Source organism: Opisthocomus hoazin, chromosome 3 (assembly GCF_030867145.1).
Source record: "Opisthocomus hoazin isolate bOpiHoa1 chromosome 3, bOpiHoa1.hap1, whole genome shotgun sequence".
Taxonomy (NCBI): domain Eukaryota; kingdom Metazoa; phylum Chordata; class Aves; order Opisthocomiformes; family Opisthocomidae; genus Opisthocomus; species Opisthocomus hoazin.
This window is the reverse complement of record NC_134416.1, coordinates 1366670-1509920: the sequence shown is the minus strand read 5'-3', so window position 1 is coordinate 1509920 and position 143251 is coordinate 1366670.

Here is a 143251-nt window from a genome sequence, read left to right as displayed (position 1 = left end):
CCCTGGGTGTCGAAGCGGAAGCAGCTGGAGGGCTGCTCTCAAGAGCAGGCTGTTGTCCTTGCAGCCCTGTTTCAGGGCTCGCAAGCCCTGTGCTGTCGCGTTGCAGCCAGGCTCCCCAGAGCCTTGTGTTGGCCCCTCTCTAAGGCTCCCCTTAGCTGAGTTCAGCACGTTTGCAGCCTGGGCTTTGGCACGACACAGTGCTTGATGTGGAGCACCCTGCAAGGGCAGACCAGTGTCCAGAGAGCCCATGACTGTGTCGAGCGGCAGAGCGGGTGTGGAAGTGGCTTAGACCTGATGTGGGCAGGCAGGGTGTGTGTGGTGTCTCCTTGGGGTGAGTGCCGAGGGGTGAGGCCACTTCTCTGCACAGTGTCTGATGAGCAGAAAGATGATTTGGAGCTTGCTGAGGGGAGTTGGGGGCAACCATGCTTCAGGTGGCTGCAGACCCAAGGTGCTGGTGGCGGTTGATGTATTCTGAAACATTGATGAATGAGAGGTCCTGTCCCCTTTCAGCCAAGGTGAGTGTTTTTCAGGGTGTTTGGCCAGTGAGCTGTCTTCATTTCTGAGGAGAATGAAGAAAGTTAAGAAGGAGTGCTGTGCGCCTGGATGTGCACAAGTCTGCTGGAGCCCTGCTGGAGCCGACCCTGCCTGAGCAGCTTGAATTGAACTAGGTGATTCATGAATATTCCTTTGCCCACTAAATGATTGTTTGCTGTGAATCTGCTTGCTGTGATGGGCTGAGAGTGGTGCTGAGGAAGAGAGCTGGGCAAGTGCATGCTGCTATTGGGAGCTGGTTTTAGAGGTGTGAGTAGAGATGGGTTAGTATGTCGAAGCCTTTCTTTCAGCATTTGAAAGTTTTGTTGTCATGCACTGGAAACCCCCCATGTGTGGCTTTGTGTTGTTGGTGATGTTGTTGCTGTGGACATTCTTCCTTGGAGAGGTCTTTCAGCCATTTCCATACCATTAGAGAATCTCCTGAGCCCTGGCTTTGTGCCGGGTGAAGACAGAAGAGTCCAGGCAGATGAAAGGACGAGGAGTCGTCTCAGGCTGGGATGCAGGAGAACTTTATTGATAGAAAAAAAATGAACAGTGAAAAGGCAGAAGCGCCAAGTGGAAGGGAGCCCATCTGAGGTGCAAGTAGGGCAACCACCAACGAGGTCCCTATGTGAGATAGAAGTGGCCAGAGCACTGAGGTCTTCCTGCCCCACAGTGGCAGCGTTACAGTGGAATTCCCCAGCGTTCTTTGGGTTGTGAGAAGGTGTTTGGAGCAGAGGGTACTGGACAGAGCAGAAGGGCTGATGGAAATAAGGAAGTGGGAGAAGAGGAGGAGGTACATGGGCCATGTTTGCAGGCAGCCCGAACTGGCCCCTTCCCTGCTTTGTTGCTTGGTGCCTTGAGAGGAGGAGCTGTGGATGGCAGCTGGATGTGCCAGGAAGAGCCTGGACGTGCGTCTTCAATCCATGCTGTGTCTTCCAAGGCAGGGGCGGTGGCAAGGGCCTTTAGCAGGGGTAGCAGCCTCTTCCGCCATAGTAGCAGCCCAGGCCTCCTAAGCCATAGCCATAGCCATAGCCGAAGCCACCGGAGGAGATGGGCACTCCCTGGGAGCTGAGTTCGCTGCCCACGGCAGCCGATGCGGAGGATCCGACGGCGGTGTTCTGTGGGAAGGAGGTGAGGATGGGTCCTGGCAGGGTGACCAGCACGGGGGAGGGCTGGATGATGACGCGGGAGTCCTGGCACTGCCTGACACAGGGCTCGTTGCAGCTGTTGGCCAGCGGGGTGGGTCCGCAGGGGCGGCAGAGGTCGTAGCAGGCCATGTGTGTGGTGTGGAGGGTCCCTGGAAGAGAGGGTGATGAGAAAGCGGGTGGGTGTGGGGGTGCGAGGGGTGGTGTTGCAGGGGGTTAGGGAGTGGGAAGGGTGTTGGCAGAGCGTCCTTGTAGAGATGGGTCAGGTGGGGAAAGAGGAGCAGGGGCTTGAGTCTCACCTTGTTGATGGTGGAGGAGAAGGTGTCAGGAGAAGTGTGTGAGGGAGAGCAGCACTGGTCCGTCTTTTATGCTGGTCCCTGAGGGGCGGGACAGGCTTTGCGCAGGACAGCGCTTTGCAGCAGGCAGCTGTTGCATGCCACAGGCTCGCGAGTAATGAGGCAGGGTGTGTTTTCCTGACCAAACCTTTTCATGTTCTTCTCTTGAGGTCAGGTCCATCTGAGCCTGGCTTCAGGTTTTAAGTGAGAGTGGGTTTTTGGGAGAATTTGCATGTGCGGTGCATGTCAGCACATTCAGCGGACATGGGCAAAGCGTCGAGTGGTGCGCTGTCATCAGTGAGGTCAGGCCATGTCACTCGTCTGGTGTGGTTTGTGGGTGCAATGTGAAGAGGGGAGTCTGTCTGCTCTGTGCTTTGGAAGCAAGCTGCAAATGTGGGGTTGCCCCTTCCATTGTCTTTGGTCATGAGGAGGGTGGCTTTCAAGAGCAAGCTGTTGTCCTGGCAGTCCTTGTTCAGATCTCACATCCCCTGTCCTGCTAGGAGGTCCACAAAGGCTTGTGTTGGCCCCTCCATAATGCTCCCCTAGCTGGTTGCAGCATGTTTGCAGCCTGGGCTTTGGTGTGACGCAGTGCTTGAGGCAGGAAGAGCCAGCAGATCAATAGCTGGCTTTGAGCCTGGTGTCACCAGTAGAATTCTGGGGTTTTTCATCATTGGTCTGACTACATGACACCAGGCCTGCTGGTGAAAGACCAGGGCACCTGCCTCGAAGGGTGAAAAGGGTCTTTGCACAGGATTTAGCAGGGTTCACTGAAACAGCTTTAAACTAGATTTGGAGGACAAAAGAGAGAAACTCAGGCTCACTAGAGATATGCCTTGGGGTGGCACTGCAGTGTTTGAGGGACAGTGTTCTAGCGAGGTCTGCTGTCTGAGTGGATGCAGCGGATTGTGATCCCTGTGGCAGCAAAGACTCAAGGGCTATTGGTGTGTTAGAACCACGGAAGTGCCTGAGAATGGTCACGTAGGTATTAGGGCTTCTCCCCCCAGTAAGGGTGGCGGGATCAGTGGCCCAGCTGAAGAGCATCTACACCAATGCATGCAGAATGGGCAAGAAACAGGAGAAGCTGGAAGCCACTGTGCAGCAAGAAAGCATTTTGGTTTGGCCTGGATAAATGCCAGGTGCCCACCAAAACTGCTCTATCACTCGCCCTCCTCAACCGGACAGGGGAGAGGACATATGATGAAAGGCTCGAGGCTCGAGATAAGGACAGGGAGAGATCACTCACCAGTTACCGTGATGGACAAACGAGACTGAACTTGGGGAGAAAAGGGGAGTTTAATTTATCACCAATCAAATCAGAGGAGGATAGTGAGAAAATAAATCCAGATCTTAAAAGACCTTCCCTCCACCCGTCCCTTCTTCCTGGACTCAACTTTACTCCCATTTCTCTACCTCATCCCCCTGAGCAGCACACGGGGATGGGGAATGGGGGTTACAGTCAGTTCATCACATGTTGTCTCTGCTGCTCCTTCCTCCTCAGGGGAAGGACTCCTCAGACTCTGCCCCTGCTCCAATGTGAGGTTCCTCTCACGGGAGACAGTTCTCCACAAACTTCTTCAGTGTGAGTCCTTCCCAGAGGCTGCAGCCCTTCACGAACTGTCCCATTGTGGATCCCTCCCACGGGGTGCAGATCTTCATGAATTGCTCCAGCGTGAGTCCCCCAGGGGATCACAAGGCCTGCCAGCAAACCTGCTCCGGCATGGGCTCCTCTCTTCACGGGTCCACAGGCCCTGGCAGGAGACTGCTCCAGCGTGGGGCTCCCGATGGGGTCACAGGCTTCTCCGGGCATCCACCTGCTCCAGCATGGGGTCCTTTCCACGGGCTACAGGTGGATAAATGCTCCACCGTGGACCTCCATGGGCTGCAGGGGGACAGCCTGCCTCACCATGGTCTTCATCATGAGCTGCAAGGGACAACACTCTGCTCCAGCATCTTGAGCACCTCCTCCCTTTCCTTCTTCACTGACCTTGGTGTCTGCAGAGTTGTTTCTCTCACATAGTCTCAGTCCTCTCTCTTGACTGCCATTTCCACCACAGTTTTTTCCCCTTCTTAAATATGTCATCCCAGAGGCGCTACAACCATTGCTGATTGACTTGGCCTTGGGCAGCGGTGGGTCCATCTTAGAGCCAGCTGGCACTGGCTTTATCAGATAAGGGGGAATCTTCTTGCAGCTTCTCACAGAAGCCACCCCTATAGGACCCCCGCTATCAAAACCTTGCCACAAAAACCCAGAACGGAAAGCTCTGCTATAGTTTTAATGACAGAAGGATGGTGGGATGACTGGCACAAGTGGAGACCTGCAATGGCTGGCTGTAAAGTTTTCAGAAGGGACAGGCAAGGAAGGAGCGGTGGTGGGGTAGCCCTGTATGTTGGGAAGTGTTTTGCTTGTCTCGAGCTTAATAATGGTGATGGTAGGGTAGAGTGTTTACGGGTAAGAATGAGGGGGAAGGCTGACAAGGCAGATACCATGTGGGAATCTGTTATAGGCCACCCAACCAGGATGAAGAGGCAGACAAAATATTGTAGAAGCAACCGGGAGAAGTCTTACAATTGCTAGCTCTTGTTCTTGTCGTGGCCTTCAACTTAGGTTGAGATTAGATCAGATGCCTGATGGAAATGCAATACAGCAGAGAAACACAGTGTCAAAGGATGAGGGAAAGGCTGAGGTATTTAATGCAGATGACACCAATTTGGGTGGGAGTGTGGATCTGCTCAAGGGTAGGAAGGCTCTGGAGAGGGATGTGGACTGACTGGATCGATGGGCTGAGGCCAATTGTAAGAGGTTCAACAAGGCCAAGTGCCAGGTCCTGCACTTCTGTTACAACAACCCCATGCAAAGCTACAAGCTTGGTGAAGAGTGGCTAGAAAGCTACTCGCAGAAAAGGACTATGTGAGAGAAACAACTCTGCTGGTGGGTTGGTCAACAGCCGAGTGAACAGGAGCCAGCAGTGTTCCAAGGCGGCCAAGCAGACCAACGGTATCCTGGCTTGTTTCAGGAATAGTGTGGCCAGCAGGATTAAGGAGGTCATTGTCCCATATGTTCTTGGCACTGGTGAGGCGGCACCTGGAGAACTGTGTTCAGTTTTGGGCCCCTCACTACGAGAAGGACATGGAGGGTCTGGAGCATGTCCAGAGAAGGGCAATGAGGCTGGTGAGGGGTCTGGAGAACAAGTCTTCTGAGGAGTGGCTGAGGGAACTGGGGTTGTTCAGTGTGGAGAAGAGGAGGCTGAGGGGAGACCTTCTCACTATCTACAGCTACCTGACAGGAGGTTGTAGTGAGGTGGCTGTTTGTCTCTTCTCCCAGGTAACCAGTGATAGGACAAGAGGAGAAAGCCTCAAGTTGTGTCAGGGGAGGTACATGGGCCGTGTGTCACAGCATCCTGGCTGGCCCCTTCCCTGCTTTCTTGCTTGGTGCCTTGAGAGGAGGAGGCTGTTGATGGTGAGCCCATATGCAAGGAAGGTCCCAGAAGTGCATCCTCTTTACATGCGGTGGCTTCAAAGCTGTAGGTGATTGATGTTACGGGTGATGGAAAGCCCCTCTCTAAGGCTCCCCTTAGCTGAGCTCAGCACGTTTGCAGCCTGGGCTTTGGCACGACACAGTGCTTGATGTGGAGCACCCTGCAAGGGCAGAGCAGTGTCCAGAGAGCCCATGACTGTGTCGAGCGGCAGAGCGGGTGTGGAAGTGGCTTAGACCTGATGTGGGCAGGCAGGGTCTTTGTGATGTCTGCTTGGGGTAAATGCCGAGGGGTGAGGCCACTTCTCTGCACAGTGTCTGAGAGCAGAAAGAGGATTTGGAACTTGCTGAGGGGAGTTGGGGGCAACCATGCTTCAGGAGGCTGCAGAGCCGAGGTGCTGGTGGCGGTTGATGCATTCTGAAACATTGATGAATGAGAGGCCCTGTCCCCTTTCAGCCAAGGTGAGTGTTTTTCAGGGTATTTGGCCAGTGAGCTGTCCTCATTTCTGAGGAGGATGAGGAGAGGTAGGAAGGAGTGCTGTGTGCCTGGATGTGCACAAGTCTGCTGGAGCCCTGCTGGAGCCGACCCTGCCTGAGCAGCCTGGATTGAGGTAGCAGATTCCATGAGGTTCCTTGCCCACTAAATGATTGTTTGCTGTGAATCTGCTTGCTGTGATGGGCTGAGAGTCGTGCTGAGGAAGAGAGTTGGTCAAGTGCATGCTGCTATGGGGAGCTGGTGTCAGAGGTGTGAGTAGAGGTGCATTAGTATGCCGAAGCCTTTCTTTCAGCATTTGAATGTTTTGTTGTCATGCACTGGAAGCCCCCATGTGTGGCTTTGTGTTGTTGGTGGTGTTGTTGCTGTGGACATACTTCCTAGGAGAGGTCTTACAGCCCTTTTTCCTTCCCCTCCGAGAATCTCTTGAGCCCTGGCTTTGTGCCGGGTGAAGGCACAAGAGCCCAGGGAGATGAAAGGAAGAGGAGTCATCTCAGGCTGGGATGCAGGAGAACTTTATTGAGAAAAAAAAAAAAAAGAACAGTGAAAAAGCAGGAGCGCCAAGTGGAAGGGAGCCCGTCTGAGGTGCAAGCAGGGCTACCATCAACGAGGTCTCTGTATGAGACAGATGTATCCAGAGCACTGAGGCCTTCCTGCCCCACGCTGGGAGCATTACAGTGGATTTCCCAGGCGGTCTTTGGCTTGTGAGAATTTGTTTGCAGAGGAGAGTACTGGACAGAGCAGAAGGGGTGACGCAAAGAAGGCATTGGGATAAGAGGAGGTGGTACATGGGCCATGTTTGCAGGCAGCCCGAACTGGCCCCTTCCCTGCTTTGTTGCTTGGTGCCTTGAGAGGAGGAGCTGTGGATGGCAGGTGGATGTGCCAGGAAGGGCCTGGATGTGTGTCCTCAGTCCATGCTGTATCTTCCAAGGCAGGGGTGGTGGCAAGGGCCTTTAGCAGGGGTAGCATCCTCTTCTGCCATAGTAGCAGCCCAGGCCTCCTAAGCCATAGCCACAGCCGTAGCCATAGCCGAAGCCACCGGAGGAGATGGGCACTCCCTGGGAGCTGAGTTCGCTGCCCACGGCAGCGGATGCGGAGGATCCGACGGCGGTGTTCTGTGGGAAGGAGGTGAGGATGGGTCCTGGCAGGGTGACCAGCACAGGGGAGGGCTCAATGATGACGCGGGAGTCCTGGCACTGCCTGACACAGGGCTCGTTGCAGCTGTTGGCCAGCGGGGTGGGTCCGCAGGGGCGGCAGAGGTCGTAGCAGGCCATGTGTGTGGTGTGGAGGGTCCCTGGAAGAGATGGTGATGAGAAAGCGGGTGGGTGTGGGGGTGGTGTTGTAGGAGGTGGAGGGAGTGGGGAAGGCTGTTGTGGGGCTGTGGGGAGCGTGTGGCAGAGGGCAGGGGGTCAGTGCTGCTGAGGCTGTGGTGTGAGGGTGGTGGAATAGACAGCACCACAGAAGGAGAGGCAGGGGGTTGAGGCTTACCTTGCTGTCCGTGGAGGAGAAGGTGTCAGGAGAAATGTGTGAGGGAGAGCAGCCCTGGGCCTGCTTTTATGCTGGTTCCCGAGGGGCGGGACAGCCTTTGCACATGACAGCACTTTGCAGCAAGCAGCTATTGCATGCCACAAGCTCGCCAGTAATGAGGCAGGGAATGTTTTCCTTCCCGCAGTGCTCCCTTTTTCATGTGCTCCTCTTGAGGACGTGTCCATCTGACCTTGGTGTCAACTTTTATGTGGGAGAAATAGAGGCCAAAGTCTTGCTGTCATGGCGGATGCCAGTGCTTTCAGAAGAGGCGTCCAAAGCATAGGAGAGGTTGGTTGTCATCAGTGAGGTCATCCCGTGGCAGTATTGAGGTGTGGTCTGCAGATTCGTTGTGCAGAGTGGTCCTTGTTTCGTCGCAGCCCTAGCCAGCTGTTCTGGGCTTTGGAGATATGTGGGGCAGGAGGCGCTTCCCCTTCCATTGCGATGAGTCCTTCTCTGCAATGATTCCACAGTAATAAGAAGTGTTAATAGTGAGAAGAGTAATTCTATGGGTACCCAGCCCCCTGATCTGGAAGACAGGTTTGGGGAGCAGAATGAAGCCCCCACAAGCCAATGGAAATGCTTAGTGACTTCCTACAGCACTAAGACACACAGAGGTGTATGGGGCCGGATAGGATCCACCCAAGGGTACTGAGGGAGCTGGCAGAGGTGCTCACTAAGCCATTTCCAAGAATTTAGCAGCAGTCCTGGCTAATCGGGCAGGTCCCAGTTGACTGGAATGTAGCAAATGTGATGGCCGTCTACAAGAAGGGCCAGAACGAAGGTCCAGGGAACTCCAGGCCTGTCAATCTGACCTCGAAGCCTGGGAAGGTTATGAAGTAGATCCTCTGGAGTGCAAGTACATTGCACGTATGGGACAACTGGGAGATCAGGCCCAGTGAGCATGGGTTTATGCAAGGCAGGTCCTGCTTGACCAACCTGATCTCCTTCGAGGGCAAGGTGAGCCGCTTAGTGGATGAGGGAGTGACTGTGGATGTGTTCTACCTAGACTTCAGCAAAGCCTTTGACACCGTTTCCCACAGCCTTCTCCCAGAGACACTGACTGCTCGTGGCTTGGATGGGCATAGCTTTTGCTGGGTAGAGAACTGGCTGGAGAGCCAGACGGGAAGAGTTTTGGCGAATGGAGTTAGAGCCTGTTGGCGGTCGGTCACAAGTGGTGCTTCCCAGGGGACACTATTGCGGCCAGTTCTGTTTATTGTCTTTGTCAATGATCTGCACAAGGGGATCGAGTGCACCCTCAGTAAGTTTGCAGACGACACCATGTTGGGCAGAAGTGTTGATGTGCTTGAGGGTGGGAAGGCTCGACAGAGGGTTCTGGACAGGCTGGATTGATGGGCCGAGGCGAACTGTATGCGGTTCAACAAGGCTGAGTGCTGGGTCCTGCGCTTGGGTCACAATGACCCCACGCAAAGCTACAGGGGTTGGGGAAGAGTGGCTGGAAAGTTGCCCGGTAGAAGAGCACTTGGGCTGTTGGTGAACAGCCAACTGAACAGGAGCCAGCGATGTGCCCAGGTGGCCAAGAAGGCCAACAGCATCCTGGCTTGTATCAGGAATAGTGTGGCCAGCAGCAGTAGGACAGCAATTGTCCCATATGTACTCGGCACTGGTGAAGCCACACGTTGAATACTTTGTTCCGTTTTGGGCCCCTCAGAACAGGAAAGACCTTGAGGTGCTGGAGCATGTGCAAGGAAAAGCAACAAAGCTGGTGCAGGGTCTAGAGCAGAAGTCTTGTGAGGCACAGGTAACGGAACTGGGCTTGTTTAGTGTGGAGAAAAGGAGGGTGAGGGAGTCTGAGGGGAGACCTTGCCACTCTCTACAATTACCTGGCAGGAGGTTGTAGTGATTTGGGTATTGGTCTCTTATCGCTATTAACAAGAGATAGGACAAGAGGAAATGGCCTGAAGTTGCACCGGCAGAGTTTTACATTGGATGTGTGGCAAAATTTCATCACTGAAAGGGCTGTGAAGCATTGGAACAGGCTGCCCAGGGAAGTGGTTGAGTCACTATCATGGGAGGTATTTAAAAGATGTGTAGAAGTGGTGCTTTGGGACATGGTTTAGTGGTGGGTTTGGCAATATAAGGTTGGCGTTTGGACTCTATAATGCTAAGGGACTTTTCCCACCTTAATGACTCCATGGATGTCTATGTGGCAGCCGGCAAGAGCAGGTGAGTTTCTGGAGAGCCTGTGAGTGTGGCGAGAGGCAGAGGGGGAGTGGGAGCAGCAGATAGGGGAGACTGGTGATCCAGGGCCTCTGGGGTCTTTAGTTGAGGTGAGAACCAAGGGGTGAGGCCAGTTCTGTGCACAGTGTCTGATGGAGAGAAAGAGGAGTTGGAGCTTGCCAAGGGGAGTTGGAGGCAAGCATGCTGCACGTGGCAGCCGAGCCGAGGTCCTGGTGGCGGTTGTTGCATGCCGAGGGGTTGATGAATGGCAAGGCCTGCCCAGATGAGGCAAAGTGAATGTTTTTGCAGGCTGTTTGTCCAGCGAGCTGTGCTTGTTGCTGAGGGAGATGAAGGGAGGCAAGAAGGAGTGCTGTGCGACTGGGTGTAGATAGGGCGACAGGGCCTGAGGGGTTGCACCCAGCAATGCCAAGGGAGCTGGCTGATGTCCTTGAGAGGCGACTGTCTATTAGCTTGGCAAGGTCATGTTGCCTGGGAGCAGGTGCTGATGGGTGGTAGAGAGAGCTCATAGCCCTCATATCATGAAGATGATGAAGAAGGAGGATGTGGGAAAGTGGAGTCTCACGAGGCTGCCCTCTTTTTTAAGGGAATGTCTTGGAGGAAAGCCTCCCAGAAAGAACAGAGAAAGTCAAGATGAAGGTGATATGAAGTGATCATTGAGGAGTTACGAAGGAAAATCATGCTGGAGCTACCTCGGTGTTATCCATGTTGAGGCGAGCAGGTGTTGTACGAGGGGAGAGCAGTGTCTGCTGTTGAGCTGTACTTGAATGGTGCCTTTGTCACCATCTCCCATCACATCCTCCTAGAAAAGAGGAGAAAGTCGAGCTTGCTGAATTTGGCTGCAGAGCTGTGGCCCTGGTGGCGGTTGATGCATTCTGAAAATTCGATGAATGAGAGGCCCTATCCCATTTGATCCAAGGTGAGTGTTTTTCTGGGTGTTTGTCTGGTGAGCTGTCCTCGTTGCTGAGGAGGAGGAAGGGAGGTAGGAAGGAGTGCTTTGTGTCTGGATGTACGCAAGTCTGTAGGGGCTTGGTGGCTGATAGCCACGAATGCTGAGGGAGCTGGCTGATGTCGTTGGGAGCTCACTGTCCATTCTCATGGCAAAGTCATATTGCCTTGGAGCACTTCCTGATGGGTGGAAGAGAGCTCGTAGCCCTGCTGTCTTGCAGCAACTGAAGAAGGAAGATGCGAGGAAGTAGAGGGTGGTGGGACTAACCTCATCCCTTGGAAGGGTGATGGAGGAAATGTTCCCGAAACGCACTGCCAAGGCCAGCAAGATCAAGAATGTGATGGGGATTTGTTGGCGTGGATTTACAAAGGGGAAATCATGCTCGCGTCACCTCCCTGTGTTGTACATTGAAGTGAGTGGGTATCGGACAATGGGAGAGCAGTGGCTGTTGTTGAGCTATACTTGAATGGAAGCTTTGTCCCTGTCTCCCATCCAGTGCTCCTAGAGAAGCTGAGAAAGTGTGGGCTGCCTAAGTGGGCAGTGAGTTGGACTGCAAAGTAGTGGAAGAGCTGTGCCCAGAAGCTGGTGATCGGTGGCAGGACTGAAGCAGCCCAGACTTCGAAAGACATAGCCAAAGCCACCGGAGGAGACGGGCACTCCCTGGGAGCTGAGGACGTCACCCAGGGCAGCCGATGAGGAGGATCCAATGGCGCTGGGCTGCTTGTAAGAGTAGGCTGTTGTGCTGGCAGCTCTGGTTCAGAATTTCTGCTGTTGAAAGGCCTGCCAGGCTTCCTTGTGGCTTCTTTTGGCCCCTCCATCACTCTCCCTTTAGTTGGTTCCAGCGTCTTTGCAGACTGGGCTTTGGCGTGACTAGGTGCCTGATGCAGTAATAGGCAGCAGATCAACACCTTGCTGCGAGCCTGGTGTCTCCAGCAAAATTTTGGTATTTCTGGTCGTGGGTCGGTCTGCACAACACCAGGCCTTCTGGTCGCAGACGGGTTGAACCTGACTCAAAGCACAAAGCGGCACAAGGGTATTGGCACAGGAGTTAGCAGGGTTCACTGAAAAAACTTGAAACTAGACTGGAAACAGAAAAGGGGTAACCCCATAGAGATAAGGCTGGGGGTTGGCTGCCAATGTTTGAGGGACGGTGTGCCAGCGAGGTCCTTCAGTCCGCCATCTCAGTAGATCCAGGGGATTGAGATCCCTTCAGCAGCAAAGCCACAGCGGGTATTGCTGAGTTAGAAAGCACGGGAGCGCCTGAGAATGGTCACGTAGGCATTAGGGCTTCTACCGGGCTTCCTTCATTCTTCAGGGCTGCTGAGGCTGGGGGCCGAGGGTTCTGAAAGAGCTGGGGCAGGAGCAGGAGGGGAAGGTTATTGAGGCTCAGCTTGTTGACGATGGAGGAGATGGTGTCAGGAGAAATGTGCTGAGGAGAGAGACTGTGGCCTCGCTTTTCTGCTGGTCCCTGAGTGCCCAAGGGGGCGAGTCAGCCATTGCACATGACAGCAATTTGCAGCTGTAGCTGTGTAAGTAATGAGGTGCAGTGTGTTCTGCTTCCTGCAATTATCTAATTTCAGATGTTTCTCTTGAGGACGTGTCCACTTGGCCCTGGCAGCAGCTTTTAAGTGCAAGTGTTTGAGACCAAATACTTGTCGTTGATGGCACTTGTCAGAGCAGGCAGAAGATGCAACCAAAGCATGGGAGAGGTGGGGTGTCACCAGCGAGGTCACCCATGGCACTCACGTGGTGTGGTTTGCGGGTGCGGTTTCAAAAGGGGTTCCCATTTCCTCACAGCCCTGGCAGGCTGCTGTGTGCTTTGGAGGTGTGCTGGACGTAAGGGACTGCCTCTTCCATCGCATTTGGTGCCTCCGTGCCTCGCTGCCAGCTGGCTGAGCCTGTCTGTAGGTCTGTAGGCCTGGCCTTTGCTGTTGGCTGTGCTCTGCGGGTTCCTAGGTGTCCCACATGCCTGTAAGTATTCAACTAGGAGAAAGGCAGCTGCCTGTATTTTCTTGTTCCCGTTTGGGGCCATCCCTGGGTGTCGAAGCGGAAGCAGCTGGAGGGCTGCTCTCAAGAGCAGGCTGTTGTCCTTGCAGCCCTGTTTCAGGGCTCGCAAGCCCTGTGCTGTCGCGTTGCAGCCAGGCTCCCCAGAGCCTTGTGTTGGCCCCTCTCTAAGGCTCCCCTTAGCTGAGTTCAGCACGTTTGCAGCCTGGGCTTTGGCACGACACAGTGCTTGATGTGGAGCACCCTACAAGGGCAGACCAGTGTCTAGAGAGCCCATGACTGTGTCGAGCGGCAGAGCGAGTGTGGAAGTGGCTTAGACCTGATGTGGGCAGGCAGGGTGTGTGTGGTGTCTCCTTGGGGTGAGTGCCGAGGGGTGAGGCCACTTCTCTGCACAGTGTCTGATGAGCAGAAAGATGATTTGGAGCTTGCTGAGGGGAGTTGGGGGCAACCATGCTTCAGGTGGCTGCAGAGCCGAGGTGCTGGTGGCGGTTGATGTATTCTGAAACATTGATGAATGAGAGGCCCTGTCCCCTTTCAGCCAAGGTGAGTGTTTTTCAGGGTATTTGGCCAGTGAGCTGTCCTCATTTCTGAGGAGAATGAAGAAAGTTAAGAAGGAGTGCTGTGCGCCTGGATGTACACAAGTCTGCTGGAGCCCTGCTGGAGCCGACCCTGCCTGAGCAGCTTGAATTGAACTAGGTGATTCATGAATATTCCTTTGCCCACTAAATGATTGTTTGCTGTGAATCTGCTTGCTGTGATGGGCTGAGAGTGGTGCTGAGGAAGAGAGCTGGGCAAGTGCATGCTGCTATTGGGAGCTGGTTTTAGAGGTGTGAGTAGAGATGGGTTAGTATGTCGAAGCCTTTCTTTCAGCATTTGAATGTTTTGTTGTCATGCACTGGAAACCCCCCATGTGTGGCTTTGTGTTGTTGGTGATGTTGTTGCTGTGGACATTCTTCCTTGGAGAGGTCTTTCAGCCATTTCCATACCATTAGAGAATCTCCTGAGCCCTGGCTTTGTGCCGGGTGAAGACAGAAGAGTCCAGGCAGATGAAAGGAAGAGGAGTCGTCTCAGGCTGGGATGCAGGAGAACTTTATTGATAGAAAAAAAATGAACAGTGAAAAGGCAGAAGCGCCAAGTGGAAGGGAGCCCATCTGAGGTGCAAGTAGGGCAACCACCAACGAGGTCCCTATGTGAGATAGAAGTGGCCAGAGCACTGAGGTCTTCCTGCCCCACAGTGGCAGCGTTACAGTAGAATTCCCCAGCGTTCTTTGTGTTGTGAGAAGGTGTTTGGAGCAGAGGGTACTGGACAGAGCAGAAGAGCTGATGGAAATAAGGAAGTGGGAGAAGAGGAGGAGGTACATGGGCCATGTTTGCAGGCAGCCCGAACTGGCCCCTTCCCTGCTTTGTTGCTTGGTGCCTTGAGAGGAGGAGCTGTGGATGGCAGGTGGATGTGCCAGGAAGAGCCTGGACGTGCGTCTTCAATCCATGCTGTATCTTCCAGGGCAGGGGTGGTGGCAAGGGCCTTTAGCAGGGGTAGCAGCCTCTTCCGCCATAGTAGCAGCCCAGGCCTCCTAAGCCATAGCCATAGCCATAGCCGAAGCCACCGGAGGAGATGGGCACTCCCTGGGAGCTGAGTTCGCTGCCCACGGCAGCCGATGCGGAGGATCCGACGGCGGTGTTCTGTGGGAAGGAGGTGAGGATGGGTCCTGGCAGGGTGACCAGCACGGGGGAGGGCTGGATGATGACGCGGGAGTCCTGGCACTGCCTGACACAGGGCTCGTTGCAGCTGTTGGCCAGCGGGGTGGGTCCGCAGGGGCGGCAGAGGTCGTAGCAGGCCATGTGAGTGGTGTGGAGGGTCCCTGGAAGAGAGGGTGATGAGAAAGCGGGTGGGTGTGGGGGTGCGAGGGGTGGTGTTGCAGGGGGTTAGGGAGTGGGAAGGGTGTTGGCAGAGCGTCCTTGTAGAGATGGGTCAGGTGGGGAAAGAGGAGCAGGGGCTTGAGTCTCACCTTGTTGATGGTGGAGGAGAAGGTGTCAGGAGAAGTGTGTGAGGGAGAGCAGCACTGGTCCGTCTTTTATGCTGGTCCCTGAGGGGCGGGACAGGCTTTGCGCAGGACAGCGCTTTGCAGCAGGCAGCTGTTGCATGCCACAGGCTCGCGAGTAATGAGGCAGGGTGTGTTTTCCTGACCAAACCTTTTCATGTTCTTCTCTTGAGGTCAGGTCCATCTGAGCCTGGCTTCAGGTTTTAAGTGAGAGTGGGTTTTTGGGAGAATTTGCATGTGCGGTGCATGCCGGCACATTCAGCGGACATGGGCAAAGCGTCGAGTGGTGCGCTGTCATCAGTGAGGTCAGGCCATGTCACTCGTCTGGTGTGGTTTGTGGGTGCAATGTGAAGGGGGGAGTCTGTCTGCTCTGTGCTTTGGAAGCAAGCTGCAAATGTGGGGTTGCCCCTTCCATTGTCTTTGGTCATGAGGAGGGTGGCTTTCAAGAGCAAGCTGTTGTCCTGGCAGTCCTTGTTCAGATCTCACATCCTCTGTCCTGCTAGGAGGTCCACAAAGGCTTGTGTTGGCCCCTCCATAATGCTCCCCTAGCTGGTTGCAGCATGTTTGCAGCCTGGGCTTTGGTGTGACGCAGTGCTTGAGGCAGGAAGAGCCAGCAGATCAATAGCTGGCTTTGAGCCTGGTGTCACCAGTAGAATTCTGGGGTTTTTCATCATTGGTCTGACTACATGACACCAGGCCTGCTGGTGAAAGACCAGGGCACCTGCCTCAAAGGGTGAAAAGGGTCTTTGCACAGGATTTAGCAGGGTTCACTGAAACAGCTTTAAACTAGATTTGGAGGACAAAAGAGATAAACTCAGGCTCACTAGAGATATGCCTTGGGGTGGCACTGCAGTGTTTGAGGGACAGTGTTCTAGCGAGGTCTGCTGTCTGAGTGGATGCAGCGGATTGTGATCCCTGTGGCAGCAAAGACTCAAGGGCTATTGGTGTGTTAGAACCACGGAAGTGCCTGAGAATGGTCACGTAGGTATTAGGGCTTCTCCCCCCAGTAAGGGTGGCGGGATCAGTGGCCCAGCTGAAGAGCATCTACACCAATGCATGCAGAATGGGCAAGAAACAGGAGAAGCTGGAAGCCACTGTGCAGCAAGAAAGCATTTTGGTTTGGCCTGGATAAATGCCAGGTGCCCACCAAAACTGCTCTATCACTCGCCCTCCTCAACCGGACAGGGGAGAGGACATATGATGAAAGGCTCGAGGCTCGAGATAAGGACAGGGAGAGATCACTCACCAGTTACCGTGATGGACAAACGAGACTGAACTTGGGGAGAAAAGGGGAGTTTAATTTATCACCAATCAAATCAGAGGAGGATAGTGAGAAAATAAATCCAGATCTTAAAAGACCTTCCCTCCACCCGTCCCTTCTTCCTGGACTCAACTTTACTCCCATTTCTCTACCTCATCCCCCTGAGCAGCACACGGGGATGGGGAATGGGGGTTACAGTCAGTTCATCACATGTTGTCTCTGCTGCTCCTTCCTCCTCAGGGGAAGGACTCCTCAGACTCTGCCCCTGCTCCAATGTGAGGTTCCTCTCACGGGAGACAGTTCTCCACAAACTTCTTCAGTGTGAGTCCTTCCCAGAGGCTGCAGCCCTTCACGAACTGTCCCATTGTGGATCCCTCCCACGGGGTGCAGATCTTCATGAATTGCTCCAGCGTGAGTCCCCCAGGGGATCACAAGGCCTGCCAGCAAACCTGCTCCGGCATGGGCTCCTCTCTTCACGGGTCCACAGGCCCTGGCAGGAGACTGCTCCAGCGTGGGGCTCCCGATGGGGTCACAGGCTTCTCCGGGCATCCACCTGCTCCAGCATGGGGTCCTTTCCACGGGCTACAGGTGGATAAATGCTCCACCGTGGACCTCCATGGGCTGCAGGGGGACAGCCTGCCTCACCATGGTCTTCATCATGAGCTGCAAGGGACAACACTCTGCTCCAGCATCTTGAGCACCTCCTCCCTTTCCTTCTTCACTGACCTTGGTGTCTGCAGAGTTGTTTCTCTCACATAGTCTCAGTCCTCTCTCTTGACTGCCATTTCCACCACAGTTTTTTCCCCTTCTTAAATATGTCATCCCAGAGGCGCTACAACCATTGCTGATTGACTTGGCCTTGGGCAGCGGTGGGTCCATCTTAGAGCCAGCTGGCACTGGCTTTATCAGATAAGGGGGAATCTTCTTGCAGCTTCTCACAGAAGCCACCCCTATAGGACCCCCGCTATCAAAACCTTGCCACAAAAACCCAGAACGGAAAGCTCTGCTATAGTTTTAATGACAGAAGGATGGTGGGATGACTGGCACAAGTGGAGACCTGCAATGGCTGGCTGTAAAGTTTTCAGAAGGGACAGGCAAGGAAGGAGCGGTGGTGGGGTAGCCCTGTATGTTGGGAAGTGTTTTGCTTGTCTCGAGCTTAATAATGGTGATGGTAGGGTAGAGTGTTTACGGGTAAGAATGAGGGGGAAGGCTGACAAGGCAGATACCATGTGGGAATCTGTTATAGGCCACCCAACCAGGATGAAGAGGCAGACAAAATATTGTAGAAGCAACCGGGAGAAGTCTTACAATTGCTAGCTCTTGTTCTTGTCGTGGCCTTCAACTTAGGTTGAGATTAGATCAGATGCCTGATGGAAATGCAATACAGCAGAGAAACACAGTGTCAAAGGATGAGGGAAAGGCTGAGGTATTTAATGCAGATGACACCAATTTGGGTGGGAGTGTGGATCTGCTCAAGGGTAGGAAGGCTCTGGAGAGGGATGTGGACTGACTGGATCGATGGGCTGAGGCCAATTGTAAGAGGTTCAACAAGGCCAAGTGCCAGGTCCTGCACTTCTGTTACAACAACCCCATGCAAAGCTACAAGCTTGGTGAAGAGTGGCTAGAAAGCTACTCGCAGAAAAGGACTATGTGAGAGAAACAACTCTGCTGGTGGGTTGGTCAACAGCCGAGTGAACAGGAGCCAGCAGTGTTCCAAGGCGGCCAAGCAGACCAACGGTATCCTGGCTTGTTTCAGGAATAGTGTGGCCAGCAGGATTAAGGAGGTCATTGTCCCATATGTTCTTGGCACTGGTGAGGCGGCACGTGGAGAACTGTGTTCAGTTTTGGGCCCCTCACTACGAGAAGGACATGGAGGGTCTGGAGCATGTCCAGAGAAGGGCAATGAGGCTGGTGAGGGGTCTGGAGAACAAGTCTTCTGAGGAGTGGCTGAGGGAACTGGGGTTGTTCAGTGTGGAGAAGAGGAGGCTGAGGGGAGACCTTCTCACTATCTACAGCTACCTGACAGGAGGTTGTAGTGAGGTGGCTGTTTGTCTCTTCTCCCAGGTAACCAGTGATAGGACAAGAGGAGAAAGCCTCAAGTTGTGTCAGGGGAGGTACATGGGCCGTGTGTCACAGCATCCTGGCTGGCCCCTTCCCTGCTTTCTTGCTTGGTGCCTTGAGAGGAGGAGGCTGTTGATGGTGAGCCCATATGCAAGGAAGGTCCCAGAAGTGCATCCTCTTTACATGCGGTGGCTTCAAAGCTGTAGGTGATTGATGTTACGGGTGATGGAAAGCCCCTCTCTAAGGCTCCCCTTAGCTGAGCTCAGCACGTTTGCAGCCTGGGCTTTGGCACGACACAGTGCTTGATGTGGAGCACCCTGCAAGGGCAGAGCAGTGTCCAGAGAGCCCATGACTGTGTCGAACGGCAGAGCGGGTGTGGAAGTGGCTTAGACCTGATGTGGGCAGGCAGGGTCTTTGTGATGTCTGCTTGGGGTAAATGCCGAGGGGTGAGGCCACTTCTCTGCACAGTGTCTGAGAGCAGAAAGAGGATTTGGAACTTGCTGAGGGGAGTTGGGGGCAACCATGCTTCAGGAGGCTGCAGAGCCGAGGTGCTGGTGGCGGTTGATGCATTCTGAAACATTGATGAATGAGAGGCCCTGTCCCCTTTCAGCCAAGGTGAGTGTTTTTCAGGGTATTTGGCCAGTGAGCTGTCCTCATTTCTGAGGAGGATGAGGAGAGGTAGGAAGGAGTGCTGTGTGCCTGGATGTGCACAAGTCTGCTGGAGCCCTGCTGGAGCCGACCCTGCCTGAGCAGCCTGGATTGAGGTAGCTGATTCCATGAGGTTCCTTGCCCACTAAATGATTGTTTGCTGTGAATCTGCTTGCTGTGATGGGCTGAGAGTCGTGCTGAGGAAGAGAGTTGGTCAAGTGCATGCTGCTATGGGGAGCTGGTGTCAGAGGTGTGAGTAGAGGTGCATTAGTATGCCGAAGCCTTTCTTTCAGCATTTGAATGTTTTGTTGTCATGCACTGGAAGCCCCCATGTGTGGCTTTGTGTTGTTGGTGGTGTTGTTGCTGTGGACATACTTCCTAGGAGAGGTCTTACAGCCCTTTTTCCTTCCCCTCCGAGAATCTCTTGAGCCCTGGCTTTGTGCCGGGTGAAGGCAGAAGAGCCCAGGGAGATGAAAGGAAGAGGAGTCATCTCAGGCTGGGATGCAGGAGAACTTTATTGAGAAAAAAAAAAAAAGAACAGTGAAAAAGCAGGAGCGCCAAGTGGAAGGGAGCCCGTCTGAGGTGCAAGCAGGGCTACCATCAACGAGGTCTCTGTATGAGACAGATGTATCCAGAGCACTGAGGCCTTCCTGCCCCACGCTGGGAGCATTACAGTGGATTTCCCAGGCGGTCTTTGGCTTGTGAGAATTTGTTTGCAGAGGAGAGTACTGGACAGAGCAGAAGGGGTGACGCAAAGAAGGCATTGGGATAAGAGGAGGTGGTACATGGGCCATGTTTGCAGGCAGCCCGAACTGGCCCCTTCCCTGCTTTGTTGCTTGGTGCCTTGAGAGGAGGAGCTGTGGATGGGAGGTGGATGTGCCAGGAAGGGCCTGGATGTGTGTCCTCAGTCCATGCTGTATCTTCCAAGGCAGGGGTTGTGGCAAGGGCCTTTAGCAGGGGTAGCATCCTCTTCTGCCGTAGTAGCAGCCCAGGCCTCCTAAGCCATAGCCACAGCCGTAGCCATAGCCGAAGCCACCGGAGGAGATGGGCACTCCCTGGGAGCTGAGTTCGCTGCCCACGGCAGCGGATGCGGAGGATCCGACGGCGGTGTTCTGTGGGAAGGAGGTGAGGATGGGTCCTGGCAGGGTGACCAGCACAGGGGAGGGCTCAATGATGACGCGGGAGTCCTGGCACTGCCTGACACAGGGCTCGTTGCAGCTGTTGGCCAGCGGGGTGGGTCCGCAGGGGCGGCAGAGGTCGTAGCAGGCCATGTGTGTGGTGTGGAGGGTCCCTGGAAGAGAGGGTGATGAGAAAGCGGGTGGGTGTGGGGGTGGTGTTGTAGGAGGTGGAGGGAGTGGGGAAGGCTGTTGTGGGGCTGTGGGGAGCGTGTGGCAGAGGGCAGGGGGTCAGTGCTGCTGAGGCTGTGGTGTGAGGGTGGTGGAATAGACAGCACCACAGAAGGAGAGGCAGGGGGTTGAGGCTTACCTTGCTGTCCGTGGAGGAGAAGGTGTCAGGAGAAATGTGTGAGGGAGAGCAGCCCTGGGCCTGCTTTTATGCTGGTTCCCGAGGGGCGGGACAGCCTTTGCACATGACAGCACTTTGCAGCAAGCAGCTATTGCATGCCACAAGCTCGCCAGTAATGAGGCAGGGAATGTTTTCCTTCCCGCAGTGCTCCCTTTTTCATGTGCTCCTCTTGAGGACGTGTCCATCTGACCTTGGTGTCAACTTTTATGTGGGAGAAATAGAGGCCAAAGTCTTGCTGTCATGGCGGATGCCAGTGCTTTCAGAAGAGGCGTCCAAAGCATAGGAGAGGTTGGTTGTCATCAGTGAGGTCATCCCGTGGCAGTATTGAGGTGTGGTCTGCAGATTCGTTGTGCAGAGTGGTCCTTGTTTCGTCGCAGCCCTAGCCAGCTGTTCTGGGCTTTGGAGATATGTGGGGCAGGAGGCGCTTCCCCTTCCATTGCGATGAGTCCTTCTCTGCAATGATTCCACAGTAATAAGAAGTGTTAATAGTGAGAAGAGTAATTCTATGGGTACCCAGCCCCCTGATCTGGAAGACAGGTTTGGGGAGCAGAATGAAGCCCCCACAAGCCAATGGAAATGCTTAGTGACTTCCTACAGCACTAAGACACACAGAGGTGTATGGGGCCGGATAGGATCCACCCAAGGGTACTGAGGGAGCTGGCAGAGGTGCTCACTAAGCCATTTCCAAGAATTTAGCAGCAGTCCTGGCTAATCGGGCAGGTCCCAGTTGACTGGAATGTAGCAAATGTGATGGCCGTCTACAAGAAGGGCCAGAACGAAGGTCCGGGGAACTCCAGGCCTGTCAATCTGACCTCGAAGCCTGGGAAGGTTATGAAGTAGATCCTCTGGAGTGCAAGTACATTGCACGTATGGGACAACTGGGAGATCAGGCCCAGTGAGCATGGGTTTATGCAAGGCAGGTCCTGCTTGACCAACCTGATCTCCTTCGAGGGCAAGGTGAGCCGCTTAGTGGATGAGGGAGTGACTGTGGATGTGTTCTACCTAGACTTCAGCAAAGCCTTTGACACCGTTTCCCACAGCCTTCTCCCAGAGACACTGACTGCTCGTGGCTTGGATGGGCATAGCTTTTGCTGGGTAGAGAACTGGCTGGAGAGCCAGACGGGAAGAGTTTTGGCGAATGGAGTTAGAGCCTGTTGGCGGTCGGTCACAAGTGGTGCTTCCCAGGGGACACTATTGCGGCCAGTTCTGTTTATTGTCTTTGTCAATGATCTGCACAAGGGGATCGAGTGCACCCTCAGTAAGTTTGCAGACGACACCATGTTGGGCAGAAGTGTAGATGTGCTTGAGGGTGGGAAGGCTCGACAGAGGGTTCTGGACAGGCTGGATTGATGGGCCGAGGCGAACTGTATGCGGTTCAACAAGGCTGAGTGCTGGGTCCTGCGCTTGGGTCACAATGACCCCACGCAAAGCTACAGGGGTTGGGAAGAGTGGCTGGAAAGTTGCCCGGTAGAAGAGCACTTGGGCTGTTGGTGAACAGCCAACTGAACAGGAGCCAGCGATGTGCCCAGGTGGCCAAGAAGGCCAACAGCATCCTGGCTTGTATCAGGAATAGTGTGGCCAGCAGCAGTAGGACAGCAATTGTCCCAGATGTACTCGGCACTGGTGAAGCCACACGTTGAATACTTTGTTCCGTTTTGGGCCCCTCAGAACAGGAAAGACCTTGAGGTGCTGGAGCATGTGCAAGGAAAAGCAACAAAGCTGGTGCAGGGTCTAGAGCAGAAGTCTTGTGAGGCACAGGTAACGGAACTGGGCTTGTTTAGTGTGGAGAAAAGGAGGGTGAGGGAGTCTGAGGGGAGACCTTGCCACTCTCTACAATTACCTGGCAGGAGGTTGTAGTGATTTGGGTATTGGTCTCTTATCGCTATTAACAAGAGATAGGACAAGAGGAAATGGCCTGAAGTTGCACCGGCAGAGTTTTACGTTGGATGTGTGGCAAAATTTCATCACTGAAAGGGCTGTGAAGCATTGGAACAGGCTGCCCAGGGAAGTGGTTGAGTCACTATCATGGGAGGTATTTAAAAGATGTGTAGAAGTGGTGCTTTGGGACATGGTTTAGTGGTGGGTTTGGCAATGTAAGGTTGGCGTTTGGACTCTATAATGCTAAGGGACTTTTCCCACCTTAATGACTCCATGGATGTCTATGTGGCAGCCAGCAAGAGCAGGTGAGTTTCTGGAGAGCCTGTGAGTGTGGCGAGAGGCAGAGGGGGAGTGGGAGCAGCAGATAGGGGAGACTGGTGATCCAGGGCCTCTGGGGTCTTTAGTTGAGGTGAGAACCAAGGGGTGAGGCCAGTTCTGTGCACAGTGTCTGATGGAGAGAAAGAGGAGTTGGAGCTTGCCAAGGGGAGTTGGAGGCAAGCATGCTGCACGTGGCAGCCGAGCCGAGGTCCTGGTGGCGGTTGTTGCATGCCGAGGGGTTGATGAATGGCAAGGCCTGCCCAGATGAGGCAAAGTGAATGTTTTTGCAGGCTGTTTGTCCAGCGAGCTGTGCTTGTTGCTGAGGGAGATGAAGGGAGGCAAGAAGGAGTGCTGTGCGACTGGGTGTAGATAGGGCGACAGGGCCTGAGGGGTTGCACCCAGCAATGCCAAGGGAGCTGGCTGATGTCCTTGAGAGGCGACTGTCTATTAGCTTGGCAAGGTCATGTTGCCTGGGAGCAGGTGCTGATGGGTGGTAGAGAGAGCTCATAGCCCTCATATCATGAAGATGATGAAGAAGGAGGATGTGGGAAAGTGGAGTCTCACGAGGCTGCCCTCTTTTTTAAGGGAATGTCTTGGAGGAAAGCCTCCCAGAAAGAACAGAGAAAGTCAAGATGAAGGTGATATGAAGTGATCATTGAGGAGTTACGAAGGAAAATCATGCTGGAGCTACCTCGGTGTTATCCATGTTGAGGCGAGCAGGTGTTGTACGAGGGGAGAGCAGTGTCTGCTGTTGAGCTGTACTTGAATGGCGCCTTTGTCACCATCTCCCATCACATCCTCCTAGAAAAGAGGAGAAAGTCGAGCTTGCTGAATTTGGCTGCAGAGCTGTGGCCCTGGTGGCGGTTGATGCATTCTGAAAATTCGATGAATGAGAGGCCCTATCCCATTTGATCCAAGGTGAGTGTTTTTCTGGGTGTTTGTCTGGTGAGCTGTCCTCGTTGCTGAGGAGGAGGAAGGGAGGTAGGAAGGAGTGCTTTGTGTCTGGATGTACGCAAGTCTGTAGGGGCTTGGTGGCTGATAGCCACGAATGCTGAGGGAGCTGGCTGATGTCGTTGGGAGCTCACTGTCCATTCTCATGGCAAAGTCATATTGCCTTGGAGCACTTCCTGATGGGTGGAAGAGAGCTCGTAGCCCTGCTGTCTTGCAGCAACTGAAGAAGGAAGATGCGAGGAAGTAGAGGGTGGTGGGACTAACCTCATCCCTTGGAAGGGTGATGGAGGAAATGTTCCCGAAACGCACTGCCAAGGCCAGCAAGATCAAGAATGTGATGGGGATTTGTTGGCGTGGATTTACAAAGGGGAAATCATGCTCGCGTCACCTCCCTGTGTTGTACATTGAAGTGAGTGGGTATCGGACAATGGGAGAGCAGTGGCTGTTGTTGAGCTATACTTGAATGGAAGCTTTGTCCCTGTCTCCCATCCAGTGCTCCTAGAGAAGCTGAGAAAGTGTGGGCTGCCTAAGTGGCCAGTGAGTTGGACTGCAAAGTAGTGGAAGAGCTGTGCCCAGAAGCTGGTGATCGGTGGCAGGACTGAAGCAGCCCAGACTTCGAAAGACATAGCCAAAGCCACCGGAGGAGACGGGCACTCCCTGGGAGCTGAGGACGTCACCCAGAGCAGCCGATGAGGAGGATCCAATGGCGCTGGGCTGCTTGTAAGAGTAGGCTGTTGTGCTGGCAGCTCTGGTTCAGAATTTCTGCTGTTGAAAGGCCTGCCAGGCTTCCTTGTGGCTTCTTTTGGCCCCTCCATCACTCTCCCTTTAGTTGGTTCCAGCATCTTTGCAGACTGGGCTTTGGCGTGACTAGGTGCCTGATGCAGTAATAGGCAGCAGATCAACACCTTGCTGCGAGCCTGGTGTCTCCAGCAAAATTTTGGTATTTCTGGTCGTGGGTCGGTCTGCACAACACCAGGCCTTCTGGTCGCAGACGGGTTGAACCTGACTCAAAGCACAAAGCGGCACAAGGGTATTGGCACAGGAGTTAGCAGGGTTCACTGAAAAAGCTTGAAACTAGACTGGAAACAGAAAAGGGGTAACCCCATAGAGATAAGGCTGGGGATTGGCTGCCAATGTTTGAGGGACGGTGTGCCAGCGAGGTCCTTCAGTCCGCCATCTCAGTAGATCCAGGGGATTGAGATCCCTTCAGCAGCAAAGACACAGCGGGTATTGCTGAGTTAGAAAGCACGGGAGCGCCTGAGAATGGTCACGTAGGCATTAGGGCTTCTACCGGGCTTCCTTCATTCTTCAGGGCTGCTGAGGCTGGGGGCCGAGGGTTCTGAAAGAGCTGGGGCAGGAGCAGGAGGGGAAGGTTATTGAGGCTCAGCTTGTTGACGATGGAGGAGATGGTGTCAGGAGAAATGTGCTGAGGAGAGAGGCTGTGGCCTCGCTTTTCTGCTGGTCCCTGAGTGCCCAAGGGGGCAAGTCAGCCATTGCACATGACAGCAATTTGCAGCTGTAGCTGTGTAAGTAATGAGGTGCAGTGTGTTCTGCTTCCTGCAATTATCTAATTTCAGATGTTTCTCTTGAGGACGTGTCCACTTGGCCCTGGCAGCAGCTTTTAAGTGCAAGTGTTTGAGACCAAATACTTGTCGTTGATGGCACTTGTCAGAGCAGGCAGAAGATGCAACCAAAGCATGGGAGAGGTGGGGTGTCACCAGCGAGGTCACCCATGGCACTCACGTGGTGTGGTTTGCGGGTGCGGTTTCAAAAGGGGTTCCCATTTCCTCACAGCCCTGGCAGGCTGCTGTGTGCTTTGGAGGTGTGCTGGACGTAAGGGACTGCCTCTTCCATCGCATTTGGTGCCTCCGTGCCTCGCTGCCAGCTGGCTGAGCCTGTCTGTAGGTCTGTAGGCCTGGCCTTTGCTGTTGGCTGTGCTCTGTGGGTTCCTAGGTGTCCCACATGCCTGTAAGTATTCAACTAGGAGAAAGGCAGCTGCCTGTATTTTCTTGTTCCCGTTTGGGGCCATCCCTGGGTGTCAAAGCGGAAGCAGCTGGAGGGCTGCTCTCAAGAGCAGGCTGTTGTCCTTGCAGCCCTGTTTCAGGGCTCGCAAGCCCTGTGCTGTCGCGTTGCAGCCAGGCTCCCCAGAGCCTTGTGTTGGCCCCTCTCTAAGGCTCCCCTTAGCTGAGTTCAGCACGTTTGCAGCCTGGGCTTTGGCACGACACAGTGCTTGATGTGGAGCACCCTGCAAGGGCAGACCAGTGTCCAGAGAGCCCATGACTGTGTCGAGCGGCAGAGCGAGTGTGGAAGTGGCTTAGACCTGATGTGGGCAGGCAGGGTGTGTGTGGTGTCTCCTTGGGGTGAGTGCCGAGGGGTGAGGCCACTTCTCTGCACAGTGTCTGATGAGCAAAAAGATGATTTGGAGCTTGCTGAGGGGAGTTGGGGGCAACCATGCTTCAGGTGGCAGCAGAGCCGAGGTGCTGGTGGCGGTTGATGTATTCTGAAACATTGATGAATGAGAGGCCCTGTCCCCTTTCAGCCAAGGTGAGTGTTTTTCAGGGTATTTGGCCAGTGAGCTGTCCTCATTTCTGAGGAGAATGAAGAAAGTTAAGAAGGAGTGCTGTGCGCCTGGATGTACACAAGTCTGCTGGAGCCCTGCTGGAGCCGACCCTGCCTGAGCAGCTTGAATTGAACTAGGTGATTCATGAATATTCCTTTGCCCACTAAATGATTGTTTGCTGTGAATCTGCTTGCTGTGATGGGCTGAGAGTGGTGCTGAGGAAGAGAGCTGGGCAAGTGCATGCTGCTATTGGGAGCTGGTTTTAGAGGTGTGAGTAGAGATGGGTTAGTATGTCCAAGCCTTTCTTTCAGCATTTGAATGTTTTGTTGTCATGCACTGGAAACCCCCCATGTGTGGCTTTGTGTTGTTGGTGATGTTGTTGCTGTGGACATTCTTCCTTGGAGAGGTCTTTCAGCCATTTCCATACCATTAGAGAATCTCCTGAGCCCTGGCTTTGTGCCGGGTGAAGACAGAAGAGTCCAGGCAGATGAAAGGACGAGGAGTCGTCTCAGGCTGGGATGCAGGAGAACTTTATTGATAGAAAAAAAATGAACAGTGAAAAGGCAGAAGCGCCAAGTGGAAGGGAGCCCATCTGAGGTGCAAGTAGGGCAACCACCAACGAGGTCCCTATGTGAGATAGAAGTGGCCAGAGCACTGAGGTCTTCCTGCCCCACAGTGGCAGCGTTACAGTAGAATTCCCCAGCGTTCTTTGTGTTGTGAGAAGGTGTTTGGAGCAGAGGGTACTGGACAGAGCAGAAGAGCTGATGGAAATAAGGAAGTGGGAGAAGAGGAGGAGGTACATGGGCCATGTTTGCAGGCAGCCCGAACTGGCCCCTTCCCTGCTTTGTTGCTTGGTGCCTTGAGAGGAGGAGCTGTGGATGGCAGGTGGATGTGCCAGGAAGAGCCTGGACGTGCGTCTTCAATCCATGCTGTATCTTCCAGGGCAGGGGTGGTGGCAAGGGCCTTTAGCAGGGGTAGCAGCCTCTTCCGCCATAGTAGCAGCCCAGGCCTCCTAAGCCATAGCCATAGCCATAGCCGAAGCCACCGGAGGAGATGGGCACTCCCTGGGAGCTGAGTTCGCTGCCCACGGCAGCCGATGCGGAGGATCCGACGGCGGTGTTCTGTGGGAAGGAGGTGAGGATGGGTCCTGGCAGGGTGACCAGCACGGGGGAGGGCTGGATGATGACGCGGGAGTCCTGGCACTGCCTGACACAGGGCTCGTTGCAGCTGTTGGCCAGCGGGGTGGGTCCGCAGGGGCGGCAGAGGTCGTAGCAGGCCATGTGAGTGGTGTGGAGGGTCCCTGGAAGAGAGGGTGATGAGAAAGCGGGTGGGTGTGGGGGTGCGAGGGGTGGTGTTGCAGGGGGTTAGGGAGTGGGAAGGGTGTTGGCAGAGCGTCCTTGTAGAGATGGGTCAGGTGGGGAAAGAGGAGCAGGGGCTTGAGTCTCACCTTGTTGATGGTGGAGGAGAAGGTGTCAGGAGAAGTGTGTGAGGGAGAGCAGCACTGGTCCGTCTTTTATGCTGGTCCCTGAGGGGCGGGACAGGCTTTGCGCAGGACAGCGCTTTGCAGCAGGCAGCTGTTGCATGCCACAGGCTCGCGAGTAATGAGGCAGGGTGTGTTTTCCTGACCAAACCTTTTCATGTTCTTCTCTTGAGGTCAGGTCCATCTGAGCCTGGCTTCAGGTTTTAAGTGAGAGTGGGTTTTTGGGAGAATTTGCATGTGCGGTGCATGCCGGCACATTCAGCGGACATGGGCAAAGCGTCGAGTGGTGCGCTGTCATCAGTGAGGTCAGGCCATGTCACTCGTCTGGTGTGGTTTGTGGGTGCAATGTGAAGGGGGGAGTCTGTCTGCTCTGTGCTTTGGAAGCAAGCTGCAAATGTGGGGTTGCCCCTTCCATTGTCTTTGGTCATGAGGAGGGTGGCTTTCAAGAGCAAGCTGTTGTCCTGGCAGTCCTTGTTCAGATCTCACATCCTCTGTCCTGCTAGGAGGTCCACAAAGGCTTGTGTTGGCCCCTCCATAATGCTCCCCTAGCTGGTTGCAGCATGTTTGCAGCCTGGGCTTTGGTGTGACGCAGTGCTTGAGGCAGGAAGAGCCAGCAGATCAATAGCTGGCTTTGAGCCTGGTGTCACCAGTAGAATTCTGGGGGTTTTCATCATTGGTCTGACTACATGACACCAGGCCTGCTGGTGAAAGACCAGGGCACCTGCCTCAAAGGGTGAAAAGGGTCTTTGCACAGGATTTAGCAGGGTTCACTGAAACAGCTTTAAACTAGATTTGGAGGACAAAAGAGATAAACTCAGGCTCACTAGAGATATGCCTTGGGGTGGCACTGCAGTGTTTGAGGGACAGTGTTCTAGCGAGGTCTGCTGTCTGAGTGGATGCAGCGGATTGTGATCCCTGTGGCAGCAAAGACTCAAGGGCTATTGGTGTGTTAGAACCACGGAAGTGCCTGAGAATGGTCACGTAGGTATTAGGGCTTCTCCCCCCAGTAAGGGTGGCGGGATCAGTGGCCCAGCTGAAGAGCATCTACACCAATGCATGCAGAATGGGCAAGAAACAGGAGAAGCTGGAAGCCACTGTGCAGCAAGAAAGCATTTTGGTTTGGCCTGGATAAATGCCAGGTGCCCACCAAAACTGCTCTATCACTCGCCCTCCTCAACCGGACAGGGGAGAGGACATATGATGAAAGGCTCGAGGCTCGAGATAAGGACAGGGAGAGATCACTCACCAGTTACCGTGATGGACAAACGAGACTGAACTTGGGGAGAAAAGGGGAGTTTAATTTATCACCAATCAAATCAGAGGAGGATAGTGAGAAAATAAATCCAGATCTTAAAAGACCTTCCCTCCACCCGTCCCTTCTTCCTGGACTCAACTTTACTCCCATTTCTCTACCTCATCCCCCTGAGCAGCACACGGGGATGGGGAATGGGGGTTACAGTCAGTTCATCACATGTTGTCTCTGCTGCTCCTTCCTCCTCAGGGGAAGGACTCCTCAGACTCTGCCCCTGCTCCAATGTGAGGTTCCTCTCACGGGAGACAGTTCTCCACAAACTTCTTCAGTGTGAGTCCTTCCCAGAGGCTGCAGCCCTTCACGAACTGCCCCATTGTGGATCCCTCCCACGGGGTGCCGATCTTCATGAATTGCTCCAGCGTGAGTCCCCCAGGGGATCACAAGGCCTGCCAGCAAACCTGCTCCGGCATGGGCTCCTCTCTTCACGGGTCCACAGGCCCTGGCAGGAGACTGCTCCAGCGTGGGGCTCCCGATGGGGTCACAGGCTTCTCCGGGCATCCACCTGCTCCAGCATGGGGTCCTTTCCATGGGCTACAGGTGGATAAATGCTCCACCGTGGACCTCCATGGGCTGCAGGGGGACAACCTGCCTCACCATGGTCTTCATCATGAGCTGCAAGAGACAACACTCTGCTCCAGCATCTTGAGCACCTCCTCCCTTTCCTTCTTCACTGACCTTGGTGTCTGCAGAGTTGTTTCTCTCACATAGTCTCAGTCCTCTCTCTTGACTGCCATTTCCACCACAGTTTTTTCCCCTTCTTAAATATGTCATCCCAGAGGCGCTACAACCATTGCTGATTGACTTGGCCTTGGGCAGCGGTGGGTCCATCTTAGAGCCAGCTGGCACTGGCTTTATCAGATAAGGGGGAATCTTCTTGCAGCTTCTCACAGAAGCCACCCCTATAGGACCCCCGCTATCAAAACCTTGCCACAAAAACCCAGAACGGAAAGCTCTGCTATAGTTTTAATGACAGAAGGATGGTGGGATGACTGGCACAAGTGGAGACCTGCAATGGCTGGCTGTAAAGTTTTCAGAAGGGACAGGCAAGGAAGGAGCGGTGGTGGGGTAGCCCTGTATGTTGGGAAGTGTTTTGCTTGTCTCGAGCTTAATAATGGTGATGGTAGGGTAGAGTGTTTACGGGTAAGAATGAGGGGGAAGGCTGACAAGGCAGATACCATGTGGGAATCTGTTATAGGCCACCCAACCAGGATGAAGAGGCAGACAAAATATTGTAGAAGCAACCGGGAGAAGTCTTACAATTGCTAGCTCTTGTTCTTGTCGTGGCCTTCAACTTAGGTTGAGATTAGATCAGATGCCTGATGGAAATGCAATACAGCAGAGAAACACAGTGTCAAAGGATGAGGGAAAGGCTGAGGTATTTAATGCAGATGACACCAATTTGGGTGGGAGTGTGGATCTGCTCAAGGGTAGGAAGGCTCTGGAGAGGGATGTGGACTGACTGGATCGATGGGCTGAGGCCAATTGTAAGAGGTTCAACAAGGCCAAGTGCCAGGTCCTGCACTTCTGTTACAACAACCCCATGCAAAGCTACAAGCTTGGTGAAGAGTGGCTAGAAAGCTACTCGCAGAAAAGGACTATGTGAGAGAAACAACTCTGCTGGTGGGTTGGTCAACAGCCGAGTGAACAGGAGCCAGCAGTGTTCCAAGGCGGCCAAGCAGACCAACGGTATCCTGGCTTGTTTCAGGAATAGTGTGGCCAGCAGGATTAAGGAGGTGATTGTCCCATATGTTCTTGGCACTGGTGAGGCGGCACGTGGAGACTGTGTTCAGTTTTGGGCCCCTCACTACCAGAAGGACATGGAGGGTCTGGAGCATGTCCAGAGAAGGGCAATGAGGCTGGTGAGGGGTCTGGAGAACAAGTCTTCTGAGGAGTGGCTGAGGGAACTGGGGTTGTTCAGTGTGGAGAAGAGGAGGCTGAGGGGAGACCTTCTCACTATCTACAGCTACCTGACAGGAGGTTGTAGTGAGGTGGCTGTTTGTCTCTTCTCCCAGGTAACCAGTGATAGGACAAGAGGAGAAAGCCTCAAGTTGTGTCAGGGGAGGTACATGGGCCGTGTGTCACAGCATCCTGGCTGGCCCCTTCCCTGCTTTCTTGCTTGGTGCCTTGAGAGGAGGAGGCTGTTGATGGTGAGCCCATATGCAAGGAAGGTCCCAGAAGTGCATCCTCTTTACATGCGGTGGCTTCAAAGCTGTAGGTGATTGATGTTACGGGTGATGGAAAGCCCCTCTCTAAGGCTCCCCTTAGCTGAGCTCAGCACGTTTGCAGCCTGGGCTTAGGCACGACACAGTGCTTGATGTGGAGCACCCTGCAAGGGCAGACCAGTGTCCAGAGAGCCCATGACTGTGTCGAGCGGCAGAGCGGGTGTGGAAGTGGCTTCGAACTGATGTGGGCAGGCAGGGTCTTTGTGATGTCTGCTTGGGGTAAATGCCGAGGGGTGAGGCCACTTCTCTGCACAGTGTCTGAGAGCAGAAAGAGGATTTGGAGCTTGCTGAGGGGAGTTGGGGGCAACCATGCTTCAGGAGGCTGCAGAGCCGAGGTGCTGGTGGCGGTTGATGCATTCTGAAACATTGATGAATGAGAGGCCCTGTCCCCTTTCAGCCAAGGTGAGTGTTTTTCAGGGTATTTGGCCAGTGAGCTGTCCTCATTTCTGAGGAGGATGAGGAGAGGTAGGAAGGAGTGCTGTGCGCCTGGATGTGCACAAGTCAGCCCTTTTTCCTTCCCCTCCGAGAATCTCTTGAGCCCTGGCTTTGTGCCGGGTGAAGGCAGAAGAGCCCAGGGAGATGAAAGGAAGAGGAGTCGTCTCAGGCTGGGATGCAGGAGAACTTTATTGAGAAAAAAAAAAAAAAGAACAGTGAAAAAGCAGGAGCGCCAAGTGGAAGGGAGCCCGTCTGAGGTGCAAGTAGGGCTACCATCAACGAGGTCTCTGTGTGAGACAGATGTATCCAGAGCACCGAGGCCTTCCTGCCCCACCCTGGGAGCATTACAGTGGATTTCCCAGGCGGTCTTTGTCTTGTGAGAATTTGTTTGCAGAGGAGAGTACTGGACAGAGCAGAAGGGGTGACGCAAAGAAGGCATTGGGATAAGAGGAGGTGGTACATGGGCCATGTTTGCAGGCAGCCCGAACTGGCCCCTTCCCTGCTTTGTTGCTTGGTGCCTTGAGAGGAGGAGCTGTGGATGGCAGGTGGATGTGCCAGGAAGGGCCTGGATGTGTGTCCTCAGTCCATGCTGTATCTTCCAAGGCAGGGGTGGTGGCAAGGGCCTTTAGCAGGGGTAGCATCCTCTTCTGCCGTAGTAGCAGCCCAGGCCTCCTAAGCCATAGCCACAGCCGTAGCCATAGCCGAAGCCACCGGAGGAGATGGGCACTCCCTGGGAGCTGAGTTCGCTGCCCACGGCAGCGGATGCGGAGGATCCGACGGCGGTGTTCTGTGGGAAGGAGGTGAGGATGGGTCCTGGCAGGGTGACCAGCACAGGGGAGGGCTCAATGATGACGCGGGAGTCCTGGCACTGCCTGACACAGGGCTCGTTGCAGCTGTTGGCCAGCGGGGTGGGTCCGCAGGGGCGGCAGAGGTCGTAGCAGGCCATGTGTGTGGTGTGGAGAGTACCTGGAAGAGAGGGTGATGAGAAAGCGGGTGGGTGTGGGGGTGCGAGGGGTGGTGTTGTAGGAGGTGGAGGGAGTGGGGAAGGCTGTTGTGGGGCTGTGGGGAGCGTGTGGCAGAGGGCAGGGGGTCAGGGCTGCTGAGGCTGTGGTGTGAGGGTGGTGGAATAGACAGCACCAGAGAAGGAGGGGCAGGGGGTTGAGGCTTACCTTGCTGTCCGTGGAGGAGAAGGTGTCAGGAGAAATGTGTGAGGGAGAGCTGCCCTGGGCCTGCTTTTATGCTGGCTCCCGAGGGGCGGGACAGCCTTTGCACATGACAGCACTTTGCAGCAAGCAGCTATTGCATGCCACAAGCTCGCCAGTAATGAGGCAGGGAATGTTTTCCTTCCCGCAGTGCTCCCTTTTTCATGTGCTCCTCTTGAGGACGTGTCCATCTGACCTTGGTGTCAACTTTTATGTGGGAGAAATAGAGGCCAAAGTCTTGCTGTCATGGCGGATGCCAGTGCTTTCAGAAGATGCGTCCAAAGCATAGGAGAGGTTGGTTGTCATCAGTGAGGTCATCCCGTGGCAGTATTGAGGTGTGGTCTGCAGATGCGTTGTGCAGAGTGGTCCTTGTTTCGTCGCAGCCCTAGCCAGCTGTTCTGGGCTTTGGAGATATGTGGGGCAGGAGGCGCTTCCCCTTCCATTGCGATGAGTCCTTCTCTGCAATGATTCCACAGTAATAAGAAGTGTTAATAGTGAGAAGAGTAATTCTATGGGTACCCAGCCCCCTGATCTGGAAGACAGGATTGGGGAGCAGAATGAAGCCCCCACAAGCCAATGGAAATGCTTAGTGACTTCCTACAGCACTAAGACACACAGAGGTGTATGGGGCCGGATAGGATCCACCCAAGGGTACTGAGGGAGCTGGCAGAGGTGCTCACTAAGCCATTTCCAAGAATTTAGCAGCAGTCCTGGCTAATCGGGCAGGTCCCAGTTGACTGGAATGTAGCAAATGTGATGGCCGTCTACAAGAAGGGCCAGAACGAAGGTCCAGGGAACTCCAGGGCTGTCAATCTGACCTCGAAGCCTGGGAAGGTTATGAAGTAGATCCTCTGGAGTGCAAGTACATTGCACGTATGGGACAACTGGGAGATCAGGCCCAGTGAGCATGGGTTTATGCAAGGCAGGTCCTGCTGGACTAACCTGATCTCCTTCGAGGGCAAGGTGAGCCGCTTAGTGGATGAGGGAGTGACTGTGGATGTGTTCTACCTAGAGTTCAGCAAAGCCTTTGACACCGTTTCCCACAGCCTTCTCCCAGAGACACTGACTGCTCGTGGCTTGGATGGGCATAGCTTTTGCTGGGTAGAGAACTGGCTGGAGAGCCAGACGGGAAGAGTTTTGGCGAATGGAGTTAGAGCCTGTTGGCGGCCGGTCACAAGTGGTGCTTCCCAGGGGACACTATTGCGGCCAGTTCTGTTTATTGTCTTTGTCAGTGACGTGCACGAGGGGATCGAGTGCACCCTCAGTAAGTTTGCAGACGACACCATGTTGGGCAGAAGTGTAGATGTGCTTGAGGGTGGGAAGGTTCGACAGAGGGTTCTGGACAGGCTGGATTGATGGGCCGAGGCGAACTGTATGCGGTTCAACAAGGCTGAGTGCTGGGTCCTGCACTTGGGTCACAATGACCCCATGCAAAGCTACAGGGGTTGGGGAAGGGTGGCTGGAAAGTTGCCCGGTAGAAGAGCACTTGGGCTGTTTGCTGAACAGCCAACTGAACAGGAGCCAGCTGTGTGCCCAGGTGGCCAAGAAGGCCAACAGCATCCTGGCTTGTATCAGGAATAGTGTGGCCAGCAGCAGTAGGACAGCAATTGTCCCATATGTACTCGGCACTGGTGAAGCCACACGTTGAATACTTTGTTCCGTTTTGGGCCCCTCAGAACAGGAAAGACCTTGAGGTGCTGGAGCATGTGCAAGGAAAAGCAACAAAGCTGGTGCAGGGTCTAGAGCAGAAGTCTTGTGAGGCACAGGTAACGGAATTGGGCTTGTTTAGTGTGGAGAAAAGGAGGGTGAGGGAGTCTGAGGGGAGACCTTGCCACTCTCTACAATTACCTGGCAGGAGGCTGTAGTGATCTGGGTATTGGTCTCTTATCGCTATTAACAAGCGATAGGACAAGAGGAAATGGCCTGAAGTTGCACCGGCAGAGTTTTACGTTGGATGTGTGGCAAAATTTCATCACTGAAAGGGCTGTGAAGCATTGGAACAGGCTGCCCAGGGAAGTGGTTGAGTCACTATCATGGGAGGTATTTAAAAGATGTGTAGAAGTGGTGCTTTGGGACATGGTTTAGTGGTGGGTTTGGCAAGGTAAGGTTGGCGTTTGGACTCCATAATGCTAAGGGACTTTTCCCACCTTAATGACTCCATGGATGTCTATGTGGCAGCCGGCAAGAGCAGGTGAGTTTCTGGAGAGCCTGTGAGTGTGGCGAGAGGCAGAGGGGGAGTGGGAGCAGCAGATAGGGGAGACTGGTGAGCCAGGGCCTCTGGGGTCTTTAGTTGAGGTGAGAACCAAGGGGTGAGGCCAGTTCTGTGCACAGTGTCTGATGGAGAGAAAGTGGATTTGGAGCTTGCCAAGGGGAGTTGGAGGCAAGCATGCTGCACGTGGCAGCCGAGCCGAGGTCCTGGTGGCGGTTGTTGCATGCCGAGGGGTTGATGAATGGCAAGGCCTGCCCAGATGAGGCAAAGTGAATGTTTTTGCAGGCTGTTTGTCCAGCGAGCTGTGCTTGTTGCTGAGGGAGATGAAGGGAGGCAAGAAGGAGTGCTGTGCGACTGGGTGTAGATAGGGCGACAGGGCCTGAGGGGTTGCACCCAGCAATGCCAAGGGAGCTGGCTGATGTCCTTGAGAGGCGACTGTCTATTAGCTTGGCAAGGTCATGTTGCCTGGGAGCAGGTGCTGATGGGTGGTAGAGAGAGCTCATAGCCCTCATATCATGAAGATGATGAAGAAGGAGGATGTGGGAAAGTGGAGTCTCACGAGGCTGCCCTCTTTTTTAAGGGAATGTCTTGGAGGAAAGCCTCCCAGAAAGAACAGAGAAAGTCAAGATGAAGGTGATATGAAGTGATCATTGAGGAGTTACGAAGGAAAATCATGCTGGAGCTACCTCGGTGTTATCCATGTTGAGGCGAGCAGGTGTTGTACGAGGGGAGAGCAGTGTCTGCTGTTGAGCTGTACTTGAATGGCGCCTTTGTCACCATCTCGCATCACATCCTCCTAGAAAAGAGGAGAAAGTCGAGCTTGCTGAATTTGGCTGCAGAGCTGTGGCCCTGGTGGTGGTTGATGCATTCTGAAAATTCGATGAATGAGAGGCCCTATCCCATTTGATCCAAGGTGAGTGTTTTTCTGGGTGTTTGTCTGGTGAGCTGTCCTCGTTGCTGAGGAGGAGGAAGGGAGGTAGGAAGGAGTGCTTGGTGTCTGGATGTACGCAAGTCTGTAGGGGCTTGGTGGCTGATAGCCACGAATGCTGAGGGAGCTGGCTGATGTCGTTGGGAGCTCACTGTCCATTCTCATGGCAAAGTCATATTGCCTCGGAGCACTTCCTGATGGGTGGAAGAGAGCTCGTAGCCGTGCTGTCTTGAAGCAACTGAAGAAGGAAGATGCGAGGAAGTAGAGGGTGGTGGGACTAACCTCATCCCTTGGAAGGGTGATGGAGGAAATGTTCCCGAAACGCACTGCCAAGGCCAGCAAGATCAAGAATGTGATGGGGATTTGTTGGCGTGGATTTACAAAGGGGAAATCATGCTCGCGTCACCTCCCTGTGTTGTACATTGAAGTGAGTGGGTATCAGACAATGGGAGAGCAGTGGCTGTTGTTGAGCTATACTTGAATGGAAGCTTTGTCCCTGTCTGCCATCACGTGCTCCTAGAGAAGCTGAGAAAGTGTGGGCTGCCTAAGTGGGCAGTGAGTTGGACTGCAAAGTAGTGGAAGAGCTGTGCCCAGAAGCTGGTGATCGGTGGCAGGACTGAAGCAGCCCAGACTTCGAAAGACATAGCCAAAGCCACCGGAGGAGACGGGCACTCCCTGGGAGCTGAGGACATCACCCAGGGCAGCCGATGAGGAGGATCCAATGGCGCTGGGCTGCTTGTAAGAGTAGGCTGTTGTGCTGGCAGCTCTGGTTCAGAATTTCTGCTGTTGAAAGGCCTGCCAGGCTTCCTTGTGGCTTCTTTTGGCCCCTCCATCACTCTCCCTTTAGTTGGTTCCAGCATCTTTGCAGACTGGGCTTTGGCGTGACTAGGTGCCTGATGCAGTAATAGGCAGCAGATCAACACCTTGCTGCGAGCCTGGTGTCTCCAGCAAAATTTTGGTATTTCTGGTCGTGGGTCGGTCTGCACAACACCAGGCCTTCTGGTCGCAGACGGGTTGAACCTGACTCAAAGTGGCACAAAGCGGCACAAGGGTATTGGCACAGGAGTTAGCAGGGTTCACTGAAAAAGCTTGAAACTAGACTGGAAACAGAAAAGGGGTAACCCCATAGAGATAAGGCTGGGGGTTGGCTGCCAATGTTTGAGGGACGGTGTGCCAGCGAGGTCCTTCAGTCCGCCATCTCAGTAGATCCAGGGGATTGAGATCCCTTCAGCAGCAAAGACACAGCGGGTATTGCTGAGTTAGAAAGCACGGGAGCGCCTGAGAATGGTCACGTAGGCATTAGGGCTTCTACCGGGCTTCCTTCATTCTTCAGGGCTGCTGAGGCTGGGGGCCGAGGGTTCTGAAAGAGCTGGGGCAGGAGCAGGAGGGGAAGGTTATTGAGGCTCAGCTTGTTGACCGTGGAGGAGATGGTGTCAGGAGAAATGTGCTGGGGAGAGAGGCTGTGGCCTCGCTTTCCTGCTGGTCCCTGAGTGCCCAAGGGGGCGAGTCAGCCATTGCACATGACAGCAATTTGCAGCCGTAGCTGTGTAAGTAATGAGGTGCAGTGTGTTCTGCTTCCTGCAATTATCTAATTTCAGATGTTTCTCTTGAGGACGTGTCCACTTGGCCCTGGCAGCAGCTTTTAAGTGCAAGTGTTTGAGACCAAATACTTGTCGTTGATGGCACTTGTCAGAGCAGGCAGAAGATGCAACCAAAGCATGGGAGAGGTGGGGTGTCACCAGTGAGGTCACCCATGGCACTCACGTGGTGTGGTTTGCGGGTGCGGTTTCAAGAGGGGTTCCCATTTCCTCACAGCCCTGGCAGGCTGCTGTGTGCTTTGGAGGTGTGCTGGGCATGAGGGACTGCCTCTTCCATTGCATTTGGTGCCTCCGTGCCTCGCTGCCAGCTGGCTGAGCCTGTCTGTAGGCCTGGCCTTTGCTGTTGGCTGTGATCTGTGGGTTTCTTGGTGTCCCACATGCCTGTAAGTATTCAACTAGCAGAAAGGTGGCTGCCTGTTTTTTCTTGTTCCCGTTTGGGGCCATCCCTGGGTGTCGAAGCGGAAGCAGCTGGAGGGCTGCTCTCAAGAGCAGGCTGTTGTCCTTGCAGCCCTGTTTCAGGGCTCACAAGCCCTGTGCTGTCGCGTTGCAGCCAGGCTCCCCAGAGCCTTGTGTTGGCCCCTCTCTAAGGCTCCCCTTAGTTGAGTTCAGCACGTTTGCAGCCTGGGCTTTGGCACGACACAGTGCTTGATGTGGAGCACCCTGCAAGGGCAGACCAGTGTCCAGAGAGCCCATGACTGTGCCGAGCGGCAGAGCGAGTGTGGAAGTGGCTTAGACCTGATGTGGGCAGGCAGGGTGTGTGTGGTGTCTCCTTGGGGTGACTGCCGAGGGGTGAGGCCACTTCTCTGCACAGTGTCTGATGAGCAGAAAGATGATTTGGAGCTTGCTGAGGGGAGTTGGGGGCAACCATGCTTCAGGTGGCTGCAGAGCCGAGGTGCTGGTGGCGGTTGATGTATTCTGAAACATTGATGAATGAGAGGCCCTGTCCCCTTTCAGCCAAGGTGAGTGTTTTTCAAGGTGTTTGGCCAGTGATCTGTCCTCATTTCTGAGGAGAATGAAGAAAGTTAAGAAGGAGTGCTGTGCGCCTGGATGTACACAAGTCTGCTGGAGCCCTGCTGGAGCCGACCCTGCCTGAGCAGCTTGAATTGAACTAGGTGATTCATGAATATTCCTTTGCCCACTAAATGATTGTTTGCTGTGAATCTGCTTGCTGTGATGGGCTGAGAGTGGTGCTGAGGAAGAGAGCTGGGCAAGTGCATGCTGCTATTGGGAGCTGGTTTTAGAGGTGTGAGTAGAGATGGGTTAGTATGTCGAAGCCTTTCTTTCAGCATTTGAAAGTTTTGTTGTCATGCACTGGAAACCCCCCATGTGTGGCTTTGTGTTGTTGGTGATGTTGTTGCTGGGGACATTCTTCCTTGGAGAGGTCTTTCAGCCATTTCCATACCATTAGAGAATCTCCTGAGCCCTGGCTTTGTGCCGGGTGAAGACAGAAGAGTCCAGGCAGATGAAAGGACGAGGAGTCGTCTCAGGCTGGGATGCAGGAGAACTTTATTGATAGAAAAAAAATGAACAGTGAAAAGGCAGAAGCGCCAAGTGGAAGGGAGCCCATCTGAGGTGCAAGTAGGGCAACCACCAACGAGGTCCCTATGTGAGATAGAAGTGGCCAGAGCACTGAGGTCTTCCTGCCCCACAGTGGCAGCGTTACAGTGGAATTCCCCAGCGTTCTTTGGGTTGTGAGAAGGTGTTTGGAGCAGAGGGTACTGGACAGAGCAGAAGGGCTGATGGAAATAAGGAAGTGGGAGAAGAGGAGGAGGTACATGGGCCATGTTTGCAGGCAGCCCGAACTGGCCCCTTCCCTGCTTTGTTGCTTGGTGCCTTGAGAGGAGGAGCTGTGGATGGCAGGTGGATGTGCCAGGAAGAGCCTGGACGTGCGTCTTCAATCCATGCTGTGTCTTCCAAGGCAGGGGTGGTGGCAAGGGCCTTTAGCAGGGGTAGCAGCCTCTTCCGCCATAGTAGCAGCCCAGGCCTCCTAAGCCATAGCCATAGCCATAGCCGAAGCCACCGGAGGAGATGGGCACTCCCTGGGAGCTGAGTTCGCTGCCCACGGCAGCCGATGCGGAGGATCCGACGGCGGTGTTCTGTGGGAAGGAGGTGAGGATGGGTCCTGGCAGGGTGACCAGCACGGGGGAGGGCTCAATGATGACGCGGGAGTCCTGGCACTGCCTGACACAGGGCTCGTTGCAGCTGTTGGCCAGCGGGGTGGGTCCGCAGGGGCGGCAGAGGTCGTAGCAGGCCATGTGTGTGGTGTGGAGGGTCCCTGGAAGAGAGGGTGATGAGAAAGCGGGTGGGTGTGGGGGTGCGAGGGGTGGTGTTGCAGGGGGTTAGGGAGTGGGAAGGGTGTTGGCAGAGCGTCCTTGTAGAGATGGGTCAGGTGGGGAAAGAGGAGCAGGGGCTTGAGTCTCACCTTGTTGATGGTGGAGGAGAAGGTGTCAGGAGAAGTGTGTGAGGGAGAGCAGCACTGGTCCGTCTTTTATGCTGGTCCCTGAGGGGCGGGACAGGCTTTGCGCAGGACAGCGCTTTGCAGCAGGCAGCTGTTGCATGCCACAGGCTCGCGAGTAATGAGGCAGGGTGTGTTTTCCTGACCAAACCTTTTCATGTTCTTCTCTTGAGGTCAGGTCCATCTGAGCCTGGCTTCAGGTTTTAAGTGAGAGTGGGTTTTTGGGAGAATTTGCATGTGCGGTGCATGTCAGCACATTCAGCGGACATGGGCAAAGCGTCGAGTGGTGCGCTGTCATCAGTGAGGTCAGGCCATGTCACTCGTCTGGTGTGGTTTGTGGGTGCAATGTGAAGGGGGGAGTCTGTCTGCTCTGTGCTTTGGAAGCAAGCTGCAAATGTGGGGTTGCCCCTTCCATTGTCTTTGGTCATGAGGAGGGTGGCTTTCAAGAGCAAGCTGTTGTCCTGGCAGTCCTTGTTCAGATCTCACATCCTCTGTCCTGCTAGGAGGTCCACAAAGGCTTGTGTTGGCCCCTCCATAATGCTCCCCTAGCTGGTTGCAGCATGTTTGCAGCCTGGGCTTTGGTGTGACGCAGTGCTTGAGGCAGGAAGAGCCAGCAGATCAATAGCTGGCTTTGAGCCTGGTGTCACCAGTAGAATTCTGGGGGTTTTCATCATTGGTCTGACTACATGACACCAGGCCTGCTGGTGAAAGACCAGGGCACCTGCCTCAAAGGGTGAAAAGGGTCTTTGCACAGGATTTAGCAGGGTTCACTGAAACAGCTTTAAACTAGATTTGGAGGACAAAAGAGATAAACTCAGGCTCACTAGAGATATGCCTTGGGGTGGCACTGCAGTGTTTGAGGGACAGTGTTCTAGCGAGGTCTGCTGTCTGAGTGGATGCAGCGGATTGTGATCCCTGTGGCAGCAAAGACTCAAGGGCTATTGGTGTGTTAGAACCACGGAAGTGCCTGAGAATGGACACGTAGGTATTAGGGCTTCTCCCCCCCAGTAAGGGTGGCGGGATCAGTGGCCCAGCTGAAGAGCATCTACACCAATGCATGCAGAATGGGCAAGAAACAGGAGAAGCTGGAAGCCACTGTGCAGCAAGAAAGCATTTTGGTTTGGCCTGGATAAATGCCAGGTGCCCACCAAAACTGCTCTATCACTCGCCCTCCTCAACCGGACAGGGGAGAGGACATATGATGAAAGGCTCGAGGCTCGAGATAAGGACAGGGAGAGATCACTCACCAGTTACCGTGATGGACAAACGAGACTGAACTTGGGGAGAAAAGGGGAGTTTAATTTATCACCAATCAAATCAGAGGAGGATAGTGAGAAAATAAATCCAGATCTTAAAAGACCTTCCCTCCACCCGTCCCTTCTTCCTGGACTCAACTTTACTCCCATTTCTCTACCTCATCCCCCTGAGCAGCACACGGGGATGGGGAATGGGGGTTACAGTCAGTTCATCACATGTTGTCTCTGCTGCTCCTTCCTCCTCAGGGGAAGGACTCCTCAGACTCTGCCCCTGCTCCAATGTGAGGTTCCTCTCACGGGAGACAGTTCTCCACAAACTTCTTCAGTGTGAGTCCTTCCCAGAGGCTGCAGCCCTTCACGAACTGCCCCATTGTGGATCCCTCCCACGGGGTGCAGATCTTCATGAATTGCTCCAGCGTGAGTCCCCCAGGGGATCACAAGGCCTGCCAGCAAACCTGCTCTGGCATGGGCTCCTCTCTTCACGGGTCCACAGGCCCTGGCAGGAGACTGCTCCAGCGTGGGGCTCCCGATGGGGTCACAGGCTTCTCCGGGCATCCACCTGCTCCAGCATGGGGTCCTTTCCACGGGCTACAGGTGGATAAATGCTCCACCGTGGACCTCCATGGGCTGCAGGGGGACAGCCTGCCTCACCATGGTCTTCATCATGAGCTGCAAGGGACAACACTCTGCTCCAGCATCTTGAGCACCTCCTCCCTTTCCTTCTTCACTGACCTTGGTGTCTGCAGAGTTGTTTCTCTCACATAGTCTCAGTCCTCTCTCTTGACTGCCATTTCCACCACAGTTTTTTCCCCTTCTTAAATATGTCATCCCAGAGGCGCTACAACCATTGCTGATTGACTTGGCCTTGGGCAGCGGTGGGTCCATCTTAGAGCCAGCTGGCACTGGCTTTATCAGATAAGGGGGAATCTTCTTGCAGCTTCTCACAGAAGCCACCCCTATAGGACCCCCGCTATCAAAACCTTGCCACAAAAACCCAGAACGGAAAGCTCTGCTATAGTTTTAATGACAGAAGGATGGTGGGATGACTGGCACAAGTGGAGACCTGCAATGGCTGGCTGTAAAGTTTTCAGAAGGGACAGGCAAGGAAGGAGCGGTGGTGGGGTAGCCCTGTATGTTGGGAAGTGTTTTGCTTGTCTCGAGCTTAATAATGGTGATGGTAGGGTTGAGTGTTTACGGGTAAGAATGAGGGGGAAGGCTGACAAGGCAGATACCATGTGGGAATCTGTTATAGGCCACCCAACCAGGATGAAGAGGCAGACAAAATATTGTAGAAGCAACCGGGAGAAGTCTTACAATTGCTAGCTCTTGTTCTTGTCGTGGCCTTCAACTTAGGTTGAGATTAGATCAGATGCCTGATGGAAATGCAATACAGCAGAGAAACACAGTGTCAAAGGATGAGGGAAAGGCTGAGGTATTTAATGCAGATGACACCAATTTGGGTGGGAGTGTCGATCTGCTCAAGGGTAGGAAGGCTCTGGAGAGGGATGTGGACTGACTGGATCGATGGGCTGAGGCCAATTGTAAGAGGTTCAACAAGGCCAAGTGCCAGGTCCTGCACTTCTGTTACAACAACCCCATGCAAAGCTACAAGCTTGGTGAAGAGTGGCTAGAAAGCTACTCGCAGAAAAGGACTATGTGAGAGAAACAACTCTGCTGGTGGGTTGGTCAACAGCCGAGTGAACAGGAGCCAGCAGTGTTCCAAGGCGGCCAAGCAGACCAACGGTATCCTGGCTTGTTTCAGGAATAGTGTGGCCAGCAGGATTAAGGAGGTGATTGTCCCATATGTTCTTGGCACTGGTGAGGCGGCACGTGGAGAACTGTGTTCAGTTTTGGGCCCCTCACTACCAGAAGGACATGGAGGGTCTGGAGCATGTCCAGAGAAGGGCAATGAGGCTGGTGAGGGGTCTGGAGAACAAGTCTTCTGAGGAGTGGCTGAGGGAACTGGGGTTGTTCAGTGTGGAGAAGAGGAGGCTGAGGGGAGACCTTCTCACTATCTACAGCTACCTGACAGGAGGTTGTAGTGAGGTGGCTGTTTGTCTCTTCTCCCAGGTAACCAGTGATAGGACAAGAGGAGAAAGCCTCAAGTTGTGTCAGGGGAGGTACATGGGCCGTGTGTCACAGCATCCTGGCTGGCCCCTTCCCTGCTTTCTTGCTTGGTGCCTTGAGAGGAGGAGGCTGTTGATGGTGAGCCCATATGCAAGGAAGGTCCCAGAAGTGCATCCTCTTTACATGCGGTGGCTTCAAAGCTGTAGGTGATTGATGTTACGGGTGATGGAAAGCCCCTCTCTAAGGCTCCCCTTAGCTGAGCTCAGCACGTTTGCAGCCTGGGCTTTGGCACGACACAGTGCTTGATGTGGAGCACCCTGCAAGGGCAGACCAGTGTCCAGAGAGCCCATGACTGTGTCGAGCGGCAGAGCGGGTGTGGAAGTGGCTTCAAACTGATGTGGGCAGGCAGGGTCTTTGTGATGTCTGCTTGGGGTAAATGCCGAGGGGTGAGGCCACTTCTCTGCACAGTGTCTGAGAGCAGAAAGAGGATTTGGAGCTTGCTGAGGGGAGTTGGGGGCAACCATGCTTCAGGAGGCTGCAGAGCCGAGGTGCTGGTGGCGGTTGATGCATTCTGAAACATTGATGAATGAGAGGCCCTGTCCCCTTTCAGCCAAGGTGAGTGTTTTTCAGGGTATTTGGCCAGTGAGCTGTCCTCATTTCTGAGGAGGATGAGGAGAGGTAGGAAGGAGTGCTGTGCGCCTGGATGTGCACAAGTCTGCTGGAGCCCTGCTGGAGCCGACCCTGCCTGAGCAGCCTGGATTGAGGTAGCTGATTCCATGAGGTTCCTTGTCCACTAAATGATTGTTTGCTGTGAATCTGCTTGCTGTGATGGGCTGAGAGTCGTGCTGAGGAAGAGAGTTGGTCAAGTGCATGCTGCTATTGGGAGCTGGTGTCAGAGGTGTGAGTAGAGGTGCGTTAGTATGTCGAAGCCTTTCTTTCAGCATTTGAAATTTTTGTTGTCATGCACTGGAAGCCCCCATGTGTGTCTTTGTGTTGTTGGTGGTGTTGTTGCTGTGGACATACTTCCTAGGAGAGGTCTTACAGCCCTTTTTCCTTCCCCTCCGAGAATCTCTTGAGCCCTGGCTTTGTGCCGGGTGAAGGCAGAAGAGCCCAGGGAGATGAAAGGATGAGGAGTCGTCTCAGGCTGGGATGCAGGAGAACTTTATTGAGACAAAAAAAAAAAGAACAGTGAAAAAGCAGGAGCGCCAAGTGGAAGGGAGCCCGTCTGAGGTGCAAGTAGGGCTACCATCAACGAGGTCTCTGTGTGAGACAGATGTATCCAGAGCACCGAGGCCTTCCTGCCCCACCCTGGGAGCATTACAGTGGATTTCCCAGGCGGTCTTTGTCTTGTGAGAATTTGTTTGCAGAGGAGAGTACTGGACAGAGCAGAAGGGGTGACGCAAAGAAGGCATTGGGATAAGAGGAGGTGGTACATGGGCCATGTTTGCAGGCAGCCCGAACTGGCCCCTTCCCTGCTTTGTTGCTTGGTGCCTTGAGAGGAGGAGCTGTGGATGGCAGGTGGATGTGCCAGGAAGGGCCTGGATGTGTGTCCTCAGTCCATGCTGTATCTTCCAAGGCAGGGGTGGTGGCAAGGGCCTTTAGCAGGGGTAGCATCCTCTTCTGCCGTAGTAGCAGCCCAGGCCTCCTAAGCCATAGCCACAGCCGTAGCCATAGCCGAAGCCACCGGAGGAGATGGGCACTCCCTGGGAGCTGAGTTCGCTGCCCACGGCAGCAGATGCGGAGGATCCGACGGCGGTGTTCTGTGGGAAGGAGGTGAGGATGGGTCCTGGCAGGGTGACCAGCACAGGGGAGGGCTGGATGATGACGCGGGAGTCCTGGCACTGCCTGACACAGGGCTCGTTGCAGCTGTTGGCCAGCGGGGTGGGTCCGCAGGGGCGGCAGAGGTCGTAGCAGGCCATGTGTGTGGTGTGGAGGGTCCCTGGAAGAGAGGGTGATGAGAAAGCGGGTGGGTGTGGGGGTGGTGTTGTAGGAGGTGGAGGGAGTGGGGAAGGCTGTTGTGGGGCTGTGGGGAGCGTGTGGCAGAGGGCAGGGGGTCAGTGCTGCTGAGGCTGTGGTGTGAGGGTGGTGGAATAGACAGCACCACAGAAGGAGAGGCAGGGGGTTGAGGCTTACCTTGCTGTCCGTGGAGGAGAAGGTGTCAGGAGAAATGTGTGAGGGAGAGCAGCCCTGGGCCTGCTTTTATGCTGGTTCCCGAGGGGCGGGACAGCCTTTGCACATGACAGCACTTTGCAGCAAGCAGCTATTGCATGCCACAAGCTCGCCAGTAATGAGGCAGGGAATGTTTTCCTTCCCGCAGTGCTCCCTTTTTCATGTGCTCCTCTTGAGGACGTGTCCATCTGACCTTGGTGTCAACTTTTATGTGGGAGAAATAGAGGCCAAAGTCTTGCTGTCATGGCGGATGCCAGTGCTTTCAGAAGAGGCGTCCAAAGCATAGGAGAGGTTGGTTGTCATCAGTGAGGTCATCCCGTGGCAGTATTGAGGTGTGGTCTGCAGATGCGTTGTGCAGAGTGGTCCTTGTTTCGTCGCAGCCCTAGCCAGCTGTTCTGGGCTTTGGAGATATGTGGGGCAGGAGGCGCTTCCCCTTCCATTGCGATGAGTCCTTCTCTGCAATGATTCCACAGTAATAAGAAGTGTTAATAGTGAGAAGAGTAATTCTATGGGTACCCAGCCCCCTGATCTGGAAGACAGGATTGGGGAGCAGAATGAAGCCCCCACAAGCCAATGGAAATGCTTAGTGACTTCCTACAGCACTAAGACACACAGAGGTGTATGGGGCCGGATAGGATCCACCCAAGGGTACTGAGGGAGCTGGCAGAGGTGCTCACTAAGCCATTTCCAAGAATTTAGCAGCAGTCCTGGCTAATCGGGCAGGTCCCAGTTGACTGGAATGTCGCAAATGTGATGGCCGTCTACAAGAAGGGCCAGAACGAAGGTCCAGGCAACTCCAGGGCTGTCAATCCGACCTCGAAGCCTGGGAAGGTTATGAAGTAGATCCTCTGGAGTGCAAGTACATTGCACGTATGGGACAACTGGGAGATCAGGCCCAGTGAGCATGGGTTTATGCAAGGCAGGTCCTGCTTGACCAACCTGATCTCCTTCGAGGGCAAGGTGAGCCGCTTAGTGGATGAGGGAGTGACTGTGGATGTGTTCTACCTAGAGTTCAGCAAAGCCTTTGACACCGTTTCCCACAGCCTTCTCCCAGAGACACTGACTGCTCGTGGCTTGGATGGGCATAGCTTTTGCTGGGTAGAGAACTGGCTGGAGAGCCAGACGGGAAGAGTTTTGGCGAATGGAGTTAGAGCCTGTTGGCGGTCGGTCACAAGTGGTGCTTCCCAGGGGACACTATTGCGGCCAGTTCTGTTTATTGTCTTTGTCAATGATCTGCACAAGGGGATCGAGTGCACCCTCAGTAAGTTTGCAGACGACACCATGTTGGGCAGAAGTGTAGATGTGCTTGAGGGTGGGAAGGTTCGACAGAGGGTTCTGGACAGGCTGGATTGATGGGCCGAGGCGAACTGTATGCGGTTCAACAAGGCTGAGTGCTGGGTCCTGCACTTGGGTCACAATGACCCCATGCAAAGCTACAGGGGTTGGGGAAGAGTGGCTGGAAAGTTGCCCGGTAGAAGAGCACTTGGGCTGTTTGCTGAACAGCCAACTGAACAGGAGCCAGCTGTGTGCCCAGGTGGCCAAGAAGGCCAACAGCATCCTGGCTTGTATCAGGAATAGTGTGGCCAGCAGCAGTAGGACAGCAATTGTCCCAGATGTACTCGGCACTGGTGAAGCCACACGTTGAATACTTTGTTCCGTTTTGGGCCCCTCAGAACAGGAAAGACCTTGAGGTGCTGGAGCATGTGCAAGGAAAAGCAACAAAGCTGGTGCAGGGTCTAGAGCAGAAGTCTTGTGAGGCACAGGTAACGGAAATGGGCTTGTTTAGTGTGGAGAAAAGGAGGGTGAGGGAGTCTGAGGGGAGACCTTGCCACTCTCTACAATTACCTGGCAGGAGGTTGTAGTGATTTGGGTATTGGTCTCTTATCGCTATTAACAAGCGATAGGACAAGAGGAAATGGCCTGAAGTTGCACTGGCAGAGTTTTACGTTGGATGTGTGGCAAAATTTCATCACTGAAAGGGCTGTGAAGCATTGGAACAGGCTGCCCAGGGAAGTGGTTGAGTCACTATCATGGGAGGTATTTAAAAGATGTGTAGAAGTGGTGCTTTGGGACATGGTTTAGTGGTGGGTTTGGCAAGGTAAGGTTGGCGTTTGGACTCCATAATGCTAAGGGACTTTTCCCACCTTAATGACTCCATGGATGTCTATGTGGCAGCCGGCAAGAGCAGGTGAGTTTCTGGAGAGCCTGTGAGTGTGGCGAGAGGCAGAGGGGGAGTGGGAGCAGCAGATAGGGGAGACTGGTGAGCCAGGGCCTCTGGGGTCTTTAGTTGAGGTGAGAACCAAGGGGTGAGGCCAGTTCTGTGCACAGTGTCTGATGGAGAGAAAGTGGATTTGGAGCTTGCCAAGGGGAGTTGGAGGCAAGCATGCTGCACGTGGCAGCCGAGCCGAGGTCCTGGTGGCAGTTGTTGCATGCCGAGGGGTTGATGAATGGCAAGGCCTGCCCAGATGAGGCAAAGTGAATGTTTTTGCAGGCTGTTTGTCCAACAAGCTGTGCTTGTTGCTGAGGGAGATGAAGGGAGGCAAGAAGGAGTGCTGTGCGACTGGGTGTAGATAGGGCGACAGGGCCTGAGGGGTTGCACCCAGCAATGCCAAGGGAGCTGGCTGATGTCCTTGAGAGGCGACTGTCTATTAGCTTGGCAAGGTCATGTTGCCTGGGAGCAGGTGCTGATGGGTGGTAGAGAGAGCTCATAGCCCTCATATCATGAAGATGACGAAGAAGGAGGATGTGGGAAAGTGGAGTCTCACGAGGCTGCCCTCTTTTTTAAGGGAATGTCTTGGAGGAAAGCCTCCCAGAAAGAACAGAGAAAGTCAAGATGAAGGTGATACGGAGTGATCATTGAGGAGTTACGAAGGAAAATCATGCTGGAGCTACCTCGGTGTTATCCATGTTGAGGCGAGCAGGTGTTGTACGAGGGGAGAGCAGTGTCTGCTGTTGAGCTGTACTTGAATGGCGCCTTTGTCACCATCTCCCATCACATCCTCCTAGAAAAGAGGAGAAAGTCGAGCTTGCTGAATTTGGCTGCAGAGCTGTGGCCCTGGTGGTGGTTGATGCATTCTGAAAATTCGATGAATGAGAGGCCCTATCCCATTTGATCCAAGGTGAGTGTTTTTCTGGGTGTTTGTCTGGTGAGCTGTCCTCGTTGCTGAGGAGGAGGAAGGGAGGTAGGAAGGAGTGCTTGGTGTCTGGATGTACGCAAGTCTGTAGGGGCTTGGTGGCTGATAGCCACGAATGCTGAGGGAGCTGGCTGATGTCGTTGGGAGCTCACTGTCCATTCTCATGGCAAAGTCATATTGCCTCGGAGCACTTCCTGATGGGTGGAAGAGAGCTCGTAGCCCTGCTGTCTTGAAGCAACTGAAGAAGGAAGATGCGAGGAAGTAGAGGGTGGTGGGACTAACCTCATCCCTTGGAAGGGTGATGGAGGAAATGTTCCCGAAACGCACTGCCAAGGCCAGCAAGATCAAGAATGTGATGGGGATTTGTTGGCGTGGATTTACAAAGGGGAAATCATGCTCGCGTCACCTCCCTGTGTTGTACATTGAAGTGAGTGGGTATCAGACAATGGGAGAGCAGTGGCTGTTGTTGAGCTATACTTGAATGGAAGCTTTGTCCCTGTCTGCCATCACGTGCTCCTAGAGAAGCTGAGAAAATGTGGGCTGCCTAAGTGGGCAGTGAGTTGGACTGCAAAGTAGTGGAAGAGCTGTGCCCAGAAGCTGGTGATCGGTGGCAGGACTGAAGCAGCCCAGACTTCGAAAGACATAGCCAAAGCCACCGGAGGAGACGGGCACTCCCTGGGAGCTGAGGACATCACCCAGGGCAGCCGATGAGGAGGATCCAATGGCGCTGGGCTGCTTGTAAGAGTAGGCTGTTGTGCTGGCAGCTCTGGTTCAGAATTTCTGCTGTTGAAAGGCCTGCCAGGCTTCCTTGTGGCTTCTTTTGGCCCCTCCATCACTCTCCCTTTAGTTGGTTCCAGCATCTTTGCAGACTGGGCTTTGGCGTGACTAGGTGCCTGATGCAGTAATAGGCAGCAGATCAACACCTTGCTGCGAGCCTGGTGTCTCCAGCAAAATTTTGGTATTTCTGGTCGTGGGTCGGTCTGCACAACACCAGGCCTTCTGGTCGCAGACGGGTTGAATCTGACTCAAAGTGGCACAAAGCGGCACAAGGGTATTGGCACAGGAGTTAGCAGGGTTCACTGAAAAAGCTTGAAACTAGACTGGAAAAAGAAGAGGGGTAACCCCATAGAGATAAGGCTGGGGGTTGGCTGCCAATGTTTGAGGGACGGTGTGCCAGCGAGGTCCTTCAGTCCGCCATCTCAGTAGATCCAGGGGATTGAGATCCCTACGGCAGCAAAGACACAGCGGGTATTGCTGAGTTAGAAAGCACGGGAGCGCCTGAGAATGGTCACGTAGGCATTAGGGCTTCTACCGGGCTTCCTTCATTCTTCAGGGCTGCTGAGGCTGGGGGCCGAGGGTTCTGAAAGAGCTGGGGCAGGAGCAGGAGGGGAAGGTTATTGAGGCTCAGGTTGTTGACCATGGAGGAGATGGTGTCAGGAGAAATGTGCTGAGGAGAGAGGCTGTGGCCTCGCTTTTCTGCTGGTCCCTGAGTGCCCAAGGGGGCGAGTCAGCCATTGCACATGACAGCAATTTGCAGCTGTAGCTGTGTAAGTAATGAGGTGCAGTGTGTTCTGCTTCCTGCAATTATCTAATTTCAGATGTTTCTCTTGAGGACGTGTCCACTTGGCCCTGGCAGCAGCTTTTAAGTGCAAGTGTTTGAGACCAAATACTTGTCATTGATGGCACTTGTCAGAGCAGGCAGAAGATGCAACCAAAGCATGGGAGAGGTGGGGTGTCACCAGTGAGGTCACCCATGGCACTCACGTGGTGCGGTTTGCGGGTGCGGTTTCAAGAGGGGTTCCCATTTCCTCACAGCCCTGGCAGGCTGCTGTGTGCTTTGGAGGTGTGCTGGGCATGAGGGACTGCCTCTTCCATTGCATTTGGTGCCTCCGTGCCTCGCTGCCAGCTGGCTGAGCCTGTCTGTAGGCCTGGCCTTTGCTGTTGGCTGTGATCTGTGGGTTTCTTGGTGTCCCACATGCCTGTAAGTATTCAACTAGGAGAAAGGCAGCTGCCTGTTTTTTCTTGTTCCCGTCTGGGGCCATCCCTGGGTGTCGAAGCGGAAGCAGCTGGAGGGCTGCTCTCAAGAGCAGGCTGTTGTCCTTGCAGCCCTGTTTCAGGGCTCGCAAGCCCTGTGCTGTCGCGTTGCAGCCAGGCTACCCAGAGCCTTGTGTTGGCCCCTCTCTAAGGCTCCCCTTAGCTGAGTTCAGCACGTTTGCAGCCTGGGCTTTGGCACGACACAGTGCTTGATGTGGAGCACCCTGCAAGGGCAGACCAGTGTCTAGAGAGCCCATGACTGTGTCGAGCGGCAGAGCGAGTGTGGAAGTGGCTTAGACCTGATGTGGGCAGGCAGGGTGTCTGTGGTGTCTCCTTGGGGTGACTGCCGAGGGGTGAGGCCACTTCTCTGCACAGTGTCTGATGAGCAGAAAGATGATTTGGAGCTTGCTGAGGGGAGTTGGGGGCAACCATGCTTCAGGTGGCTGCAGACCCAAGGTGCTGGTGGCGGTTGATGTATTCTGAAACATTGATGAATGAGAGGCCCTGTCCCCTTTCAGCCAAGGTGAGTGTTTTTCAGGGTATTTGGCCAGTGATCTGTCCTCATTTCTGAGGAGAATGAAGAAAGTTAAGAAGGAGTGCTGTGCGCCTGGATGTACACAAGTCTGCTGGAGCCCTGCTGGAGCCGACCCTGCCTGAGCAGCTTGAATTGAACTAGGTGATTCATGAATATTCCTTTGCCCACTAAATGATTGTTTGCTGTGAATCTGCTTGCTGTGATGGGCTGAGAGTGGTGCTGAGGAAGAGAGCTGGGCAAGTGCATGCTGCTATTGGGAGCTGGTTTTAGAGGTGTGAGTAGAGATGGGTTAGTATGTCCAAGCCTTTCTTTCAGCATTTGAAAGTTTTGTTGTCATGCACTGGAAACCCCCCATGTGTGGCTTTGTGTTGTTGGTGATGTTGTTGCTGGGGACATTCTTCCTTGGAGAGGTCTTTCAGCCATTTCCGTACCATTAGAGAATCTCCTGAGCCCTGGCTTTGTGCCGGGTGAAGACAGAAGAGTCCAGGCAGATGAAAGGACGAGGAGTCGTCTCAGGCTGGGATGCAGGAGAACTTTATTGATAGAAAAAAAATGAACAGTGAAAAGGCAGAAGCGCCAAGTGGAAGGGAGCCCATCTGAGGTGCAAGTAGGGCAACCACCAACGAGGTCCCTATGTGAGATAGAAGTGGCCAGAGCACTGAGGTCTTCCTGCCCCACAGTGGCAGCGTTACAGTGGAATTCCCCAGCTTTCTTTGGGTTGTGAGAAGGTGTTTGGAGCAGAGGGTACTGGACAGAGCAGAAGGGCTGATGGAAATAAGGAAGTGGGAGAAGAGGAGGAGGTACATGGGCCATGTTTGCAGGCAGCCCGAACTGGCCCCTTCCCTGCTTTGTTGCTTGGTGCCTTGAGAGGAGGAGCTGTGGATGGCAGCTGGATGTGCCAGGAAGAGCCTGGACGTGCGTCTTCAATCCATGCTGTGTCTTCCAAGGCAGGGGTGGTGGCAAGGGCCTTTAGCAGGGGTAGCAGCCTCTTCCGCCATAGTAGCAGCCCAGGCCTCCTAAGCCATAGCCATAGCCATAGCCGAAGCCACCGGAGGAGATGGGCACTCCCTGGGAGCTGAGTTCGCTGCCCACGGCAGCCGATGCGGAGGATCCGACGGCGGTGTTCTGTGGGAAGGAGGTGAGGATGGGTCCTGGCAGGGTGACCAGCACAGGGGAGGGCTGGATGATGACGCGGGAGTCCTGGCACTGCCTGACACAGGGCTCGTTGCAGCTGTTGGCCAGCGGGGTGGGTCCGCAGGGGCGGCAGAGGTCGTAGCAGGCCATGTGTGTGGTGTGGAGGGTCCCTGGAAGAGAGGGTGATGAGAAAGCGGGTGGGTGTGGGGGTGCGAGGGGTGGTGTTGCAGGGGGTTAGGGAGTGGGAAGGGTGTTGGCAGAGCGTCCTTGTAGAGATGGGTCAGGTGGGGAAAGAGGAGCAGGGGCTTGAGTCTCACCTTGTTGATGGTGGAGGAGAAGGTGTCAGGAGAAGTGTGTGAGGGAGAGCAGCACTGGTCCGTCTTTTATGCTGGTCCCTGAGGGGCGGGACAGGCTTTGCGCAGGACAGCGCTTTGCAGCAGGCAGCTGTTGCATGCCACAGGCTCGCGAGTAATGAGGCAGGGTGTGTTTTCCTGACCAAACCTTTTCATGTTCTTCTCTTGAGGTCAGGTCCATCTGAGCCTGGCTTCAGGTTTTAAGTGAGAGTGGGTTTTTGGGAGAATTTGCATGTGCGGTGCATGTCAGCACATTCAGCAGACATGGGCAAAGCGTCGAGTGGTGCGCTGTCATCAGTGAGGTCAGGCCATGTCACTCGTCTGGTGTGGTTTGTGGGTGCAATATGAAGGGGGGAGTCTGTCTGCTCTGTGCTTTGGAAGCAAGCTGCAAATGTGGGGTTGCCCCTTCCATTGTCTTTGGTCATGAGGAGGGTGGCTTTCAAGAGCAAGCTGTTGTCCTGGCAGTCCTTGTTCAGATCTCACATCCCCTGTCCTGCTAGGAGGTCCACAAAGGCTTGTGTTGGCCCCTCCATAATGCTCCCCTAGCTGGTTGCAGCATGTTTGCAGCCTGGGCTTTGGCGTGACGCAGTGTTTGAGGCAGGAAGAGCCAGCAGATCAATAGCTGGCTTTGAGCCTGGTGTCACCAGTAGAATTCTGGGGATTTTCATCATTGGTCTGACTACATGACACCAGGCCTGCTGGTGAAAGACCAGGGCACCTGCCTCAAAGGGTGAAAAGGGTCTTTGCACAGGATTTAGCAGGGTTCACTGAAACAGCTTTAAACTAGATTTGGAGGACAAAAGGGATAAAATCAGGCTCACTAGAGATATGCCTTGGGGTGGCACTGCAGTGTTTGAGGGACAGTGTTCTAGCGAGGTCTGCTGTCTGAGTGGATGCAGCGGATTGTGATCCCTGTGGCAGCAAAGACTCAAGGGCTATTGGTGTGTTAGAACCACGGAAGTGCCTGAGAATGGTCACGTAGGTATTAGGGCTTCTCCCCCCAGTAAGGGTGGCGGGATCAGTGGCCCAGCTGAAGAGAATCTACACCAATGCATGCAGAATGGGCAAGAAACAGGAGAAGCTGGAAGCCACTGTGCAGCAAGAAAGTATTTTGGTTTGGCCTGGATAAATGCCAGGTGCCCACCAAAACTGCTCTATCACTCGCCCTCCTCAACCGGACAGGGGAGAGGACATATGATGAAAGGCTCGAGGCTCGAGATAAGGACAGGGAGAGATCACTCACCAGTTACCGTGATGGACAAATGAGACTGAACTTGGGGAGAAAAGGGGAGTTTAATTTATCACCAATCAAATCAGAGGAGGATAGTGAGAAAATAAATCCAGATCTTAAAAGACCTTCCCTCCACCCGTCCCTTCTTCCTGGACTCAGCTTTACTCCCATTTCTCTACCTCATCCCCCTGAGCAGCACACGGGGATGGGGAATGGGGGTTACAGTCAGTTCATCACATGTTGTCTCTGCTGCTCCTTCCTCCTCAGGGGAAGGACTCCTCAGACTCTGCCCCTGCTCCAATGTGAGGTTCCTCTCACGGGAGACAGTTCTCCACAAACTTCTTCAGTGTGAGTCCTTCCCAGAGGCTGCAGCCCTTCACGAACTGTCCCATTGTGGATCCCCCCCACGGGGTGCAGATCTTCATGAATTGCTCCAGCGTGAGTCCCCCAGGGGATCACAAGGCCTGCCAGCAAACCTGCTCCGGCATGGGCTCCTCTCTTCACGGGTCCACAGGCCCTGGCAGGAGACTGCTCCAGCGTGGGGCTCCCGATGGGGTCACAGGCTTCTCCGGGCATCCACCTGCTCCAGCATGGGGTCCTTTCCACGGGCTACAGGTGGATAAATGCTCCACCGTGGACCTCCATGGGCTGCAGGGGGACAGCCTGCCTCACCATGGTCTTCATCATGAGCTGCAAGGGACAACACTCTGCTCCAGCATCTTGAGCACCTCCTCCCTTTCCTTCTTCACTGACCTTGGTGTCTGCAGAGTTGTTTCTCTCACATAGTCTCAGTCCTCTCTCTTGACTGCCATTTCCACCACAGTTTTTTCCCCTTCTTAAATATGTCATCCCAGAGGCGCTACAACCATTGCTGATTGACTTGGCCTTGGGCAGCGGTGGGTCCATCTTAGAGCCAGCTGGCACTGGCTTTATCAGATAAGGGGGAATCTTCTTGCAGCTTCTCACAGAAGCCACCCCTATAGGACCCCCGCTATCAAAACCTTGCCACAAAAACCCAGAACGGAAAGCTCTGCTATAGTTTTAATGACAGAAGGATGGTGGGATGACTGGCACAAGTGGAGACCTGCAATGGCTGGCTGTAAAGTTTTCAGAAGGGACAGGCAAGGAAGGAGCGGTGGTGGGGTAGCCCTGTATGTTGGGAAGTGTTTTGCTTGTCTCGAGCTTAATAATGGTGATGGTAGGGTAGAGTGTTTACGGGTAAGAATGAGGAGGAAGGCTGACAAGGCAGATACCATGTGGGAATCTGTTATAGGCCACCCAACCAGGATGAAGAGGCAGACAAAATATTGTAGAAGCAACCGGGAGAAGTCTTACAATTGCTAGCTCTTGTTCTTGTCGTGGCCTTCAACTTAGGTTGAGATTAGATCAGATGCCTGATGGAAATGCAATACAGCAGAGAAACACAGTGTCAAAGGACGAGGGAAAGGCTGAGGTATTTAATGCAGATGACACCAATTTGGGTGGGAGTGTCGATCTGCTCGAGGGTAGGAAGGCTCTGGAGAGGGATGTGGACTGACTGGATCGATGGTCTGAGGCCAATTGTAAGAGGTTCAACAAGGCCAAGTGCCAGGTCCTGCACTTCTGTTACAACAACCCCATGCAAAGCTACAAGCTTGGTGAAGAGTGGCTAGAAAGCTACTCGCAGAAAAGGACTATGTGAGAGAAACAACTCTGCTGGTGGGTTGGTCAACAGCCGAGTGAACAGGAGCCAGCAGTGTTCCAAGGCGGCCAAGCAGACCAACGGTATCCTGGCTTGTTTCAGGAATAGTGTGGCCAGCAGGATTAAGGAGGTGATTGTCCCATATGTTCTTGGCACTGGTGAGGCGGCACCTGGAGAACTGTGTTCAGTTTTGGGCCCCTCACTACGAGAAGGACATGGAGGGTCTGGAGCATGTCCAGAGAAGGGCAATGAGGCTGGTGAGGGGTCTGGAGAACGAGTCTTCTGAGGAGTGGCTGAGGGAACTGGGGTTGTTCAGTGTGGAGAAGAGGAGGCTGAGGGGAGACCTTCTCACTATCTACAGCTACCTGACAGGAGGTTGTAGTGAGGTGGCTGTTTGTCTCTTCTCCCAGGTAACCAGTGATAGGACAAGAGGAGAAAGCCTCAAGTTGTGTCAGGGGAGGTACATGGGCCGTGTTTCACAGCATCCTGGCTGGCCCCTTCCCTGCTTTCTTGCTTGGTGCCTTGAGAGGAGGAGGCTGTTGATGGTGAGCCCATATGCAAGGAAGGTCCCAGAAGTGCATCCTCTTTACATGCGGTGGCTTCAAAGCTGTAGGTGATTGATGTTACGGGTGATGGAAAGCCCCTCTCTAAGGCTCCCCTTAGCTGAGCTCAGCACGTTTGCAGCCTGGGCTTAGGCACGACACAGTGCTTGATGTGGAGCACCCTGCAAGGGCAGAGCAGTGTCCAGAGAGCCCATGACTGTGTCGAGCGGCAGAGCGGGTGTGGAAGTGGCTTCAAACTGATGTGGGCAGGCAGGGTCTTTGTGATGTCTGCTTGGGGTAAATGCCGAGGGGTGAGGCCACTTCTCTGCACAGTGTCTGAGAGCAGAAAGAGGATTTGGAGGTCACTGAGGGGAGTTGGGGGCAACCATGCTTCAGGAGGCTGCAGAGCCGAGGTGCTGGTGGCGGTTGATGCATTCTGAAACATTGATGAATGAGAGGCCCTGTCCCCTTTCAGCCAAGGTGAGTGTTTTTCAGGTATTTGGCCAGTGAGCTGTCCTCACTTCTGAGGAGTATGAGGAGAGGTAGGAAGGAGTGCTGTGCGCCTGGATGTGCACAAGTCTGCTGGAGCCCTGCTGGAGCCGACCCTGCCTGAGCAGCCTGGATTGAGGTAGCTGATTCCATGAGGTTCCTTGCCCACTAAATGATTGTTTGCTGTGAATCTGCTTGCTGTGATGGGCTGAGAGTGGTGCTGAGGAAGAGAGTTGGGCAAGTGCATGCTGCTATGGAGAGCTGGTGTCAGAGGTGTGAGTAGAGGTGCATTAGTATGTCGAAGCCTTTCTTTCGGCATTTGAATGTTTCGTTGTCATGCACTGGAAGCCCCCCTGTGCGGCTTTGTGTTGCAGGTGATGATGTTGCTGTGGGCATACTTCGTAGGAGAGGTTTTACATCCCTTTTTCCACATGCTTCGAGAATCTCTTGAGCCCTGGCTTTGTGCCGGGTGAAGGCAGAAGAGCGCAGGGAGATGAAAGGAAGAGGAGTCATCTCAGGCTGGGATGCAGGAGAACTTTATTGATAGAAAAAAAAAAAAATTAACAGTGAAAAAGCAGGAGCGCCAAGTGGAAGGGAGCCCGTCTGAGGTGCAAGTAGGGCAACCACCAGTGAGGTCTCTGTGTGAGACAGATGTAACCAGAGCACCGAGGCCTTCCTGCCCCACACTGGGAGCATTACAGTGGAATAACCCAGTGGTCTTTGGCTTGTGAGAATTTGTTTGCAGAGGAGAGTACTGGACAGAGCAGAAGGGGTGACAAAAATAAGGCAGTGGGAGAAGAGGAGGAGGTACATGGGCCATGTTTGCAGGCAGCCCGAACTGGCCCCTTCTCTGCTTTGTTGCTTGGTGCCTTGAGAGGAGGAGCTGTGGATGGCAGGTGGATGTGCCAGGAAGGGCCTGGATGTGTGTCCTCAATCCATGCTGTATCTTCCAAGGTAGGGGTGGTGGCAAGGGCCTTTAGCAGGGGTAGCAGCCTCTTCCGCCATAGTAGCAGCCCAGGCCTCCTAAGCCACAGCCGTAGCCATAGCCGAAGCCACCGGAGGAGATGGGCACTCCCTGGGAGCTGAGTTCGCTGCCCACGGCAGCCGATGCGGAGGATCCGACGGCGGTGTTCTGTGGGAAGGAGGTGAGGATGGGTCCTGGCAGGGTGACCAGCACGGGGGAGGGCTGGATGATGACGCGGGAGTCCTGGCACTGCCTGACACAGGGCTCGTTGCAGCTGTTGGCCAGCGGGGTGGGTCCGCAGGGGCGGCAGAGGTCGTAGCAGGCCATGTGTGTGGTGTGGAGGGTCCCTGGAAGAGAGGGTGATGAGAAAGCGGGTGGGTGTGGGGATGCAAGGGGTGGTGTTGTAGGAGGTGGAGGGAGTGGGGAAGGCTGGTGCCAGAGCGTCCTGGTAGAGATGGGTCAGGTGGGGAAAGAGGAGCAGGGGTGTTGAGACTCACCTTGTTGATGGTGGAGGAGAAGGTGTCAGGAGAAGTGTGTGAGGGAGAGCAGCGCTGGTCCAACTTATATGCTGGTCCCCGAGGGGCGGGACAGGCTTTGCGCAGGACAGCGCTTTGCAGCAAGCAGCTGTGGCATGCCACAAGCTCGCGAGTATTGAAGTGGGGTGTGTTTTCCTTCCCACAGTGCTCCCTTTTCATGTCCTCTTCTTGAGGACGTGTCTATCTGACCTTGGTGACAGCTTTGAAGTGAGAGTTCGTTTTTGGGAGAATTTGCATGGAATATGCATGTCAGCACATTCAGCAGACATGGGCAAAGCTTAGAACTGTTTTGTCAGCCATGAGGTCATGCCATGGCACTCGTGTTGTTGTTTGCAGGTGCCTTGTGAAGTAGGGGACCCATTTCCTCACAGCCCTGACAGGCTACTCTGGGCTTTGGAATTGTGCTGGGCGTGAGGAGCTGCCCTTCCATCCCGTTCTGTCTCTCCTTACTATATTGCCACTTGGCTAAGCCTGTGTTTAGGCCTGGCCTTTCATGTTGGGTATGCTCTTCTGCTCTTTTTTTGCCCCTCATGATTGTAATTGTGTAGGTGGGAGAATGGGTGTTGTCTGTTTGGGCTTGATCCTGGCTATGGCCGTGTGCGGGGTGTGGCCGTGGAAGCAGGCAGAGGAGGGCTGCTGGTGAGAGAAGGCTGTTGTTGTAGCAGCCCTGGTGCAGAGCTTGCAAGCCCTGTGCTGTCCGGAGGCCTGCCAGGCTCCCCAGAGGCTTGTGTTGGCCCCTCCGTAGAGCTCCCCTTAGCTGGGTCTAGAATGTTTGCAGCTTCGGCTCTGTCTTCATGTGTCCAAAGAAGAGCAATGAAGCTCGTAAAGGATCTGGAGAAGAAGACTTGGGAGGAGGGGTTCAGGGTACTCGAGGTATGCAGTTTGGAGAAAAAGAAAGCTAAGGGGAGACCTTATTGGTCTCTACAACTACCTGAAAGCAGGTTGTAACAAGATGGATATAAGTCTTTTCTCCTTAGAAACAAGTGACAAGATAAGAGGAAACAGCCTCAAGTTGCATTGGAGGAAGTTTGGGCTGGATATTAGGAAAAATTTCATCACCGAAAGGGTTATCAAGTGCTTGAACAGGCTGCCCAGGGAAGTGGTGGAGTCACCATCCCGGGAGGTAGTTGAAAGTTGTGTAGACATAAAATTGTAGCCTTATAGCATCATGGAATCATAGAATGATTTGGGTTGGAAGGGACCTTGAAAGGTCATCTAGTCCAACCTTCCTGCAATAGGCAGGGATATCTGCCACCAGAGCAGGTTGTTCAGAGCCACGTCCAACCTGACCTCGAAAGTTTCCAGGGATGGGGCATCTACCACCTCTCTGGGCAACCTGATCAAGTGTTTCCCAACCCTCATTGTAAAAAATTTCTTCCTTATATCTAGTCTAAATCTACCGTCCCTTTGCTTAAAGCCGTTATCCTTGTCCTATTGCTACAAGTCCTGCTGAAAATATTTCCCCCATCTTTCCTACAGGCCCCCTTCAGGTATTGAAATGCTGCTATAAGGTGTCGCTGCAGCCTTCTCTTCTCCATGCTGAACAGCCCCAACTCTCTCAGCCTGTCCTCATAGGAGAGCTGCTCCAGCCCTCAGATCCTCTCTGTCGCCATCCTCTGGTCCTGCTCCAACAGCTCTGTGTCCTTCTTGTGCTGGGCACTCCAGAGCTGGACATGGGACTCCAGGTGAGTTCTCACCAGAGCAGAGCAGAGGGGCAGAATCCCCTCCCTCGACCTGCTGGCCACGATAGTTTTGATGCAGCCCAGCATATGGTTGGCCTTCTGCACTGCGAACGCACATTGTTGGCTCATGTCCAGCTTTTCATCCACTGGTACCCCCAAGTCCTTCTCGGCTAGGCTGCTCTCCATCCCTTCATTCCCCAGCCTGTATTGTTAGCGGTGGTTGCCCTGACTCATGTGCAAGAACTTGCGCTTGGCCTTGCTGGACCATGAGGTTCACACAGGCACACTTCTCAAGCTTGTCCAGGTCGCTCTGGATGACATGCCATCCTTCTGGATGCTGCACCACTTAGCTTGGTGTCATCTGCAAACTTGCTGAGGGTGCAATCGATGTTGCAAAGTCGTTGATGAAACTGTTAAACAGCATCAGTCCCAGTATAGAACCCTGAAGGACACCACTTGTCACTGAAGGAGAATGAAGAAAGGTAAAAAGGAGTGCTTTGCTCCTGGATGTACACAAGTCTGGTGGAGCCCTGCTGGAGTTGATAATAAAAATAAACAGAACTGGCCCAAATACTGAGCCCCGGGAAGCACCACTTGTGACCGGCCGCCAACAGGCTTTAACTCCATTCACCAAAACTCTTGGTGTCTGGCTATCCCCCCAGTTCTCTACCCAGAAAAGGGTACGTCCGTCCAAGCCACGAGCAGTCAGTGGGAAATGGTGTCAAAGGCTTTGCTGAAGTATAGGGACACAACATCCACAGCCAATCCCTCATCCACTAAGTGGCTCACCTTGCCCTCGAAGGAGATCAGGTTAGTCAAACAGGACCTGCCTTGCATAAACCCATGCTCACTGGGCCTCGCTGATTATTCAGGGCTGCTGCTAAATTCTTGGAAATGGCTTAGTGAGCACCTCCGCCAGCTCCCTCAGTACCCTTGGGTGGATCCCATCCGGACACACCTCTGTGTGTCTCAGTGCTGTAGGAAGTCACTAAGCATTTCCATTGGCTTGTGGGGGCTTCATTCTGCTCCCCGAACCTGTCTTCCAGATCAGGGGGCTGGGTACTCGCAGAACAACTCGTCTCACTATTAATACTTCTGATTACTGTGGAACCATTGCAGAGAGGGACTCATCGCAATGGACAGGGAAGCCTCTCATGCCCCACACACCTCCAAAGCCCAGAACAGCTGGCCAGGGCTGCGACGAAACAGGGATCCCTCTGCAAAACACACGTGCACACCACCCCACAATACTGCCATGGGATGACCTCACTGATGACAACCGACCTCTCCTATGCTTTGGATGAATCTTCTGCACGCACTGGCATGCCATGACACCAAGAGTTTGGCCTCTATTTCTCCCACATAAAAGTTGACAACAAGGTCAGATGGACACGTCCTTAAGAGGAGCACATGAAAAGGGGAGCACTGCGGGAAGGAAAACATTCCCTGCCTCATTACTGGCGAGCTTGTGGCATGCAACAGCTGCTTGCTGCAAAGTGCTGTCATGTGCAAAGGCTGTCCCGCCCCTCAGGAACCAGCATAAAAGCAAGCCCAGGGCTGCTCTCCCTCACACATTTCTCCTGACACCTTCTCCTCCAAGGTCAGCAAGGTGAGTCTCAACCCCCTGCCCCTCCTTCTCCTGCGCTATCTCTTTCACCACCCTCAGCCACCAGCCTCAGCAGTCCTGACCCCCTGCCCTCTACCACACGCTCCCCACAGCCCCACAACAGCCTTCCCCACTCCCTCCACTTCCTACAACTCCACCCCTCGCACTCCCACACCCACCCGCTTTCTCATCACCCTCTCTTCCAGGGACCCTCCACACCACACACATGGCCTGCTACGACCTCTGCCGCCCCTGCGGACCCACCCCGCTGGCCAACAGCTGCAACGAGCCCTGTGTCAGGCAGTGCCAGGACTCCCGCGTCATCATCCAGCCCTCCCCCGTGCTGGTCACCCTGCCAGGACCCATCCTCACCTCCTTCCCACAGAACACCGCCGTCGGATCCTCCGCATCTGCTGCCGTGGGCAGCGAACTCAGCTCCCAGGGAGTGCCCATCTCCTCCGGTGGCTTCGGCTATGGCTACGGCTATGGCTTAGGAGGCCTGGGCTGCTACTATGGCAGAAGAGGATGCTACCCCTGCTAAAGGCCCTTGCCACCACCCCCGCCCTGGAAGATACAGCATGGATTGAAGACGCACGTCCAGGTCCTTCCTGGCACATCCACCTGCCATCCACAGCTCCTCCTCTCAAGGCACCAAGCAACAAAGCAGGGAAGGGGCCAGTTCGGGCTGCCTGCAAACATGGCCCATGTACCACCTCCTCTTCTCCCACTTCCTTCTTTCCATAAGCACTTCTGCTCTGTCCAGTACTCTCCTCTGCAAACAAATTCTCACAAGACAAAGACCACTGGGGAAATCCACTGTAACGCTGCCACTGTGGGGCAGGAAGGCCTCGGTGCTCTGGACAGATGTCTCTCACACAGGGACCTCGCTAGTGGTTGCCCTACTTGCACCTCAGACGGGCTCCCTTCCACTTGGCGCTCCTCCCTTTTCAGTGTTCTTTTTTTTTTTTTTTGTCAATAAAGTTCTCCTGCATCCCAGCCTGAGACGACTCCTCTTCCTTTCATCTCCCTGGGCTCTTCTGCCTGTACCCGGCACAAAGCCAGGACTCAAGATGTTCGCGGAGCGTGTGGAAAAAGGGCTGAAAGACTTCTCCTAGCAAGTATGTCCCCAGCAACAACACCAACAGCAACGCAAAGCCACACAGAGGGGCTTCCAGTGCATGACAACAAAATATTCAATTTCCAAGACAAAGACTTGGATGTGCTAACGAACCTCTACTCACACCTCTGACACTTGCTCCCCATGGCAGCATGCACTTGACCAACTCTCTTCCTCAGCAGCACGATTCTCAGCCCATCACAGCAAGCAGATTCACAGCAAACAATCATTTAGTGGGCAAAGGAACCCCCAGGGACCACCTAGCTCGATCCAGGCTGCTCAAGCAGGGTCAGCTCCAGCAGGGCTCCAGCAGACTTGTATACATCCAGGCGCACAGCACTCCTTCCTACCTCCCTTCCTCCTCCTCAGCAACGAGGACAGCTCACTGGCCAAACGCCCTGCAAAACACTCACCTTGGATCAAATGGGATAGGGCCTCTCATTCGTCGAATTTTCAGAATGCATCAACCACCACCAGGGCCACAGCTCTGCAGCCAAATTCCGCAAGCTCGACTTTCTCGTCTTCTCTAGGATGATGAGACGGGAGACCGTGTCAAAGGCACCATTCAAGTACAGCTCCACAAAAGCCACTGCTCTCCCCTCGTCCAAAACACGGTCACCTCAACACAGAAAAACACAGAGGTCGCTCCAGCATGCTTTCCCCTTCGTAAATCCACATTGACCGCTCCCCATCACCTTCACCTTTAGATTCTCAGTTCTTTCTGGAAGGGTTTCCTCCGTCACATTCCCTAGAAAAGAGGTCAGGCTCACCAGCCTCTGCTTTCCGAGATCCTCCTTCTTCATCATCTTCAAGATATGAGGGCTATGATCTCTCTCTTCCAGCCATCAGGGTCTACTCCCAGACAACATGACCTTGCCAAGCTAATAGACAGTTGCCTCTCAAAGACATCAGCCAGCTCCCTTGGCATTGCTGGGTGCAACCCCTCAGGCCCCGTCTCCTTACCTACACCCAGTCGCACAGCACTCCTTCTTATCTCCCTTCATCTCCCTCAACAACAAGCACAGCTTGCTGGACAAACAGCCTGCAAAAACACTCCCTTCGGCTCATCTGGGCAGGCCTTTGCATTCATCAACCCCTCGGTATGCAACAACCGCCATCACAGCTGCAACTCGGCAGCCACGTACAGCGTGCTTGCCTCCAACTCCCCTTGCAAGCTCCAAATCCACTTTCTCTCCATCAAACACTGTGCACAGAACTGGCCTCACCCCTTGGCACTCAGCCCAAGTAAAGACCCCAGAGGCCCTGGATCACGTGTCTCCCCTGCCCGCTGTTCACACTCCCCCTCTGTCTCTCGCCACACTCACAGGCTCTCCAGAAACTCACCTGCTCTTGCCGGCTGCCACATAGACACCCATGGAGTCATTAAGGTGGGAAAAGTCCCTTAACATTATGGGTTCCAAACGTCAGCCTAACACTGCCAAGTCCACCACTAAACCATGTCCCTAAGCGTCACTTCTACATGTCTTCTAAATACCTCCCATGATATTGACTCAACCACTTCCCTGGGCAGCCTGTTCCAATGCTTGACAGCCCTTTCGGTGATGATATTTTGCTGAACATCCTTTGTAAATCTCTCCCAGTGCAACTTGACTTCTGCTCTAGACCCTGCACCAGCTTTGTTGCTTTTCCTTGGACATGCTCCAGCACCTCAAGGTCTTTCCTGTTCTGAGGGGCCCAAAACGGAACACAGTATTCAACGTGTGGTTTCACCTGTGCCGAGCACATGTGGGACAATTGCTGCCCTAGTGCTGCTGGCCACACTATTCCTGATACAAGCCAGGATGCTGTTGGCCTTCTTGGCCACCTGGGCACACAGCTGGCGCCTGTTCAGTTGGCTGTTCACCAACAGCCCAGGTGCTCTCCTACTGGCCAGCTTTCCACCCACTGTTCCCCAACCCCTGTAGCTTTGCATGGGGTCATTCTGACCCAAGCGCAGGACCCAGCACTCAGCCTTGTTGAACCGCACACAGTTCGCCTTGGCCTATCGATCGAGCCTGTCCAGAACCCTCAGTAGAGCCTTCCCACCCTCAAGCACATCAACACTCCTGCTCAACATGGTGTTGTCTGCAAACTTACTGAGGGTGCACTCGATCCCCTCGTGCAGATCATTGATAAAGACAATAAACAGAACTGGCCGCAACAGTGTCCCCTGGGAAGCACCACTTGTGACCGGCCGCTAACAGTCTTTAATTCCATTCACCAAAAAGCTTGGCGTCTGGCTCTCCAGCCAGTTCTCTACCCAGCAAAGGGTATGCCCATCGAAGCCACGAGCAGTCAGTGTCTCCGGGAGAAGGCTGTGGGAAATGGTGTCAAAGGCTTTGCTGAAGTCTAGGTAGAACACATCCACAGTCACTCCATCATCCACTAAGCGGCTCACCTTGCCCTCGAAGGAGATCAGGTTAGTCAAGCAGGACCTGCCTTGCATAAACCCATGCTCACTGGGCCTGATCTCCCAGTTGTCCCATACGTGCCATGTACTTGTACTCCAGACCATCTATTTCATAACCTTCCCAGGCTTCGAGGTCAGATGGACAAGCCTGGAGTTCCCTGGACCTTCCCTCTGGCCCTTCTTGTAGACGGACGTCACATTTGCTACATTCCAGTCAACTGGGACCTGCCCGATTAGCCAGGACTGCTGCTAAATTCTTGGAAATGGCTTAGTGAGCACCTCCGCCAGCTCCCTCAGTACCCTTGGGTGGATCCTATCCGGCCCCATACACCTCTGTGTGTCTCAGTGCTGTAGGAACTCACTAAGCATTTCCATTGGCTTGTGGGGGCTTCATTCTGCTCCCCGACCCTGTCTTCCAGGTCAGGGGGCTGGGTACTCGCAGAACAACTCGTCTCACTATTAATACTTCTGATTACTATGGAAACATTGCAGAGAGGGACTCATCGCAATGGACAGGGAAGACCCTCATGCCCCACACACCTCCAAAGACAAGAACAGCTGGCCAGGGCTGCGACGAAACAAGGACCACTGTGCACAATGCACCTGTAGACCACAACACAATAGTGCCACGGGATGACCTCACTGATGACAACCAACCTCTCCTATGCTTTGGACGCATCTTCTGCACGCTCTGGCATTCGCCATGACACCAAGATTTTGGCCTCTATTTCTCCCACATAAAAGTTGACACCAAGGTCACATGGACACATCCTCAAGAGGAGCACAGGAAAAAGGGAGCACTGCGGGAAGGAAAACATTCCCTGCCTCATTACTGGCGAGCTTGTGGCATGCAACAGCTGCTTGCTGCAAAGTGCTGTCATGTGCAAAGGCTGTCCCGCCCCTCGGGAACCAGCATAAAAGCAGGCCCAGGGCTGCTCTCCCTCACACATTTCTCCTCACACCTTCTCCTCCACGGACAGCAAGGTAAGCCTCCACCCCCTGTCCCTCCTTCTCTGGTGCTGTCTATTCCACCACCCTCACACCACAGCCTCAGCAGCCTTGAACCCTGCCCTCTGCCACACTCTCCCCACAGCCCCACGCCAGCCTTCCCCACTCCCTCCACCTCCTACAACTCCACCCCTCGCACCCCCACACCCACCCGCTTTCTCATCACCCTCTCTTCCAGGGACCCTCCACACCACACACATGGCCTGCTACGACCTCTGCCGCCCCTGCGGACCCACCCCGCTGGCCAACAGCTGCAACGAGCCCTGTGTCAGGCAGTGCCAGGACTCCCGCGTCATCATCCAGCCCTCCCCCGTGCTGGTCACCCTGCCAGGACCCATCCTCACCTCCTACCCACAGAACACCGCCGTCGGATCCTCCGCATCTGCTGCCGTGGGCAGCGAACTCAGCTCCCAGGGAGTGCCCATCTCCTCCGGTGGCTTCGGCTATGGCTACGGCTATGGCTTAGGAGGCCTGGGCTGCTACTATGGCAGAAGAGGATGCTACCCCTGCTAAAGGCCCTTGCCACCACCCCCGCCCTGGAAGATACAGCATGGATTGAAGACGCACGTCCAGGTCCTTCCTGGCACATCCACCTGCCATCCACAGCTCCTCCTCTCAAGGCACCAAGCAACAAAGCAGGGAAGGGGCCAGTTCGGGCTGCCTGCAAACATGGCCCATGTACCACCTCCTCTTCTCCCACTTCCTTCTTTCCATAAGCACTTCTGCTCTGTCCAGTACTCTCCTCTGCAAACAAATTCTCACAAGACAAAGACCACTGGGGAAATCCACTGTAACGCTGCCACTGTGGGGCAGGAAGGCCTCGGTGCTCTGGACAGATGTCTCTCACACAGGGACCTCGCTAGTGGTTGCCCTACTTGCACCTCAGACGGGCTCCCTTCCACTTGGCGCTCCTCCCTTTTCAGTGTTCTTTTTTTTTTTTTTTGTCAATAAAGTTCTCCTGCATCCCAGCCTGAGACGACTCCTCTTCCTTTCATCTCCCTGGGCTCTTCTGCCTGTACCCGGCACAAAGCCAGGACTCAAGATGTTCGCGGAGCGTGTGGAAAAAGGGCTGAAAGACTTCTCCTAGCAAGTATGTCCCCAGCAACAACACCAACAGCAACGCAAAGCCACACAGAGGGGCTTCCAGTGCATGACAACAAAATATTCAATTTCCAAGACAAAGACTTGGATGTGCTAACGAACCTCTACTCACACCTCTGACACTTGCTCCCCATGGCAGCATGCACTTGACCAACTCTCTTCCTCAGCAGCACGATTCTCAGCCCATCACAGCAAGCAGATTCACAGCAAACAATCATTTAGTGGGCAAAGGAACCCCCAGGGACCACCTAGCTCGATCCAGGCTGCTCAAGCAGGGTCAGCTCCAGCAGGGCTCCAGCAGACTTGTATACATCCAGGCGCACAGCACTCCTTCCTACCTCCCTTCCTCCTCCTCAGCAACGAGGACAGCTCACTGGCCAAACGCCCTGCAAAACACTCACCTTGGATCAAATGGGATAGGGCCTCTCATTCGTCGAATTTTCAGAATGCATCAACCACCACCAGGGCCACAGCTCTGCAGCCAAATTCCGCAAGCTCGACTTTCTCGTCTTCTCTAGGATGATGAGACGGGAGACCGTGTCAAAGGCACCATTCAAGTACAGCTCCACAAAAGCCACTGCTCTCCCCTCGTCCAAAACACGGTCACCTCAACACAGAAAAACACAGAGGTCGCTCCAGCATGCTTTCCCCTTCGTAAATCCACATTGACCGCTCCCCATCACCTTCACCTTTAGATTCTCAGTTCTTTCTGGAAGGGTTTCCTCCGTCACATTCCCTAGAAAAGAGGTCAGGCTCACCAGCCTCTGCTTTCCGAGATCCTCCTTCTTCATCATCTTCAAGATATGAGGGCTATGATCTCTCTCTTCCAGCCATCAGGGTCTACTCCCAGACAACATGACCTTGCCAAGCTAATAGACAGTTGCCTCTCAAAGACATCAGCCAGCTCCCTTGGCATTGCTGGGTGCAACCCCTCAGGCCCCGTCTCCTTACCTACACCCAGTCGCACAGCACTCCTTCTTATCTCCCTTCATCTCCCTCAACAACAAGCACAGCTTGCTGGACAAACAGCCTGCAAAAACACTCCCTTCGGCTCATCTGGGCAGGCCTTTGCATTCATCAACCCCTCGGTATGCAACAACCGCCATCACAGCTGCAACTCGGCAGCCACGTACAGCGTGCTTGCCTCCAACTCCCCTTGCAAGCTCCAAATCCACTTTCTCTCCATCAAACACTGTGCACAGAACTGGCCTCACCCCTTGGCACTCAGCCCAAGTAAAGACCCCAGAGGCCCTGGATCACGTGTCTCCCCTGCCCGCTGTTCACACTCCCCCTCTGTCTCTCGCCACACTCACAGGCTCTCCAGAAACTCACCTGCTCTTGCCGGCTGCCACATAGACACCCATGGAGTCATTAAGGTGGGAAAAGTCCCTTAACATTATGGGTTCCAAACGTCAGCCTAACACTGCCAAGTCCACCACTAAACCATGTCCCTAAGCGTCACTTCTACATGTCTTCTAAATACCTCCCATGATATTGACTCAACCACTTCCCTGGGCAGCCTGTTCCAATGCTTGACAGCCCTTTCAGTGATGATATTTTGCTGAACATCCTTTGTAAATCTCTCCCAGTGCAACTTGACTTCTGCTCTAGACCCTGCACCAGCTTTGTTGCTTTTCCTTGGACATGCTCCAGCACCTCAAGGTCTTTCCTGTTCTGAGGGGCCCAAAACGGAACACAGTATTCAACGTGTGGTTTCACCTGTGCCGAGCACATGTGGGACAATTGCTGCCCTAGTGCTGCTGGCCACACTATTCCTGATACAAGCCAGGATGCTGTTGGCCTTCTTGGCCACCTGGGCACACAGCTGGCGCCTGTTCAGTTGGCTGTTCACCAACAGCCCAGGTGCTCTCCTACTGGCCAGCTTTCCACCCACTGTTCCCCAACCCCTGTAGCTTTGCATGGGGTCATTCTGACCCAAGCGCAGGACCCAGCACTCAGCCTTGTTGAACCGCACACAGTTCGCCTTGGCCTATCGATCGAGCCTGTCCAGAACCCTCAGTAGAGCCTTCCCACCCTCAAGCACATCAACACTCCTGCTCAACATGGTGTTGTCTGCAAACTTACTGAGGGTGCACTCGATCCCCTCGTGCAGATCATTGATAAAGACAATAAACAGAACTGGCCGCAACAGTGTCCCCTGGGAAGCACCACTTGTGACCGGCCGCTAACAGTCTTTAATTCCATTCACCAAAAAGCTTGGCGTCTGGCTCTCCAGCCAGTTCTCTACCCAGCAAAGGGTATGCCCATCGAAGCCACGAGCAGTCAGTGTCTCCGGGAGAAGGCTGTGGGAAATGGTGTCAAAGGCTTTGCTGAAGTCTAGGTAGAACACATCCACAGTCACTCCATCATCCACTAAGCGGCTCACCTTGCCCTCGAAGGAGATCAGGTTAGTCAAGCAGGACCTGCCTTGCATAAACCCATGCTCACTGGGCCTGATCTCCCAGTTGTCCCATACGTGCCATGTACTTGTACTCCAGACCATCTATTTCATAACCTTCCCAGGCTTCGAGGTCAGATGGACAAGCCTGGAGTTCCCTGGACCTTCCCTCTGGCCCTTCTTGTAGACGGACGTCACATTTGCTACATTCCAGTCAACTGGGACCTGCCCGATTAGCCAGGACTGCTGCTAAATTCTTGGAAATGGCTTAGTGAGCACCTCCGCCAGCTCCCTCAGTACCCTTGGGTGGATCCTATCCGGCCCCATACACCTCTGTGTGTCTCAGTGCTGTAGGAACTCACTAAGCATTTCCATTGGCTTGTGGGGGCTTCATTCTGCTCCCCGACCCTGTCTTCCAGGTCAGGGGGCTGGGTACTCGCAGAACAACTCGTCTCACTATTAATACTTCTGATTACTATGGAAACATTGCAGAGAGGGACTCATCGCAATGGACAGGGAAGACCCTCATGCCCCACACACCTCCAAAGACAAGAACAGCTGGCCAGGGCTGCGACGAAACAAGGACCACTGTGCACAATGCACCTGTAGACCACAACACAATAGTGCCACGGGATGACCTCACTGATGACAACCAACCTCTCCTATGCTTTGGACGCATCTTCTGCACGCTCTGGCATTCGCCATGACACCAAGATTTTGGCCTCTATTTCTCCCACATAAAAGTTGACACCAAGGTCACATGGACACATCCTCAAGAGGAGCACAGGAAAAAGGGAGCACTGCGGGAAGGAAAACATTCCCTGCCTCATTACTGGCGAGCTTGTGGCATGCAACAGCTGCTTGCTGCAAAGTGCTGTCATGTGCAAAGGCTGTCCCGCCCCTCGGGAACCAGCATAAAAGCAGGCCCAGGGCTGCTCTCCCTCACACATTTCTCCTCACACCTTCTCCTCCACGGACAGCAAGGTAAGCCTCCACCCCCTGTCCCTCCTTCTCTGGTGCTGTCTATTCCACCACCCTCACACCACAGCCTCAGCAGCCTTGAACCCTGCCCTCTGCCACACTCTCCCCACAGCCCCACGCCAGCCTTCCCCACTCCCTCCACCTCCTACAACACCACCCCTCGCACCCCCACACCCACCCGCTTTCTCATCACCCTCTCTTCCAGGGACCCTCCACACCACACACATGGCCTGCTACGACCTCTGCCGCCCCTGCGGACCCACCCCGCTGGCCAACAGCTGCAACGAGCCCTGTGTCAGGCAGTGCCAGGACTCCCGCGTCATCATCCAGCCCTCCCCTGTGCTGGTCACCCTGCCAGGACCCATCCTCACCTCCTACCCACAGAACACCGCCGTCGGATCCTCCGCATCTGCTGCCGTGGGCAGCGAACTCAGCTCCCAGGGAGTGCCCATCTCCTCCGGTGGCTTCGGCTATGGCTACGGCTATGGCTTAGGAGGCCTGGGCTGCTACTATGGCAGAAGAGGATGCTACCCCTGCTAAAGGCCCTTGCCACCACCCCCGCCCTGGAAGATACAGCATGGATTGAAGACGCACGTCCAGGTCCTTCCTGGCACATCCACCTGCCATCCACAGCTCCTCCTCTCAAGGCACCAAGCAACAAAGCAGGGAAGGGGCCAGTTCGGGCTGCCTGCAAACATGGCCCATGTACCACCTCCTCTTCTCCCACTTCCTTCTTTCCATAAGCACTTCTGCTCTGTCCAGTACTCTCCTCTGCAAACAAATTCTCACAAGACAAAGACCACTGGGGAAATCCACTGTAACGCTGCCACTGTGGGGCAGGAAGGCCTCGGTGCTCTGGACAGATGTCTCTCACACAGGGACCTCGCTAGTGGTTGCCCTACTTGCACCTCAGACGGGCTCCCTTCCACTTGGCGCTCCTCCCTTTTCAGTGTTCTTTTTTTTTTTTTTTGTCAATAAAGTTCTCCTGCATCCCAGCCTGAGACGACTCCTCTTCCTTTCATCTCCCTGGGCTCTTCTGCCTGTACCCGGCACAAAGCCAGGACTCAAGATGTTCGCGGAGCGTGTGGAAAAAGGGCTGAAAGACTTCTCCTAGCAAGTATGTCCCCAGCAACAACACCAACAGCAACGCAAAGCCACACAGAGGGGCTTCCAGTGCATGACAACAAAATATTCAATTTCCAAGACAAAGACTTGGATGTGCTAACGAACCTCTACTCACACCTCTGACACTTGCTCCCCATGGCAGCATGCACTTGACCAACTCTCTTCCTCAGCAGCACGATTCTCAGCCCATCACAGCAAGCAGATTCACAGCAAACAATCATTTAGTGGGCAAAGGAACCCCCAGGGACCACCTAGCTCGATCCAGGCTGCTCAAGCAGGGTCAGCTCCAGCAGGGCTCCAGCAGACTTGTATACATCCAGGCGCACAGCACTCCTTCCTACCTCCCTTCCTCCTCCTCAGCAACGAGGACAGCTCACTGGCCAAACGCCCTGCAAAACACTCACCTTGGATCAAATGGGATAGGGCCTCTCATTCGTCGAATTTTCAGAATGCATCAACCACCACCAGGGCCACAGCTCTGCAGCCAAATTCCGCAAGCTCGACTTTCTCGTCTTCTCTAGGATGATGAGACGGGAGACCGTGTCAAAGGCACCATTCAAGTACAGCTCCACAAAAGCCACTGCTCTCCCCTCGTCCAAAACACGGTCACCTCAACACAGAAAAACACAGAGGTCGCTCCAGCATGCTTTCCCCTTCGTAAATCCACATTGACCGCTCCCCATCACCTTCACCTTTAGATTCTCAGTTCTTTCTGGAAGGGTTTCCTCCGTCACATTCCCTAGAAAAGAGGTCAGGCTCACCAGCCTCTGCTTTCCGAGATCCTCCTTCTTCATCATCTTCAAGATATGAGGGCTATGATCTCTCTCTTCCAGCCATCAGGGTCTACTCCCAGACAACATGACCTTGCCAAGCTAATAGACAGTTGCCTCTCAAAGACATCAGCCAGCTCCCTTGGCATTGCTGGGTGCAACCCCTCAGGCCCCGTCTCCTTACCTACACCCAGTCGCACAGCACTCCTTCTTATCTCCCTTCATCTCCCTCAACAACAAGCACAGCTTGCTGGACAAACAGCCTGCAAAAACACTCCCTTCGGCTCATCTGGGCAGGCCTTTGCATTCATCAACCCCTCGGTATGCAACAACCGCCATCACAGCTGCAACTCGGCAGCCACGTACAGCGTGCTTGCCTCCAACTCCCCTTGCAAGCTCCAAATCCACTTTCTCTCCATCAAACACTGTGCACAGAACTGGCCTCACCCCTTGGCACTCAGCCCAAGTAAAGACCCCAGAGGCCCTGGATCACGTGTCTCCCCTGCCCGCTGTTCACACTCCCCCTCTGTCTCTCGCCACACTCACAGGCTCTCCAGAAACTCACCTGCTCTTGCCGGCTGCCACATAGACACCCATGGAGTCATTAAGGTGGGAAAAGTCCCTTAACATTATGGGTTCCAAACGTCAGCCTAACACTGCCAAGTCCACCACTAAACCATGTCCCTAAGCGTCACTTCTACATGTCTTCTAAATACCTCCCATGATATTGACTCAACCACTTCCCTGGGCAGCCTGTTCCAATGCTTGACAGCCCTTTCGGTGATGATATTTTGCTGAACATCCTTTGTAAATCTCTCCCAGTGCAACTTGACTTCTGCTCTAGACCCTGCACCAGCTTTGTTGCTTTTCCTTGGACATGCTCCAGCACCTCAAGGTCTTTCCTGTTCTGAGGGGCCCAAAACGGAACACAGTATTCAACGTGTGGTTTCACCTGTGCCGAGCACATGTGGGACAATTGCTGCCCTAGTGCTGCTGGCCACACTATTCCTGATACAAGCCAGGATGCTGTTGGCCTTCTTGGCCACCTGGGCACACAGCTGGCGCCTGTTCAGTTGGCTGTTCACCAACAGCCCAGGTGCTCTCCTACTGGCCAGCTTTCCACCCACTGTTCCCCAACCCCTGTAGCTTTGCATGGGGTCATTCTGACCCAAGCGCAGGACCCAGCACTCAGCCTTGTTGAACCGCACACAGTTCGCCTTGGCCTATCGATCGAGCCTGTCCAGAACCCTCAGTAGAGCCTTCCCACCCTCAAGCACATCAACACTCCTGCTCAACATGGTGTTGTCTGCAAACTTACTGAGGGTGCACTCGATCCCCTCGTGCAGATCATTGATAAAGACAATAAACAGAACTGGCCGCAACAGTGTCCCCTGGGAAGCACCACTTGTGACCGGCCGCTAACAGTCTTTAATTCCATTCACCAAAAAGCTTGGCGTCTGGCTCTCCAGCCAGTTCTCTACCCAGCAAAGGGTATGCCCATCGAAGCCACGAGCAGTCAGTGTCTCCGGGAGAAGGCTGTGGGAAATGGTGTCAAAGGCTTTGCTGAAGTCTAGGTAGAACACATCCACAGTCACTCCATCATCCACTAAGCGGCTCACCTTGCCCTCGAAGGAGATCAGGTTAGTCAAGCAGGACCTGCCTTGCATAAACCCATGCTCACTGGGCCTGATCTCCCAGTTGTCCCATACGTGCCATGTACTTGTACTCCAGACCATCTATTTCATAACCTTCCCAGGCTTCGAGGTCAGATGGACAAGCCTGGAGTTCCCTGGACCTTCCCTCTGGCCCTTCTTGTAGACGGACGTCACATTTGCTACATTCCAGTCAACTGGGACCTGCCCGATTAGCCAGGACTGCTGCTAAATTCTTGGAAATGGCTTAGTGAGCACCTCCGCCAGCTCCCTCAGTACCCTTGGGTGGATCCTATCCGGCCCCATACACCTCTGTGTGTCTCAGTGCTGTAGGAACTCACTAAGCATTTCCATTGGCTTGTGGGGGCTTCATTCTGCTCCCCGACCCTGTCTTCCAGGTCAGGGGGCTGGGTACTCGCAGAACAACTCGTCTCACTATTAATACTTCTGATTACTATGGAAACATTGCAGAGAGGGACTCATCGCAATGGACAGGGAAGACCCTCATGCCCCACACACCTCCAAAGACAAGAACAGCTGGCCAGGGCTGCGACGAAACAAGGACCACTGTGCACAATGCACCTGTAGACCACAACACAATAGTGCCACGGGATGACCTCACTGATGACAACCAACCTCTCCTATGCTTTGGACGCATCTTCTGCACGCTCTGGCATTCGCCATGACACCAAGATTTTGGCCTCTATTTCTCCCACATAAAAGTTGACACCAAGGTCACATGGACACATCCTCAAGAGGAGCACAGGAAAAAGGGAGCACTGCGGGAAGGAAAACATTCCCTGCCTCATTACTGGCGAGCTTGTGGCATGCAACAGCTGCTTGCTGCAAAGTGCTGTCATGTGCAAAGGCTGTCCCGCCCCTCGGGAACCAGCATAAAAGCAGGCCCAGGGCTGCTCTCCCTCACACATTTCTCCTCACACCTTCTCCTCCACGGACAGCAAGGTAAGCCTCCACCCCCTGTCCCTCCTTCTCTGGTGCTGTCTATTCCACCACCCTCACACCACAGCCTCAGCAGCCTTGAACCCTGCCCTCTGCCACACTCTCCCCACAGCCCCACGCCAGCCTTCCCCACTCCCTCCACCTCCTACAACACCACCCCTCGCACCCCCACACCCACCCGCTTTCTCATCACCCTCTCTTCCAGGGACCCTCCACACCACACACATGGCCTGCTACGACCTCTGCCGCCCCTGCGGACCCACCCCGCTGGCCAACAGCTGCAACGAGCCCTGTGTCAGGCAGTGCCAGGACTCCCGCGTCATCATCCAGCCCTCCCCTGTGCTGGTCACCCTGCCAGGACCCATCCTCACCTCCTACCCACAGAACACCGCCGTCGGATCCTCCGCATCTGCTGCCGTGGGCAGCGAACTCAGCTCCCAGGGAGTGCCCATCTCCTCCGGTGGCTTCGGCTATGGCTACGGCTATGGCTTAGGAGGCCTGGGCTGCTACTATGGCAGAAGAGGATGCTACCCCTGCTAAAGGCCCTTGCCACCACCCCCGCCCTGGAAGATACAGCATGGATTGAAGACGCACGTCCAGGTCCTTCCTGGCACATCCACCTGCCATCCACAGCTCCTCCTCTCAAGGCACCAAGCAACAAAGCAGGGAAGGGGCCAGTTCGGGCTGCCTGCAAACATGGCCCATGTACCACCTCCTCTTCTCCCACTTCCTTCTTTCCATAAGCACTTCTGCTCTGTCCAGTACTCTCCTCTGCAAACAAATTCTCACAAGACAAAGACCACTGGGGAAATCCACTGTAACGCTGCCACTGTGGGGCAGGAAGGCCTCGGTGCTCTGGACAGATGTCTCTCACACAGGGACCTCGCTAGTGGTTGCCCTACTTGCACCTCAGACGGGCTCCCTTCCACTTGGCGCTCCTCCCTTTTCAGTGTTCTTTTTTTTTTTTTTTGTCAATAAAGTTCTCCTGCATCCCAGCCTGAGACGACTCCTCTTCCTTTCATCTCCCTGGGCTCTTCTGCCTGTACCCGGCACAAAGCCAGGACTCAAGATGTTCGCGGAGCGTGTGGAAAAAGGGCTGAAAGACTTCTCCTAGCAAGTATGTCCCCAGCAACAACACCAACAGCAACGCAAAGCCACACAGAGGGGCTTCCAGTGCATGACAACAAAATATTCAATTTCCAAGACAAAGACTTGGATGTGCTAACGAACCTCTACTCACACCTCTGACACTTGCTCCCCATGGCAGCATGCACTTGACCAACTCTCTTCCTCAGCAGCACGATTCTCAGCCCATCACAGCAAGCAGATTCACAGCAAACAATCATTTAGTGGGCAAAGGAACCCCCAGGGACCACCTAGCTCGATCCAGGCTGCTCAAGCAGGGTCAGCTCCAGCAGGGCTCCAGCAGACTTGTATACATCCAGGCGCACAGCACTCCTTCCTACCTCCCTTCCTCCTCCTCAGCAACGAGGACAGCTCACTGGCCAAACGCCCTGCAAAACACTCACCTTGGATCAAATGGGATAGGGCCTCTCATTCGTCGAATTTTCAGAATGCATCAACCACCACCAGGGCCACAGCTCTGCAGCCAAATTCCGCAAGCTCGACTTTCTCGTCTTCTCTAGGATGATGAGACGGGAGACCGTGTCAAAGGCACCATTCAAGTACAGCTCCACAAAAGCCACTGCTCTCCCCTCGTCCAAAACACGGTCACCTCAACACAGAAAAACACAGAGGTCGCTCCAGCATGCTTTCCCCTTCGTAAATCCACATTGACCGCTCCCCATCACCTTCACCTTTAGATTCTCAGTTCTTTCTGGAAGGGTTTCCTCCGTCACATTCCCTAGAAAAGAGGTCAGGCTCACCAGCCTCTGCTTTCCGAGATCCTCCTTCTTCATCATCTTCAAGATATGAGGGCTATGATCTCTCTCTTCCAGCCATCAGGGTCTACTCCCAGACAACATGACCTTGCCAAGCTAATAGACAGTTGCCTCTCAAAGACATCAGCCAGCTCCCTTGGCATTGCTGGGTGCAACCCCTCAGGCCCCGTCTCCTTACCTACACCCAGTCGCACAGCACTCCTTCTTATCTCCCTTCATCTCCCTCAACAACAAGCACAGCTTGCTGGACAAACAGCCTGCAAAAACACTCCCTTCGGCTCATCTGGGCAGGCCTTTGCATTCATCAACCCCTCGGTATGCAACAACCGCCATCACAGCTGCAACTCGGCAGCCACGTACAGCGTGCTTGCCTCCAACTCCCCTTGCAAGCTCCAAATCCACTTTCTCTCCATCAAACACTGTGCACAGAACTGGCCTCACCCCTTGGCACTCAGCCCAAGTAAAGACCCCAGAGGCCCTGGATCACGTGTCTCCCCTGCCCGCTGTTCACACTCCCCCTCTGTCTCTCGCCACACTCACAGGCTCTCCAGAAACTCACCTGCTCTTGCCGGCTGCCACATAGACACCCATGGAGTCATTAAGGTGGGAAAAGTCCCTTAACATTATGGGTTCCAAACGTCAGCCTAACACTGCCAAGTCCACCACTAAACCATGTCCCTAAGCGTCACTTCTACATGTCTTCTAAATACCTCCCATGATATTGACTCAACCACTTCCCTGGGCAGCCTGTTCCAATGCTTGACAGCCCTTTCGGTGATGATATTTTGCTGAACATCCTTTGTAAATCTCTCCCAGTGCAACTTGACTTCTGCTCTAGACCCTGCACCAGCTTTGTTGCTTTTCCTTGGACATGCTCCAGCACCTCAAGGTCTTTCCTGTTCTGAGGGGCCCAAAACGGAACACAGTATTCAACGTGTGGTTTCACCTGTGCCGAGCACATGTGGGACAATTGCTGCCCTAGTGCTGCTGGCCACACTATTCCTGATACAAGCCAGGATGCTGTTGGCCTTCTTGGCCACCTGGGCACACAGCTGGCGCCTGTTCAGTTGGCTGTTCACCAACAGCCCAGGCGCTCTCCTACTGGCCAGCTTTCCACCCACTGTTCCCCAACCCCTGTAGCTTTGCATGGGGTCATTCTGACCCAAGCGCAGGACCCAGCACTCAGCCTTGTTGAACCGCACACAGTTCGCCTTGGCCTATCGATCGAGCCTGTCCAGAACCCTCAGTAGAGCCTTCCCACCCTCAAGCACATCAACACTCCTGCTCAACATGGTGTTGTCTGCAAACTTACTGAGGGTGCACTCGATCCCCTCGTGCAGATCATTGATAAAGACAATAAACAGAACTGGCCGCAACAGTGTCCCCTGGGAAGCACCACTTGTGACCGGCCGCTAACAGTCTTTAATTCCATTCACCAAAAAGCTTGGCGTCTGGCTCTCCAGCCAGTTCTCTACCCAGCAAAGGGTATGCCCATCGAAGCCACGAGCAGTCAGTGTCTCCGGGAGAAGGCTGTGGGAAATGGTGTCAAAGGCTTTGCTGAAGTCTAGGTAGAACACATCCACAGTCACTCCATCATCCACTAAGCGGCTCACCTTGCCCTCGAAGGAGATCAGGTTAGTCAAGCAGGACCTGCCTTGCATAAACCCATGCTCACTGGGCCTGATCTCCCAGTTGTCCCATACGTGCCATGTACTTGTACTCCAGAGGATCTACTTCATAACCTTCCCAGGCTTCGAGGTCAGATGGACAAGCCTGGAGTTCCCTGGACCTTCCCTCTGGCCCTTCTTGTAGACGGACGTCACATTTGCTACATTCCAGTCAACTGGGACCTGCCCGATTAGCCAGGACTGCTGCTAAATTCTTGGAAATGGCTTAGTGAGCACCTCCGCCAGCTCCCTCAGTACCCTTGGGTGGATCCCATCCGGCCCCATACACCTCTGTGTGTCTCAGTGCTGTAGGAACTCACTAAGCATTTCCATTGGCTTGTGGGGGCTTCATTCTGCTCCCCGACCCTGTCTTCCAGGTCAGGGGGCTGGGTACTCGCAGAACAACTCGTCTCACTATTAATACTTCTGATTACTATGGAAACATTGCAGAGAGGGACTCATCGCAATGGACAGGGAAGACCCTCATGCCCCACACACCTCCAAAGACAAGAACAGCTGGCCAGGGCTGCGACGAAACAAGGACCACTGTGCACAATGCACCTGTAGACCACAACACAATAGTGCCACGGGATGACCTCACTGATGACAACCAACCTCTCCTATGCTTTGGACGCATCTTCTGCACGCTCTGCCATTCGCCATGACACCAAGATTTTGGCCTCTATTTCTCCCACATAAAAGTTGACACCAAGGTCACATGGACACATCCTCAAGAGGAGCACAGGAAAAAGGGAGCACTGCGGGAAGGAAAACATTCCCTGCCTCATTACTGGCGAGCTTGTGGCATGCAACAGCTGCTTGCTGCAAAGTGCTGTCATGTGCAAAGGCTGTCCCGCCCCTCGGGAACCAGCATAAAAGCAGGCCCAGGGCTGCTCTCCCTCACACATTTCTCCTCACACCTTCTCCTCCACGGACAGCAAGGTAAGCCTCCACCCCCTGTCCCTCCTTCTCTGGTGCTGTCTATTCCACCACCCTCACACCACAGCCTCAGCAGCCTTGAACCCTGCCCTCTGCCACACTCTCCCCACAGCCCCACGCCAGCCTTCCCCACTCCCTCCACCTCCTACAACACCACCCCTCGCACCCCCACACCCACCCGCTTTCTCATCACCCTCTCTTCCAGGGACCCTCCACACCACACACATGGCCTGCTACGACCTCTGCCGCCCCTGCGGACCCACCCCGCTGGCCAACAGCTGCAACGAGCCCTGTGTCAGGCAGTGCCAGGACTCCCGCGTCATCATCCAGCCCTCCCCTGTGCTGGTCACCCTGCCAGGACCCATCCTCACCTCCTACCCACAGAACACCGCCGTCGGATCCTCCGCATCTGCTGCCGTGGGCAGCGAACTCAGCTCCCAGGGAGTGCCCATCTCCTCCGGTGGCTTCGGCTATGGCTACGGCTATGGCTTAGGAGGCCTGGGCTGCTACTATGGCAGAAGAGGATGCTACCCCTGCTAAAGGCCCTTGCCACCACCCCCGCCCTGGAAGATACAGCATGGATTGAAGACGCACGTCCAGGTCCTTCCTGGCACATCCACCTGCCATCCACAGCTCCTCCTCTCAAGGCACCAAGCAACAAAGCAGGGAAGGGGCCCGTTCGGGCTGCCTGCAAACATGGCCCATGTACCACCTCCTCTTCTCCCACTTCCTTCTTTCCATAAGCACTTCTGCTCTGTCCAGTACTCTCCTCTGCAAACAAATTCTCACAAGACAAAGACCACTGGGGAAATCCACTGTAACGCTGCCACTGTGGGGCAGGAAGGCCTCGGTGCTCTGGACAGATGTCTCTCACACAGGGACCTCGCTAGTGGTTGCCCTACTTGCACCTCAGACGGGCTCCCTTCCACTTGGCGCTCCTCCCTTTTCAGTGTTCTTTTTTTTTTTTTTTGTCAATAAAGTTCTCCTGCATCCCAGCCTGAGACGACTCCTCTTCCTTTCATCTCCCTGGGCTCTTCTGCCTGTACCCGGCACAAAGCCAGGACTCAAGATGTTCGCGGAGCGTGTGGAAAAAGGGCTGAAAGACTTCTCCTAGCAAGTATGTCCCCAGCAACAACACCAACAGCAACGCAAAGCCACACAGAGGGGCTTCCAGTGCATGACAACAAAATATTCAATTTCCAAGACAAAGACTTGGATGTGCTAACGAACCTCTACTCACACCTCTGACACTTGCTCCCCATGGCAGCATGCACTTGACCAACTCTCTTCCTCAGCAGCACGATTCTCAGCCCATCACAGCAAGCAGATTCACAGCAAACAATCATTTAGTGGGCAAAGGAACCCCCAGGGACCACCTAGCTCGATCCAGGCTGCTCAAGCAGGGTCAGCTCCAGCAGGGCTCCAGCAGACTTGTATACATCCAGGCGCACAGCACTCCTTCCTACCTCCCTTCCTCCTCCTCAGCAACGAGGACAGCTCACTGGCCAAACGCCCTGCAAAACACTCACCTTGGATCAAATGGGATAGGGCCTCTCATTCGTCGAATTTTCAGAATGCATCAACCACCACCAGGGCCACAGCTCTGCAGCCAAATTCCGCAAGCTCGACTTTCTCGTCTTCTCTAGGATGATGAGACGGGAGACCGTGTCAAAGGCACCATTCAAGTACAGCTCCACAAAAGCCACTGCTCTCCCCTCGTCCAAAACACGGTCACCTCAACACAGAAAAACACAGAGGTCGCTCCAGCATGCTTTCCCCTTCGTAAATCCACATTGACCGCTCCCCATCACCTTCACCTTTAGATTCTCAGTTCTTTCTGGAAGGGTTTCCTCCGTCACATTCCCTAGAAAAGAGGTCAGGCTCACCAGCCTCTGCTTTCCGAGATCCTCCTTCTTCATCATCTTCAAGATATGAGGGCTATGATCTCTCTCTTCCAGCCATCAGGGTCTACTCCCAGACAACATGACCTTGCCAAGCTAATAGACAGTTGCCTCTCAAAGACATCAGCCAGCTCCCTTGGCATTGCTGGGTGCAACCCCTCAGGCCCCGTCTCCTTACCTACACCCAGTCGCACAGCACTCCTTCTTATCTCCCTTCATCTCCCTCAACAACAAGCACAGCTTGCTGGACAAACAGCCTGCAAAAACACTCCCTTCGGCTCATCTGGGCAGGCCTTTGCATTCATCAACCCCTCGGTATGCAACAACCGCCATCACAGCTGCAACTCGGCAGCCACGTACAGCGTGCTTGCCTCCAACTCCCCTTGCAAGCTCCAAATCCACTTTCTCTCCATCAAACACTGTGCACAGAACTGGCCTCACCCCTTGGCACTCAGCCCAAGTAAAGACCCCAGAGGCCCTGGATCACGTGTCTCCCCTGCCCGCTGTTCACACTCCCCCTCTGTCTCTCGCCACACTCACAGGCTCTCCAGAAACTCACCTGCTCTTGCCGGCTGCCACATAGACACCCATGGAGTCATTAAGGTGGGAAAAGTCCCTTAACATTATGGGTTCCAAACGTCAGCCTAACACTGCCAAGTCCACCACTAAACCATGTCCCTAAGCGTCACTTCTACATGTCTTCTAAATACCTCCCATGATATTGACTCAACCACTTCCCTGGGCAGCCTGTTCCAATGCTTGACAGCCCTTTCGGTGATGATATTTTGCTGAACATCCTTTGTAAATCTCTCCCAGTGCAACTTGACTTCTGCTCTAGACCCTGCACCAGCTTTGTTGCTTTTCCTTGGACATGCTCCAGCACCTCAAGGTCTTTCCTGTTCTGAGGGGCCCAAAACGGAACACAGTATTCAACGTGTGGTTTCACCTGTGCCGAGCACATGTGGGACAATTGCTGCCCTAGTGCTGCTGGCCACACTATTCCTGATACAAGCCAGGATGCTGTTGGCCTTCTTGGCCACCTGGGCACACAGCTGGCGCCTGTTCAGTTGGCTGTTCACCAACAGCCCAGGCGCTCTCCTACTGGCCAGCTTTCCACCCACTGTTCCCCAACCCCTGTAGCTTTGCATGGGGTCATTCTGACCCAAGCGCAGGACCCAGCACTCAGCCTTGTTGAACCGCACACAGTTCGCCTTGGCCTATCGATCGAGCCTGTCCAGAACCCTCAGTAGAGCCTTCCCACCCTCAAGCACATCAACACTCCTGCTCAACATGGTGTTGTCTGCAAACTTACTGAGGGTGCACTCGATCCCCTCGTGCAGATCATTGATAAAGACAATAAACAGAACTGGCCGCAACAGTGTCCCCTGGGAAGCACCACTTGTGACCGGCCGCTAACAGTCTTTAATTCCATTCACCAAAAAGCTTGGCGTCTGGCTCTCCAGCCAGTTCTCTACCCAGCAAAGGGTATGCCCATCGAAGCCACGAGCAGTCAGTGTCTCCGGGAGAAGGCTGTGGGAAATGGTGTCAAAGGCTTTGCTGAAGTCTAGGTAGAACACATCCACAGTCACTCCATCATCCACTAAGCGGCTCACCTTGCCCTCGAAGGAGATCAGGTTAGTCAAGCAGGACCTGCCTTGCATAAACCCATGCTCACTGGGCCTGATCTCCCAGTTGTCCCATACGTGCCATGTACTTGTACTCCAGACCATCTATTTCATAACCTTCCCAGGCTTCGAGGTCAGATGGACAAGCCTGGAGTTCCCTGGACCTTCCCTCTGGCCCTTCTTGTAGACGGACGTCACATTTGCTACATTCCAGTCAACTGGGACCTGCCCGATTAGCCAGGACTGCTGCTAAATTCTTGGAAATGGCTTAGTGAGCACCTCCGCCAGCTCCCTCAGTACCCTTGGGTGGATCCCATCCGGCCCCATACACCTCTGTGTGTCTCAGTGCTGTAGGAACTCACTAAGCATTTCCATTGGCTTGTGGGGGCTTCATTCTGCTCCCCGACCCTGTCTTCCAGGTCAGGGGGCTGGGTACTCGCAGAACAACTCGTCTCACTATTAATACTTCTGATTACTATGGAAACATTGCAGAGAGGGACTCATCGCAATGGACAGGGAAGACCCTCATGCCCCACACACCTCCAAAGACAAGAACAGCTGGCCAGGGCTGCGACGAAACAAGGACCACTGTGCACAATGCACCTGTAGACCACAACACAATAGTGCCACGGGATGACCTCACTGATGACAACCAACCTCTCCTATGCTTTGGACGCATCTTCTGCACGCTCTGGCATTCGCCATGACACCAAGATTTTGGCCTCTATTTCTCCCACATAAAAGTTGACACCAAGGTCACATGGACACATCCTCAAGAGGAGCACAGGAAAAAGGGAGCACTGCGGGAAGGAAAACATTCCCTGCCTCATTACTGGCGAGCTTGTGGCATGCAACAGCTGCTTGCTGCAAAGTGCTGTCATGTGCAAAGGCTGTCCCGCCCCTCGGGAACCAGCATAAAAGCAGGCCCAGGGCTGCTCTCCCTCACACATTTCTCCTCACACCTTCTCCTCCACGGACAGCAAGGTAAGCCTCCACCCCCTGTCCCTCCTTCTCTGGTGCTGTCTATTCCACCACCCTCACACCACAGCCTCAGCAGCCTTGAACCCTGCCCTCTGCCACACTCTCCCCACAGCCCCACGCCAGCCTTCCCCACTCCCTCCACCTCCTACAACACCACCCCTCGCACCCCCACACCCACCCGCTTTCTCATCACCCTCTCTTCCAGGGACCCTCCACACCACACACATGGCCTGCTACGACCTCTGCCGCCCCTGCGGACCCACCCCGCTGGCCAACAGCTGCAACGAGCCCTGTGTCAGGCAGTGCCAGGACTCCCGCGTCATCATCCAGCCCTCCCCTGTGCTGGTCACCCTGCCAGGACCCATCCTCACCTCCTACCCACAGAACACCGCCGTCGGATCCTCCGCATCTGCTGCCGTGGGCAGCGAACTCAGCTCCCAGGGAGTGCCCATCTCCTCCGGTGGCTTCGGCTATGGCTACGGCTATGGCTTAGGAGGCCTGGGCTGCTACTATGGCAGAAGAGGATGCTACCCCTGCTAAAGGCCCTTGCCACCACCCCCGCCCTGGAAGATACAGCATGGATTGAAGACGCACGTCCAGGTCCTTCCTGGCACATCCACCTGCCATCCACAGCTCCTCCTCTCAAGGCACCAAGCAACAAAGCAGGGAAGGGGCCCGTTCGGGCTGCCTGCAAACATGGCCCATGTACCACCTCCTCTTCTCCCACTTCCTTCTTTCCATAAGCACTTCTGCTCTGTCCAGTACTCTCCTCTGCAAACAAATTCTCACAAGACAAAGACCACTGGGGAAATCCACTGTAACGCTGCCACTGTGGGGCAGGAAGGCCTCGGTGCTCTGGACAGATGTCTCTCACACAGGGACCTCGCTAGTGGTTGCCCTACTTGCACCTCAGACGGGCTCCCTTCCACTTGGCGCTCCTCCCTTTTCAGTGTTCTTTTTTTTTTTTTTTGTCAATAAAGTTCTCCTGCATCCCAGCCTGAGACGACTCCTCTTCCTTTCATCTCCCTGGGCTCTTCTGCCTGTACCCGGCACAAAGCCAGGACTCAAGATGTTCGCGGAGCGTGTGGAAAAAGGGCTGAAAGACTTCTCCTAGCAAGTATGTCCCCAGCAACAACACCAACAGCAACGCAAAGCCACACAGAGGGGCTTCCAGTGCATGACAACAAAATATTCAATTTCCAAGACAAAGACTTGGATGTGCTAACGAACCTCTACTCACACCTCTGACACTTGCTCCCCATGGCAGCATGCACTTGACCAACTCTCTTCCTCAGCAGCACGATTCTCAGCCCATCACAGCAAGCAGATTCACAGCAAACAATCATTTAGTGGGCAAAGGAACCCCCAGGGACCACCTAGCTCGATCCAGGCTGCTCAAGCAGGGTCAGCTCCAGCAGGGCTCCAGCAGACTTGTATACATCCAGGCGCACAGCACTCCTTCCTACCTCCCTTCCTCCTCCTCAGCAACGAGGACAGCTCACTGGCCAAACGCCCTGCAAAACACTCACCTTGGATCAAATGGGATAGGGCCTCTCATTCGTCGAATTTTCAGAATGCATCAACCACCACCAGGGCCACAGCTCTGCAGCCAAATTCCGCAAGCTCGACTTTCTCGTCTTCTCTAGGATGATGAGACGGGAGACCGTGTCAAAGGCACCATTCAAGTACAGCTCCACAAAAGCCACTGCTCTCCCCTCGTCCAAAACACGGTCACCTCAACACAGAAAAACACAGAGGTCGCTCCAGCATGCTTTCCCCTTCGTAAATCCACATTGACCGCTCCCCATCACCTTCACCTTTAGATTCTCAGTTCTTTCTGGAAGGGTTTCCTCCGTCACATTCCCTAGAAAAGAGGTCAGGCTCACCAGCCTCTGCTTTCCGAGATCCTCCTTCTTCATCATCTTCAAGATATGAGGGCTATGATCTCTCTCTTCCAGCCATCAGGGTCTACTCCCAGACAACATGACCTTGCCAAGCTAATAGACAGTTGCCTCTCAAAGACATCAGCCAGCTCCCTTGGCATTGCTGGGTGCAACCCCTCAGGCCCCGTCTCCTTACCTACACCCAGTCGCACAGCACTCCTTCTTATCTCCCTTCATCTCCCTCAACAACAAGCACAGCTTGCTGGACAAACAGCCTGCAAAAACACTCCCTTCGGCTCATCTGGGCAGGCCTTTGCATTCATCAACCCCTCGGTATGCAACAACCGCCATCACAGCTGCAACTCGGCAGCCACGTACAGCGTGCTTGCCTCCAACTCCCCTTGCAAGCTCCAAATCCACTTTCTCTCCATCAAACACTGTGCACAGAACTGGCCTCACCCCTTGGCACTCACCCCAAGTAAAGACCCCAGAGGCCCTGGATCACGTGTCTCCCCTGCCCGCTGTTCACACTCCCCCTCTGTCTCTCGCCACACTCACAGGCTCTCCAGAAACTCACCTGCTCTTGCCGGCTGCCACATAGACACCCATGGAGTCATTAAGGTGGGAAAAGTCCCTTAACATTATGGGTTCCAAACGTCAGCCTAACACTGCCAAGTCCACCACTAAACCATGTCCCTAAGCGTCACTTCTACATGTCTTCTAAATACCTCCCATGATATTGACTCAACCACTTCCCTGGGCAGCCTGTTCCAATGCTTGACAGCCCTTTCGGTGATGATATTTTGCTGAACATCCTTTGTAAATCTCTCCCAGTGCAACTTGACTTCTGCTCTAGACCCTGCACCAGCTTTGTTGCTTTTCTTTGGACATGCTCCAGCACCTCAAGGTCTTTCCTGTTCTGAGGGGCCCAAAACGGAACACAGTATTCAACGTGTGGTTTCACCTGTGCCGAGCACATGTGGGACAATTGCTGCCCTAGTGCTGCTGGCCACACTATTCCTGATACAAGCCAGGATGCTGTTGGCCTTCTTGGCCACCTGGGCACACAGCTGGCGCCTGTTCAGTTGGCTGTTCACCAACAGCCCAGGCGCTCTCCTACTGGCCAGCTTTCCACCCACTGTTCCCCAACCCCTGTAGCTTTGCATGGGGTCATTCTGACCCAAGCGCAGGACCCAGCACTCAGCCTTGTTGAACCGCACACAGTTCGCCTTGGCCTATCGATCGAGCCTGTCCAGAACCCTCAGTAGAGCCTTCCCACCCTCAAGCACATCAACACTCCTGCTCAACATGGTGTTGTCTGCAAACTTACTGAGGGTGCACTCGATCCCCTCGTGCAGATCATTGATAAAGACAATAAACAGAACTGGCCGCAACAGTGTCCCCTGGGAAGCACCACTTGTGACCGGCCGCTAACAGTCTTTAATTCCATTCACCAAAAAGCTTGGCGTCTGGCTCTCCAGCCAGTTCTCTACCCAGCAAAGGGTATGCCCATCGAAGCCACGAGCAGTCAGTGTCTCCGGGAGAAGGCTGTGGGAAATGGTGTCAAAGGCTTTGCTGAAGTCTAGGTAGAACACATCCACAGTCACTCCATCATCCACTAAGCGGCTCACCTTGCCCTCGAAGGAGATCAGGTTAGTCAAGCAGGACCTGCCTTGCATAAACCCATGCTCACTGGGCCTGATCTCCCAGTTGTGCCATACGTGCCATGTACTTGTACTCCAGACCATCTATTTCATAACCTTCCCAGGCTTCGAGGTCAGATGGACAAGCCTGGAGTTCCCTGGACCTTCCCTCTGGCCCTCCTTGTAGACGGACGTCACATTTGCTACATTCCAGTCAACTGGGACCTGCCCGATTAGCCAGGACTGCTGCTAAATTCTTGGAAATGGCTTAGTGAGCACCTCCGCCAGCTCCCTCAGTACCCTTGGGTGGATCCCATCCGGCCCCATACACCTCTGTGTGTCTCAGTGCTGTAGGAACTCACTAAGCATTTCCATTGGCTTGTGGGGGCTTCATTCTGCTCCCCGACCCTGTCTTCCAGGTCAGGGGGCTGGGTACTCGCAGAACAACTCGTCTCACTATTAATACTTCTGATTACTATGGAAACATTGCAGAGAGGGACTCATCGCAATGGACAGGGAAGACCCTCATGCCCCACACACCTCCAAAGCCCAGAAGAGCCGGCCAGGGCTGCGACGAAACAAGGACCACTGTGCACAATGCACCTGTAGACCACAACACAATAGTGCCACGGGATGACCTCACTGATGACAACCAACCTCTCCTATGCTTTGGACGCATCTTCTGCACGCTCTGGCATTCGCCATGACACCAAGATTTTGGCCTCTATTTCTCCCACATAAAAGTTGACACCAAGGTCACATGGACACATCCTCAAGAGGAGCACAGGAAAAAGGGAGCACTGCGGGAAGGAAAACATTCCCTGCCTCATTACTGGCGAGCTTGTGGCATGCAACAGCTGCTTGCTGCAAAGTGCTGTCATGTGCAAAGGCTGTCCCGCCCCTCGGGAACCAGCATAAAAGCAGGCCCAGGGCTGCTCTCCCTCACACATTTCTCCTCACACCTTCTCCTCCACGGACAGCAAGGTAAGCCTCCACCCCCTGTCCCTCCTTCTCTGGTGCTGTCTATTCCACCACCCTCACACCACAGCCTCAGCAGCCTTGAACCCTGCCCTCTGCCACACTCTCCCCACAGCCCCACGCCAGCCTTCCCCACTCCCTCCACCTCCTACAACACCACCCCTCGCACCCCCACACCCACCCGCTTTCTCATCACCCTCTCTTCCAGGGACCCTCCACACCACACACATGGCCTGCTACGACCTCTGCCGCCCCTGCGGACCCACCCCGCTGGCCAACAGCTGCAACGAGCCCTGTGTCAGGCAGTGCCAGGACTCCCGCGTCATCATCCAGCCCTCCCCTGTGCTGGTCACCCTGCCAGGACCCATCCTCACCTCCTACCCACAGAACACCGCCGTCGGATCCTCCGCATCTGCTGCCGTGGGCAGCGAACTCAGCTCCCAGGGAGTGCCCATCTCCTCCGGTGGCTTCGGCTATGGCTACGGCTATGGCTTAGGAGGCCTGGGCTGCTACTATGGCAGAAGAGGATGCTACCCCTGCTAAAGGCCCTTGCCACCACCCCCGCCCTGGAAGATACAGCATGGATTGAAGACGCACGTCCAGGTCCTTCCTGGCACATCCACCTGCCATCCACAGCTCCTCCTCTCAAGGCACCAAGCAACAAAGCAGGGAAGGGGCCCGTTCGGGCTGCCTGCAAACATGGCCCATGTACCACCTCCTCTTCTCCCACTTCCTTCTTTCCATAAGCACTTCTGCTCTGTCCAGTACTCTCCTCTGCAAACAAATTCTCACAAGACAAAGACCACTGGGGAAATCCACTGTAACGCTGCCACTGTGGGGCAGGAAGGCCTCGGTGCTCTGGACAGATGTCTCTCACACAGGGACCTCGCTAGTGGTTGCCCTACTTGCACCTCAGACGGGCTCCCTTCCACTTGGCGCTCCTCCCTTTTCAGTGTTCTTTTTTTTTTTTTTTGTCAATAAAGTTCTCCTGCATCCCAGCCTGAGACGACTCCTCTTCCTTTCATCTCCCTGGGCTCTTCTGCCTGTACCCGGCACAAAGCCAGGACTCAAGATGTTCGCGGAGCGTGTGGAAAAAGGGCTGAAAGACTTCTCCTAGCAAGTATGTCCCCAGCAACAACACCAACAGCAACGCAAAGCCACACAGAGGGGCTTCCAGTGCATGACAACAAAATATTCAATTTCCAAGACAAAGACTTGGATGTGCTAACGAACCTCTACTCACACCTCTGACACTTGCTCCCCATGGCAGCATGCACTTGACCAACTCTCTTCCTCAGCAGCACGATTCTCAGCCCATCACAGCAAGCAGATTCACAGCAAACAATCATTTAGTGGGCAAAGGAACCCCCAGGGACCACCTAGCTCGATCCAGGCTGCTCAAGCAGGGTCAGCTCCAGCAGGGCTCCAGCAGACTTGTATACATCCAGGCGCACAGCACTCCTTCCTACCTCCCTTCCTCCTCCTCAGCAACGAGGACAGCTCACTGGCCAAACGCCCTGCAAAACACTCACCTTGGATCAAATGGGATAGGGCCTCTCATTCGTCGAATTTTCAGAATGCATCAACCACCACCAGGGCCACAGCTCTGCAGCCAAATTCCGCAAGCTCGACTTTCTCGTCTTCTCTAGGATGATGAGACGGGAGACCGTGTCAAAGGCACCATTCAAGTACAGCTCCACAAAAGCCACTGCTCTCCCCTCGTCCAAAACACGGTCACCTCAACACAGAAAAACACAGAGGTCGCTCCAGCATGCTTTCCCCTTCGTAAATCCACATTGACCGCTCCCCATCACCTTCACCTTTAGATTCTCAGTTCTTTCTGGAAGGGTTTCCTCCGTCACATTCCCTAGAAAAGAGGTCAGGCTCACCAGCCTCTGCTTTCCGAGATCCTCCTTCTTCATCATCTTCAAGATATGAGGGCTATGATCTCTCTCTTCCAGCCATCAGGGTCTACTCCCAGACAACATGACCTTGCCAAGCTAATAGACAGTTGCCTCTCAAAGACATCAGCCAGCTCCCTTGGCATTGCTGGGTGCAACCCCTCAGGCCCCGTCTCCTTACCTACACCCAGTCGCACAGCACTCCTTCTTATCTCCCTTCATCTCCCTCAACAACAAGCACAGCTTGCTGGACAAACAGCCTGCAAAAACACTCCCTTCGGCTCATCTGGGCAGGCCTTTGCATTCATCAACCCCTCGGTATGCAACAACCGCCATCACAGCTGCAACTCGGCAGCCACGTACAGCGTGCTTGCCTCCAACTCCCCTTGCAAGCTCCAAATCCACTTTCTCTCCATCAAACACTGTGCACAGAACTGGCCTCACCCCTTGGCACTCACCCCAAGTAAAGACCCCAGAGGCCCTGGATCACGTGTCTCCCCTGCCCGCTGTTCACACTCCCCCTCTGTCTCTCGCCACACTCACAGGCTCTCCAGAAACTCACCTGCTCTTGCCGGCTGCCACATAGACACCCATGGAGTCATTAAGGTGGGAAAAGTCCCTTAACATTATGGGTTCCAAACGTCAGCCTAACACTGCCAAGTCCACCACTAAACCATGTCCCTAAGCGTCACTTCTACATGTCTTCTAAATACCTCCCATGATATTGACTCAACCACTTCCCTGGGCAGCCTGTTCCAATGCTTGACAGCCCTTTCGGTGATGATATTTTGCTGAACATCCTTTGTAAATCTCTCCCAGTGCAACTTGACTTCTGCTCTAGACCCTGCACCAGCTTTGTTGCTTTTCTTTGGACATGCTCCAGCACCTCAAGGTCTTTCCTGTTCTGAGGGGCCCAAAACGGAACACAGTATTCAACGTGTGGTTTCACCTGTGCCGAGCACATGTGGGACAATTGCTGCCCTAGTGCTGCTGGCCACACTATTCCTGATACAAGCCAGGATGCTGTTGGCCTTCTTGGCCACCTGGGCACACAGCTGGCGCCTGTTCAGTTGGCTGTTCACCAACAGCCCAGGCGCTCTCCTACTGGCCAGCTTTCCACCCACTGTTCCCCAACCCCTGTAGCTTTGCATGGGGTCATTCTGACCCAAGCGCAGGACCCAGCACTCAGCCTTGTTGAACCGCACACAGTTCGCCTTGGCCTATCGATCGAGCCTGTCCAGAACCCTCAGTAGAGCCTTCCCACCCTCAAGCACATCAACACTCCTGCTCAACATGGTGTTGTCTGCAAACTTACTGAGGGTGCACTCGATCCCCTCGTGCAGATCATTGATAAAGACAATAAACAGAACTGGCCGCAACAGTGTCCCCTGGGAAGCACCACTTGTGACCGGCCGCTAACAGTCTTTAATTCCATTCACCAAAAAGCTTGGCGTCTGGCTCTCCAGCCAGTTCTCTACCCAGCAAAGGGTATGCCCATCGAAGCCACGAGCAGTCAGTGTCTCCGGGAGAAGGCTGTGGGAAATGGTGTCAAAGGCTTTGCTGAAGTCTAGGTAGAACACATCCACAGTCACTCCATCATCCACTAAGCGGCTCACCTTGCCCTCGAAGGAGATCAGGTTAGTCAAGCAGGACCTGCCTTGCATAAACCCATGCTCACTGGGCCTGATCTCCCAGTTGTGCCATACGTGCCATGTACTTGTACTCCAGACCATCTATTTCATAACCTTCCCAGGCTTCGAGGTCAGATGGACAAGCCTGGAGTTCCCTGGACCTTCCCTCTGGCCCTCCTTGTAGACGGACGTCACATTTGCTACATTCCAGTCAACTGGGACCTGCCCGATTAGCCAGGACTGCTGCTAAATTCTTGGAAATGGCTTAGTGAGCACCTCCGCCAGCTCCCTCAGTACCCTTGGGTGGATCCCATCCGGCCCCATACACCTCTGTGTGTCTCAGTGCTGTAGGAACTCACTAAGCATTTCCATTGGCTTGTGGGGGCTTCATTCTGCTCCCCGACCCTGTCTTCCAGGTCAGGGGGCTGGGTACTCGCAGAACAACTCGTCTCACTATTAATACTTCTGATTACTATGGAAACATTGCAGAGAGGGACTCATCGCAATGGACAGGGAAGACCCTCATGCCCCACACACCTCCAAAGCCCAGAAGAGCCGGCCAGGGCTGCGACGAAACAAGGACCACTGTGCACAATGCACCTGTAGACCACAACACAATAGTGCCACGGGATGACCTCACTGATGACAACCAACCTCTCCTATGCTTTGGACGCATCTTCTGCACGCTCTGCCATTCGCCATGACACCAAGATTTTGGCCTCTATTTCTCCCACATAAAAGTTGACACCAAGGTCACATGGACACATCCTCAAGAGGAGCACAGGAAAAAGGGAGCACTGCGGGAAGGAAAACATTCCCTGCCTCATTACTGGCGAGCTTGTGGCATGCAACAGCTGCTTGCTGCAAAGTGCTGTCATGTGCAAAGGCTGTCCCGCCCCTCGGGAACCAGCATAAAAGCAGGCCCAGGGCTGCTCTCCCTCACACATTTCTCCTCACACCTTCTCCTCCACGGACAGCAAGGTAAGCCTCCACCCCCTGTCCCTCCTTCTCTGGTGCTGTCTATTCCACCACCCTCACACCACAGCCTCAGCAGCCTTGAACCCTGCCCTCTGCCACACTCTCCCCACAGCCCCACGCCAGCCTTCCCCACTCCCTCCACCTCCTACAACACCACCCCTCGCACCCCCACACCCACCCGCTTTCTCATCACCCTCTCTTCCAGGGACCCTCCACACCACACACATGGCCTGCTACGACCTCTGCCGCCCCTGCGGACCCACCCCGCTGGCCAACAGCTGCAACGAGCCCTGTGTCAGGCAGTGCCAGGACTCCCGCGTCATCATTGAGCCCTCCCCTGTGCTGGTCACCCTGCCAGGACCCATCCTCACCTCCTACCCACAGAACACCGCCGTCGGATCCTCCGCATCTGCTGCCGTGGGCAGCGAACTCAGCTCCCAGGGAGTGCCCATCTCCTCCGGTGGCTTCGGCTATGGCTACGGCTATGGCTTAGGAGGCCTGGGCTGCTACTATGGCAGAAGAGGATGCTACCCCTGCTAAAGGCCCTTGCCACCACCCCCGCCCTGGAAGATACAGCATGGATTGAAGACGCACGTCCAGGTCCTTCCTGGCACATCCACCTGCCATCCACAGCTCCTCCTCTCAAGGCACCAAGCAACAAAGCAGGGAAGGGGCCCGTTCGGGCTGCCTGCAAACATGGCCCATGTACCACCTCCTCTTCTCCCACTTCCTTCTTTCCATTAGCCCTTCTGCTCTGTCCAGTACTCTCCTCTGCAAACAAATTCTCACAAGACAAAGACCACTGGGGAAATCCACTGTAACGCTGCCACTGTGGGGCAGGAAGGCCTCGGTGCTCTGGACAGATGTCTCTCACACAGGGACCTCGCTAGTGGTTGCCCTACTTGCACCTCAGACGGGCTCCCTTCCACTTGGCGCTCCTCCCTTTTCAGTGTTCTTTTTTTTTTTTTTGTCAATAAAGTTCTCCTGCATCCCAGCCTGAGACGACTCCTCTTCCTTTCATCTCCCTGGGCTCTTCTGCCTGTACCCGGCACAAAGCCAGGACTCAAGATGTTCGCGGAGCGTGTGGAAAAAGGGCTGAAAGACTTCTCCTAGCAAGTATGTCCCCAGCAACAACACCAACAGCAACGCAAAGCCACACAGAGGGGCTTCCAGTGCATGACAACAAAATATTCAATTTCCAAGACAAAGACTTGGATGTGCTAACGAACCTCTACTCACACCTCTGACACTTGCTCCCCATGGCAGCATGCACTTGACCAACTCTCTTCCTCAGCAGCACGATTCTCAGCCCATCACAGCAAGCAGATTCACAGCAAACAATCATTTAGTGGGCAAAGGAACCCCCAGGGACCACCTAGCTCGATCCAGGCTGCTCAAGCAGGGTCAGCTCCAGCAGGGCTCCAGCAGACTTGTATACATCCAGGCGCACAGCACTCCTTCCTACCTCCCTTCCTCCTCCTCAGCAACGAGGACAGCTCACTGGCCAAACGCCCTGCAAAACACTCACCTTGGATCAAATGGGATAGGGCCTCTCATTCGTCGAATTTTCAGAATGCATCAACCACCACCAGGGCCACAGCTCTGCAGCCAAATTCCGCAAGCTCGACTTTCTCGTCTTCTCTAGGATGATGAGACGGGAGACCGTGTCAAAGGCACCATTCAAGTACAGCTCCACAAAAGCCACTGCTCTCCCCTCGTCCAAAACACGGTCACCTCAACACAGAAAAACACAGAGGTCGCTCCAGCATGCTTTCCCCTTCGTAAATCCACATTGACCGCTCCCCATCACCTTCACCTTTAGATTCTCAGTTCTTTCTGGAAGGGTTTCCTCCATCACATTCCCTAGAAAAGAGGTCAGGCTCACCAGCCTCTGCTTTCCGAGATCCTCCTTCTTCATCATCTTCAAGATATGAGGGCTATGATCTCTCTCTTCCAGCCATCAGGGTCTACTCCCAGACAACATGACCTTGCCAAGCTAATAGACAGTTGCCTCTCAAAGACATCAGCCAGCTCCCTTGGCATTGCTGGGTGCAACCCCTCAGGCCCCGTCTCCTTACCTACACCCAGTCGCACAGCACTCCTTCTTATCTCCCTTCATCTCCCTCAACAACAAGCACAGCTTGCTGGACAAACAGCCTGCAAAAACACTCCCTTCGGCTCATCTGGGCAGGCCTTTGCATTCATCAACCCCTCGGTATGCAACAACCGCCATCACAGCTGCAACTCGGCAGCCACGTACAGCGTGCTTGCCTCCAACTCCCCTTGCAAGCTCCAAATCCACTTTCTCTCCATCAAACACTGTGCACAGAACTGGCCTCACCCCTTGGCACTCACCCCAAGTAAAGACCCCAGAGGCCCTGGATCACGTGTCTCCCCTGCCCGCTGTTCACACTCCCCCTCTGTCTCTCGCCACACTCACAGGCTCTCCAGAAACTCACCTGCTCTTGCCGGCTGCCACATAGACACCCATGGAGTCATTAAGGTGGGAAAAGTCCCTTAACATTATGGGTTCCAAACGTCAGCCTAACACTGCCAAGTCCACCACTAAACCATGTCCCTAAGCGTCACTTCTACATGTCTTCTAAATACCTCCCATGATATTGACTCAACCACTTCCCTGGGCAGCCTGTTCCAATGCTTGACAGCCCTTTCGGTGATGATATTTTGCTGAACATCCTTTGTAAATCTCTCCCAGTGCAACTTGACTTCTGCTCTAGACCCTGCACCAGCTTTGTTGCTTTTCTTTGGACATGCTCCAGCACCTCAAGGTCTTTCCTGTTCTGAGGGGCCCAAAACGGAACACAGTATTCAACGTGTGGTTTCACCTGTGCCGAGCACATGTGGGACAATTGCTGCCCTAGTGCTGCTGGCCACACTATTCCTGATACAAGCCAGGATGCTGTTGGCCTTCTTGGCCACCTGGGCACACAGCTGGCGCCTGTTCAGTTGGCTGTTCACCAACAGCCCAGGCGCTCTCCTACTGGCCAGCTTTCCACCCACTGTTCCCCAACCCCTGTAGCTTTGCATGGGGTCATTCTGACCCAAGCGCAGGACCCAGCACTCAGCCTTGTTGAACCGCACACAGTTCGCCTTGGCCTATCGATCGAGCCTGTCCAGAACCCTCAGTAGAGCCTTCCCACCCTCAAGCACATCAACACTCCTGCTCAACATGGTGTTGTCTGCAAACTTACTGAGGGTGCACTCGATCCCCTCGTGCAGATCATTGATAAAGACAATAAACAGAACTGGCCGCAACAGTGTCCCCTGGGAAGCACCACTTGTGACCGGCCGCTAACAGTCTTTAATTCCATTCACCAAAAAGCTTGGCGTCTGGCTCTCCAGCCAGTTCTCTACCCAGCAAAGGGTATGCCCATCGAAGCCACGAGCAGTCAGTGTCTCCGGGAGAAGGCTGTGGGAAATGGTGTCAAAGGCTTTGCTGAAGTCTAGGTAGAACACATCCACAGTCACTCCATCATCCACTAAGCGGCTCACCTTGCCCTCGAAGGAGATCAGGTTAGTCAAGCAGGACCTGCCTTGCATAAACCCATGCTCACTGGGCCTGATCTCCCAGTTGTGCCATACGTGCCATGTACTTGTACTCCAGACCATCTATTTCATAACCTTCCCAGGCTTCGAGGTCAGATGGACAAGCCTGGAGTTCCCTGGACCTTCCCTCTGGCCCTCCTTGTAGACGGACGTCACATTTGCTACATTCCAGTCAACTGGGACCTGCCCGATTAGCCAGGACTGCTGCTAAATTCTTGGAAATGGCTTAGTGAGCACCTCCGCCAGCTCCCTCAGTACCCTTGGGTGGATCCCATCCGGCCCCATACACCTCTGTGTGTCTCAGTGCTGTAGGAACTCACTAAGCATTTCCATTGGCTTGTGGGGGCTTCATTCTGCTCCCCGACCCTGTCTTCCAGGTCAGGGGGCTGGGTACTCGCAGAACAACTCGTCTCACTATTAATACTTCTGATTACTATGGAAACATTGCAGAGAGGGACTCATCGCAATGGACAGGGAAGACCCTCATGCCCCACACACCTCCAAAGCCCAGAAGAGCCGGCCAGGGCTGCGACGAAACAAGGACCACTGTGCACAATGCACCTGTAGACCACAACACAATAGTGCCACGGGATGACCTCACTGATGACAACCAACCTCTCCTATGCTTTGGACGCATCTTCTGCACGCTCTGCCATTCGCCATGACACCAAGATTTTGGCCTCTATTTCTCCCACATAAAAGTTGACACCAAGGTCACATGGACACATCCTCAAGAGGAGCACAGGAAAAAGGGAGCACTGCGGGAAGGAAAACATTCCCTGCCTCATTACTGGCGAGCTTGTGGCATGCAACAGCTGCTTGCTGCAAAGTGCTGTCATGTGCAAAGGCTGTCCCGCCCCTCGGGAACCAGCATAAAAGCAGGCCCAGGGCTGCTCTCCCTCACACATTTCTCCTCACACCTTCTCCTCCACGGACAGCAAGGTAAGCCTCCACCCCCTGTCCCTCCTTCTCTGGTGCTGTCTATTCCACCACCCTCACACCACAGCCTCAGCAGCCTTGAACCCTGCCCTCTGCCACACTCTCCCCACAGCCCCACACCAGCCTTCCCCACTCCCTCCACCTCCTACAACACCACCCCTCGTACCCCCACACCCACCCGCTTTCTCATCACCCTCTCTTCCAGGGACCCTCCACACCACACACATGGCCTGCTACGACCTCTGCCGCCCCTGCGGACCCACCCCGCTGGCCAACAGCTGCAACGAGCCCTGTGTCAGGCAGTGCCAGGACTCCCGCGTCATCATCCAGCCCTCCCCTGTGCTGGTCACCCTGCCAGGACCCATCCTCACCTCCTACCCACAGAACACCGCCGTCGGATCCTCCGCATCTGCTGCCGTGGGCAGCGAACTCAGCTCCCAGGGAGTGCCCATCTCCTCCGGTGGCTTCGGCTATGGCTACGGCTATGGCTTAGGAGGCCTGGGCTGCTACTATGGCAGAAGAGGATGCTACCCCTGCTAAAGGCCCTTGCCACCACCCCCGCCCTGGAAGATACAGCATGGATTGAAGACGCACGTCCAGGTCCTTCCTGGCACATCCACCTGCCATCCACAGCTCCTCCTCTCAAGGCACCAAGCAACAAAGCAGGGAAGGGGCCCGTTCGGGCTGCCTGCAAACATGGCCCATGTACCACCTCCTCTTCTCCCACTTCCTTCTTTCCATTAGCCCTTCTGCTCTGTCCAGTACTCTCCTCTGCAAACAAATTCTCACAAGACAAAGACCACTGGGGAAATCCACTGTAACGCTGCCACTGTGGGGCAGGAAGGCCTCGGTGCTCTGGACAGATGTCTCTCACACAGGGACCTCGCTAGTGGTTGCCCTACTTGCACCTCAGACGGGCTCCCTTCCACTTGGCGCTCCTCCCTTTTCAGTGTTCTTTTTTTTTTTTTTGTCAATAAAGTTCTCCTGCATCCCAGCCTGAGACGACTCCTCTTCCTTTCATCTCCCTGGGCTCTTCTGCCTGTACCCGGCACAAAGCCAGGACTCAAGATGTTCGCGGAGCGTGTGGAAAAAGGGCTGAAAGACTTCTCCTAGCAAGTATGTCCCCAGCAACAACACCAACAGCAACGCAAAGCCACACAGAGGGGCTTCCAGTGCATGACAACAAAATATTCAATTTCCAAGACAAAGACTTGGATGTGCTAACGAACCTCTACTCACACCTCTGACACTTGCTCCCCATGGCAGCATGCACTTGACCAACTCTCTTCCTCAGCAGCACGATTCTCAGCCCATCACAGCAAGCAGATTCACAGCAAACAATCATTTAGTGGGCAAAGGAACCCCCAGGGACCACCTAGCTCGATCCAGGCTGCTCAAGCAGGGTCAGCTCCAGCAGGGCTCCAGCAGACTTGTATACATCCAGGCGCACAGCACTCCTTCCTACCTCCCTTCCTCCTCCTCAGCAACGAGGACAGCTCACTGGCCAAACGCCCTGCAAAACACTCACCTTGGATCAAATGGGATAGGGCCTCTCATTCGTCGAATTTTCAGAATGCATCAACCACCACCAGGGCCACAGCTCTGCAGCCAAATTCCGCAAGCTCGACTTTCTCGTCTTCTCTAGGATGATGAGACGGGAGACCGTGTCAAAGGCACCATTCAAGTACAGCTCCACAAAAGCCACTGCTCTCCCCTCGTCCAAAACACGGTCACCTCAACACAGAAAAACACAGAGGTCGCTCCAGCATGCTTTCCCCTTCGTAAATCCACATTGACCGCTCCCCATCACCTTCACCTTTAGATTCTCAGTTCTTTCTGGAAGGGTTTCCTCCGTCACATTCCCTAGAAAAGAGGTCAGGCTCACCAGCCTCTGCTTTCCGAGATCCTCCTTCTTCATCATCTTCAAGATATGAGGGCTATGATCTCTCTCTTCCAGCCATCAGGGTCTACTCCCAGACAACATGACCTTGCCAAGCTAATAGACAGTTGCCTCTCAAAGACATCAGCCAGCTCCCTTGGCATTGCTGGGTGCAACCCCTCAGGCCCCGTCTCCTTACCTACACCCAGTCGCACAGCACTCCTTCTTGCCTCCCTTCATCTCCCTCAACAACAAGCACAGCTTGCTGGACAAACAGCCTGCAAAAACACTCCCTTCGGCTCATCTGGGCAGGCCTTTGCATTCATCAACCCCTCGGTATGCAACAACCGCCATCACAGCTGCAACTCGGCAGCCACGTACAGCGTGCTTGCCTCCAACTCCCCTTGCAAGCTCCAAATCCACTTTCTCTCCATCAAACACTGTGCACAGAACTGGCCTCACCCCTTGGCACTCACCCCAAGTAAAGACCCCAGAGGCCCTGGATCACGTGTCTCCCCTGCCCGCTGTTCACACTCCCCCTCTGTCTCTCGCCACACTCACAGGCTCTCCAGAAACTCACCTGCTCTTGCCGGCTGCCACATAGACACCCATGGAGTCATTAAGGTGGGAAAAGTCCCTTAACATTATGGGTTCCAAACGTCAGCCTAACACTGCCAAGTCCACCACTAAACCATGTCCCTAAGCGTCACTTCTACATGTCTTCTAAATACCTCCCATGATATTGACTCAACCACTTCCCTGGGCAGCCTGTTCCAATGCTTGACAGCCCTTTCGGTGATGATATTTTGCTGAACATCCTTTGTAAATCTCTCCCAGTGCAACTTGACTTCTGCTCTAGACCCTGCACCAGCTTTGTTGCTTTTCCTTGGACATGCTCCAGCACCTCAAGGTCTTTCCTGTTCTGAGGGGCCCAAAACGGAACACAGTATTCAACGTGTGGTTTCACCTGTGCCGAGCACATGTGGGACAATTGCTGCCCTAGTGCTGCTGGCCACACTATTCCTGATACAAGCCAGGATGCTGTTGGCCTTCTTGGCCACCTGGGCACACAGCTGGCGCCTGTTCAGTTGGCTGTTCACCAACAGCCCAGGTGCTCTCCTACTGGCCAGCTTTCCACCCACTGTTCCCCAACCCCTGTAGCTTTGCATGGGGTCATTCTGACCCAAGCGCAGGACCCAGCACTCAGCCTTGTTGAACCGCACACAGTTCGCCTTGGCCTATCGATCGAGCCTGTCCAGAACCCTCAGTAGAGCCTTCCCACCCTCAAGCACATCAACACTCCTGCTCAACATGGTGTTGTCTGCAAACTTACTGAGGGTGCACTCGATCCCCTCGTGCAGATCATTGATAAAGACAATAAACAGAACTGGCCGCAACAGTGTCCCCTGGGAAGCACCACTTGTGACCGGCCGCTAACAGTCTTTAATTCCATTCACCAAAAAGCTTGGCGTCTGGCTCTCCAGCCAGTTCTCTACCCAGCAAAGGGTATGCCCATCGAAGCCACGAGCAGTCAGTGTCTCCGGGAGAAGGCTGTGGGAAATGGTGTCAAAGGCTTTGCTGAAGTCTAGGTAGAACACATCCACAGTCACTCCATCATCCACTAAGCGGCTCACCTTGCCCTCGAAGGAGATCAGGTTAGTCAAGCAGGACCTGCCTTGCATAAACCCATGCTCACTGGGCCTGATCTCCCAGTTGTGCCATACGTGCCATGTACTTGTACTCCAGACCATCTATTTCATAACCTTCCCAGGCTTCGAGGTCAGATGGACAAGCCTGGAGTTCCCTGGACCTTCCCTCTGGCCCTTCTTGTAGACGGACGTCACATTTGCTACATTCCAGTCAACTGGGACCTGCCCGATTAGCCAGGACTGCTGCTAAATTCTTGGAAATGGCTTAGTGAGCACCTCCGCCAGCTCCCTCAGTACCCTTGGGTGGATCCCATCCGGCCCCATACACCTCTGTGTGTCTCAGTGCTGTAGGAACTCACTAAGCATTTCCATTGGCTTGTGGGGGCTTCATTCTGCTCCCCGACCCTGTCTTCCAGGTCAGGGGGCTGGGTACTCGCAGAACAACTCGTCTCACTATTAATACTTCTGATTACTATGGAAACATTGCAGAGAGGGACTCATCGCAATGGACAGGGAAGACCCTCATGCCCCACACACCTCCAAAGACAAGAACAGCTGGCCAGGGCTGCGACGAAACAAGGACCACTGTGCACAATGCACCTGTAGACCACAACACAATAGTGCCACGGGATGACCTCACTGATGACAACCAACCTCTCCTATGCTTTGGACGCATCTTCTGCACGCTCTGGCATTCGCCATGACACCAAGATTTTGGCCTCTATTTCTCCCACATAAAAGTTGACACCAAGGTCACATGGACACATCCTCAAGAGGAGCACAGGAAAAAGGGAGCACTGCGGGAAGGAAAACATTCCCTGCCTCATTACTGGCGAGCTTGTGGCATGCAACAGCTGCTTGCTGCAAAGTGCTGTCATGTGCAAAGGCTGTCCCGCCCCTCGGGAACCAGCATAAAAGCAGGCCCAGGGCTGCTCTCCCTCACACATTTCTCCTCACACCTTCTCCTCCACGGACAGCAAGGTAAGCCTCCACCCCCTGTCCCTCCTTCTCTGGTGCTGTCTATTCCACCACCCTCACACCACAGCCTCAGCAGCCTTGAACCCTGCCCTCTGCCACACTCTCCCCACAGCCCCACACCAGCCTTCCCCACTCCCTCCACCTCCTACAACACCACCCCTCGCACCCCCACACCCACCCGCTTTCTCATCACCCTCTCTTCCAGGGACCCTCCACACCACACACATGGCCTGCTACGACCTCTGCCGCCCCTGCGGACCCACCCCGCTGGCCAACAGCTGCAACGAGCCCTGTGTCAGGCAGTGCCAGGACTCCCGCGTCATCATCCAGCCCTCCCCTGTGCTGGTCACCCTGCCAGGACCCATTCTCACCTCCTACCCACAGAACACCGCCGTCGGATCCTCCGCATCTGCTGCCGTGGGCAGCGAACTCAGCTCCCAGGGAGTGCCCATCTCCTCCGGTGGCTTCGGCTATGGCTACGGCTATGGCTTAGGAGGCCTGGGCTGCTACTATGGCAGAAGAGGATGCTACCCCTGCTAAAGGCCCTTGCCACCACCCCTGCCTTGGAAGATACAGCATGGATTGAAGACGCACGTCCAGGTCCTTCCTGGCACATCCACCTGCCATCCACAGCTCCTCCTCTCAAGGCACCAAGCAACAAAGCAGGGAAGGGGCCAGTTCGGGCTGCCTGCAAACATGGCCCATGTACCACCTCCTCTTCTCCCACTTCCTTCTTTCCATAAGCACTTCTGCTCTGTCCAGTATTCTTCTCTGCAAACAAATTCTCACAAGACAAAGACCACTGGGGAAATCCACTGTAACGCTGCCACTGTGGGGCAGGAAGGCCTTGGTGCTCTGGACAGATGTCTCTCACACAGGGACCTCGCTAGTGGTTGCCCTACTTGCACCTCAGACGGGCTCCCTTCCACTTGGCGCTCCTCCCTTTTCAGTGTTCTTTTTTTTTTTTTTTTGTCAATAAAGTTCTCCTGCATCCCAGCCTGAGACGACTCCTCTTCCTTTCATCTCCCTGGGCTCTTCGACCTTCACCCGGCACAAAGCCAGGGTTCTAGAGGTTCTCGAAGGGTGTGGAAAAAGGGCTGAAAGACCTCTCCTAGGAAGTATGTCCCCAGCAACAACACCACCACCAACAGAAAGGAGCACAGGGGGCCTTCCAGCCCATGAGACCAAAACATTCAATTTCGAAGACAAAGGCTTGGACGTGGTATCGCAGCTCTACTCACACCTCTGACACCAGCTCCCCATAGCAACATGCACTTGACCAGCTCTCTTCCTCAGCATGATTCTCAGCCCATCACAGCAAGCAGATTCACAGCAAACAATCATTTAGTGGGCAAGGAACCTCAGGGAATCATCTAGCTCAATCTAGGCTGCTCAGGCAGAGTCAGCTCCAGCAGGGCTCCAGCAGACATGTGCACATCCAGGAGCACAGCACTGCTTCCTACCTCCCTTCATCCTTCTCAGCAATGAGGACAGATCACTGGCCAAATAGCATGAAAAACACTGACCGTGGCTGAAAGGGGACAGGGCCTCTCATTCATCAATGTTTCAGAATGCATCAACCGCCACCAGCACCTCAGCTCTGCAGCCACCTGAAGCATGGTTGCCCCCAAATCCCCTCAGTGAACTCCAAATCCTCTTTCTACTCGTCAGGCACTGTGCAGAGAAGTGGCCTCATCCCTCGGCATTTACCGCAAGGAGACACCACACACACCCTGCCTGTCCACATCAGTTCTAAGCCACTTGCACACCCGCTCTGCCACACAACACAGTCATGGGCTCTCAAGAGAAAGACCTGAAATTAGATAATTGCAGGAAGCAGAACACACTGAACCTCATTACTTACACAGCTACAGCTGCAAATTGCTGTCATGTGCAATGGTTGACTCGCCCCCTTGCGCACTCAGGGACCAGCAGAAAAGCGAGGCCACAGCCTCTCTCCTCAGCACATTTCTCCTGACACCATCTCCTCCACGGTCAACAACCTGAGCCTCAATAACCTTCCCCTCCTGCTCCTGCCCCAGCTCTTTCAGAACCCTCGGCCCACAGCCTCAGCAGCCCTGAAGAATGAAGGAAACCCGGTAGAAGCCCTAATGCCTACGTGACCATTCTCAGGCGCTCCCGTGCTTTCTAACTCAGCAATACCCCTTGTGTCTTTGCTGCTGAAGAGATCTCAATCCCCTGGAACTACTGAGATGTCGGACTGAAGGACCTTGCTGGCACACCGTCCCTCAAACATTGGCAGCCCAACCCCCACCCTTATCTCTATGGGGTTATCCCTTTTTTCCTTCCAGTCTAGTTTCAAGCTTTTTCAGTGAACCCTGCTAACTCCTGTGCCAAAAACCTTGTGCCGCTTTGTGCTTTGAGTCAGGTGGAACCCGACTGCTACCAGAAGGCCTGGTGTTGTGCAGACCGACCCATGACCAGAAATACCAAAATTTTGCTGGAGATACTAGGCTCACAGCAAGGTATTGATCTGCTGCCTCTTCCTGCATCAGGCACCTAGTCACGCCAAAGCCCAGTCTGCAAAGATGCTGAAACCATCAGCAGGGAGACTGATGGAGGGGCCAAAAGAAGCCAGTAGGAAGCCTGACAGGCCTTTCAACAGCAGAAATTCTGAACCAGAGCTGCCAGCACAACAGTCTACTCTTGAAAGAAGCCCAATGCCATTGCATCATCCTCATTGGCTGCCCTGGGTGATGTCCTCAGCTCCCAGGGAGTGCCCGTCTCCTCCGGTGGCTTTGGCTATGTCTTTCGAAGTCTGGGATGCTTCAGTCCTGCCACTGATCACCAGCTTCTGGGCACAGCTCTTCCACTACTTTGCAGTCCGACTCACTGCCCACTTAGGCAGCCCACACTTTCTCAACTTCTCTAGGAGCACGTGATGGGAGACAGGGACAAAGCTTCCATTCAAGTATAGCTCAACAACAGCCACTGCTCTCCCATTGTCCGATACCCACTCACTTCAATGTACAACACAGGGAGGTGACGCGAGCTTGATTTCCCATTTGTAAATCCACGCCAACAAATCCCCATCACATATTTGACCTTGCTGGCCTTGGCGGTGTGTTTGGGGAACATTTCCTCCATCACCCTTCCAAGGGATGAGGTTAGCCCCACCACCCTCTACTTCCTCACATCTTCCTTATTCAGTTGCTTCAAGACAGCAGGGGCTACGAGCTCTCTTCCACCCATCAGGAAGTGCTCCAAGGCAATATGACTTTGCCATGAGAATGGACAGTGAGCTCCCAACGACATCAGTCAGCTCCCTCAGCATTCGTGGCTACGAGCCACCAAGCCCCTACAGACTTGCGTACATCCAGACACAAAGCACTCCTTCCTACCTCCCTTCCTCCTCCTCAGCAACGAGGACAGCTCACCAGACAAACACCCAGAAAAACACTCACCTTGGATCAAAGGGTATAGGGCCTCTCATTCATCAACTTTTCAGAATGAATCAACCGCCACCACGGCCACAGCTCTGCAGCCAGATTCAGCAAGCTCGACTTTCTCGTCTTCTCTAGGACGATGTGATGGGAGATGGTGACAAAGGATTCATTCAAGTACAGCTCAACAGCAGATACTCCTCTCCCCTCGTACAACACCTGGTCGTATCAACATGAATAACACAGAGGTCACTCCAGCATGATTTCCCCTTCGTAAATCCACATTGACCGCTCCCCATCACCTTCATCTTGACTTCCTCCGTTCTTTCCGGGGGGATTTCCTCCATGACATTCCCTAGGAAAGAGGGCAGGCTCACCAGCCTCTGCTTTCCCAGATCCTCCTTCTTCATCATCTTCATGATATGAGGGCTATGATCTCTCTCTACCACCCATCAGCACCTACTCCCAGGAAACATGACCTTGCCAAGCTCACCCCTTGGCACTCACCCCAAGTAAAGACCCCAGAGGCCCTGGATCACCAGTCTCCTCTGCCCGCTGTTCACCTTCCTCCTCTGCCTCTTGACACACTCATGCGGTCTCCAGAAACTCACCTGCCCTTGCTGGCTGCCACATAGACACCCATGGAGTCATTTAGGTGGGAAAAGTCCCTTAACATCATGGATTCCAAATGTCAGCCTAACACTGCCAAGTCCACCACTAAACCATGTCCCTAAGCGTCACTTCTACATGTCTTCTAAATACCTCCCATGATATTGACTCAACCACTTCCCTGGGCAGCCAGTTCCAATGCTTGACAGCCCTTTCGGTGATGATATTTTGCTGAACATCCTTTGTAAATCTCTCCCAGTGCAAATTCAGGCCGTTTCACCAGCTTTGTTGCTTTTCCTTGGACATGCTCCAGCACCTCAAGGTCTTTCCTGTTCTGAGGGGCCCAAAACGGAACACAGTATTCAACGTGTGGTTTCACCAGTGCCGAGTACATGTGGGACAATAGCTGCCCTGGTGTTGCTGGCCACACTATTTCTGGTACAAGCCAGGGTGCTGTTGGCCTTCTTGGCCACCTGGGCACACAGCTGGCTCCTGTTCAGTTGGCTGTTCACCAACAGCCCAGGTCCTAGTCTGCCAGGCATCATTCCAGCCACTCTTCCCCAACCCTGCAGCTTTGCATGCGGTCATTGTCAAACAAGGGCAGGACCCAGCACTCAGCCTTGTTGAACCTCCTACAGCTGACCTGGGCCCATTGATCAGCTCTGTCCAGATCCCTCAGTAGAGCCTTCCCACCCTCAAGCACATCAGCACTCCTGCCCAACATGGTGTCGTCTGCAAACTTACTGAGGGTGCACTTGATGCCCTCGTGCAGATCATTGATAAAGACATTAAACAGAACTGGCCCCAATACTGAGTCCTGGGAAGCACCACTTGTGACCGGCCACCAACAGGCTCTAACTCCATTCGCCAAAACTCTTGGCATCTCGCTATCCCCCCAGTTCTCTACCCAGAAAAGGGTATGTCCGTCCAAGCCACGAGCAGTCAGTGCCTCCGGGAGAAGCCTGTGGGAAATGGTGTCAAAGGCTTGCTGAAGTCTAAGTAGAACACATTCACAGCCACTCCATCATCCACTAAGCGGCTCACCTTGCCCTCGAAGGAGATCAGGTTAGTCAAGTAGGACGTGCCTTGCATAAACCCATGCTCACTGGGCCTGATCTCCCGGTTGTCCCATACGTGCCATGTACTTGCACTCCAGAGGATCTACTTCGTAACCTTCCCAGGCTTCGAGGTCAGATTGACAGGCCTGGAGTTCCCTGGACCTTCGTTCTGGCCCTTCTTGTAGACGGCCATCACATTTGCTACATTCCAGTCAACTGGGACCTGCCCGATTAGCCAGGACTGCTGCTAAATTCTTGGAAATGGCTTAGTGAGCACCTCTGCCAGCTCCCTCAGTACCCTTGGGTGGTTCCCATCCGGCCCCATACACCTCTGTGTATCTCAGTGCTGTAGGAAGTCACTAAGCATTTCCATTGGCTTGTGGGGGCTTCATTCTGCTCCCCGACCCTGTCTTCCAGGTCAGCGGGCTGGGTACTCGCAGAATAATTCGTCTCACTATTAATACTTCTGATTACTATGGAACCATTGCAGAGAGGGTCCCATTGCAATGGAAGGGGCACCCGCTCATGCCCCGCATACCTCCAAAGCCCAGAAGAGCCGGCCAGGGCTGCGACGAAACAAGGACCACTCTGCAATACGCATCTGCATACCACATGACAATAGTGTCACGAGATGACCGCACTGATGACAACCGACGTCTTCTATGCTTTGGACGCATCTTCTGCACACAATGGCATTCGCCATGACACCACGAATTTGGCCTCTATTTCTCCCACGTAAAAGTTGACAACAAGGTCAGATGGACACATCCTCAAGAGCACAACATGAAAAAGGGAGCACTGTGGGAAGGGAAACATTCCCTGCCTCATTACTGGCGAGCTTGTGGCATGCAACAGCTGCTTGCTGCAAAGTGCTGTCATGTGCAAAGGCTGTCCCGCCCCTCGGGAACCAGCATAAAAGCAAGCCCAGGGCTGCTCTCCCTCACACATTTCTCCTCACACCTTCTCCTCCACGGACAGCAAGGTAAGCCTCAAACCCCTGTCCCTCCTTCTCTGGTGCTGTCTATTCCACCACCCTCAGACCACAGCCTGAACAGCCCTGACCCCTGCCCTCTACCATACTCTCCCCATAGCCCCACACCATCCCACCACACTCCCTCCACCTCCTACAACACCACCCCTCGCACCCCCACACCCACCCGCTTTCTCATCACCCTCTCTTCCAGGGACCCTCCACACCACACACATGGCCTGCTACGACCTCTGCCGCCCCTGCGGACCCACCCCGCTGGCCAACAGCTGCAACGAGCCCTGTGTCAGGCAGTGCCAGGACTCCCGCGTCATCATCCAGCCCTCCCCTGTGCTGGTCACCCTGCCAGGACCCATCCTCACCTCCTTCCCACAGAACACCGCCGTCGGATCCTCCGCATCGGCTGCCGTGGGCAGCGAACTCAGCTCCCAGGGAGTGCCCATCTCCTCCGGTGGCTTCGGCTATGGCTACGGCTGTGGCTATGGCTTAGGAGGCCTGGGCTGCTACTACGGCGGAAGAGGATGCTACCCCTGTTAAAGGCCCTTTTCACCACCCCTGCCTTGGAAGATACAGCATGGACTGAGGACACACATCCAGGCCCTTCCTGGCACATCCACCTGCCATCCACAGCTCCTCCTCTCAAGGCACCAAGCAACAAAGCAGAGAAGGGGCCAGTTCGGGCTGCCTGCAAACATGGCCCATGTCCCTTCTCCTCTTCTCCCACTGTCTTCTTTGTGTCACCCCTTCTGCTCTGTCCAGTACTCTCCTCTGCAAACAAATTCTTACAAGACAAAGACCGCTGGGTTATTCCACTGTAAATCTCCCAGTGTGGGGCAGGAAGGCCTCGGTGCTCTGGCCACTTTCGGTCTCACACAGGGACCTCGCTGGTGGTTGCCCTACTTGCACCTCAGACGGGCTCCCTTCCACTTGGCGCTCCTGCCTTTTCACTCTTCATATTTTTCTATCAATAAAGTTCTCCTGCATCCCAGCCTGAGATGACTCCTCTTCCTTTCATCTCCCTGCGCTCTTCTACCTTCACCTGGCACAAAGCCAGGACTCAAGATGTTCGCGGAGGGTGTGGAAAAAGGGCTGAAAGACCTCTCCTAGGAAGTATGTCCCCAGCAACAACACCAACACCACCACAAAGCCACACAGAGGGGCTTCTAATCCATGACAACAAAACATTCAATTTCCAAGACAAAGACTTGGACGTGCTAACGAACCCCTACTCACACCTCTGACACCAGCTCCCCATAGCAGCATGCACTTGACCAACTCTCTTCCTCACCAGCACGACTCTCAGCCCATCACAGCAAGCAGATTCACAGCAAACAATCATTTAGTGGGCAAAGGAACCCCCAGGGACCACCTAGTTCGATCCAGGCTGCTCAGGCAGGGTCGGCTCCAGCAGGGCTCCAGCAGACTTGTGTACATCCAGGTGCACAGCACTCCTTCCTACCTCTCCTCATCCTTGTCAGAAATCAGGACAGCTTACTGGCCAAACACCCTGAAAAACACTCACCTTGGCTGAAAGGGGACAGGGTCTCTCATTCATCAATGTTTCAGAATGCATCAACTGCCACCAGCACCTCGGCTCTGCAGCCACGTGAAACATAGTCGCCCGCAAATCCCCTCACTGACCTCCAAATCCTCTTTCTGCTCATCAGACACTACGCCGAGAAGTGGCCTCACCCGTCGGCACTCACCCCAAGGAGACACCACACACACCCTGCCTGCCCACATCAGTTCTAAGCCACTTGCACACCCGCTCTGCCACTCAACACAGTCATGGCTCTCAAGAGAAAGACCTGAAATTAGATAATTGCAGGAAGCAGAACACACTGCACCTCATTACTTACACAGCTATAGCTGCAAATTGCTGTCATGTGCAATGGCTGACTCGCCCCCTTGCGCACTCAGGGACCAGCAGAAAAGCGAGGCCACAGCCTCTCTCCTCAGCACATTTCTCCTGACACCATCTCCTCCACGGTCAACAACCTGAGCCTCAATAACCTTCCCCTCCTGCTCCTGCCCCGGCTCTTTCAACAACCTTGGCCCCCAGCAGCCCTGAAGAATGAAGGAAGCCCAGTAGAAGCCCTAATGCCTACGTGACCATTCTCAGGCGCTCCTGTGCTTTCTAACTCAGCAATACCCGCTGTGTCTTTGCTGCCATAGGGATCTCAATCCCCTGGATCTACTGAGATGGCGGACTGAAGGACCTCGCTGGCACACCGTCCCTCAAACACTGGCAGTCCAACGCCAGCCTTATCTCTATGGGCTTATTCCTTTTCATTTTCAATCTAGTTTCAAGTACTTGCTGTGACCCCCGCTAACTCCTGTGCCAATAACCTTGTGCCACTTTGAGTCAGGTGGAATCCATCTGCTACCAGAAGGCCTGGTGCCATGCAGACCGACCCATGACCAGAAATACCAAAATTCTGCTGGGGACACCAGGCTCGCAGCAAGGTATTGATCTGCTGCCTCTTCCTGCATCAGGCACCTAGTCACGCCAAAGCCCAGTCTGCAAAGATGCTGGAACCAACTAAATGGAAAGTGATGGAGGAGCCAAACTCTCGCCAACAACTCCCCACCACTTTCTTGACCTTGCTGGCCTTGGCGGTGTGTTTGGGGAACATTTCCTCCATCACCCTTCCAAGGGATGAGGTTAGTCCCACCACCCTCTACCTCCTCGCATCTTCCTTTTTCAGTTGCTGCAAGACAGCACGGCTACGAGCTCTCTTCCACCCATCAGGAAGTGCTGCAAGGCAATATGACTTTGCCATGAGAATGGACAGTGAGCTCCCAAAGACATCAGCCATCTCCCTCAGCATTCATGGCTATCAGCCACCAAGCCCCTACAGACTTGCGTACGTCCAGACACAAAGCACTCCTTCCTACCTCCCTTCCTCCTCCTCAGCAACGAGGACAGCTCACCAGACAAACACCCAGAAAAACACTCACCTTGGATCAAATGGGATAGGGCCTCTCATTCGTCGAATTTTCAGAATGCATCAACTGCCACCAGGGCCACAGCTCTGCAGCCAAATTCAGCAAGCTCGACTTTCTCATCTTTTCTAGGAGGATGTGATGGGAGATGGTCACAAAGGCGCCATTCAAGTACAGCTCAACAGCAGACACTGCTCTCCCCTCGTACAACACATGGTCGCCTCAACATGGATAACACAGAGGTAGCTCCAGTATGATTTTCCTTCGTAACACCTCAATGATCACTTCGTATCACCTTTATCTTGACTTTCTCTGTTCTTTCTGGGAGGCTTTCCTCCAAGACATTCCCTTAAAAAAGAGGGCAGCCTCGTGAGACTCCACTCTCCCACATCCTCCTTCTTCATCATCTTCATGATATGAGGGCTATGAGCTCTCTCTTCCACCCATCAGCACCTACTCCCAGGCAACATGACCTTGCCAAGCTAATAGACAGTCGCCTCTCAAGGACATCAGCCAGCTCCCTTGGCATTGCTGGGTGCAACCCCTCAGGCCCTGTCTCCTTACCTACACCCAGTCGCACAGCACTCCTTCTTGCCTCCCTTCATCTCCCTCAGCAACAAGCACAGCTTGCTGGACAAACAGCCTGCAAAAACACTCACTTTGCCTCATCTGGGCAGGCCTTGCCATTCATCAACCCCTCGGCATGCAACAACCGCCACCAGGACCTCGGCTCGGCAGCCACATGCAGCATGCTTGCCTCCTACTCCCCTTGGCAACCTCCAACTCCTCTTTCTCTCCATCAGACACTGTGCACAGAACTGGCCTCACCCCTTGGCACTCAACTCAACTAAAGACCCCAGAGGCCCTGGCTCACCAGTCTCCCCTATCTGCTGCTCCCGCTCCCCCTCTGCCTCTCGCCACACTCACAGGCTCTCCAGAAACTCACCTGCTCTTGCCGGCTGCCACATAGACACCCATGGAGTCATTAAGGTGGGAAAAGTCCCTTAACATCATGGAGTCCAAACGCCAACCTTACATTGCCAAACCCACCACTAAACCATGTCCCAAAGCACCACTTCTACACATCTTTTAAATACCTCCCATGATAGTGACTCAACCACTTCCCTGAGAAGCCTGTTCCAATGCTTAACAGCCCTTTCAGTGATGAAATTTTGCCAAACATCCAATGTAACACTCCGCCGGTGCAACTTCAGGCCATTTGCTCTTTTCCTATGGTTTGTTAATAGCAATAAGAGACCAATACCCAGATCACTACAGCCTCCTGCCAGGTAATTGTAGAGAGTGGCAAGGTCTCCTCTCAGCCTCCCTCACCCTCCTTTTCTCCACACTAAACAAGCCCAGTTCCGTTACCTGTGCCTCACAAGACTTCTGCTCTAGACCCTGCACCAGCTTTGTTGCTTTTCCTTGGACATGCTCCAGCACCTCAAGGTCTTTCCTGTTCTGAGGGGCCCAAAACGGAACAAAGTATTCAACGTATGGCTTCACCAGTGCCGAGTACATCTGGGACAATTGCTGCCCTAGTGCTGCTGGCCACACTATTCCTGATACAAGCCAGGATGCTGTTGGCCTTCTTGGCCACCTGGGCACACAGCTGGCTCCTGTTCAGTTGGCTGTTCACCAACAGCCCAGGTGCTCTTCTACCAGGCAACTTTCCAGCCACTGTTCCCCAACCCCTGTAGCTTTGCATGGGGTCATTGTGACCCAAGCGCAGGACCCAGCACTCAGCCTTGTTGAACCGCATACAGTTCGCCTCGGCCCATCAATCCAGCCTGTCCAGAACCCTCTGTCGAGCCTTCCCACCCTCAAGCACATCAACACTCCTGCCCAACATGGTGTCGTCTGCAAACTTACTGAGGGTGCACTCGATCCCCTCGTGCAGATCATTGATAAAGTCAATAAACAGAACTGGCCGCAATAGTGTCCCCTGGGAAGCACCACTTGTGACCGGCCGCCAACAGGCTCTAACTCCATTCGCCAAAACTCTTCCCGTCTGGCTCTCCAGCCAGTTCTCTACCCAGCAAAAGCTATGCCCATCCAAGCCACAAGAAGTCAGTGTCTCTGGGAGAAGGCTGTGGGAAACGGTGTCAAAGGGTTTGCTGAAGTCTAGGTAGAACACATCCACAGTCACTCCCTCATCCACTAAGCGGCTCACCTTGCCCTCGAAGGAGATCAGGTTAGTCAAGCAGGACCTGCCTTGCATAAACCCATGCTCACTGGGCCTGATCTCCCGGTTGTCCCATACGTGCCATGTGCTTGCACTCCAGAGGATCTACTTCATAACCTTCCCAGGCTTCGAGGTCAGATTGACAGCCCTGGAGTTCCCTGGACCTTCGTTCTGGCCCTTCTTGTAGACGGCCATCACATTTGCTACATTCCAGTCAACTGGGACCTGCCCGATTAGCCAGGACTGCTGCTAAATTCTTGGAAATGGCTTAGTGAGCACCTCCGGAGCTCCCTCAGTACCCTTGGGTGGATCCCATCCGGCCCCATACACCTCTGTGTGTCTCAGTGCTGTAGGAAGTCACTAAGCATTTCCATTGGCTTGTGGGGGCTTCATTCTGCTCCCCGACCCTGTCTTCCAGGTCAGGGGGCTAGGTACTTGCAGAACAACTCGTCTCACTATTAATACTTCTGATTACTGTGGAATCATTGCAGAGAGGGACTCATCGCAATGGAAGGGGAAGCCCCTCATGCCCCGCATACCTCCAAAGCCCAGAAGAGCCGGCCAGGGCTGCGACGAAACAAGGACCAACCACTCTGCAATACGCATCTGCATACCACATGACAATACTGCCACGGGATGACCGCACTGATGGCAACCGACCTCTCCTATGCTTTGGACGCATCTTCTGCACGCTCTGGCATTCGCCATGACGCCAAGATTTTGGCCTCTATTTCTCCCACATAAAAGTTGACACCAAGGTCACATGGACACATCCTCAAGAGGAACACATGAAAAAGGGAGCACTGCGGGAAGGAAAACATTCCCTGCCTCATTACTGGCGAGCTTGTGGCATGCAACAGCTGCTTGCTGCAAAGTGCTGTCATGTGCAAAGGCTGTCCCGCCCCTCGGGAACCAGCATAAAAGCAAGCCCAGGGCTGCTCTCCCTCACACCTTTCTCCTGACACCTTCTCCTCCACGGACAGCAAGGTAAGCCTCCACCCCCTGTCCCTCCTTCTCTGGTGCTGTCTATTCCACCACCCTCACACCACAGCCTCAGCAGCCTTGAACCCTGCCCTCTGCCACACTCTCCCCACAGCCCCACACCAGCCTTCCCCACTCCCTCCACCTCCTACAACACCACCCCTCGCACCCCCACACCCACCCGCTTTCTCATCACCCTCTCTTCCAGGGACCCTCCACACCACACACATGGCCTGCTACGACCTCTGCCGCCCCTGCGGACCCACCCCGCTGGCCAACAGTTGCAACGAGCCCTGTGTCAGGCAGTGCCAGGACTCCCGCGTCATCATCCAGCCCTCCCCTGTGCTGGTCACCCTGCCAGGACCCATTCTCACCTCCTACCCACAGAACACCGCCGTCGGATCCTCCGCATCTGCTGCCGTGGGCAGCGAACTCAGCTCCCAGGGAGTGCCCATCTCCTCCGGTGGCTTCGGCTATGGCTACGGCTATGGCTTAGGAGGCCTGGGCTGCTACTATGGCAGAAGAGGATGCTACCCCTGCTAAAGGCCCTTGCCACCACCCCTGCCTTGGAAGATACAGCATGGATTGAAGACGCACGTCCAGGTCCTTCCTGGCACATCCACCTGCCATCCACAGCTCCTCCTCTCAAGGCACCAAGAAACAAAGCAGGGAAGGGGCCAGTTCGGGCTGCCTGCAAACATGGCCCATGTACCACCTCCTCTTCTCCCACTTCCTTATTTCCATAAGCACTTCTGCTCTGTCCAGTATTCTTCTCTGCAAACAAATTCTCACAAGACAAAGACCACTGGGGAAATCCACTGTAACGCTGCCACTGTGGGGCAGGAAAGCCTTGGTGCTCTGGACAGATGTCTCTCACACAGGGACCTCGCTAGTGGTTGCCCTACTTGCACCTCAGACGGGCTCCCTTCCACTTGGCGCTCCTCCCTTTTCAGTGTTCTTTTTTTTTTTTTTTGTCAATAAAGTTCTCCTGCATCCCAGCCTGAGACGACTCCTCTTCCTTTCATCTCCCTGGGCTCTTCGACCTTCACCCGGCACAAAGCCAGGGTTCTAGATGTTCGCGGAGGGTGTGGAAAAAGGGCGGAAAGACCTCTCCTAGGAAGTATGTCCCCAGCAACAACACCACCACCAACAGAAAGGAGCACAGGGGGCCTTCCAGCCCATGAGACCAAAACATTCAATTTCGAAGACAAAGGCTTGGACGTGGTATCGCAGCTCTACTCACACCTCTGACACCAGCTCCCCATAGCAACATGCACTTGACCAGCTCTCTTCCTCAGCATGATTCTCAGCCCATCACAGCAAGCAGATTCACAGCAAACAATCATTTAGTGGGCAAGGAACCTCAGGGAATCATCTAGCTCAATCTAGGCTGCTCAGGCAGAGTCAGCTCCAGCAGGGCTCCAGCAGACATGTGCACATCCAGGAGCACAGCACTGCTTCCTACCTCCCTTCATCCTTCTCAGCAATGAGGACAGATCACTGGCCAAATAGCATGAAAAACACTGACCGTGGCTGAAAGGGGACAGGGCCTCTCATTCATCAATGTTTCAGAATGCATCAACCGCCACCAGCACCTCAGCTCTGCAGCCACCTGAAGCATGGTTGCCCCCAAATCCCCTCAGTGAACTCCAAATCCTCTTTCTACTCGTCAGGCACTGTGCAGAGAAGTGGCCTCATCCCTCGGCATTTACCGCAAGGAGACACCACACACACCCTGCCTGTCCACATCAGTTCTAAGCCACTTGCACACCCGCTCTGCCACACAACACAGTCATGGGCTCTCAAGAGAAAGACCTGAAATTAGATAATTGCAGGAAGCAGAACACACTGAACCTCATTACTTACACAGCTACAGCTGCAAATTGCTGTCATGTGCAATGGTTGACTCGCCCCCTTGCGCACTCAGGGACCAGCAGAAAAGCGAGGCCACAGCCTCTCTCCTCAGCACATTTCTCCTGACACCATCTCCTCCACGGTCAACAACCTGAGCCTCAATAACCTTCCCCTCCTGCTCCTGCCCCAGCTCTTTCAGAACCCTCGGCCCACAGCCTCAGCAGCCCTGAAGAATGAAGGAAACCCGGTAGAAGCCCTAATGCCTACGTGACCATTCTCAGGCGCTCCCGTGCTTTCTAACTCAGCAATACCCCTTGTGTCTTTGCTGCTGAAGAGATCTCAATCCCCTGGAACTACTGAGATGTCGGACTGAAGGACCTTGCTGGCACACCGTCCCTCAAACATTGGCGGCCCAACCCCCACCCTTATCTCTATGGGGTTATCCCTTTTTTCCTTCCAGTCTAGTTTCAAGCTTTTTCAGTGAACCCTGCTAACTCCTGTGCCAAAAACCTTGTGCCGCTTTGTGCTTTGAGTCAGGTGGAACCCGACTGCTACCAGAAGGCCTGGTGTTGTGCAGACCGACCCATGACCAGAAATACCAAAATTTTGCTGGAGATACTAGGCTCACAGCAAGGTATTGATCTGCTGCCTCTTCCTGCATCAGGCACCTAGTCACGCCAAAGCCCAGTCTGCAAAGATGCTGAAACCATCAGCAGGGAGACTGATGGAGGGGCCAAAAGAAGCCAGTAGGAAGCCTGACAGGCCTTTCAACAGCAGAAATTCTGAACCAGAGCTGCCAGCACAACAGTCTACTCTTGAAAGAAGCCCAATGCCATTGCATCATCCTCATTGGCTGCCCTGGGTGATGTCCTCAGCTCCCAGGGAGTGCCCGTCTCCTCCGGTGGCTTTGGCTATGTCTTTCGAAGTCTGGGATGCTTCAGTCCTGCCACTGATCACCAGCTTCTGGGCACAGCTCTTCCACTACTTTGCAGTCCGACTCACTGCCCACTTAGGCAGCCCACACTTTCTCAGCTTCTCTAGGAGCACGTGATGGGAGACAGGGACAAAGCTTACATTCAAGTATAGCTCAACAACAGCCACTGCTCTCCCATTGTCCGATACCCACTCACTTCAATGTACAACACAGGGAGGTGACGCGAGCTTGATTTCCCATTTGTAAATCCACGCCAACAAATCCCCATCACATATTTGACCTTGCTGGCCTTGGCGGTGTGTTTGGGGAACATTTCCTCCATCACCCTTCCAAGGGATGAGGTTAGCCCCACCACCCTCTACTTCCTCACATCTTCCTTATTCAGTTGCTTCAAGACAGCAGGGGCTACGAGCTCTCTTCCACCCATCAGGAAGTGCTCCAAGGCAATATGACTTTGCCATGAGAATGGACAGTGAGCTCCCAACGACATCAGTCAGCTCCCTCAGCATTCGTGGCTACGAGCCACCAAGCCCCTACAGACTTGCGTACATCCAGACACAAAGCACTCCTTCCTACCTCCCTTCCTCCTCCTCAGCAACGAGGACAGCTCACCAGACAAACACCCAGAAAAACACTCACCTTGGATCAAAGGGTATAGGGCCTCTCATTCATCAACTTTTCAGAATGAATCAACCGCCACCACGGCCACAGCTCTGCAGCCAGATTCAGCAAGCTCGACTTTCTCGTCTTCTCTAGGACGATGTGATGGGAGATGGTGACAAAGGCTTCATTCAAGTACAGCTCAACAGCAGATACTCCTCTCCCCTCGTACAACACCTGGTCGTATCAACATGAATAACACAGAGGTCACTCCAGCATGATTTCCCCTTCGTAAATCCACATTGACCGCTCCCCATCACCTTCATCTTGACTTCCTCCGTTCTTTCCGGGGGGATTTCCTCCATGACATTCCCTAGGAAAGAGGGCAGGCTCACCAGCCTCTGCTTTCCCAGATCCTCCTTCTTCATCATCTTCATGATATGAGGGCTATGATCTCTCTCTACCACCCATCAGCACCTACTCCCAGGAAACATGACCTTGCCAAGCTCACCCCTTGGCACTCACCCCAAGTAAAGACCCCAGAGGCCCTGGATCACCAGTCTCCTCTGCCCGCTGTTCACCTTCCTCCTCTGCCTCTTGACACACTCATGCGGTCTCCAGAAACTCACCTGCCCTTGCTGGCTGCCACATAGACACCCATGGAGTCATTTAGGTGGGAAAAGTCCCTTAACATCATGGATTCCAAATGTCAGCCTAACACTGCCAAGTCCACCACTAAACCATGTCCCTAAGCGTCACTTCTACATGTCTTCTAAATACCTCCCATGATATTGACTCAACCACTTCCCTGGGCAGCCAGTTCCAATGCTTGACAGCCCTTTCGGTGATGATATTTTGCTGAACATCCTTTGTAAATCTCTCCCAGTGCAACTTCAGGCCGTTTCACCAGCTTTGTTGCTTTTCCTTGGACATGCTCCAGCACCTCAAGGTCTTTCCTGTTCTGAGGGGCCCAAAACGGAACACAGTATTCGAGGTGTGGTTTCACCAGTGCCGAGTACATGTGGGACAATAGCTGCCCTGGTGTTGCTGGCCACACTATTTCTGGTACAAGCCAGGGTGCTGTTGGCCTTCTTGGCCACCTGGGCACACAGCTGGCTCCTGTTCAGTTGGCTGTTCACCAACAGCCCAGGTCCTAGTCTGCCAGGCATCATTCCAGCCACTCTTCCCCAACCCTGCAGCTTTGCATGCGGTCATTGTCAAACAAGGGCAGGACCCAGCACTCAGCCTTGTTGAACCTCCTACAGCTGACCTGGGCCCATTGATCAGCTCTGTCCAGATCCCTCAGTAGAGCCTTCCCACCCTCAAGCACATCAGCACTCCTGCCCAACATGGTGTCGTCTGCAAACTTACTGAGGGTGCACTTGATGCCCTCGTGCAGATCATTGATAAAGACATTAAACAGAACTGGCCCCAATACTGAGTCCTGGGAAGCACCACTTGTGACCGGCCACCAACAGGCTCTAACTCCATTCGCCAAAACTCTTGGCATCTCGCTATCCCCCCAGTTCTCTACCCAGAAAAGGGTATGTCCGTCCAAGCCACGAGCAGTCAGTGCCTCCGGGAGAAGCCTGTGGGAAATGGTGTCAAAGGCTTGCTGAAGTCTAAGTAGAACACATTCACAGCCACTCCATCATCCACTAAGCGGCTCACCTTGCCCTCGAAGGAGATCAGGTTAGTCAAGTAGGACGTGCCTTGCATAAACCCATGCTCACTGGGCCTGATCTCCCGGTTGTCCCATACGTGCCATGTACTTGCACTCCAGAGGATCTACTTCATAACCTTCCCAGGCTTCGAGGTCAGATTGACAGGCCTGGAGTTCCCTGGACCTTCGTTCTGGCCCTTCTTGTAGACGGCCATCACATTTGCTACATTCCAGTCAACTGGGACCTGCCCGATTAGCCAGGACTGCTGCTAAATTCTTGGAAATGGCTTAGTGAGCACCTCTGCCAGCTCCCTCAGTACCCTTGGGTGGTTCCCATCCGGCCCCATACACCTCTGTGTATCTCAGTGCTGTAGGAAGTCACTAAGCATTTCCATTGGCTTGTGGGGGCTTCATTCTGCTCCCCGACCCTGTCTTCCAGGTCAGCGGGCTGGGTACTCGCAGAATAATTCGTCTCACTATTAATACTTCAGATTACTATGGAACCATTGCAGAGAGGGTCCCATTGCAATGGAAGGGGCACCCGCTCATGCCCCGCATACCTCCAAAGCCCAGAAGAGCCGGCCAGGGCTGCGACGAAACAAGGACCACTCTGCAATACGCATCTGCATACCACATGACAATAGTGTCACGAGATGACCGCACTGATGACAACCGACCTCTTCTATGCTTTGGACGCATCTTCTGCACACAATGGCATTCGCCATGACACCACGAATTTGGCCTCTATTTCTCCCACGTAAAAGTTGACAACAAGGTCAGATGGACACATCCTCAAGAGCACAACATGAAAAAGGGAGCACTGTGGGAAGGGAAACATTCCCTGCCTCATTACTGGCGAGCTTGTGGCATGCAACAGCTGCTTGCTGCAAAGTGCTGTCATGTGCAAAGGCTGTCCCGCCCCTCGGGAACCAGCATAAAAGCAAGCCCAGGGCTGCTCTCCCTCACACCTTTCTCCTCACACCTTCTCCTCCACGGACAGCAAGGTAAGCCTCAAACCCCTGTCCCTCCTTCTCTGGTGCTGTCTATTCCACCACCCTCAGACCACAGCCTGAACAGCCCTGACCCCTGCCCTCTACCATACTCTCCCCATAGCCCCACACCATCCCACCACACTCCCTCCACCTCCTACAACACCACCCCTCGCACCCCCACACCCACCCACTTTCTCATCACCCTCTCTTCCAGGGACCCTCCACACCACACACATGGCCTGCTACGACCTCTGCCGCCCCTGCGGACCCACCCCGCTGGCCAACAGCTGCAACGAGCCCTGTGTCAGGCAGTGCCAGGACTCCCGCGTCATCATCCAGCCCTCCCCTGTGCTGGTCACCCTGCCAGGACCCATCCTCACCTCCTTCCCACAGAACACCGCCGTCGGATCCTCCGCATCGGCTGCCGTGGGCAGCGAACTCAGCTCCCAGGGAGTGCCCATCTCCTCCGGTGGCTTCGGCTATGGCTACGGCTGTGGCTATGGCTTAGGAGGCCTGGGCTGCTACTACGGCGGAAGAGGATGCTACCCCTGTTAAAGGCCCTTTTCACCACCCCTGCCTTGGAAGATACAGCATGGACTGAGGACACACATCCAGGTCCTTCCTGGCACATCCACCTGCCATCCACAGCTCCTCCTCTCAAGGCACCGAGCAACAAAGCAGAGAAGGGGCCAGTTCGGGCTGCCTGCAAACATGGCCCATGTCCCTTCTCCTCTTCTCCCACTGTCTTCTTTGTGTCACCCCTTCTGCTCTGTCCAGTACTCTCCTCTGCAAACAAATTCTTACAAGACAAAGACCGCTGGGTTATTCCACTGTAAATCTCCCAGTGTGGGGCAGGAAGGCCTCGGTGCTCTGGCCACTTTCGGTCTCACACAGGGACCTCGCTGGTGGTTGCCCTACTTGCACCTCAGATGGGCTCCCTTCCACTTGGCGCTCCTGCCTTTTCACTCTTCATATTTTTCTATCAATAAAGTTCTCCTGCATCCCAGCCTGAGATGACTCTTCTTCCTTTCATCTCCCTGCGCTCTTCTACCTTCACCTGGCACAAAGCCAGGACTCAAGATGTTCGCGGAGGGTGTGGAAAAAGGGCTGAAAGACCTCTCCTAGGAAGTATGTCCCCAGCAACAACACCAACACCACCACAAAGCCACACAGAGGGGCTTCTAATCCATGACAACAAAACATTCAATTTCCAAGACAAAGACTTGGACGTGCTAACGAACCCCTACTCACACCTCTGACACCAGCTCCCCATAGCAGCATGCACTTGACCAACTCTCTTCCTCACCAGCACGACTCTCAGCCCATCACAGCAAGCAGATTCACAGCAAACAATCATTTAGTGGGCAAAGGAACCCCTAGGGACCACCTAGTTCGATCCAGGCTGCTCAGGCAGGGTCGGCTCCAGCAGGGCTCCAGCAGACTTGTGTACATCCAGGTGCACAGCACTCCTTCCTACCTCTCCTCATCCTTGTCAGAAATCAGGACAGCTTACTGGCCAAACACCCTGAAAAACACTCACCTTGGCTGAAAGGGGACAGGGCCTCCCATTCATCAATGTTTCAGAATGCATCAACTGCCACAAGCACCTCAGCTCTGCAGCCACGTGAAACATAGTCGCCCGCAAATCCCCTCACTGACCTCCAAATCCTCTTTCTGCTCATCAGACACTACGCCGAGAAGTGGCCTCACCCGTCGGCACTCACCCCAAGGAGACACCACACACACCCTGCCTGCCCACATCAGTTCTAAGCCACTTGCACACCCGCTCTGCCACTCAACACAGTCATGGCTCTCAAGAGAAAGACCTGAAATTAGATAATTGCAGGAAGCAGAACACACTGCACCTCATTACTTACACAGCTATAGCTGCAAATTGCTGTCATGTGCAATGGCTGACTCGCCCCCTTGCGCACTCAGGGACCAGCAGAAAAGCGAGGCCACAGCCTCTCTCCTCAGCACATTTCTCCTGACACCATCTCCTCCACGGTCAACAACCTGAGCCTCAATAACCTTCCCCTCCTGCTCCTGCCCCGGCTCTTTCAACAACCTCGGCCCCCAGCAGCCCTGAAGAATGAAGGAAGCCCAGTAGAAGCCCTAATGCCTACGTGACCATTCCCAGGCGCTCCTGTGCTTTCTAACTCAGCAATACCCGCTGTGTCTTTGCTGCCGTAGGGATCTCAATCCCCTGGATCTACTGAGATGGCGGACTGAAGGACCTCGCTGGCACACCGTCCCTCAAACACTGGCAGTCCAACGCCAGCCTTATCTCTATGGGCTTATTCCTTTTCATTTTCAATCTAGTTTCAAGTACTTGCTGTGACCCCCGCTAACTCCTGTGCCAATAACCTTGTGCCACTTTGAGTCAGGTGGAACCCATCTGCTACCAGAAGGCCTGGTGCCATGCAGACCGACCCATGACCAGAAATACCAAAATTCTGCTGGGGACACCAGGCTCGCAGCAAGGTATTGATCTGCTGCCTCTTCCTGCATCAGGCACCTAGTCACGCCAAAGCCCAGTCTGCAAAGATGCTGGAACCAACTAAATGGAAAGTGATGGAGGAGCCAAACTCTCGCCAACAACTCCCCACCACTTTCTTGACCTTGCTGGCCTTGGCGGTGTGTTTGGGGAACATTTCCTCCATCACCCTTCCAAGGGATGAGGTTAGTCCCACCACCCTCTACCTCCTCGCATCTTCCTTTTTCAGTTGCTGCAAGACAGCACGGCTACGAGCTCTCTTCCACCCATCAGGAAGTGCTGCAAGGCAATATGACTTTGCCATGAGAATGGACAGTGAGCTCCCAAAGACATCAGCCATCTCCCTCAGCATTCATGGCTATCAGCCACCAAGCCCCTACAGACTTGCGTACGTCCAGACACAAAGCACTCCTTCCTACCTCCCTTCCTCCTCCTCAGCAACGAGGACAGCTCACCAGACAAACACCCAGAAAAACACTCACCTTGGATCAAATGGGATAGGGCCTCTCATTCGTCGAATTTTCAGAATGCATCAACTGCCACCAGGGCCACAGCTCTGCAGCCAAATTCAGCAAGCTCGACTTTCTCATCTTTTCTAGGAGGATGTGATGGGAGATGGTCACAAAGGCGCCATTCAAGTACAGCTCAACAGCAGACACTGCTCTCCCCTCGTACAACACATGGTCGCCTCAACATGGATAACACAGAGGTAGCTCCAGTATGATTTTCCTTCGTAACACCTCAATGATCACTTCGTATCACCTTTATCTTGACTTTCTCTGTTCTTTCTGGGAGGCTTTCCTCCAAGACATTCCCTTAAAAAAGAGGGCAGCCTCGTGAGACTCCACTCTCCCACATCCTCCTTCTTCATCATCTTCATGATATGAGGGCTATGAGCTCTCTCTTCCACCCATCAGCACCTACTCCCAGGCAACATGACCTTGCCAAGCTAATAGACAGTCGCCTCTCAAGGACATCAGCCAGCTCCCTTGGCATTGCTGGGTGCAACCCCTCAGGCCCTGTCTCCTTACCTACACCCAGTCGCACAGCACTCCTTCTTGCCTCCCTTCATCTCCCTCAGCAACAAGCACAGCTTGCTGGACAAACAGCCTGCAAAAACACTCACTTTGCCTCATCTGGGCAGGCCTTGCCATTCATCAACCCCTCGGCATGCAACAACCGCCACCAGGACCTCGGCTCGGCAGCCACATGCAGCATGCTTGCCTCCTACTCCCCTTGGCAACCTCCAACTCCTCTTTCTCTCCATCAGACACTGTGCACAGAACTGGCCTCACCCCTTGGCACTCAACTCAACTAAAGACCCCAGAGGCCCTGGCTCACCAGTCTCCCCTATCTGCTGCTCCCGCTCCCCCTCTGCCTCTCGCCACACTCACAGGCTCTCCAGAAACTCACCTGCTCTTGCCGGCTGCCACATAGACACCCATGGAGTCATTAAGGTGGGAAAAGTCCCTTAACATCATGGAGTCCAAACGCCAACCTTACATTGCCAAACCCACCACTAAACCATGTCCCAAAGCACCACTTCTACACATCTTTTAAATACCTCCCATGATAGTGACTCAACCACTTCCCTGAGAAGCCTGTTCCAATGCTTAACAGCCCTTTCAGTGATGAAATTTTGCCAAACATCCAATGTAACACTCCGCCGGTGCAACTTCAGGCCATTTGCTCTTTTCCTATGGTTTGTTAATAGCAATAAGAGACCAATACCCAGATCACTACAGCCTCCTGCCAGGTAATTGTAGAGAGTGGCAAGGTCTCCTCTCAGCCTCCCTCACCCTCCTTTTCTCCACACTAAACAAGCCCAGTTCCGTTACCTGTGCCTCACAAGACTTCTGCTCTAGACCCTGCACCAGCTTTGTTGCTTTTCCTTGGACATGCTCCAGCACCTCAAGGTCTTTCCTGTTCTGAGGGGCCCAAAACGGAACAAAGTATTCAACGTATGGCTTCACCAGTGCCGAGTACATCTGGGACAATTGCTGCCCTAGTGCTGCTGGCCACACTATTCCTGATACAAGCCAGGATGCTGTTGGCCTTCTTGGCCACCTGGGCACACAGCTGGCTCCTGTTCAGTTGGCTGTTCACCAACAGCCCAGGTGCTCTTCTACCAGGCAACTTTCCAGCCACTGTTCCCCAACCCCTGTAGCTTTGCATGGGGTCATTGTGACCCAAGCGCAGGACCCAGCACTCAGCCTTGTTGAACCGCATACAGTTCGCCTCGGCCCATCAATCCAGCCTGTCCAGAACCCTCTGTCGAGCCTTCCCACCCTCAAGCACATCAACACTCCTGCCCAACATGGTGTCGTCTGCAAACTTACTGAGGGTGCACTCGATCCCCTCGTGCAGATCATTGATAAAGTCAATAAACAGAACTGGCCGCAATAGTGTCCCCTGGGAAGCACCACTTGTGACCGGCCGCCAACAGGCTCTAACTCCATTCGCCAAAACTCTTCCCGTCTGGCTCTCCAGCCAGTTCTCTACCCAGCAAAAGCTATGCCCATCCAAGCCACAAGAAGTCAGTGTCTCTGGGAGAAGGCTGTGGGAAACGGTGTCAAAGGGTTTGCTGAACTCTAGGTAGAACACATCCACAGTCACTCCCTCATCCACTAAGCGGCTCACCTTGCCCTCGAAGGAGATCAGGTTAGTCAAGCAGGACGTGCCTTGCATAAACCCATGCTCACTGGGCCTGATCTCCCGGTTGTCCCATACGTGCCATGTGCTTGCACTCCAGAGGATCTACTTCATAACCTTCCCAGGCTTCGAGGTCAGATTGACAGCCCTGGAGTTCCCTGGACCTTCGTTCTGGCCCTTCTTGTAGACGGCCATCACATTTGCTACATTCCAGTCAACTGGGACCTGCCCGATTAGCCAGGACTGCTGCAAAATTCTTGGAAATGGCTTAGTGAGCACCTCCGGAGCTCCCTCAGTACCCTTGGGTGGATCCCATCCGGCCCCATACACCTCTGTGTGTCTCAGTGCTGTAGGAAGTCACTAAGCATTTCCATTGGCTTGTGGGGGCTTCATTCTGCTCCCCGACCCTGTCTTCCAGGTCAGGGGGCTAGGTACTTGCAGAACAACTCGTCTCACTATTAATACTTCTGATTACTGTGGAATCATTGCAGAGAGGGACTCATCGCAATGGAAGGGGAAGCCCCTCATGCCCCGCATACCTGCAAAGCCCAGAAGAGCCGGCCAGGGCTGCGACGAAACAAGGACCACTCTGCAATACGCATCTGCATACCACATGACAATACTTCCACGGGATGACCGCACTGATGACAACCGACCTCTTCTATGCTTTGGACGCATCTTCTGAACACACTGGCATTCTCCATGACACCAAGACTTTGGCCTCTATTTCTCCCACATAAAAGTTGACACCAAGGTCACATGGACACATCCTCAAGAGGAGCACATGAAAAAGGGAGCACTGCGGGAAGGAAAACATTCCCTGCCTCATTACTGGCGAGCTTGTGGCATGCAACAGCTGCTTGCTGCAAAGTGCTGTCATGTGCAAAGGCTGTCCCACCCCTCGGGAACCAGCATAAAAGCAAGCCCAGGGCTGCTCTCCCTCACACATTTCTCCTGACACCTTCTCCTCCACGGACAGCAAGGTAAGCCTCCACCCCCTGTCCCTCCTTCTCTGGTGCTGTCTATTCCACCACCCTCACACCACAGCCTCAGCAGCCTTGAACCCTGCCCTCTGCCACACTCTCCCCACAGCCCCACACCAGCCTTCCCCACTCCCTCCACCTCCTACAACACCACCCCTCGCACCCCCACACCCACCCGCTTTCTCATCACCCTCTCTTCCAGGGACCCTCCACACCACACACATGGCCTGCTACGACCTCTGCCGCCCCTGCGGACCCACCCCGCTGGCCAACAGCTGCAACGAGCCCTGTGTCAGGCAGTGCCAGGACTCCCGCGTCATCATCCAGCCCTCCCCTGTGCTGGTCACCCTGCCAGGACCCATCCTCACCTCCTTCCCACAGAACACCGCCGTCGGATCCTCCGCATCGGCTGCCGTGGGCAGCGAACTCAGCTCCCAGGGAGTGCCCATCTCCTCCGGTGGCTTCGGCTATGGCTACGGCTGTGGCTATGGCTTAGGAGGCTTGGGCTGCTACTACGGCGGAAGAGGATGCTACCCCTGCTAAAGGCCCTTGCCACCACCCCTGCCTTGGAAGAGACAGCATGGACTGAGGACACACCTCCAGGCCCTTCCTGGCACATCCACCTGCCATCCACAGCTCCTCCTCTCAAGGCACCAAGCAACAAAGCAGGGAAGGGGCCAGTTCGGGCTGCCTGCAAACATGGCCCATGTACCACCTCCTCTTCTACCACTGCTTTCTTTACATAAGCCCTTCTGCTCTGTCCAGTATTCTTCTCTGCAAACAAATTCTCACAAGACAAAGACCACTGAGGTAATCCACTGTAACGCTCCCACTGAGGGGCAGGAAGGCCTTGGTGCTCTGGACAGATCTCTCTCACACAGAGACCTCGCTAGTGGTTGCCCTACTTGCACCTCAGACGGGCTCCCTTCCACTTGACTCTCCTGCCTTTTCACTGTTCATTTTTTTCTATTAATAAAGTTCTCCTGCATCCCAGCCTGAGAGGACTCCTCTTCCTTTCAGCTCTCTGGGCTCTTCTACCTTCACCTGGCACACAGCCAGGGCTCAAGAGGTTCTCGAAGGGTGTGCAAAAGGCCTGAAAGACCTCTCCAAGGAAGAATGTCCACAGCAACAAAACCAACAACAACAGAAAGACGCACAGGGGGGCTTCCAGTGCATGACAATAAAACATTCAAATGCCAAAAGAAAGGCTTGGACATGCTAACACACCTCTACTCACACCTCTGACACCAGCTCCACATTGCAGCATGCACTTGACCAACTCTCTTCCTCACCAGCACGACTCCCAGCCCATCACAGCAAGCAGATTCACAGCAAACAATCATTTAGTGGGCAAAGGAACCTCCAGGGAACACCTAGTTCTATCCAGGCTGCTCAGGCAGGGTCAGCTCCAGCAGGGCTCCAGCAGACTTGTGTACATCCAGGCGCACAGCACTCCTTCCTACCTCCCTTCATCCTCCTCAGAAATGAGGACAGCTCACTGGCCAAATACCCTGAAAAACACTCACCTTGGCTGAAAGGGGACAGGGCCTCTCATTCATCAGTATTTCGAAATACATCAACCGCCACCAGGACCTCGGCTCTGCAGCCTCGTGAAACATGGTTGCCCCCAACTCCCCTCAGTGACCTCCAAATCCTCTTTCTGCTCTCAGACACTGTGCAGAGAAGTGGCCTCACCCCTCGGCACTCACCCCAAGGAGACACCACACACACCCTGCCTGCCCACATCAGTTCGAAGCCACTTCCACACCCGCTCTGCCGCTCGACACAGTCATGGGCTCTCTGGACACTGGTCTGCCCTTGCAGGGTGCTCCACATCAAGCACTGTGTCGTGCCAAAGCCCAGGCTGCAAACGTGCTGAACTCAGCTAAGGGGAGCCTTAGAGAGGGGCCAACACAAGGCTCTGGGGAGCCTGGCTGCAACGCGACAGCACAGGGCTTGCGAGCCCTGAAACAGGGCTGCAAGGACAACAGCCTGCTCTTGAGAGCAGCCCTCCAGCTGCTTCCACTTCGACACCCAGGGATGGCCCCAAACGGGAACAAGAGAAAACAGGCAGCTGCCTTTCTCCCAGCTGAATCCTTACAAGCATGAGGGACATCAAGCAACCCACAGAGCACAGCCAACAGCAAAGGCCAGGCCTACAGACAGGCTTAGCCAGCTGGCAGAAAGGCACGGAGGCACTGAACGCAATGGAAGAGGCAGTCCCTCATGCCCAGCACACCTCCAAAGCCCACAGCAGCCTGCCAGGGCTGTGAGGAAATGGGAACCCCTCTTGAAAACACACCCGCAAACCGCACCACGTGAGTCCCATGAGTGAACTCTGTGATGACACCCCACCTCTCCCATGCTTTGGTTGCACCTTCTGCCTGACCTGACAAGTGCCATCAACAACAAGCCTTTGGCCTCAAACACTTGCACTTAAAAGCCGCTGCCAGGGCTAAGTGGACACGTCCTCAAGAGAAAGACCTGAAATTAGATCATTGCAGGAAGCAGAACACACTGCACCTCATTACTTACACAGCTACGGCTGCAAATTGCTGTCATGTGCAATGGCTGACTCGCCCCCTTGGGCACTCAGGGACCAGCAGAAAAGCGAGGCCACAGCCTCTCTTCCCCAGCACATTTCTCCTGACACCATCTCCTCCATGGTCAACAACCTGAGCCTCAATAAAATTCCCCTCCTGCTCCTGCCCCAGCTCTTTCAGAACCCTCGGCCCCCAGCAGCCCTGAAGAATGAAGGAAGCCCGGTAGAAGCCCTAATGCCTATGTGACCATTCTCAGGCGCTCCCGTGCTTTGTAACTCAGCAATACCCGCTGTGTCTTTGCTGCCGTAGGGATCTCAATCCCCTGGATCTACTGAGATGGCGGACTGAAGGACCTCGCTGGCACACCGTCCCTCAAACACTGGTGGTCCAACGCCAGCCTTATCTCTATGGGCTTATTCCTTTTCATTTTCAATCTAGTTTCAAGTACTTGCTGTGACCCCCGCTAACTCCTGTGCCAATAACCTTGTGCCACTTTGAGTCAGGTGGAACCCGTCTGCTACCAGAAGGCCTGGTGCCATGCAGACCGACCCATGACCAGAAATACCAAAATTCTGCTGGGGACACCAGGCTCGCAGCAAGGTATTGATCTGCTGCCTCTTCCTGCATCAGGCACATAGTCACGCCAAAGCCCAGTCTGCAAAGATGCTGGAACCAACTAAATGGAAAGTGATGGAGGAGCCAAACTATCGCCAACAACTCCCCACCACTTTCTTGACCTTGCTGGCCTTGGCGGTGTGTTTGGGGAACATTTCCTCCATCACCCTTCCAAGGGATGAGGTTTAGTCACACCACCCTCTACTTCCACACATCTTCCTTCTTCAGTTGCTTCAAGACAGCAGGGCTACGAGCTCTCTTCCACCCATCAGGAAGCGCTCCAAGGCAACAGGACTTTGCCATGAGAATGGACAGTGAGCTCCCAACGACATCAGCCAGCTCCCTCAGCACTCGTGCCTATGAGGAATCAACGCCCTACAGACTTGCGTACAACCAGATGCACAGTACTCCTTCCTAGCTGCCTTCATCCTCCTCAGCAACGAGGACAGCTCACCGGCCAAACGCCCTGCAAAACACTCACCTTGGATCAAATGGGATAGGGCCTCTCATTCGTCGAATTTTCAGAATGTATCAACCACCACCAGGGCCACAGCTCTGCAGCCAAATTCCGCAAGCTCGACTTTCTCGTCTTCTCTAGGATGATGAGACGGGAGACCGTGTCAAAGGCACCATTCAAGTACAGCTCCACAAAAGCCACTGCTCTCCCCTCGTCAAAAACACGGTCACCTCAACACAGAAAAACACAGAGGTCGCTCCAGCATGCTTTCCCCTTTGTAAATCCACATTGACCGCTCCCCATCACCTTCACCTTTAGATTCTCAGTTCTTTCTGGAAGGGTTTCCTCCGTCACATTCCCTAGAAAAGAGGTCAGGCTCACCAGCCTCTGGTTTCCGAGATCCTCCTACTTCATCATCTTCAAGATCTGAGGGCTATGATCTCTCTCTTCCAGCCATCAGGGTCTACTCCCAGGCAACATGACCTTGCCAAGCTAATAGACAGTCGCCTCTCAAGGACATCAGCCAGCTCCCTTGGCATTGCTGGGTGCAACCCCTCAGGCCCTGTCTCCTTACCTACACCCAGTCGCACAGCACTCCTTCTTATCTCCCTTCATCTCCCTCAACAACAAGCACAGCTCGCTGGACAAACAGCCTGCAAAAACACTCCCTTCGGCTCATCTGGGCAGGTCTTTGCATTCATCAACCCCTCGGTATGCAACAACCACCACCACAGCCGCAACACCGGCAGCCACGTACAGCGTGCTTGCCTCCAACTCCCCTTGCAAGCTCCAAATCCACTTTCTCTCCATCAAACACTGTGCACAGAACTGGCCTCACCCCTTGGCACTCACCCCAAGTAAAGACCCCAGAGGCCCTGGATCACGTGTCTCCCCTGCCCGCTGTTCACACTCCCCCTCTGTCTCTCGCCACACTCACAGGCTCTCCAGAAACTCACCTGCCCTTGCCAGCTGCCCCATAGACACCCATGGAGTCATTAAGGCGGGAAAAGTCTCTTAACATTATGGGTTCCAAACGTCAGCCTAACACTGCCAAGTCCACCACTAAACCATGTCCCTAAGCGTCACTTCTACATGTCTTCTAAATACCTCCCATGATATTGACTCAACCACTTCCCTGGGCAGCCTGTTCCAATGCTTGACAGCCCTTTCGGTGATGATATTTTGCTGAACATCCTTTGTAAATCTCTCCCAGTGCAAATTCAGGCCGTTTCACCAGCTTTGTTGCTTTTCCTTGGACATGCTCCAGCACCTCAAGGTCTTTCCTGTTCTGAGGGGCCCAAAACGGAACACAGTATTCGAGGTGTGGCTTCACCAGTGCCGAGTACATCTGGGACAATTGCTGTCCTACTGCTGCTGGCCACACTATTCCTGATACAAGCCAGGATGCTGTTGGCCTTCTTGGCCACCTGGGCACACAGCTGGCGCCTGTTCAGTTGGCTGTTCACCAACAGCCCAGGTTCTCTCCTACTGGCCACCTTTCCAGCCACTGTTCCCCAACCCCTGTAGCTTTGCATGGGGTCATTGTGACCCAAGCGCAGGACCCAGCACTCAGCCTTGTTGAACCGCACACAGTTCGCCTTGGCCTATCGATCGAGCCTGTCCAGAACCCTCAGCAGAGCCTTCCCACCCTCAAACACATCAACACTCCTGCTCAACATGGTGTCGTCTGCAAACTTACTGAGGGTGCACTTGATGCCCTTGTGCAGATCATTGATAAAGACATTAAACAGAACGGGCCCCAATACTGAGCCCTGAGGAGCACCACTTGTGAACGGCCACTAACAGTCTTTAATTCCATTCACCAAAAAGCTTGGCGTCTGGCTCTCCAGCCAGTTCTCTACCCAGCAAAGGGTATGTCTGACCAAGCCATGAGCAGACAGTGTCTCCGGGAGAAGGCTGTGGGAAATGGTGTCAAAGGCTTTGCTGAAGTCTAGGTAGAACACATCCACAGCCACTCCATCATCCACTAGAGCGGCTCACCTTGCCCTCGAAGGAGATCAGGTTAGTCAAGCAGGACCTGCCTTGCATAAACCCATGCTCACTGGGCCTGATCTCCCGGTTGTCCCATACGTGCCATGTACTTGTACTCCAGACGATCTATTTCATAACCTTCCCAGGCTTCGAGGTCAGATTGACAGCCCTGGAGTTCCCTGGACCTTTGTTCTGGCCCTTCTTGTAGATGGGTATCACATTTGCTACATTCCAGTCAACTGGAACCTGCCCGATTAGCCAGGACTGCTGCTAAATTCTTGGAAATGGCTTAGTGAGCACCTCCGGAGCTCCCTCAGTACCCTTGGGTGGATCCCATCCGGCCCCATACAACTCTGTGTGTCTCAGTGCTGTAGGAAGTCACTAAGCATTTCCATTGGCTTGTGGGGGCTTCATTCTGCTCCCCGACCCTGTCTTCCAGGTCAGCGGGCTGGGTACTCGCAGAACAACTCGTCTCACTATTAATACTTCTGATTACTATGGAACCATTGCAGAGAGGGACTCATCGCAATGGACAGGGAAGACCCTTATGCCCCACACACCTCCAAAGCCCAGAACAGCTGGCCAGGGCTGCGACGAAACAAGGACCCCTCTGCACAATGCACCTGCAGACCACACCTCAATACTGCCACGGGATGACCTCACTGATGACAACCGACCTCTCCTATGGTTTGGACGCATCTTCTGCACACAATGGCATTCGCCATGACACCAAGACTTTGGCCTCTATTTCTCCCACATAAAAGTTGACACCAAGGTCAGATGGACACGTCCTCAAGAGGAGGACATGAAAAAGAGAGCACTGCAGGAAGGAAAACATTCCCTGCCTCATTACTGGCGAGCTTGTGGCATGCAATAGCTGCTTGCTGCAAAGTGCTGTCATGTGCAAAGGCTGTCCCGCCCCTCGGGAACCAGCATAAAAGCAAGCCCAGGGCTGCTCTCCCTCACACCTTTCTCCTGACACCTTCTCCTCCACGGACAGCAAGGTAAGCCTCAACCCCCTGTCCCTGCTTCTCTGGTGCTGTCTATTCCACCACCCTCAGACCACAGCCTCAGCAGCCTTGAACCCTGCCCTCTGCCACACGCTCCCCATAGCCCCACACCATCCCACCACACTCCCTCCACCTCCTACAACACCACCCCTCGCACCCCCACACCCACCCGCTTTCTCATCACCCTCTCTTCCAGGGACCCTCCACACCACACACATGGCCTGCTACGACCTCTGCCGCCCCTGCGGACCCACCCCGCTGGCCAACAGCTGCAACGAGCCCTGTGTCAGGCAGTGCCAGGACTCCCGCGTCATCATTGAGCCCTCCCCTGTGCTGGTCACCCTGCCAGGACCCATTCTCACCTCCTACCCACAGAACACCGCCGTCGGATCCTCCGCATCCGCTGCCGTGGGCAGTGAACTCAGCTCCCAGGGAGTGCCCATCTCCTCCGGTGGCTTCGGCTATGGCTACGGCTATGGCTTAGGAGGCCTGGGCTGCTACTATGGCAGAAGAGGCTGCTACCCCTGCTAAAGGCCCTTGCCACCGCCCCTGCCTTGGAAGATACAGCATGGATTGAAGACTCACGTCCAAGTCCTTCCTGGCACATCCACCTGCCATCCACAGCTCCTCCTCTCAAGGCACCAAGCAACAAAGCAGGGATGGGGCCAGTTCGGGCTGCCTGCAAACATGGCCCATGTACCACCTCCTCTTCTACCACTTCCTTCTTTCCATAAGCCCTTCTGCTCTGTCCAGTATTCTTCTCTGCAAACAAATTCTCACAAGACAAAGACCACTGGGGAAATCCACTGTAACGCTACCACTGTGGGGCAGGAAGACCTTGGTGCTCTGGACAGATGTCTCTCACACAGGGACCTCGCTAGTGGTTGCCCTACTTGCACCTCAGACGGGCTCCCTTCCACTTGGCGCTTCTCCCTTTTCAGTGTTCTTTTTTTTTTTTTTTGTCAATAAAGAGCTTCTGCATCCCAGCCTGAGATGACTCCTCTTCCTTTCATCTCCCTGGGCTCTTCTACCTTCACCCGGCACAAAGCCAGGGTTCTAGAGGTTCTCGAAGGGTGTGGAAAAAGGGCTGAAAGACCTCTCCTAGGAAGTATGTCCCCAGCAACAACACCACCACCAACAGAAAGGAGCACAGGGGGCCTTCCAGTGCATGACAACAAAACATTCAATTTCGAAGACAAAGGCTTGGATGTGGTATCGCACCTCTACTCACACCTCTGACACCAGCTCCCCATAACAACATGCACTTGACCAGCTCTCTTCCTCAGCACGATTCTCAGCCCATCACAGCAAGCAGATTCACAGCAAACAATCATTTAGTGGACAAGGAACCTCATGGAATCATCTAGCCCAATCTAGGCTGCTCAGGCAGGGTCAGCTCCAGCAGGGCTCCAGCAGACATGTGCACATCCAGGAGCACAGCACTCCTTCCTACCTCCCTTCATCCTTCTCAGCAATGAGGACAGATCACTGGCCAAATAGCATGAAAAACACTGACCGTGGCTGAAAGGGGACAGGGCCTCTCATTCATCAATGTTTCAGAATGCATCAACTGCCACCAGCACCTCAGCTCTGCAGCCACCTGAAGCATGGTTGCCCCCAAATCCCCTCAGTGAACTCCAAATCCTCTTTCTACTCGTCAGGCACTGTGCAGAGAAGTGGCCTCATCCCTCGGCATTTACCCCAAGGAGACACCACACACACCCTGCCTGTCCACATCAGTTCTAAGCCACTTGCACACCCGCTCTGCCACTCAACACAGTCATGGGCTCTCAAGAGAAAGACCTGAAATTAGATAATTGCAGGAAGCAGAACACACTGAACCTCATTACTTACACAGCTACAGCTGCAAATTGCTGTCATGTGCAATGGTTGACTCGCCCCCTTGGGCACTCAGGGACCAGCAGAAAAGCGAGGCCACAGCCTCTCTCCCCAGCACATTTCTCCTGACACCATCTCCTCCACGGTCAACAACCTGAGCCTCAATAACCTTCCCCTCCTGCTCCTACCGCGGCTCTTTCAACACCCTTGGCCCACAGCCTCAGCAGCCCTGAAGAATGAAGGAAACCCGGTAGAAGCCCTAATGCCTACGTGACCATTCTCAGGCGCTCCCGTGCTTTCTAACTCAGCAATACCCCTTGTGTCTTTGCTGCCATAGGGATCTCAATCCCCTGGATCTACTGAGATGGCGGACTGAAGGACCTCGCTGGCACACCGTCCCTCAAACATTGGCAGCCCAACCCCCACCCTTATCTCTATGGGGTTATCCCTTTTCTCCTTCCAGTCTAGTTTCAAGCTTTTTCAGTGAACCCTGCTAACTCCTGTGCCAAAAACCTTGTGCCGCTTTGTGCTTTGAGTCAGGTGGAACCCGTCTGCTACCAGAAGGCCTGCTGTCATGCAGACCGACCCACGACCAGAAATACCAAAATTTTGCTGGAGACACCAGGCTCGCAGCAAGGTGTTGAATGCTGCCTATTACTGCATCAGGCACCTAGTCACGCCAAAGCCCAGTCTGCAATGTTGCTGGAACCATCAGCAGGGAGAGTGATGGAGGGGCCTAAAGAAGACACTAGGAAGCCTGACAGGCCTTTCAACAGCAGAAATTCTGAACCAGAGCTGCCAGCACAACAGTCTACTCTTGAAAGAAGCCCAATGCCATTGCATCGTCCTCATTGGCTGCCTTCGGTGATGTCCTCAGCTCCCAGGGAGTGCCCGTCTCCTCCGGTGGCTTTGGCTATGTCTTTCGAAGTCTGGGATGCTTCAGTCCTGCCACTGATCACCAGCTTCTGGGCACAGCTCTTCCACTACTTTGCAGTCCAACTCACTGCCCACTTTCTCAGCTTCTCTAGGAGCACTGGATGGGAGACAGGGACAAAGCTTCCATTCAAGTATAGCTCAACAACAGCCACTGCTCTCCCATTGTCCGATACCCACTCACTTCAATGTACAACACAGGGAGGTGACGCGAGCATGATTTCCCCTTTGTAAATCCACGCCAACAACTCCCCATCACATTCTTGACCTTACTGGCCTTGGCGGTGTGTTTGGGGAACATTTCCTCCATCACCCTTCCAAGGGATGAGGTTAGCCCCACCACCCTCTACCTCCTCGCATCTTCCTTCTTCAGTTGCTTCAAGACAGCAGGGCTACGAGCTCTCTTCCACCCATCAGGAAGTGCTCCAAGGCAATATGACTTTGCCATGAGAATGGACAGTGAGCTCCCAACGGCATCAGTCAGCTCCCTCAGCATTCGTGGCTACGAGCCACCAAGCCCCTACAGACTTGCGTACATCCAGACACAAAGCACTCCTTCCTACCTCCCTTCCTCCTCCTCAGCAACGAGGACAGCTCACTAGCCAAACACCCAGAAAAACACTCACCTTGGATCAAAGGGTATAGGGCCTCTCATTCATCAACTTTTCAGAATGAATCAACCGCCACCAGGGCCACAGCTCTGCAACCAGATTCAGCAAGCTCGACTTTCTCGTCTTCTCTAGGACGATGTGATGGGAGATGGTGACAAAGGCTTCATTCAAGTACAGCTCAACAGCAGATACTCCTCTCCCCTCGTACAACACCTGGTCGTATCAACATGAATAACACAGAGGTCACTCCAGCATGATTTCCCCTTCGTAAATCCACATTGACCGCTCCCCATCACCTTCATCTTGACTTCCTCCGTTCTTTCCGGGGGGATTTCCTCCATGACATTCCCTAGAAAAGAGGGCAGGCTCACCAGCCTCTGCTTTCCCAGATCCTCCTTCTTCATCATCTTCATGATATGAGGGCTATGATCTCTCTCTACCACCCATCAGCACCTACTCCCAGGAAACATGACCTTGCCAAGCTCACCCCTTGGCACTCACCCCAAGTAAAGACCCCAGAGGCCCTGGATCACCAGTCTCCTCTGCCCGCTGTTCACCTTCCTCCTCTGCCTCTTGACACACTCATGCGGTCTCCAGAAACTCACCTGCCCTTGCTGGCTGCCACATAGACACCCATGGAGTCATTTAGGTGGGAAAAGTCCCTTAACATCATGGATTCCAAATGTCAGCCTAACAATGCCAAGTCCACCACTAAACCATGTCCTTAACCATCACTTCTACATGTCTTTTAAATACCCCCCATGATAGTGACTCAACCACTTCCCTGGGCAGCCTGTTCCAATGCTTGACAGCCCTGTTGGTGATGAAATTTTGTCTAACATCCCATGTAAAGCTCCACAGGTGCAACTTGAGGCCGTTTCACCAGCTTTGTTGCTTTTCTTTGGACATGCTCCAGCACCTCAAGGTCTTTCCTGTTCTGAGGGGCCCAAAACGGAACACAGTATTCGAGGTGTGGCTTCACCAGTGCCGAGTACATGTGGGACAATAGCTGCCCTGGTGTTGCTGGCCACACTATTTCTGGTACAAGCCAGGGTGCTGTTGGCCTTCTTGGCCACCTGGGCACACAGCTGGCTCCTGTTCAGTTGGCTGTTCACCAACAGCCCAGGTCCTAGTCTGCCAGGCATCATTCCAGCCACTCTTCCCCAACCCTGCAGCTTTGCATGCGGCCATTGTCAAACAAGGGCAGGACCCAGCACTCAGCCTTGTTGAACCGCATACAGCTGACCTGGGCCCATTGATCACCTCTGTCCAGATCCCTCAGTAGAGCTTTCCCACCCTCAAGCACATCAGCACTCCTGCCCAACATGGTGTCGTCTGCAAACTTACTGAGGGTGCACTCGATGCCCTCGTGCAGATCATTGATAAAGACATTAAACAGAACTGGCCCCAATACTGAGCCCTGGGGAGCACCACTTGTGACCGGCCACCAACAGCCTCTAACTCCATTCGCCAAAACTCTTGGCATCTGGCTATCCCCCCAGTTCTCTACCCAGAAAAGGGTATGTCCGTCCAAGCCACGAGCAGTCAGTGTCTCCGGGAGAAGCCTGTGGGAAATGGTGTCAAAGGCTTGCTGAAGTCTAAGTAGAACACATTCACAGCCAAACCTTCATCCACTAAGCGGCTCACCTTGCCCTCAAAGGAGATCAGGTTAGTCAAGTAGGACCTGCCTTGCATAAACCCATGCTCACTGGACCTGATCTCCCGGTTGTCCCATACGTGCAATGTACTTGCACTCCAGAGGATCTACTTCATAACCTTCCCAGGCTTCGAGGTCAGATTGACAGCCCTGGAGTTCCCTGGACCTTCGTTCTGGCCCTTCTTGTAGACGGCCATCACATTTGCTACATTCCAGTCAACTGGGACCTGCCCGATTAGCCAGGACTGCTGCTAAATTCTTGGAAATGGCTTAGTGAGCACCTCTGCCAGCTCCCTCAGTACCCTTGGGTGGTTCCCATCCGGCCCCATACACCTCTGTGTATCTCAGTGCTGTAGGAAGTCACTAAGCATTTCCATTGGCTTGTGGGGGCTTCATTCTGCTCCCCGACCCTGTCTTCCAGGTCAGCGGGCTGGGTACTCGCAGAATAATTCGTCTCACTATTAATACTTCTGATTACTATGGAACCATTGCAGAGAGGGTCCCATTGCAATGGAAGGGGCACCCGCTCATGCCCCGCATACCTCCAAAGCCCAGAAGAGCCGGCCAGGGCTGCGACGAAACAAGGACCACTCTGCAATACGCATCTGCATACCACATGACAATAGTGTCACGAGATGACCGCACTGATGACAACCGACCTCTTCTATGCTTTAGACGCATCTTCTGAACACACTGGCATTCGCCATGACACCACGAATTTGGCCTCTATTTCTCCCACATAAAAGTTGACAACAAGGTCAGATGGACACATCCTCAAGAGCACAACATGAAAAAGGGAGCACTGTGGGAAGGGAAACATTTCCTGCCTCATTACTGGTGAGCTTGTGGCATGCAACAGCTGCTTGCTGCAAAGTGCTGTCATGTGCAAAGGCTGTCCCGCCCCTCAGGAACCAGCATAAAAGCAAGCCCAGTGCTGCTCTCCCTCACACCTTTCTCCTGACACCTTCTCCTCCACGGACAGCAAGGTAAGCCTCAAACTCCTGTCCCTCCTTCTCTGGTGCTGTCTATTCCACCACCCTCAGACCACAGCCTGAACAGCCCTGACCCCTGCCCTCTACCATACTCTCCCCATAGCCCCACACCATCCCACCACACTCCCTCCACCTCCTACAACACCACCCCTCGCACCCCCACACCCACCCGCTTTCTCATCACCCTCTCTTCCAGGGACCCTCCACACCACACACATGGCCTGCTACGACCTCTGCCGCCCCTGTGGACCCACCCCGCTGGCCAACAGCTGCAACGAGCCCTGTGTCAGGCAGTGCCAGGACTCCCGCGTCATCATCCAGCCCTCCCCCGTGCTGGTCACCCTGCCAGGACCCATCCTCACCTCCTTCCCACAGAACACCGCCGTCGGATCCTCCGCATCCGCTGCCGTGGGCAGCGAACTCAGCTCCCAGGGAGTGCCCATCTCCTCCGGTGGCTTCGGCTATGGCTACGGCTGTGGCTATGGCTTAGGAGGCCTGGGCTGCTACTACGGCGGAAGAGGATGCTACCCCTGCTAAAGGCCCTTGCCACCGCCCCTGCCTTGGAAGAGACAGCATGGATTGAGCACACACATCCAGGCCCTTCCTGGCACATCCACCTGCCATCCACAGCTCCTCCTCTCAAGGCACCAAGCAACAAAGCAGGGAAGGGGCCAGTTCGGGCTGCCTGCAAACATGGCCCATGTACCACCTCCTCTTCTACCACTGCTTTCTTTCCATAAGCCCTTCTGCTCTGTCCAGTATTCTTCTCTGCAAACAAATTCTCACAAGACAAAGACCACTGGGGAAATCCACTGTAATGCCCCAGGGTGGGGCAGGAAGTCCTCGGTGCTCTGGAAACATCTGTCTCACACAGAGACCTCGTTGATGGTAGCCCTACTTGCACCTCAGATGGGCTCCCTTCCACTTGGCGCTCCTGCTTTTTCACTGTTCTTTTTTTTTTTTGTCAATAAAGTTCTCCTGCATCCCAGCCTGAGACGACTCCTCTTCCTTTCATCTCCCTGGGCTCTTCTGCCTTCACCCGGCACAAAGCCAGGGCTCAAGAGATTCTCGGAGGGGAAGGAAAAAGCGCTGTAAGACCTCTCCTAGGAAGTATGTCCACAGCAACAACACCACCAACAACACAAAGACACACATGGGGGCTTCCAGTGCATGACAACAAAACATTCAAATGCCGAAAGAAAGGCTTCGACATACTAATGCACCTCTACTCACACCTCTGAAACCAGCTCCCCATAGCAGCATGCACTTGACCAACTCTCTTCCTCAGCATCACTCTCAGCCCATCACAGCAAGCAGATTCACAGCAAACAATCATTTAGTGGACAAGGAACCTCATGGAATCTGCTACCTCAATCCAGGCTGCTCAGGCAGGGTCGGCTCCAGCAGGGCTCCAGCAGACTTGTGCACATCCAGGCGCACAGCACTCCTTCCTAGCTCTCCTCATCCTTCTCAGAAATCAGGACAGCTTACTGGCCAAACACCGTGAAAAACACTCACCTTGGCTGAAAGGGGACAGGCCCTCCCATTCATCAATGTTTCAGAATGCATCAACTGCCACCAGCACCTTGGCTCTGCAGCCTCGTGAAACATAGTCACCCCCAACTCCCCTCAGTGACCTCCAAATCATCTTTCTGCTCATAAGACACTATGCCGAGAAGTGGCCTCACCCGTCGGCACTCACCCCAAGGAGACACCACACACACCCTGCCTGCCCACATCAGTTCGAAGCCACTTCCACACCCGCTCTGCCGCTCGACACAGTCATGGGCTCTCTGGACACTGCTCTGCCCTTGCAGGGTGCTCCACATCAAGCACTGTGTCGTGCCAAAGCCCAGGCTGCAAACGTGCTGAGCTCAGCTAAGGGGAGCCGTAGAGAGGGGCCAACACAAGGCTCTGGGGAGCCTGGCTGCAACGCGACAGCACAGGGCTTGCGAGCCCTGAAACAGGGCTGCAAGGACAACAGCCTGCTCTTGAGAGCAGCCCTCCAGCTGCTTCCACTTCGACACCCAGGGATGGCCCCAAACGGGAACAAGAAAAAACAGGCAGCTGCCTTTCTCCCAGCTGACACCTTACAAGCATGAGGGACACCAAGAAACCCACAGAGCACAGCCAAGAGCAAAGGCCAGGCCTACAGACAGGCTTAGCCAGCTGGCAGCGAGGCACAGAGGCACCAAACGCAATGGAAGAGGCAGTCCCTCATGCCCAGCACACCTCCAAAGCCCACAGCAGCCTGCCAGGGCTGTGACAAAATGGGAAATTATCTTGAAAACACACCCGCAAACCACACCACGTGAGTGCCATGGGTGACCTCACTGGTGACACCCCACCTCTCCCATGCTTTGGTTGCATCTTCTGCCTGACCTGACAAGTGCCATCAACAACAATAATTTGGCTTCAAACACTTGCACTTAAAAGCTGCTGCCAGGGTCAAGTGGACACGTCCTCAAGAAAAAGACCTGAAATTAGATAATTGCAGGAAGCAGAACACACTGCACCTCATTACTTACACAGCTATGCCTGCAAATTGCTGTCATGTGCAATGGCTGACTCGCCCCCTTGGGCACACAGGGACCAGCAGAAAAGCGAGGCCACAGCCTCTCTCCCCAGCACATTTCTCCTGACACCATCTCCTCCATGGTCAACAACCTGAGCCTCAATAACCTTCCCCTCCTGCTCCTGTCCCAGCTCTTTCAACACCCTCAGCCCCCAGCCTCAGCAGCCCTGAAGAATGAAGGAAGCCCGGTAGAAGCCCTAATGCCTACGTGACCATTCTCAGGTGCTTCCATGCTTTTTAACTCAGCAATATCCCTTGTGTCTTTGCTGCCGAAGGGATCTCAATCCCCTGGATCTACTGAGATGGCGGACTGAAGGACCTCGCTGGCACATCGTCTCTCAGACATTGGCAGCCCACCCCTAGCTTTATCTCTATGGGCTTATCCCTTTTCTCCTTCCAGTCTAGTTTCAAGCTTTTTCAGTGAACCCTGCTAACTCCTGTGCCAATACCCTTGTGCCGCTTTGTGCTTTGAGTCAGGTTCAACCCGTCTGCGACCAGAAGGCCTGGTGTTGTGCAGACCGACCCACAACCAGAAATACCAAAATTTTGCTGGAGACACCAGGCTCGCACCAGGTGTTGATCTGCTGCCTATTGCTGCATCAGGCACCTAGTCACGCCAAAGCCCAGTCTGCAAAGATGCTGGAACCGTCTAAATGGAAAGTGATGAAGGGCCCAAAACAAGCCACCAGGAAGCCTGGCAGGCCTTTCAACAGCAGAAATTCTGAACCAGAGCTGCCAGCACAACAGTCTGCTCTTGCAAGCAGCCCACTGCCATCGCACCGTCCTCATTGGCTGCCCTGGGTGATGTCCTCAGCTCCCAGGGAGTGCCCGTCTCCTCCGGTGGCTTTGGCTATGTCTTTCGAAGTCTGGGCTGCTTCAGTCCTGCCACCGATCACCAGCTTCTGGGCACAGCTCTTCCACTACTTTGCAGTCCAACTCACTGCCCACTTAGGCAGCCCACACTTTCTCAGCTTCTCTAGGAGCACGTGATGGGAGACAGGGACAAAGCTTCCATTCAAGTATAGCTCAACAACAGCCACTGCTCTCCCATTGTCCGATACCCACTCACTTCAATGTACAACACAGGGAGGTGACGCGAGCATGATTTCCCCTTTGTAAATCCACACCAACAAATCCCCATCACTTTCTTGACCTTCCTGGCCTTGGCAGTGTGTTTGAGGAACATTTCCTCCATCACCCTTCCAAGGGATGAGGTTAGCCCCACCACCCTCTACTTCCTCGCATCTTCCTTCTTCAGTTGCTGCAAGACAGCACGGCTACGAGCTCTCTTCCACCCATCAGGAAGTGCTGCAAGGCAATATGACTTTGCCATGAGAATGGACAGTGAGCTCCCAAAGACATCAGCCAGCTCCCTCAGCATTCATGGCTATCAGCCACCAAGCCCCTACAGACTTGCATACGTCCAGACACAAAGCACTCCTTCCTACCTCCCTTCCTCCTCCTCAGCAACGAGGACAGCTCACCAGACAAACACCCAGAAAAACACTCACCTTGGATCAAATGGGATAGGGCCTCTCATTCGTCGAATTTTCAGAATGCATCAACTGCCACCAGGGCCACAGCTCTGCAGCCAAATTCAGCAAGCTCGACTTTCTCGTCTTCTCTAGGATGATGAGACGGGAGACGGTGACAAAGGCGCCATTCAAGTACAGCTCAACAGCAGACACTGCTCTCCCCTCGTACAACACATGGTCGCCTCAACATGGATAACACAGAGGTAGCTCCAGTATGATTTTCCTTCGTAACACCTCAATGATCACTTCGTATCACCTTCATCTTGACTTTCTCTGTTCTTTCTGGGAGGCTTTCCTCCAAGACATTCCCTTAAAAAAGAGGGCAGCCTCGTGAGACTCCACTCTCCCACATCCTCCTTCTTCATCATCTTCATGATATGAGGGCTATGAGCTCTCTCTTCCACCCATCAGCACCTACTCCCAGGCAACATGACC